Source organism: Microtus pennsylvanicus, chromosome 1 (assembly GCF_037038515.1).
Source record: "Microtus pennsylvanicus isolate mMicPen1 chromosome 1, mMicPen1.hap1, whole genome shotgun sequence".
Classification (NCBI taxonomy): domain Eukaryota; kingdom Metazoa; phylum Chordata; class Mammalia; order Rodentia; family Cricetidae; genus Microtus; species Microtus pennsylvanicus.
Genome location: NC_134579.1, coordinates 140926232 through 141070410, shown reverse-complemented (window position 1 = coordinate 141070410; position 144179 = coordinate 140926232). Strand labels below are relative to the sequence as shown.

At 42.2% G+C, this 144179-nt stretch overlaps 3 protein-coding genes across 6 annotated transcripts; all 3 read left to right on the top strand.

Annotated features, from left to right (window-relative positions):
- Positions 1-2809: 2809 nt before the first annotated feature.
- On the top strand, positions 2810-25443 carry Znf180 (zinc finger protein 180). 2 transcript variants are annotated; one of them, XM_075989573.1, is made up of 5 exons: positions 2810-3126; positions 6447-6527; positions 11909-11983; positions 16606-16726; positions 20810-25443. In XM_075989573.1, the coding sequence occupies exons 2-5, from the start codon at positions 6477-6479 to the stop codon at positions 22504-22506; spliced, it is 1944 nt and encodes a 647-aa protein (XP_075845688.1). In that variant the 5' UTR covers positions 2810-3126; positions 6447-6476; the 3' UTR covers positions 22507-25443. The 2 variants fall into 2 exon arrangements, with proteins under 2 accessions (XP_075845688.1, XP_075845687.1); XM_075989572.1 differs by lacking the exon at positions 2810-3126 and adding an exon at positions 3177-3446 and having other exon boundaries at positions 20810-24026.
- Positions 25444-47524: 22081 nt separating this feature from the next.
- LOC142841669 (disks large homolog 5-like) lies at positions 47525-60756 on the top strand. 2 transcript variants are annotated; one of them, XM_075958574.1, is made up of 3 exons: positions 47525-47663; positions 59194-59353; positions 60573-60756. In XM_075958574.1, exons 2-3 carry the CDS (start codon positions 59202-59204, stop codon positions 60718-60720), a joined length of 300 nt encoding a protein of 99 aa, XP_075814689.1. In that variant the 5' UTR covers positions 47525-47663; positions 59194-59201; the 3' UTR covers positions 60721-60756. The 2 variants fall into 2 exon arrangements, with proteins under 2 accessions (XP_075814689.1, XP_075814683.1); XM_075958568.1 differs by lacking the exon at positions 47525-47663 and adding an exon at positions 57663-58176.
- Positions 60757-66253: 5497 nt separating this feature from the next.
- LOC142859270 (uncharacterized) lies at positions 66254-143900 on the top strand. 2 transcript variants are annotated; one of them, XM_075989571.1, is made up of 13 exons: positions 66254-66455; positions 119581-119698; positions 120412-120585; positions 121915-122021; positions 125263-125324; positions 127843-127879; positions 129542-129603; positions 133379-133412; positions 135301-135362; positions 139649-139710; positions 141860-141893; positions 143228-143285; positions 143868-143900. In XM_075989571.1, the coding sequence occupies exons 1-10, from the start codon at positions 66292-66294 to the stop codon at positions 139672-139674; spliced, it is 846 nt and encodes a 281-aa protein (XP_075845686.1). In that variant the 5' UTR covers positions 66254-66291; the 3' UTR covers positions 139675-139710; positions 141860-141893; positions 143228-143285; positions 143868-143900. The 2 variants fall into 2 exon arrangements, with proteins under 2 accessions (XP_075845686.1, XP_075845685.1); XM_075989570.1 differs by lacking the exon at positions 66254-66455 and adding an exon at positions 116475-116728.
- Positions 143901-144179: the final 279 nt, after the last annotated feature.

Sequence of the window (144179 nt, the reverse complement as noted above, 5' to 3'; positions counted from 1 at the left end):
GGGGCGGAGGAGCAATGAAAGAGGTGTCTTGATAGAGGGAGTTATTATGGGGTTAGGGAGAAACCAGATGCTAGGGAAATCCCAGGAATCCACCAGGATGACCCGAGCTAAGACTCCTAGCAATAGTAGAGAGGGTGCCTGAACTGGCTTTCCCATGTAACCAGTTTGGTGACTGCCCTAATTGTCAGTATAGAATCTACATCCACTAACTGATGGAAGCAGGTGCAGTGATGTGATCCACAGCCAAGCACTGGTCTGAGCTCCTGGGGCTTAGTTGAATGTAGCATGACAGTTGAAGAGAGTGAGGAGGGATCATATGAGCAAGGGGACTCAAGATCATGATGGGAAAAACCACAGGGACAGCTGACCTGAGCTAGACGGAGCTCAAGGTCTCTGGACTGACAGCTGGGGATCCTGCATAGGATGGAACTAAACCCTCTGAATGTGGGTGACAGTTATATGGTTTATTTGTGGAAGGGGCTCCTGGCAGTGGGACCAGGATTTATCCTGGGTTCATGAACTGGCTTTTTGGAGCCCATTCTCTATGGTGGGATACCTTGCTTAGCCTTGATACTGGGGGAGGAGTTTGGTCCTGCTTCAATTTGGTATACCAGACTTTATTGACTCCCCAAGGGAGACCTTATCCTTCTGAAGAGTGGTGGGGGGTGAGAGAAGGAGAAGGAGGGGGAATTGGGGCTAGTATGTAATATTAAAACATTTTTAAATAAAAAATTCAAAATGAAAAAGAGTTGAATCACGCAAATCGTATGTTGTGGCAAATTTAGATTACTCATTTATAGATTTTAACTATAAGTCTTTTGTTAGAAGTGTTAAGCTAAATTTTGTTACAGATTTTATAGGTTTTCTTTTTAAACATACCCAATGAACTTTTAAGTCATGAGATAGTTTATAACATAGTTTTAAGTGTTTATTTATTTATTGGTTTTTGAGACAGGGTTTCTCTGTGTAGCTGTGGCTGTACTAGAACTTACTCTGTAGACCTGGAGGCCCTCGAACTCAGAGATTTGCCTGCCTCTGCCTCCCATGTGCTAACTAGCTCTACTGAAGGGAGTTCCTATAAGGTTCAAGAGGGAGCTGAAAGACAGAGAGAAGTCCAAGAGGTCATAGAGAAGCTGCGGGTCTTTTAGCAGGGAGCTGAGAGGGAACAGGGAGATCGAGAAAGAGAGAACAGGCAGCTCCTTGGGAGAGGCCAAGAGGAAGCTCTAGAAAGAAACTGGGAACAAAAGGCTGAGGGAAATAAGTGTTCAATTCCAGGCATCCCCAAGCAGAAAGAGACTTGTCAGAGAGAATCTCCGAAATCACGGAGGAGGTTGTCCCTTTCCACTTGATGGGGATCCAGTAGGGCGATAGGAACTTCCTGTTAAATCCGTGTGGCTTTGGTAGTAATAGAAGACAAAGCGGGCAGCTCTGGGGTGATACTTACCCAGCAGAGGAGGGGAGGAGAGAGCAGCTGAAGGTGGAGAGGCTTTGGGGAAAAGAGAGAGTTCCAATAGAGGGAGCCAAGTGTCTTTAGTAGAGGAAACGTGCCACATGGAGCCCCAGAGGCCTTAGTAGGCTCCAGAAGCTAGAGAGACAGTTATGGAGTAGACAAGGAAAGGCGAATGGTTGGAACAGGTGGAGGGAAGCAGCAGCTGAAGAATCAGACTCTAGAATCTGGAATCAAATTTTATGAGTGGCAGAAGTCAGCACAACAAATGCCTCTCCTACCTTAGGAGAGGCAAATCTGCAGCTTGGTTAGGAGGGGCAGGGAACTCATTTATGCCAATGCCCGGTTTCGGCGCCAGATGAGTGGAAACAAACAAACAACAACAAAAACAAGGCATGACAGCCCTTAGGTATGTTTTAACTACAGGGAGAGAACAGCTTGAGGCATCTATTGAACCCAGACATGAGTGGAGAGAGGGGAGTGGGAGAGCAAGAGAGAAAGAGAAGCGGGAACAAATAGAGGAGCCAAGAACCAAGAGACCAAAAGAGTGCTTGGGAACCAAGGGAGTTTATATAGGAAAGAGAAGCTGGGGGGGGGGGGGGGGAGGAAGAAGCGAAGGCCAGCCCCTGGTAGGCAGAGGTTTAGGATAGGGATTGGGGTGAGAAGGGCTGGAAGGAGCCACAGGTACAGAGTTACTCTGGGAGAACTGACCAACAACCACTTGGATATGTTAATAGGCACCTCGGTCATTGTCCCAGGTTTCTTTGAGAACTAACACCGACAACTATCAAATATAAAATTACAGATTTTAAAAAAATCCTATTTATAAGATGGGTGTGGTGGCGCATGCATTTAATCTCAGCATCTGAGAAGCAGAAGGACGTGGTTCTCTGTGAGTTCCAGGCCAGTCAGAGTTATATAGAGAGGAAAAAAAAATACATTTATCTATCTGTCTGACTGTGTGTGCGCATGGTGGTCAGAAGACAATTTATGGAACAATTCTTTCCCTGCACCCAGTGGGTTCGGGAATCCAACTCGTGTCATTACTCTTGGCGGCCGGTGCCTTTATCCGGTGAGCCATCCTTTTTGAACCGTGAACTCCCAGCTTTGCCAGCTTTGCCAGTGCCCAACCGAATTTCTAGTCTGGCTTAGAGAATAGGTTCCCCAATTGGCCACGCCCCACGCGTTCCTGCCCCGCCCTGGACTGCCTGGTGGGCCTCTCAAACGCTGGGACGAACTGCGCCGCCGTTCGAGGTCCCGCCTCTCGGTGCTGAGTCCTCCCAGTAGCTGCGCACGCCGCTGAGACTTGTGGGGATTGTAGTTCTACTGAGCTGATGCCACCCTCTTCCGGATTTAGCCGGCAGTGCAGCCATTTGTGTGTGTGTGTGTGTGTGTGTGTGTGTGTGTGTGAGTGAATGTGTGTATGTGTGTGTATGTGTGTGGTGAGTGGGCGCCGGCTGTGGCCCGGCCTCCTGGCTGGGTTCAGTCTGCACGGAGCGACCAGTTTGATGCTGACTCGAGGTGGAGGCCAAACTTGCACCACTTGAGTCATGTCGGATATGCTTCAAGATCGGGACAGGACGCTGTGAGCCCAAATTTGCTCTGACGCCGAGTCGTGCGCTGCTCAGGCCGGGCCGGGCCCACAGCCCGGCCCACACTGCGTGATAGCCGACACCCAGGTTGGTAGGAGCTAAGAGGAGGCTGATAGTGCTCGGTGTGCGCATGCGCAAGGTCTGGGCGGGAAGCTGGACGCGGCTATGTCAGAGAATGGGGGTTCCGGCGTCTGAGTTCGGACTTCTGCGGGTGGCGGAGGTCTGTGGAGACCGAGCTGCCGTGACTGTGCAGTGCGCGCATGCGCGGATGGTGGGGCTAGTAGTGGGACTTGTTTGGGACCGAATATGTCCAGAAGTATGGAAGACAGTGCGCAGACATAGTTATGGGGGAGTTACTTAGTCGAGGTGTTCTCGCCCCGGAAAGACAACATGGCGGGGCCTCTGAGGTAAGGAGAATTCAGGTCTACGTGGCACAGTAGGGGTTACCTTACTGGTTTTGGAGGAAGGAGAGAGCTTCTAAGCCATCTAGTTGAGTTGTCTCTGCTTGTAGTCAGGCTGCCTGCCTCTTGATTCCTGCTTGTCTCGGGGAGCGAGCGGAGCGTCTCGTGTTTCCTGGAGGGAGTGTGTGACCTTGATGTGGGGAGGATGGGCCTATTTAGTCTGCTGAGTCTGTTGTAAGCTGTGACTTCTACCGCTCCTAATAACTGAGTCTGGTGGCCGTCGGTCTGAATGCAGGATCAGCTTTGACAGTAGGGAGAGCCGTGGTGCAGAGGTGGGTGTGACGTGAGCAATTTCCCAGCCGCCTTCTAAAGTACGGAGAAGCCCCCTCCTGCTGTGCCTATTTCGTGGCGAGCCTTCGAGTGCCCGCATTCTTTTTCCTAGAGACCGGGGCTGCGCCACTGTTCCTGTACTCTTGAGCTAGTGTTCGTGTCGGAAGCACCAACCAACATTCTGGGAACGTGGTGCTAGGACCCCTGGCAGAGACTGGTCTTGCAAATCTGGGGGTGTCCTGCTTGTTGGAGATAATATGTAGCTTTTGTTCCCAGATCAGGCATGATGACAACCAACCAAAGAGACGGTGACACCCCGTTTTAGCCTGGTGAGCCAGGGGGGTTGTTGTTCCTTACAGAGGTATGGGTGAGGGCTTGCTTATAGGAGCATGGATGACTCGGCCACGGAAACGCCCATGGGGGATGACTTAGGAGCGCTGCATCTCTGCCTCTTCCCCAGCCATTGCTATGGCCGCTAGAACCTTGAGGAATGGTGCTTGTGTGTGTGTGTGTGCGTGTGTGTGTGTGAAACTCAGAGTTTCCGCTTCTGGGATTTTTAAGTTTAGTTTACTTCCCGAGTCTTAGCCTCCCACCTCCGTCCAGGAGGGAGCATTTCGATTTGGAGAAAGTGGGTACAGGAGAGCAGGCTGGAGTTCCCCGTTTTTGCCCTAAGACAGGCAATGTTGCTTGAATAAATCAATCCTTTAGACACCCAAGTACTGGACTGAGAGGGTCCCAGGGCCTAGCAGAGGGTTCCAGGTAGAATGCGCCCTTGTTAGGTACCAGAGTTAGAGGATATTGACCTGAATCCTGGCTCCCTTGTAGAATAATGCAGGCTTCTAAAGTGCTCAGGTTGGGTAGAGACCCCAGCTTGGAGGAGGGATCTGCATCCCTAAGGACTTTCTCACATCAGCTGCCTTCTGGGGGGAGGTGGATGCTACGCAGAGTTGGTATTGCTGGGACCTTTGCTTTGGACTCTATTCTGCCTTCAAGCAACAGAATGCTTAGGTTTGGAGGAGGGTAGGGTATAGAGGATGGGGAAGGACCAGGTCCCGTGGGAGCAACTGTAGCACAGGCTTGAGAACCCCAGGGAGCCAAGCGCTGGGGTGCGAGGAGTGGCTCTAGAGCTGTGTGCTCAGATTTCGGTAATACTGTATTTTAACTGCAGTTCCACAGGCATGCAGAGCTGGTGCCTGCAGGGCCGTTGTGACAGCTGTGACTCGAGGCATAAGGGGATTCAGGTTCCTATAAGAACCCGACTGGCGTGGAACTCGGGTGGTTAGGGGCTTGCCTAGCATGGACAAAGCCCTGGGTTCCATCTCTAGCAGTTCATAAACCAGGTCTGGTGGCACATATCTGTAAACTCAGCACTCGGGAGTATGGTGAGTTTGAGGCTAGTCTAAAGTACATGAGACCCTGCCTCAAAAAACCAAGGAATCAAAACCGAAACAAAGCAAAAAAAAAGAACCCGAGAGTGGCAAAGAGCCCAGGGCCTGAATACAAATCCTGGGTGGGAATCTTCTGGGGTAAAAGGTGTGTGCCACTGTGCCCTTAGACATAGATTTTATAGACACAGTGCTGGGGTCTTTGTAGAGTTCGATGTGATCACGAGTTGATGCCCAAGTCTGGGGAAAGACAGGGTCTTCCTGGGACTCAGGTGCCCAGGAACGTGTTAGAACGGGAATTTGGGAGGTTGAGAGAAGTGGGTGGGGCTCCACAGTAGTGCTAGGGTAGTGAGAAAGACAAGAGTGGTGGCTGGGCATGTGCCTTAGGCATAGACTGTAGCATGCTTCGAATCCTGGGCTCCATCCTCGGTGCTGCATAAACCAGCATGGGGGTGCTGTGCGGTTGAGTGCCTAGTTGAGATTGGTCAGGTGCTGCCCTGGTTTCAGAAACCATGACATCCAATTGGTACAAAGACAGCCAAGCTTCAGGGATACAGGTGCTGGTGCTGTTTCTGCCAGAGCTCCCCCACCCCCATTCTGCATAGGCTATTGAAGCTTTAGGCCCAGAGCCCTCCAGATCAATGGAAGAATCAGGTTCAGTCTAGAAATGAGGGTCTGAGGGTTTGGCTAAGAATCTGAGCCAGATTCAGGTTAGATGGTGGAGGGAGGGACTGGAGTCCTGTCTGGATAGGAAGGCGGAGACTCTGGAAGGTTGCTGAAAGATCTGACCTGGCCAATGAAAGGGCTGTGGTGAAGTCAGTTCCTGGGAAGGCTGGGCTGCATCCCAAGCTTCGTCCATGTGGTCAGTGGTTATGGTTCCCGACCCTGGAAAGACTGGGATTGTGTCCTGAGCTTTGTCTGTGTCCTCAGTGACTGTGGTTCCTGGCCCTAGGAAGAGCTAGGGGCTTGTGGTTGCACACTCAGGGCAGTCAAGTACATAATATAAAGGAGTTCTTTGTGTGCTGCGTGTTCGTGAGGCTCCCAGGGCCCAGCGAAGGTCCTCACTGGAGCTGTACATTTTGGTAGTGGGCAGAAGACCATGTCTGAGCATGAGGTAGGCTTACAGGGTGGAGGGAATGAAGGAACAAATTGAAGCTATGAGGATTTAGCTTGGAGGAGGAACTGAGGAATTCTTGGTTAATGCCAAGTTGGGGGCTTTAACTTCTAGAAGGGGCAGGCTGGGTTGGAGGTTGGCGGTGCAGGCTGTGCTCAAGAGCATTTGTTTGTGCAGCTCGGCCCCTGGCTACACCTGGAGGAGACCATGGAACAGCAAGATGAAGAGTCCCTGGAGTCTCCGCAGGCCTGTGTGGAGGTGAGTGCAGCCACCCTTCCCTGGTAGCCTCAGCTCAGTCCTGCCTGGCCCTGCAGCCTGAGCCTTGCAATCAATTCTCTTTGCAGTATTTTAAGGAATTTGGTCCCTCATAGGCGACACACTTTTTTAAAAGATTAGCCAGCGTGCATATGTGCACATGTACACTGTGCCTACAGATGCATGTGCAGAGGCCAGAAGAAGACACATGCATTATTATGCAAAACCTTTATTAAATCCTTTAGGTACCTCATTCTGCAATGCCTTGAAGTAGTGTCTAAGACAGTACCATGTGCATATCTTCACGCGTGCCTACAGATGCATGTGCAGAGGCCAGAAGGCACTGGTGTTCTCTGTTACTCTTTACCTGTTCTTTTGAGAGAGGGCCTTTCTCTGAACCTAGGGATGGTGAGAGTTTCTTCCAGATTGAAGTGTTCCTCTGAGAGGGAGGGTTCAGTAAATAAAATGTCACCGGCTAACAAAGTGGAAACTTGTGAGGGCCGGGAGGGCTCCTTCCCCGGCCAGAATGGAAGCAAACTCCACCTGTCACAGAGTCGACTGTGAGAGGCAGGCTGAAGAGGAGAGCCTTTGGGCCTGCCGGGGATGTAGCTGCTTTGCCAGTAACCCCAGAACAAACTCACTGCTTCGCCAAGGTGGACTTTGATACATTTGTTACTTTGGTATGCACGGGTTCCCTTTCTGGCATGAATATGTGTATGTTTCATCTCCCCAGGAAAAGTCTGTCATACGTCAAGAGCTAGCGTTTCTCCAGATAGGCTGGAAGCCAGTAAGTCCTAGTGATTCTCTGCTCTCTGCCCCTCGGAGCTGGGTGACAGGTGTGCAGGGGACACCTGGCTTGTTATGTGAATTCTGGCACCTGAACTTTTAACTGTTGAGCTCTATTAACATGTGTTTTAGGGTTTCTATTGCTGTGAAGAGACACCATGACCACGGTAACTCTTACATAGAAACACATTTAATTGAGGTGGCAGCTTATAGTTCAGAGGTTCAGTCCATTGATACCATGGTAAGGCATGTGGCAGTGTGTAGGTAGACATGGTGGCTGGCCACATCTTGATCAAAAGGCAACAGGAAGTGGACTGTCTCATTGGGCGTGGCTTGAGCATATATGAGACCTCAAAGCCCGCCTCCACAGTGACGCACTTCCTCCAGCAAGGCAACACCTCCTAATAGTGCCATTCTTTTGGACCTATGGGGGCCAATTACATTCAAACTAGCACAACACGTTACCGGATAAGCAGAACTTTTGAACCACACTATATTCTGGCTCATCACTAAGGTCTCTGTAGGCTTCAACCAGTCAGCTCAGGAGAAACTCGTCTCTAATTCCCAAGCCACGTATTTATTGTTAAAACAGTTTAGCGACAACTTTAAGTGCCTTCTAGATATTATGACAATAAAAAATTTCATACATGTACAGGTATAAAAGTCTTAAATATGAAAGGTTCTTAGTGATGCATTATCACCCAGAGTCATAGCTGAAGGACTTCCTCTAACCTGTGGACTAGCTCAGCTTTCCTTCCCTTTTCCATGCCTGTGTCACCTCCAAGTTCTTTGCCTTCTTTTGTGTCTCTCTTTCCTACAAACACGCTGAAATCCAATATGCTATCATTTTTATTATGTTTTTATTGAGAACTTTATACACACACACTACCATTTTGATCATACTCACCTCCCGGTGCTCCTCTTACGTCTCCTAGATTCACCGCGCATCCCCATCCTTCCCACCTCTGTGTCCTGTTTGTTTTTTAAATAATCCACCGAGCCTGGTTTGTGCTGACCATATACTTTGAGTGTGGCGCTATCCACGGGACTATGGTGAACCTATCATAAACTACATCGTTAAAGAAAGCTAACTTTCCCTCCAATAGAAGATGCTATATCAGCAGTTTCTCAGGCAGGAGAAGTGGCTCAGGAGCCAGTCCCCGCCCTCCGTGGCTTGATGTGCGGTCTCATGCACGCAACAACAACTGCTGTGGTACATGCGTGCAGCGATTCTGTCTTGTTCAGAGGACAGTGTTTTGTTCCGGCCCTCACTGACCTGTGGCTCCTACAGCGTTTCCCCCTCCTCAGCAGTTGTTCCTGAGACGCTGCAGTGCTGAGCGTGGCACAGACTTACTCTCTGCACGTGGGTCAGTTCTGAGCTCCTGTGTCAGTCCTTGCACTGTGCAAAACAAAGAAACCCCAAGGTCTTTGTGGAGGTCTGAGAGCTGCAGGGAGCCTCGGATTTAGAGGGCAGTTTGTTGGGATACCCATTCAGCAATTGGAGTAATAGGTTCACCTCTGGGGTGTGCGGGCTCCACAGCCACAGCCTGTGAGCCACGTTTACAGTGCTAGGCATGCATTTCCTCCTTGAGAGTGGGCCTTAACTCTGGCAGAAAAGCAGCTGGCTAGCTCTATTATATCCATGCCATTCTTGTACCTGTAGGCATAAAACCCAGGTCTGCATATGTACAAGTATTTTGTGTTAATTATTCCCTCCCTGCTTCTCTTTCCTCCCCTCCCATTTGTCTCTACTTAAACTTCCCTTCATTTATTCTCATCTAAGGAAGTGGGGTACAGCACACAGGTGATATAAAGGACAAAGGAGAGGAAGCTTCCTTTTGAAAAATTGATTTCAATTTTGAGATTATAATATCATTACATCATTTTCTCCACCCTCAAACCCACCCATATACCTCTCTTTAATCTCTTGCAAATATATGGCCTCTTTTCCATTAATTGTTGTTACATGTTTTTATTATATGTATATGTGTGTGTATATATATATATATATACAATATTTTTCTACATATAACCTGCTCAATTTGTGTAATGTTACTTGCCAGTTAAGTTTGCCCAATTTATATGCCCTAGCACCTCCAAGTTCCCTACCGCTAGGGCAGAATCACGAGCAAATGGCTAGGAGGTGCCCCAAAAACTGTCTATAATCTCAGCCAGTGCTCTGACTGCTGAGTCATCTCTCTAGCTCCCACTGTGTGTGTGGTGGTTTGAAATAAAATGGCCCCCAAAGGGAGTGACACTATTAGGAGGTGTGGCCTTGTTGGAGGAAGTGTGTCACTGTGGAGGTAGGCCTGGGGTTTCAGTCTCATTTATATTCAAGCCATGCCCTGTTCAAGACAGACCACTTCCTGTTGTCTGTGGATCAGATGTAAGAATTTTCAGCCCTTTCTCTAGCACTGTGTCTGCCTGTATGGCTGCCCTGCTTCCCACCATGACGATAATGGACTAAACCTTTGAATTGTAAGTGAGCCACCACAAGTAAATGCTTTCGTTTGGTCTTGGTGTCTCTTCACAGCAATAGAAACCCGAACTGTGATAGTGTTTATTCCTATCAATTGTTTCTTTATTGTCTGTCTTTTTAAAAGGATCATTTGTGTACGTATCGAGTTTGGGTCATGTGTGCATGTGTGCCTCTGCATCAGATGTCCTTTGTCGTTCTCGTTCTCGTTCCTTTGAAGCAGGCATGTTCCCTCAACCCGTGGCTTGCATTTTGTTGGCTAGGCTTGGAGACAGAGGTTCCAGCAATTCTCCTGGCTCTGTCCAGCTCTGAGCAGGATGTAGACATTTATGGTACAGCCTGGGTTTTGACGTGGGTGCTGGGATCCAAACTCTAGTCTTCTTCATCACAGGCCCATCTTCCAGCCCTCAGGGTCTCATAAACCATGCTGGTCTGGAACCAGCTGTGTTGGAGAGTATGCCCTTGAACTTCTTGATCCTTTTGCCTCCTAAGTGCTGGGTGACAGTCACGTACCACTATCCCTGGCTTAATTTTGAAGTTAATTTGTTAGTTACTTTGTCTTGCCTGGGGAGCTAGCCTCTAGCAACACAGGGCTCAAAGGGAAATCCATGGAGTCAACATACTGTGACTGTTTTATCTGAGGGGTAAGGGAAAAGACACTTACACACTCTCTTGATGGTTTCCTTCTTTGTTCTTCTTCTGTATTCTCTTTCTATATTCTGTCTGCTTATTTTTCTTCTACAGCTTATGTACCCCAACAATATCTCTCAGGCAATATAGAAATTACAATGTGGTTACATCAGTTTTTCAGGAGAAGGATTATAATGAATATAGGTGCAAATATATTTTTTTATCTCCCTTACATGATTAAAACAAAGTCATCCCAAGAACCCACATATATTTACATCTAAGTAACTTGTTATAAATTAACAGTGTGAGCAAGCAGAGTATTTTTCTCAGCCATTTCTTTTACTGGCAGGCTGCATATCGTGGTTATTAAGAATCACTTTGTTACTTATACTGAAAGGTAATCTTAAAGGAACCACAAACCTAATATATTGAAAACAATCAGCGCTACTCTAAATATTCAGGGTTCATGTCCATTCATCGGTAGTTTCTTATATCAGGAGATTGAGCGCAGAAATGGGCACAAGGAATTAGTTATCATCTTTGCTCACCTACCAATCCTAGCAAGGAAAGTATGTCAGCTAATAACAGTTGGGCTGCTTTGTGTTTCTGGCCCTAACCTAATGAATCTGTAGCTCAGCTATGTGAACTTTATATTGTTTTCTAGGGTTTTTCACCTCAGAGGCTATTATCGAAACATTTAATCTAACCCAAAGTTACTTTCAGGCTTTGTTTGAGCTGTATTGCACACAGAAACTTGTGAATGCATCTTTCAACATTAAAGGAATTCGAGCTAGCCTGACACCTGGGACTCATTGGTTTTCCTTAGTCATTAACCTGACCTGCAATTTATGGAGATCCTTAGGTGAAACTCATGAGCCTGAGCTGTGTGACATTTCCTTGCCTATATTTTTAATCATCAGGACTCTATTTAAACTAACATTATTTTTATCTGTTAGACAGTACAACTTCAGAGGAGGTCATCTTCACAATAATTCACAGGTAAAAATGCCCAATAGAATGGGATGTTTCCATGAGATAAACACTACATTACAGGCAGTGGGAATCTCCCCACACCCATGTACACCTTGCCAGATACAGAGAAAGATGGCAGTGACAAACACATAAAGGCACAGCAGAAGCAAAAGACATTCTGGAATCTGTGGTCTTGGACCGTGCAGATCCGAGATTCACCCATCAGGGATTCGCCTCCTGGTGGACTGACACCCCAAACTACAGTTGCCACCTTCCGCTCCTTTGACATGGCTCTGAATTGCTTCTGGTTTGGTTCATGCTAGGGTCTGCATTGCCTGCTTACTGCTGAGTGATTCAGGAGTTTCGGCAGGGGACAGGACAGGACAGGACAGAGCTCATGTGGAGGGAACAGAGATTGGCAGTTGGATGCGGGTCAGATCCTGTTGACCCACCATGGGAGTTCCAGGCTCAGCTTTATTCTCTGATGGGTCCCCTTTGTCTCATCTGCTTGGTTTCTCAGAACTTTGTTCTACCCCAAGAGATGATCATCGAAGTGGAGGGAGAAGATGCTGGGTCACTGGACGTCATGCCCCAGGTGAGTTGGGCAAGGCCATTCCTTTACCTGGAGAGTGTGTGTGTGTGGCAGTGAGTGGTAGCGGCAAGGTCAAGGGAGCTGGGGCAAGGTCAGAGCGGGAGAGAATGAAAACAAGGTTGGGCGGGCTGGTGAGAACTGGGTGAGGCCTTTGGTGTGCATTCCCGAGGGCCCACGTGCCATCCCATCTTTCTAGAAAACTGGGCATTGAATGCTTGTAATCCCAGCACTGGGGAGGTGGAGGCAGAAGGACCCCTGGGCTCGCCAGCCAGTAGGTCTAGCCATAGTGGTGAGCGCCAGGTTCAATAGAGACCCCGTCTCAAAAAAATAAGATAGAGAACAATCGAGAAAGAGTTGACCCAGGGTTCACACATACGTGCACCCTCCACACACAAGAGTGAGCAGCTTTTCCAAGAAACTTGGGTAAGTGAAGGGTTCAAAGTGCAGAGCTGCATGGATTCTGCAGGTTGAGGGGCTGAGATGCGAAAGGATTAGACTTGAGGCCGGGCATGGAGCTCAGTGGTGGTGTTTGTTGGCATGCATGAGGCCCAGAGTTCAATCCCCAGTGCCGCAGGACGGGAAGAAGACTGGGCTCTGCTCACTGGTGGCTCTGAGAAGGATTTAGTGGGGAAGAAGAAATGGAGCACCAGGAAGCAGGAGCTGAACCGCAGAGTACAAAGCATTCTCTTCTCAGAGAGGCCTGCTTCAGCTGGTCTGGTCTCGGCATGGAGGAGGATCCAGGCTCTCTCAGGCAGAACACTACAACCGATCCTGCCTCTGAGTGGTCAGATGAGAGGGAGGCTGGGTCTGTAGTGTAAAGATGCTTGACAAGAGTGAGAAGGCAAGGGGCTGGGAAGATGGTTCAGTGGGAAAGGGCACTTGTATGCAAGCCTGGACACCCAAGTTCAAATCAATTGATGCCACTGTAAAGGTTGTAGGGCAGAGATAGGTGGGTCCCAAAAACTTCCTAGCCAGCCAGCCCACCCAAAACAGTGAGCCTCAGGTTCAACAAATGACCCTGTTGAGGAATGAGGCGAGCATGGTCAAGGCAGATATTAAATGTGTCAGTTCTAATCCACTAATCTATTTCAACAAATGGACCAGTGGCATCATTGCAGAAATCGGACCACAAAATGCCCTGGGGGAAAAAAGCTGCAGAAGCAGCTGCAACTTTAAAGCTAACAGTCACTCTCCCTGTGGTCATCCTTACTGCTGCCCCGGGGGTCAGCTGCTGTGTTGTACAAATTCTGACACTAGCGTCTCCACTACTGGGTGTGTGCTGTGCTCAAGGAAGCCAGGGGAGGATGTAAAGTGTCTCCCTCAACCACCCTCTGCCAACAGGATGTCTCAGTTGAACCCAGAACCCATGTGTTGCTGTCTGTGTACTAGGGTTGCAGGTGGCCGCTACACCTGCCACACTTCTACATGGGTCTGGGGATCTGAGCCCTGAGCCACACGGTGGTGCAGTGAGCATTTTATTCACTGAGCGTCTCCAGCCACACGGCTACTGTTTAAGAGATGAATTGCTTTTAGCCTTCTCTGGTCACCACCTTGTGGATTTATTTGATCCTCTCATACATATTTGTTCATTTTTTGACATTTTTTTGAGGTGGTGTGTGTGTACACCACAGTGACTATGTGGAGTCTGAGGATGATTTGTGAGAGTCAGCTTCACCTTCTGCCATGTGGAATTTATAGGACGCGGTCAGGCTGTCAAGCTTAGCAGCAAGCGTCTTTTTTTTTTAGACAAGGTCTTTATGATCCCCGGCCATCCAGGTCCTCAGACCCCCAGTGCTGGGCTTAAAGACATTCATCATCATATCCAGCCGGCACCAAGCCTCTTTACCTGCTAAACCAACCTGCCAGCCTTTACTTGATATTTGCACGTGTTTTAGACAACAGGGTGTGTAGATATTAGAAGGAAGCCTGGATTAGAGACTTAAAGACCCTTCAAGGTGAGAGTTCAACCCAACTGGCAGTTAGCAGCTTGCATTTCTGAAGCCTGTTTTGTGCTAATCCTTCAAAACCTTTGAGACTCTGGTGAAAGCCTAAGAAAAATGCACAGAGACAGCATGTGCATGCAGTTTCTTGTGATCCCGGTCTCATGTCCTATTTGTGGACCTGGTCCCCAAAACTGTCTGGTCAGTTTACAGAGCTGTTGGTGAAGACATTTGATTGTGTGGTGTTCTGTTTTTGTCACTAGGAGGGGTCAGCAGCAGCACTTTCTTTTTGGGTCAAAATTGCTGCCCCGTAGACTTGTTAGAGCTTCCGACTACCTGTTTCAAGTCGTCAATCCATGAGTCGTTCTTTATGTTTTATCTATTATCATTGGTGCTGCCAGGGAGTGAATATAGGATGTGTTAGGAATATTTCCTAATGCGGGCTCTCTGCCCACTCAAAGTCCCAATCAAGCCAAATCAAAACAACCCAAACTAAGAAATATCCAGGTTTAATGGGATTCTGTGCTCTCGGGTGGCCTTGGGAACCGGGAGGCCTTGAATATGACCGCCAGGAGGAAAGGAAAGGGACAACTTGTTCCTCTTTTGGGAGTTCATTTAAATACTCGGTGGAAGTGGTCCTGACCCCTGGCAGGCTGGGATTTGGAGTCCAGATCAATATAGCTCTCCAGCCTGGGGGCTGGGGGCTACGCTCAGATGCTTATGTGCAAAGTGAGTGCTTTGCTATGGAACACACACTAACCCCTCACTGGGGATTCTAGTCAGGGGCTCTACCACTGAGCCACACCCCAGCCCCTCACTGGGGGATTCTAGGCAGGGGCTCTACCACTGAGCCACACCCCAGCCCCTCACTGGGGGATTCTAGGCAGGGGCTCTACTACTGAGCCACACCCCAGCCCCTCACTGGGGGATTCTAGGCAGGGGCTCTACCACTGAGCCACATCCCCAGCTCCTCACTGGTGGATTCTAGGCAGGGGCTCTACCACTGAGCCACACCCCCAGCTCTTCTTTCCTCTCTTCCACCTTAAAGTTTCTTCCGTATTTTGCACTAGTGAATTCCATTTAGAAATTTTCTTCATATTTTCCAAAACCAAACAGCAGTAATTTTTTTGTTTTGTTTTGTTTTTATGTCAATGGCCAGAGACCTTTTGGGTTCATGGGTCATACAGTCTTCTTGTTAGTTAGTCTCTGCTGCTATGTATAAATAAATCAGTCACCTGAAATATAGAAGCCGCAGGGAGTAGCTACATTATAATAAACTCACAGTGATAAAATCAGGCAATGGGCCAGACTTGCCTGACAGCTGATTTTGCTAAGATGAAACACAGACCTCAGTGATCCGCAGTAGTACAGCTTAGCAGAGCACAGGGTTACGAGGCAAAGAGACTTGGGTTTGTGTGTGTGTGTGTGTATGTGTGTGTGTGTGTGTGTGCACGTGCAAGAACAAAACCTCTGGCCACAGCATGTCTGGGGGTTAGAGGACAGTTCCTGGGAGTCTTCTCTCCGCCCCTGTGGGCCCCAAGGTTGTCAGACTTGATGGCGAGTGCCTTTCCCCTCTGACCCATGTCACCAGACCCAGCAATCTACCCGCCAGGATATTTGCCAGGCCGCAGCCAAGTGACCTAGCCTGGAGTATGCAGCATGACAGAAACAAAGCTCTGCCCTAGGGTGGAAGGCTAGAGCGAGCCTGAGACTGTTCCTCTGAGCTCAGCACACCTATGTGGCACACGCAGGCTCCTGCTTCTCTGACATATACAGACACGTGATAGTACCAAATGAAAAAAACCTAGGGACTGGAGACATGGTTATGATTATGAGCACTGACTCTCTTCCAGAAAACCCAGGTTCAATTCCCAGCACCCACATGGCAGCTCACAAGCGTCAGTAAAACCAATCCCAGGGCATCTGATGCACTCTTCCTGACTCTGCAGACAGGGTACACACCCTGCCTCTGCGGATAGGATATACATATGGTGTGCATAAATGCTGTCTGATGCCCCCTCTCTGCCTCTGCAGGCACTGTACATACATGATGCACATGAATACTAGCAGGCATGACATCCAGTGGCATAAAATAATAAACTGAATAAAATAAATAACTTTAAACTTAAAAAATTTTATTTTATTTATGTGAGAGTTTTGTCTGCATATGTGTATACTACATGTGTTCCTCTTAGCTGTGGAGGTCAAAAGAGGATGTTGGATTCTCTGGAACTAGAGTTACAGGTGTTTGTGAGTCACCATCTGGGTACTGGGATTTGAACCCAGGTCCTTTGCAGCAGCAACAAATGCTCTTGACCATTGACCTCTCCAGCAGCCCTAAAATAACTTCCTTAAATGTTGGGGAAATGGCTTAGTGGTGGAGTACTTGCCTATCATGTGTGAGGGTCTGGGTTCAGTCCCTACACTGAGATGGATGGATGAATGGATGGATGGATGGATGGATGGATGGATGGGTGGGTGGATGGGTGGATGGATGGATGGAGAGAATTTGTATGCATCTTGTTCGATGTTCCTCTCTGAGCTTCTTCTGACCTCGGTTGGGATGCTTTGGATGTGGATATTCTAAGGATAATTGTCCTATAGTTAAAGCATCTGTCCACAAACACTGGAAAACAAACAAACTAAACCACGCCCAGCTAAACAGGAGTGTGTGTGCTGTTCCAGGAAAGTACAGACTTCAAGATTGTGACTGTGGACCTCACTGAGGAGGAGCAGAGCACCTGGCACAATCCCCAGAGAACCCCAGAGAGAAGTGTGATCCTTGAGGGCCACAGGGACCTGTGGGGTGAGTATGTAACTGGCTCCAAAAAGGGCTGTCTACTGATGCTTTCCCTTCCCATTAAGAAGGTGAAGGGGCTCATCAACCAGGTTACTGGTTTTTCATTTGTTTCTGTGGTGAGCTCATGAACACACCGTAGCATGCAGGTGAAGGCCAGAGGGCAACCTACAGCACTGGCTCCCTTGCCTAGCACTTCAGGAGTCTTCCCCTGATGTTCTTTGAGATGCTGCTGAGGAAATTGATTCTGGTATTCTCAAGCCAAACCTGGTCCCGGTGCTCCTGCATGTTGATTCTTTCTGCAGTCCTGGGAAACTCTTGGGGTGTTCTCTAGCTGATAGTGCACCCCTGTGCTGCCTTGTGGGAGTATTAGGGAGTGCTAGTGATCTGGAGATGCTGGGGGAGGGAACCCCAGGGCCTGAGGAACATGAGAACACTTGAAATTTGGTTGTATTTGGAAGCCTGGGGACACTTGAAAACCTGGATGTGCTGGGGGCTGGCACTCTGGGTACTTGGAGCTCTGAGGTCATTGGCGGACTGACCATCAGTCATTTGGAAACCTAGTTTAGAAAACATTGATAATTCATATCCTCTTTAGCCTTGTAGAACTTAACTCAGGTGACCCCACTCCACCCTGGGAATGCAAATTTATATAAAGTAAAATTTATTAGCCGGGCAGTGGTGGTCATGCCTTTAATCCCAGCTGTTGGGAAGCAGAGGCAGGCAGATCTCAGTGAATTCATGGCCAGTTTGGTTTACAGAGTGAGTTCCACGATAGCAAAGGCTACAAGAGAAACCCTGTCTTGAATAAGCAAAACAACAACAATACTTATATATACAAATACACACACACACACACACACGTAAAATTTTTGGTTTGAGCTTGTTCAGACTTCACAGATTCTAAAGGCTAAACTCTGCGACCAAAGTTGGCAGTGATTTTCTTTTGTCTCTAGGTTGAATACCCAAAGTCCAGTATCTTTCACCAGTTTTCCAAACCACACAGTTTCCTAATTAAAGCAAGGTAAAGAATATAAAGAATTTACCAATATATCTGTCCACTTTTCATGTGACTTTTCTGGGGAGATGAGCAGAAATGTTTATCCACCCTAGATTGTGCTCCAACAGACGAGCACATCCAAGTCCAGTGTCTTAGTTAGGGTTTCTGTTGCTGTGAAGAAGCTCCATGACCACAACAACTTTTCTTTTCTTTCTTTTTTCTTTTCTTTTTTTTGCTTTTTGAGACAAGATTTCTCTGTAACTTTGGGGCCAGTCCTGGAACTTGCTTTGTAGACTGTCTGACCTCAAACTCCCAGAGATCCATCCCCTGTCTCTGACTCCTGAGTGCTGGGATTGAAGGAATGCACCACCACTACTACAGCAGCTTTTATAAAGGAAAACATTCAATTTTGGCTGGCTTAGAGTTTAGACATTCAGTCTTTTACCTTCATGATGGAAAACATCACAGTGTGTAGGCAGATGTGGTGCTGGAGAAGGAGCTGAGAGTTCTACGTCTTGATCCATAGGCAACAGAAGACTGCCATACTGTGTAACATGAAGATTTTGTAGCATGAATGGGGCCTGCTTGTTGGGGTTTCTGTCCCACCCAGTTCCCCACAGCCGGCAAGCCCCAAAGAAAATCACACAGAGATCTCTATAAGTTATAAAGCTGATTGGCCCATTAGCTCAGGCTACTTATTAGCTCTTGTACTTATATTAACCCATTATTCTGATCTATGTTAGCCATGGCTCAGTACCTTTTTCAGCTGGCAGGTCACATCTTGCTTCTTCGGTGTCTGAACAGGAGTGGGAATAATCAACTTCCTCCTTCCCAGAATTCTCCTGTTCTCATTGTATCATTTCTATTTCCTGCCTGGCCAATCAGAGTTTATTTAAAACATGATTGACAGATTACAGACAATTCTCCCACACCAATACTGGGAGTAACTTGAGCATATAAGACTTCAAAGTTCACCTCTGTGGTGACACACTTCCTCCATCAAGGCCACACCTACTCCAACAAAGCCACGACTTCTAATAGTGCAACTCCCTATGGGCGAAACATTCAAACATGTGAGTCTAATAGTGGTTCCTATTCAAACCACCACATCCCACTCTCTGATCATCATAGGCTTGTAGCCATAACAATGTGGAAATGCATTCAGCCCAACTGCTATATCTTAAATGTAATTCCCTGTAAAATTGAAATAAAAAAGTGGATCACATACTTCCAACATATAATGACACAGGACTGTTGCATGGAGGCCGTTTGTTCCTGGCTGCTCAGCCTCCCGAAATAATCACACGGAAACTATATTAATTAAATCACTGCTTGGTCCATTAGCTCTATATTGGCTAACTTTTACATATAAATTTAACCAATTTCCATTAATCTGTGTATCGCCACGTGGTTGTGTTTTACTGTCTAAAGTTCTGGCATCTGTCTCTGGCAGGGCTACATGACTTCTCTCTGACTCTGCCCTTCTTTTCCCCAGCATTCAGTTTAGTTTTTCCTGCCTACTTGTGTTCCCCAATAGCTCTGCTAGAGGCCCCAAGCAGTTCCTTTATTAATCAATGGTAATTATAGCATACAGAGGGAAATCCCACATCACAGAATCTAAATTATTCTGTTAAAATGTAGTGAAGGGAGCATAGTGAGGAAATACTGGACCAAAACCAGCTGGGCAAACTTCAAACTTTGCATTTCTATGTCTGTTGTCAAAGTGCTTTTCAGATCTCCAACCCCTTTCAATTTGTTGACTGCAGCACACTTCTTTCTCTTGGATTGGTTCCACTTCCTGTTAGAAACTTTTTTCGGCAGGCATCCTACAACTCTGGATCTCTAACATCTTGGGGTCTCTGTACAGTTCAGGCATCCTATAGCTCTGGATCTCTGACATCGTGGGGTCTCCATGCAGTTCAGGTTTCATCTTCACAGCTTCCCATAACGACCTTCCTGGGCCTCCATTCAGGGACACCCCGACACATGCCTGGCCTCAGCAGCTTTCTGTCCTTAGCTCTAAAGCCAGAATCATGTGGCTGAAGCTGCCAAGTTCTGCTGCTTGGTGGGACTGGAACATTGTCATTCCTTTTCACATGACCACGTCCAGCTTGGCAACTGCTGAGTTTTTCTGGATTAATTACAGGAAGAGGGGTTAATAAACGGCAAATAGATCATCAAAACTGCACCCAGCATGGAGAAAATTTACAAAAGCCCAGGCACCACTAAGGGGTTCCCACTTCCCTGTAACTTCTCTTCAGGATACATCTAGCTGGGTAGAAGGAGGTGGTGACTGTATTCCAAGTAGGGGTCTAGTGACCTTCCCACCTCTTTGGTTTGAGATAATGTTGCCAGCTCACTACCAGCACCATAGACCCCCACTATCAGTGTATCTTGTTTCATTACCGTGACTACAGATCAAGGTGTTCTGGAAGTTATCACAGCTCTTGTTCCTGATGGTGGACTGTTGTGCTGTGCCCAGAGGGAGTGGTTCCATTACACCAGTTAAGAACCAGGCACATGGAGAACATTACATGTGCAGAAAGTCTGTTTCCAAAGCCCATTGGTAGTTGCTGCTTTCCTTGTCTTATGGACCATGTGTGACCATGTTTCCCATGTGAGTTCATCATGTCACTCATATTCTATATAAACTTCTAGTCTCTGGTGGCGTCTCAGGAATCCAGGGACTGTACTCTGTTGCAGTACCTGCACCATCTGGAACTGCAGTCGGGCAAGGGTCTGGGGAGTAAAGAACACACAGAGACACGGGTCATTCTTGAAGCAAGACTGCCCATTTTATTATGTCCCCAGGCAGCTTATATAGTGTTATCCTTGATTAGTGGCCACACCCTAGCTCTGGGGATTTTCTACTGCAAGCCCTCTAGAAACCACTTCCTTGCTTTCAGGAACTCTTGAGGGTCCTGTGCTCAGAGCAGCTGCAAGCATAGAAAAACAAGTTGTTTACCTCCAGCAGGCAAAAGGTCATAGAAAGTTCAGGGTCTGAGGGTCTGCAGCTCCTAACACTGTGTCAGGTGTTTGGAGAACTGGGATAAAAGTGACCAATACAGGTGTCTTGTTTTATTCTCTTCCAGACTTGCCAGCTGTGCATGGGATAGAAGAAACCACCTCAAAGCAGACTGTCTTTGATGAAGAAACATCCCATGGAGTGAAGACAGAGGGGTTGGCAAGAGAAGATCCTTGGCTCTCTTCCTGTGAAGAAGTGTGTGCATCCAAGGAGCAGCTGGAAAAGAAACAAGAAAAGCAAGAGGAAGCAGCGTTTACCCAAGGGAGAGCTGGCACTCCTGGAACGGTCTGCAGGAGTGATGAATTTGGCAGGATTTCGTTCCCCTTGATGCCAGTCAGAAACCATTTCCATAAACGGGCAGCACATGTTAAAAAGTTACATGGCAGCACTGTTGCGAACAGTCTTCAGAAGGGTAGCAATGGTGCAGATCTCTCCAAAGAGGAACACTGTGCAAACGTCTCTCCGCGCTTTCCTCTCACTCAGTTTACAAGAACCCCAAAAGGAGATAAAGCCTATGAATTGAATGGTCATGTTCCATCTTTTGGCGGTGGCACACCCCTAAATCTACAGGAAAAGGTTCATGTAGAAGCTAAAACCTTTGACTTTAAAGGGCGCGGACAAGTTTTGTGTCATAACTTATCCTTAAATGAACAACAGAGGATTCTTGAGGGCCAGGAGAAATGTAGTAAAACAGCCCCGAGTCCATCTCTTCCTCAGAACATGAGAAACTGCTCTGACGAGAAACGCTTTGAATGTAAGTATTGTGGCAAGTCCTTCAGCTGGAGTTCACATCTCATTGCCCACCAAAGAACTCATACGGGGGAGAAGCCGTACAAATGCAACCTGTGTGGGAAGTTCTTCACCCGGAGCTCACACGTTGTTTCCCATCAGAGAATCCATACTGGAGAGAAACCATACAGATGCAATCTGTGTGGGAAATCTTTTACCCAGAGGTATGTTCTTGTGGTGCATCAAAGAACTCATACTGGTGAGCGGCCTTATGAGTGCAACCAGTGTGGGAAGTCTTTCAGGCAAAGCTACAAACTTATTGCACATCAAAGAACTCATACCGGAGAGAAGCCCTACGAATGCACTCAGTGTGGGAAATCATTCATCCAGAGTTATAAACTCATCGCACATCAGAAAATCCATTCTGGAGAAAAGCCCTATGAATGCAGTCACTGTGGGAAGTCCTTCAGCCAAAGCTATAAGCTTGTCGCACATCAGAGGACCCACACGGGAGAAAAGCCTTTTGAGTGCAATTACTGTGGGAAGTCGTTCAGCTGGAGCTCTCAGCTGGTGTCCCATCAGAGAACACACACGGGAGAGAAACCTTATGAGTGTAGTGATTGTGGGAAATCTTTCAACCGCAGCTCACATCTTGTCATGCATCAGAGGACTCACACTGGAGAAAAGCCGTATCAGTGCAAGCAGTGTGGGAAATCCTTCAGTCAGAGCTATGTTCTGGTCGTTCATCAGCGGACACACACCGGAGAGAAGCCTTACGAGTGCAGCCAGTGTGGGAAGACCTTCAGGCAGAGCTCCTGCTTCACTCAGCACCAGCGAACCCACACGGGAGAGAAGCCTTACGAGTGTAACCAGTGCGGGAAGACTTTCAGCCTGAGCGCTCGGCTTATTGTCCACCAGCGAACTCACACCGGGGAGAAACCGTACAAGTGCAGCCAGTGTGGCAAAGCGTTTATTAGCAGTTCTAAGCGCAGTAGGCACCAGGCCACTCACAGCGATGAGTCTTCTAAGTCCTGACTAGGTGGGAGCCCGAGTTTGAGTCCACTCCTCTCAGTCCAGCCCTCTCTGTTGTACCTGGGGGAAGAAGGCACACAGGCCCTTTTGGTACCCCTGTGTTGCTGGTAGCGAGGAGTAAGGCCTTTTGTCTGACAGGCGAGGGTAAGAGGCCCCTGGAGAAGAGAAGCTGTGACACCAGCCGAGGTGCTTTCTAGCACAGCTCTGTGCGGCAGCATCCTTAAACTGGTCTCAGAAGGAGGCTACCTACTGCCTGGCAGAAGTGGCTTCCCATAGCACTCGAGAAGACAGAATCTAGACCCAGAGGAGGGGTCTAGTTCATATGCCCTCTTGTTTGAGAGTCCTGGGCTGGGCCCTGAGACACATCTTCTTTCTTGTAAAGCTGACACTCTGTAAGTTTAGCTCAGAAGTTGTTCTAAAACTCCCTGACTTCAGAAGGTAGCCACTGTGAGGAAGCAGTCCCATATTCCTGTATCTTGCCCTTCGTGCTACTGGCTCACTGAGCCATGTCCTCCCACCTCGTATCTCCTCCTAGAATCCCCATGCCTGTTTACTGCAGGCAGATGTGCTTTTCAGTCCCTCGTTTATGCAGGCTTGACCAGTCAGGCTCCAGTCATAGCCCAGCTGTAAATCTCACTCTGTGTACCCTCCGGTTATGTGGCAGGAGCTGCTTTTCTATCGCAAGAAGCTTTGCTCTTCTGCCACCCTGTCTATTCATTCCTTTCGATCTAGAGACAGCATAGGAGCCACTGACTCAGAGTTACAAGTGGCCATTGAGTTTTCAGGGCCCTAGTCCTCTGAGCTAAGCTCATCTGAGCCAAGAAATAGGCTCCCTTGCTCTCAAAGCTCCCCACAGCATTGCCATGTGTGCTGACCATAAGCTATGTAGTTTAGGAAATTTACAAGCAGAGTCAGGCTTGGACCAGCATGGAAGTAGAAAACCAAAACTCATCTCTAGTGAGACTGAGTCAAGATGATTGTGAGTTCAAGAGCAGCCTGCACTATGTAGCAAGACTATCTCAAAGAAGAAAAAACAAACTTGTCCTGTGTGTGCTCCTGCAAACAATAAATTTTGCTACTTTTTCCATAAAGTAAGCAATCAGTTCTGAATTTCAGATAAACTAAATCTAAAATTGATGGCTGTTCCCAAAAAGACTGAAATGCTGACTGGTGGGTGTGCTGTGGCAACTTATAGGTTGTGGTTTTTATAGCTTAATATTGGAAAACAATATTTGACTGTCAACCTGCATAATTTTCCCGATTGTTAGTTTGTAATCTGCTTTGTACACTTCTGTTACAGTGAATATTTTCTATTACTAAGGTAAAATTACTGATATGAAATGAAATACTTGACAAGAGTATAGAGAATCTCTGGAACTGCCTTCAGAAATATTTGTGTATAGGTTGAAGTTGAGAAGGGATCATGGGTCTATTTATTCGATACTATTGCTTATGTTGTCATCTTTTGGAGATGCATGTTGTACTATAACAAATGGTACAAAGAATAAAAAATGATCAGAAGCAAAAAACAAAACAAAACAGATCTCTTGAGCATTTAAAGAATGGCTAACCATATGCCCCGGGGGCTTTGGGTTTCCATTGAGCCATTGAGCTCCCTAGGGCTCAGACTCTGGGATGCTCCAGATGAAAGTCTTGCACTAGTGAGGAGAATTTCCACTAGCAAGCATCCTGTTTGAGGACTGAGGGCCTGGGTAATGCAGGTAGGATTGTCCACTTATGTTTCCATGGAATGTTAAGTGTTGTAATATGAGCAGTGGGGCTGCGTCCCAGCACCCTGGCCGCCTGCATGGCTAGCTTATGCCCTGAAATAATTACACGGAAACTGTATTCTTTTAAACACTGCTTGGCCCATTATATCTAGCCTCTTCTCGGCTAACTCTCGCACCTGGACTAGCCCATTTCTAATAATCTGTGTAGCCCACGAGGTGGCTTACCAGGGAGATTCTAGCCTACGTCCATTCTGGGTCGGAGCTTCATCGCGTGCATCTGCCCAGGAGAGGGGAGGGGAGCATGGCATCTCTGAGCTCACTTCCTCTTCCTCCCAGCATTCTGTTCTGTTTACTCCTCCCACCTATGTTTTAACCTATCAGGGCCAAGCAGTTTCTTTATTGCTTAACCAATAAAATCAACAGATTGATATATGACACTCCCACATCAGTTAAGGAACATTCCCAATGATGTTGCTGGCCCCTCCCATGGTATTGTGCCCCTGGGTATCCTGTAATAGTTTTCAGAGTGAGGGAATGGGGGCTGGGGAGATGGCTCAGTGAGGAGGAGCACTTGCTATTCTTGCTGGATTCAGTTCTCAGCAGCCACATTGTGCCTCACAACCATCCCTAACCACAGTTTTAGGGGCCCAGCACCCTTTTCTGACCTCCCTGGGCACCAGGTACACACATGGTGAACAGACTTGCATGCGAGCAAAACACACACATAAAAAATAAATCCAGGAATGAATTTTTCAGGTAAGCTTTGTAGCTACCACTTGAGGTGTTTTCCTCTTGTTTATTCATTATTTATTTATTATAATTGCACGTGCCTTTGTGCACATGACTTATAGAGCAACTTCATTTTTTATTTTTGTTTTTGGTTTCTCAAGACAAGGTTTCTCTGTGTGGCCTTGGCTGTCCTTGAACTTGCTCTGTAGACAAGGCTGACCTCAAAATCAGAAATCCACCTGCCTCTGCTTTCCTAGTGCTGAATTAAATGTGTGCACTACCACCTCCCAAGAACAACTAACTTAATCTCAAAGGGAGTTGGTTTTCTTTCCATCATACTCATTCTGGGGATCAAACTCAGGCCATTGAACTTTGTGGCAAGTACCTTTACCAAAATGAACTGTCAAAGTGACCCTTGGTTTCTAAAGATTTGCTGTGTCTATCCTGATCTTTGTCTATAAATGATAAATTTTAACCCTATAAATTATTGTGTGTCTGAATCCTTAATCTCAGAAAAGTATTGTTTGTTTGTTTGTTTATTTATTTATTTTCTGAGAAAGGGTTTCTCTGTGTAGTTCTGGCTGTTCTGGAACTCTCTCTGTAGACCAGACTGGCCTCAAATTCAGAGACCAGCCTGCCTCTGCCTCCCAAGTGCTAGGATTAAAGGCATGTACTCACATACCTGGCTTAATTTTTTAAAGCTGTATTCTATGTGTAAGTTTTGCTCACAGGAATGTCTGTGCATTGTGTATTCCTGGTACCCATGGAAGTCAGGAGCACCACATACCCTGAAACTGGCATTACAGATGGTAGTGATCTGCCATCTGCTGGCTGGGAACTGAACCCAGGTCCTCTGCAAGAATGATTATTCCTAATTGCTGAGCCATGTTTTCAGACCCACAGAGAGTTATAAGACAGGGTTTGTCGTGCATGTTGCGGCGTGAGTGTGTGGGTTCTTGCAGATCTGTGAAATGAAGACTCAGACACACATTGGGAATGAACTTAGCCCTGCGATTGCAGGGAGCTCAGTCTAAGTGAACTGAAGCACTTTCCCTTCACCTCCCAGTGATGTGTTCTTTTCAGTCTTCTCTCAGCAAGCTTCTGCTACAGGGTCGTCGCAGGAAAGTCTTGCCATGGCCTCGATAAAGTCACGGGTATCCAGATTGTCGGTCTTACTCTAAGAATATTTAAACTCTCGAAAGTAAAATTTAAGAATATACCAGAAAAGCTGGGTGGTGGTGGCACACGCCTTTAATCCCAGCACTCAGGAGTCAGAGGCAGGCGGATCTCTGGGAGTTCGAGGCCAGCCTGGTCTACAAGAGCTAGTTCCGGGACAGGCACCAAAGCTACAGAGAAACCCTGTCTCAAAATACAAAAAAAAAAAAAAAAAAAAAAAAAAAAATACCAGAAACGGTTGTCTTTGACTTAGTCTAAAAGAGAGATTATATTTATCCTGCTTAATGTTTAATATTCCTTGCCATGCTTTAGGAGGGTGGAAGGCACCTGCCAATTTCCACAAATTAGTCTGAAGTGACGTGCCAAGTTGCAGGAGAGGACTTGCTATTCCAACTCCATGCCATTGGATAGGTTCATTAACAGAAGCGCTAATTTCCACAGGTCCATTCAAATGATACCATTTCCATCTTAGCAGATGCATTTCCTTGAGCAGAGCAAAAAGGGCTCCAGAGCATGACGTCTCCTTGGGAGATGTTAGTAAACACCCGAGGCTTCTCACTCTGACACTGTTGCCAATGCATCCAGTCAGATTCCTTCTTGGCAACCCACATCTCACAGAATGGTAGACATATGGAACTAGCAGCATTAATCTCCCACCTTTAAAACCAGATGCTTGAAGCATATAAAACTTGCTATGGTAATCTCGGGTAGTATTACTATGAATAGCCATACTTGAGAGGTTATATTTAGGCACTGTGCTCCATTTCCCATGCAATAGGAATTCCTTGTACTCCCACAGTGTGTAGTAATATGAGTGGCGGGGCTGCGTCCCCAGCACCCCGGCCGCCTGCTAGCTTATGCCCCAAATAACAACGCACAAACTATTCATTTAAACACTGTTTGGCCCATTATATCTAGCCTCTTCTCGGCTAACTCTCATACTTGGACTAGCCCATTTCCAATCATGTGTGTAGCACCCCAAGGTGCGCTTACCGGGAAGATTCTAGCCTACGTCCATCCTGGGTCGGAGCTGAATCGCGTCTGCCTGGGAGAGGGGAGCATGGTGTCTCTGCTCCAGAGAGCAGAGCTGTCGAGTCTGAGCTCACTTCCTCTTCCCAGCATTCTGTTCTGTTTACTCCTCCCACCTATGTTTTAATCTATCAGGGCCAAGCAGTTTCTTTATTGCTTAACCAATGAAATCAACAGATTGATATATGACACTCCCACATCAGTGTAATTGTCAATCACTCTACCCTCCTCCTTTGGCTGAGAAGGACCTCTGTTGTCATATGGACTAGGTAGCCATGAAGATTGATTAACCATTACAGGAATATCCTTATCTCCCAAACTCACTGCTGTGTTAATTGGAGGTTTGGGCATGAAAGCCCAATATGTATAGTTTGTCCTCGTTACCTGTCTATTTAACATGAATAAGTATAACAAGAAACAGATCTGTAGCATTTGGATTTCGGAGTCATCTGCCTCCCTTGTCACACAAACTCTTTAGCTGTCCCCAGGTTATTAGGTCACTGCTTGCTCCAAAGGCCTGTTGTTTCCCAGAGGCATCTCAGCAGCTGAAGCAAGGGAGAGAGTCCTTTTGGTTGTGCTGGATTCTTATCAGATTTGATGGGATCAACAATCTTCTTCCCGTGGAAATGGAAGCATTACCTTGTGTAGGGTTAGCCCAGCCCATTAGGGGGCGTGTTTGCCTCGGCTAATGTTTACATATAAATCTGGCAGGCGTGAGCCCTGCCGCTCTCTTTTTTTGTATCTCCTGCTCATCGCTGGATCCCTGGTGTTGTAAGCTATCCCTTCATTAAAATTTGCTGTTTCATATTAAGCTAGCCTGGTTATTACGCTGCTTACAGTTTGGCACCCATGAGGCTTTTCGGATACCTGCCCCGAATCAGAGCCTCCTGGGTGGTGACCACTGGGAGCCAGCACCCCCCCTCTCTGGAGGCCTCTCCCTCCATGCAGATTGTACCCTCTCAGCACAGCTCCTTGCCGGTCCGCTCTGCCTGACTACAGCGGCAGCAGAAGCAGCTGACTCGGTTTTTCCTGGCGCTTGCTAGAAAGTCGGCAAACGGGATTCCTGAAGGGCAACTCGGTGGATAGCTGAATCGGCTGGCATGAGTCTGTGCGCCCCGCCCTGCCCGACAGTGGTGCAAGTGCCTCTGTATTCAGCCCTCACCCCGTGCCCCCCAGCACCTAGCAGTAAACAGCGTGATCAGTACGCAATGCCACTCCGCGCACGTGACTGCTCTGCGTCTCCTCCCCGCGGGTGGCTTAGTTCGGCCTTGGCTTTGCCCCGTTTCCTGGTCCTCCCCCCCTGCTGCTTACAGTTAACTTTCAGTTTTGGGTTTTGAGTAGACTTTTCAGACAGGCTCAGACTCCTGCCATGTAAACTCATGTGCCCTTTGCCACCACAACCATCTGCTGGCAGGAAACTGTCATTACAGGTAAAAAAATTTTCCTTTATAAATAAAAATGCAGATTTGATTGAAAATGTCTGAAAACTTTAACAGCCTTTTTGATTGTACTATGTGGGAGATTTTACAAGAGGTGTTTGTCACCCCACATCTATGGATCTTTCTCGGATTCATAGTTTTCCTTGGTACTATATGGTTTGATAATAAAAATATGATGAAGTCTTTATGAGACGAATCCAGGATTCTTAAGGCAGAGGTTGAATGCTTAAAAACAATTGAGAATGACAACAATCTTCTTAAGAATCAGTTTGAAGTTCTCCAGGAAGAGAACAGATCTTTGTTTAATATGACTTGATCACCTGAGCAAAATTTAGAAAAGGTACAGGCTGATATTACGGAGAAATTCATTACTATGGAAGAGGGAACAGCTGATTTGGATCGTAAGCTTCAGTCCCTTTCTGTAGGAACTGAAACATTAACTGAGAGAATCAAAACTGCTGAATGTGACAATCGTATTTTGTCTAAAGCCTGTGACAGATTGTCAGAAAAATTGCCAATTCAAGAAGGCATGGTTTATGCCATAAAAATTATGTCCAAAGATGAAATGTTATCTCTAATGGACAAACTTCATATTTTAGAATCCTCAATGAAGGCTTTGGAACATAATTCTGGATAGGAGATTCAGACATTGCAGAAGGCAATAGTGAATAGAATTGAAAAGATTGAGGAATTTCTAAATTCTGATGAAGAAGAGCAAAGGGTAAAAAGGCAAATTTTAACTCCATCTGTGGGTAAATCTCTCTGGGACAATTCCCACAAAGCTCTACCTACAGTTCTACCTGCCTTTCCAGTAATAACAACAGAGAAAGTGATTGGTTCCAGAAACCCAAGGGTCATCAAGGAAGATACATGGGAGCCTGTCCGTATGAATGATCTCAAAGAAATTAAACAGGCTGTGATGACTTTTGGGATGCACGCCTCCTTTGTTAAAGAGATGCTAAAATCTTGGGCCACAAAAAAATCTTGGGCCACAAAAGGCCACACCCTTTGACTGGCCCCAATTGAGTTCTGTGGTACTTGAGAGTGGATCGCAATTGAACTGGAAATGCTTATTCAGGCAAGAGGCTAGACTCTTAGAACAGCAGGAAAGAGCAAAGGGAATTGAGATTTCCCTAGGTAAAATTCTAGGTGAAGGGCTCTTTTCTGACCCTCAGGAACAAGCTAATTTTGATGAAAACACACTCTCCATATGTACTACAGCAGCCTTAAGGGCTTGGGACAGGGTGCAAGACCCAGGACAGAGAATGGAATCATTTGTCAGAGTTAAACAGGGTCAGAGAGAACCCTTTAGTGACTTTTTACAAAGACTAACTAAAGCTGTACAAATCTGACCCAGAAGCAAGACGTATAATGATTGAATCTCTGGCTAATGAAAATGCAAATGTGGAATGCAAAAGGATCTTGGGGCCTTTAAAGCTCAGATTAGCGCCCTTGGACGAATGGGTCTTGCATACACTGAATGTTGATACATTTGACTATGGCACTGAAGCATGGGTAGAAGAAGCAATTTCCAATGGTAAAAGGAGACACCCGAATACCAAATGTTTTAATTGTGGCAAAATGGGTCATATGAAAAGGAATTGTAGACAACGGATTTTCAGAAATAATAATAATGCATCCTCTAGAAATAACAGAAATAGGAGGACTCAGCCTTCAGGTTTATGTAGAAGATGTGGGAAAGGCAGACATTGGACGAATGAATGCAGGTCTACAAGAGATAGACAAGGCAACCTGATACAGACAGGAAACGTGAGAGGGTGGCCTCACAGGCCCCTATGGCAAACATGGTTCAGTCATTTCCAGTTACTGCAGAGAACATGCCTCATCAGGACAATAAGGAAGCCCCATGCCTACTGTTACAAGCAAGAATGATCAGAAGGATGAGTTGCGTGTGTTTTGGCAAACTTCTATAAGTAATCAAAGACCAAGGCTAAGAGTGTGTGTAAATGGCATTTTTATTACTGGCCTGCTGGACACAGGTGCGGATGTAAGTATCATTACCCCAGAATCCTGGCATCTGTATTGGCCTCTTAAGGATGTAAATGTTCAGTTCCTGGGAATTGGAACCCTATCTCGAGTAAGGCAGAGCACAAGATGGGTTGAATGCATAGGGCTAGAAGAACAAATAGGAAAATGGAGGCCATATGTAGCCAATATTGCAGTGAATTTATAGGGTCGTGACCTATTACAGCAATGGAATACCCAAATTAACATTCCTGCTACTTCTAGAGCCTATATTTCTGAGAATAATATTAAAAGATATTACAAACAGAGAAAACCGGCCATTCGGGCTGTACAAGAACAAGCAATTGATGTCCCTTCAGAGATACCAACAGCCTTGCCTCTAAAATGGTTGACTGAGAAACCAATATGGACAAAGCAATGGCCTTTAGCTGAGGAAAAGTTACAGGCTTTAGAACAGCTGGTACAAGAACAATTAGATGCTGGACATATAGAAGAATCTACCAGCCCTTGGAATTCTCCTGTATTTGTGGTTAAGAAAAAATCAGGTAAATGGAGAATGGTGACAGATCTCAGGGCCATCAACAAGGTTATTCAACCTATGGGCCCTCTGCAATCTGGAATTCCTTTGCCCTCTTTATTACCAAAAGGATGGCCTCTCATAGTTATTGATTTAAAGGATTGTTTTTTCACTATACCTTTGCAAAAAGAAGATAGAGAAAAATTTGCCTTTACAGTGCCTACTTATAACAATTCTCAACCTTCGAGGAGGTACCACTGGACTATTCTCCCCCAGGGAATGTTAAATAGCCCCTCTCTGTGCCAATATTTTGTGAACCAACCATTGTAAATAATACCCAAGAAATTTCCCAAATCTATAGTATACCATTACATGGATGACATTTTGTTATCTGATTCAAATACGGATAACTTGAACAGACTGTTTGAAGAAATAAAGATACTTTTACCTAAATGGGGATTGCAAATTGCTCCTGAAAAGATTCAGATGGAGATTCTGTTAATTATTTAGGTTATAAAATAGGTTTGCAAAAATTAAGACACAAAAGGCACAAATTAGGCGAGAACGCCTACGGACTCTTAATGACTTTCAAAGACTGTTAGGAGACATTTCCAGTCTACGACCAGCTATTGGGATAACACTTGATCTAAAATTCATTTGAACAAAACCTTGGAAGGTGATAAAGATTTAAATAGTCCCAGAGAATTAACAGCTGAAGCAGAAAAGGAACTGACAATGATTGAGGAAAAAATTACAACAGGCACATGTGGACAGGGTGAATCCAGAGCTCGTCATACTACCGTCAAAAATTTCTCCTACAGGAATTTTAATGCAGAGTGATGATATTATCTTGGAATGGATCTTTTTACCACATAAACCAAGTAAGAAACTCAAAACTTATGTGGAAAAAGTTTCTGAGTTAATTATAAAAGGCAAGCTGAGACTTCGTCAACTAGCAGGCATAGACCCAACAGAAATTATAGTGCCTTTCACTGCTGATGAACTAAAGAAATTATGGGAAGATAATGAACCATGGCAAAGAGCTTGTGCTAATTTTTGGGAGACATTAATAACAACTATCCAAAAAGCAAGAGGCTTAACTTCATAAAGAGAACTTCTTGGATTCTTCCTCAAATCGTCTGTGATGCTCCAATAACTGGAGCCTGTACATTCTATACTGATGCCAATAAATCAGGGAAGGCAGGTTACAAATCAGAAGACTTGGGTAAGGTGGAACAAAGTCCTTATGATTCTGTCCAGAAGGCAGAATTATATGCCATTCTTATGGTGCTAAGGGATTTTAAAGAACCTATTAATATAGTTACTGATTCACAATCCGCAGAGTTATTTTACATATTGAAACTGCTGAATTTATACCTGATGATACAGAACTAACCTCATTGTTTCTCCATGTTCAAGATTTGATCAGGAACAGGCTTTGCCCTATGTACATAACACACATCCGATCCCATACGGGTCTGTCAGATCCTCTAGCACAAGGTAATGCAGAAATTGATCAATTATTGATTGGTAGTGTGCTACAAGCCTCTGAATTTCATAAAAAACATCATGTTAATAGCACAGGTTTGAAGAAAGAGTTTTCTATTACATGGCAACAAGCTAAGGAGATTGTAAAGAAATGTCCTACTTGCTCTTTCTATAACCAAACGCCACTGCCTGCAGCCCCTAATCCAAAGGGCACCCAAAGGAATGAAATCTGGCAGATGGATGTATTCCACTTTGCAGAATTTGGCAAATTAAAATATGTTCATCACACCATTGACACTTATTCAGGCTTTCAGTGGGCAACTGCTTTAAGTTCAGAAAAAGCTGATTCAGTAATCACTCATTTATTAGAAGTCATGGCTATCATGGGTATACCTACACAAATAAAGACGGATAATGGTCCTGCTTCTCTAGGAAAATGAAACGTTTTTTTGATTATTACAATATCAAGCATGTTACAGGTATACCATACAATCCTACATGTCAAGCAGTCATAGAAAGATCAAATCGAACTATAAAGGATATGTTGAACAAACAGAAAGGGGTGGAAAACACCCCCAGAAATAGGTTACATAATGCTTTGTTAACCTTGAATTTTCTCAATGCTAATGAGAAGGGAACAATGGATGCAGAAAGACGTTGGATAATGGAAAAGTCTACTGAACTAAATCAACCAGTTTATTTCAAGGATGTGCTGACCTCACAATGGAAGCCAGGAGATGTGCTGCATTGGGGAAGGGGTTTTGCTCTTATCTCCACAGGTGAGGAAAAATTGTGGATACCGTCAAAATTAATAAAGGTTCGGTTTGAAGAAGAGAAGCCACTTGGAAAAGATAAATAACAATTCATTCACAAGGATGGAGAGCATACTGATGGTAAGAAATACAGATAGGTTGGGGGCAGGGTTCTTTTCTTATCTCCACAGGAAAATACTCATCTTCAAAGAAAATTAAGGGACCCTGAATATTTAATTACTGATGATGGACACATTTTGTAAGTATTAATTTTTTTATATATATGTCTTATTAAACATTTCTTTATAAATATGTAGAGCTGGTTTTGAAGTTGGACTCTGGCTCAGTCCCTCTCCAATTCCAAGCCTGTTAGTAAGAGAAAAACCCAGAGTCTTTCATTCCTGGCTGTCCAGACCCGAAAAATCACACAGAAACTGAATTGATTGCAACATTGTTCACCCAATAGCTTAGGCACATTTCTCTTAGCTCTTTTCTATTAATCTGTATATCACCATGAGTTTGTGGCTTACCTAGGTTCTTTCCACTTCAGCAGCTCTATGGTTTCTCCTTGACTCTGCCTGCTCTCTCTCTCTATCTCTGTTTGGATTTCCCACTTGGCTTTATTCTGTCCTGCCATAGGCCAAAGCAGGTTCTTTATTAACCAATGGTAATAAAACATATATACTGCATACAGAGTAGAATCTCACATCCATCTGGGTCAATGTCTCTGCTTCATTCAGAGTCTGCGTTGATGTCTGATGCTCCTGTTGTCATCAAAGACAGGGCAGACATTTGGAATAGGACCACATCCTGGGGACATGGCGCTCCTGGGTCCATACCAATCTGATTGACCTGCACTGTCAACCAGGGCCCTGGTGACATTCTGGCCTAGACTGCTGCTAAAGGCCATGTCTGGATCCAGTGTGCTGCCATAGCCTTGGTCATGTTGATATCAATGTCTCTGGTTACCACTGAAACAGGATACGTTAACAAAGAGTTACTTAACCTGCTCCTCACCGACTGTGGCACTTGGGAGAGTGGGTCCTGCACCTGAACTGAGCATCACAATAGGGTGTTGTAGAATAGAGTGGTGATGCAGGTGAGCTGGTCCCGAGGGTGTGAGAGCAGCAGAACTGAGTCCACCCTACTCTGTCCACCTTGTGTCAGCAAAAGTGAGGGAAAGATGTCTGCCCCACCTGAGCATATGCACCTGTAGCTGGTGGGAGAGTTGGCCTCTGCGCCATGGGAAAAGAGATCTCACCGATGGCAGAAATTGGGATAGTGGACTCAGCACCTCCCCAGGCGGAAAACATTAGAGCTGTCCCCTTGTGGTCTGAGTGAAGGTAAGTGAGATGTGAGGGCATGGGAGGAGGAGAATTGACTTCTGTCCATTATGCCTGCTGCATTGGGAGAACTAGCTGGGGCAGTGCTGGAGAGCTGGCCTGGGTGGTGAGATGAGAAAGGGTGGTGAGCTATCCAAACTGCTACCACCTAAGCACAGAACCTATGGGTTACCACCCTCTTCATCTAGGTACTGCTGGAGTGTGTGAAGGACCCAGATGTACAGATCCAAAGCTGAGGATCTCCATGACACAAGACATCAATAGGATTTCAAGAAGGGGATAAGTGAATGTCCATTATCTATATTGTCGAGAAACCAGAGGCAAGGAGGTCTTATCAGAAGACATGTATGGACTAAATGGTATACTGTGTGATTTTGGGTCACACAACATCTTTCTTGACAAGAATTTTGTTTGTTTGCTTTTAATTTTGTGTAATGGATATTCTACTGGAAACAATCTAAAGATTTAATAATATCAATATTAAAATCCCAGTACTTTATATAATTTACAGGGATATAAAAGCATTAAAAACATATGGAATTAGAAAATACTCAGCATTGTCAAAGCTATTCCTAAGTAGAAATAGTAAGGTAGGAGATATCACAGTTTCTGATATCTATTTATAGGACAGCGTCATGGGAGCAAAACGACATTTTACATTAATGAAAGAGACACACAGACCAATGGAATTATTCTTTTTTTAAAAATTTATTTATTATTTTATGTGTATTGATGTTTTGCCTGCATGTTGATCTGGGAGTTATAGACAGATGTGAGCTGCCATATGGGTGCTGGGAATTGAACCCAGGTCCCCTGGAAGAACAGTCAGTGCTCTTAACTGCTGAGCCATCTCTCCAGCCCCCTGGCATTATTCTTGAGGACGCAAAATAACTACAGCAGTGCAATGGTGAAAGATACCTTCAGTAAATGGCGATGAAAAAAATAAGTAGTAGAATAAGTTATATCTTTGCCACCCTAAAGAATATTAATTAAAAATTGATCAAACAGCTCAATGCAATGCCTTAAGCACTAATACTGTTGGAGTAGAAAAGGGAAATCACTTTATCAGGAATTCTTATTGTGATTGCATCATATCTACATACTGCTTTTGGTAGAATAGCCATTTTTACAACATTAATTCATGTGACCCATGAATAAAATGTCAAGACTTTTTCACATACATAGAAAGAAAAACGACCCACTTAGATGATCTCATTTATAAGTTATCTTGGTCATGGTGTCTCTTCACAGCAATAGAAAAAAAACCGAGGCCAGAAGATAGGTTGAACCACCTGTAACATGGACCAAAGATAGGAAGAATCTAAATATCTTGTGGGACTGAGATTGAAGCAGATGTTTAAAGACTGGAGTCTGTATTTGTTATGTGGACATAAATTTGCAGAGAAATAACAGAACACTGCTAGAGAATATCAATCACTAAGTTTTGTAAGACATCTTGGTAGAGATAAATCCTGTCAGAATTTTCCTGGAGATGTTTTTTATGAGAGGTCCTCCACTTAGGGAGAGAACAGTATTTCTGTGGAACAAAGCCTGAGTTGTCTCTAGCAATGACTTCCATCCTATCCTGTCAGAGTAGCCACGAATTCCAAGTTTTCTAGGACTTTGATATGAAATTTGTTGCCGCATTTTAGGAGACTGAGTAAACCCCACTTAGAGAAGGCACACAGCCCTCCCTCACAGGGCCACTCCCCTCAGCCCTTCTGCCCTCTTGGTTTGTGTGCAGCTTCCCCTGCCGTCCCCCTCCCTGTGTCACTCAGAGCACAGCAGTACAGGGCAGAGTCCCACAGCTGCACTGAGGCCCTCTGCCTGGGGAAGGAGCTGCTGCTCTCATGGAGAGTGGCGTGGAACCCTTGGTGCTCTGTCCTCTCGTCATCTGTGGAGCTCCTCAGCAGTAGCCAAGGGGGGGGGCTTGGACATATTGCACGTACCAGAAAAGGAAAGGGGCTGAATCAGTAGTCTGATAGGTACAGTTCAGCTTCACAGACAACCCCTCTGTGACAGTAACCAGGCCTTCTGTCTGGGTCACTGAGTCTCCATTGCTCCTCCCTGAAAATAAATAAATAAATAAATATTAAATAAATAAGGATTAATCATTTTTCTATGAGGAAGAAGGTAAGGACATCCACAGTTGTAAGAGAATGACGTCAGCACTACTTAGGGTAAATGTAACTTACTGAGCATTAACAGGAGCACCAGGACAGAGCAGGTGTCAGGAAGCATGTTCGCAGAAGACAATAACACTTGCTTCTCGAATTCACCAAACTCACAGGGCAAGTCTCTCCAGGACCTTATTAAAGCTTTTCACTCTCAAAGAAGAAACTCCGTCTGCGCCGTGACAGTCTGTCAGGTGAAGCTACCACCTGGATGAGATGTTATCCACATCTGAAGAGGCAGTGCCCTCTGCTGATTTCCCTTCAAAGTGCACACAGATGTCGGCACAGCACATTGTGAATAAACATGAAGCCTCACCCAAAGGTGGCAGGTCTCATGTCCACAGTGAATGATTGCAATCGCCAGTGTTACTGAACCATATGTATTCTGTGATATTTATTGTGATGAAATACATAAAATTTATCTATTGATATACATACACACATTCACATAGCTCCTAAAATTTTTCTTTTTCTCATTAATTAGTTCTTAGGAAATGTTACGAAAAGATTTTGATTATATCCACCTGCCCCCTACACTCCTACCAGATCCATCTACTCTTCCCTACCAACCCAGCTCCCCCCCCACTTTTAAAAGAAAAATAACTCAATTTTTGCTTTACAAGCTGTCCAGACATAGTCTCTTGGATGTGTGACCTTCAGTGGAGCGTAGTCAATGCAATCAAGGCCTCACCAATAAAGAAACCTGAATCCTTCTCCCAGCAGCTACCAACTGTCCATAGCTCCTTAACTAAGGGTGAGAATGCCCACTCTTCTTCTGCTTGCTGGAACTCTGTCTGCCCTGATCCTTGCAAGTCTTACCTGTGCTCTCAACCTCCGTGAGTTCATGTGTGCAGCTGCCCTGCTGTGTCCAGATAACACTGTCTCTTTGTGGCCATCCCCGTCTATGTCTCTGACATTCTTTCCACCCCTCCTTCCTCCTCTGTCCTTGGGAGGAAAGTGTGTAATGTAGATGTCCCCTCTGTGGGTGAGTGTGCTACAATCTGTTCTTCTCTGCAGTGCAGTGTGTTCTGGTTCTCTGTGACAATCACCATGTGCTGAAACCACAGAAAGGGAATGATGAAATTGTATTTCAATTTTTAAAAACAGAATAAACTATCCTGAATTGTATTGAATGACTTGAAGCTAACTTTATTATTTTGTGTTTTTAATGTCTACACTATAGTTGGCACTGACCAACTAACAACTGGCATATGCTGTACTGGAAGGCCTGTGATACAGGATGTTGATGGGGCTCCAGGCCCTGTGGCAGGTTTGAGGAGTGGCTGCAGGTGTCTGGGGAGCAGTGTGCCCTTGAAACATAGAAGTACATGGCAGAGACTCCAGGCTGGGTGTCTGTGATGTGCATGGAGAAGTGGTTGGCTTTCTTAGCCAATAAAATTATCAGTATTTCATTCTGCTTTCTTTCCATATTTGAACCATTGTCTATAATGAGCTTAGGATGCTTTCCATGTCCGTGTTTATACCAAGGAAAGTAGGATGAGGCAGTATCTACGTATGTGCAGTTGATGACAGTGCTGGCTCCCTCCTGGACTCTCAGGGTAGAAGGATGCTGTTCCACCTGCTGGCCATGGCTCACCCCTATGTAGAAAGATGGAAAAAAAAAAGGATTGTCAGGTCATCACTATTCTGGATTCTTTTTCTACGATATAAATGACAAAAATAGAAGTCCTCCTGGTTGTCTCAGAAATACTCACTGGGTATTCTGTGGCCCTAAAATCTTAACTCATCATCCAGCTGCAGCCACAGAAACATGAATAAAGTAGGAACATGTGTTTTCATTGTGCTTTCCAATTAAACTAAGACCCTGGGTACAGTTGTGACTAGCAGGTTAACTACAGCTAAGGGTGTTGCTCTTTCTCAATAACAATTCTACCTCTTGTCATCAACTCAGTCTCTGGGGAAAAGGCTGTGCTTCTGCCCTAAGCCTGCACAACCAGCATACAAGGAAGTGAGTCCTCTGCCTACCCTCCAGTAGCTGAGGTCTACTACCACCTGCTGGTTGCATCTTTAACCAGTGAGGTCTCTGCTTAAGGGTTCTCTGACCTGTGAGGGACACAGACACATAAAACAGCAATATGTCATATCAAGTAGGTCCTAGTGCTGAGATAACAAGAATGGTAATTGTACACACTAGTGAGTCTTCTGTTTCTTCTATATAAATCTACCATAGATTATATACAATCTTTTATTTATAAATTTATATACATGAAGTTTTCATATATAAATATGTATATATGATGTGGTCATGTGTGTATTTGTGTGTGTGGCATCCCTTATATCTGGAACTGTGTTTACTGATGTAGTCCCTTATCATAGAATTTCCAGGTCATTCAACTTACCACTCCTCCTTTTCCTGGTGACAGATACTTAAGCCACTATTTGTCCTTGAGAGCTATGGCACCCAAGAATAGGCATTTTTGGGTCTCTTTGAACTTTAAGTTGCAAAATGACAATATTCTTTCCAATGCAGTGAGATCTTGTTGACAATACCGATATGATGTTTCTATGCATTCATCATATCTTCCAGAACGTCGGCCTGGAGTCACAAGCACACACAGCTACTCTTAGGAAAATTCTCAGAAGTCATTTGATCTTCAGGGTGGCATCATCCATTTTGCCCACTCCCACAGCATCTAGACTGAATTACTGAGAGAAGAGCAGTGGTGGATTCCCTGGAGAATATGACAAACCTTGCAACAAGCCCATTTTTCCTCTTTCCTGAGGACTCTCCCACCCTCTTCCCCCTACTTCTAGACAATTGCCTTTCCTTCATCTCAAATGTGAACACATACAAACACTGTCTCTCTGGGAACCCAGTGTACTCAGAGATCTGGAAAGGAGATAGGTCAGATTAACTGTCCTTCCTTTCCTCCATTTCAGTTCTTCTGGTACCATCCCCTGTCCTGTAGCAAACTACCTACCTGTCCTATCACTCTTCCTCCATTCACTGAGGACTCAGCAGAACCTTGCATCATTTCCTTTCCTCCCTCACCCCTATTCTTTTGTGTTGAAAGCCAGTAGAAACTCTCCAGATGGGAATGTGGTTGTCGCACATTCCTGGGAGGCAGGTAGTCCGTCCTTACTCTCCAGATGGGAATGTGGTTGTCGCACATTCCTGGGAGGCAGGTAGTCCGTCCTTACTCTCCAGATGGGAATGTGGTTGTCGCACATTCCTGGGAGGCAGGTAGTCCGTCCTTACTCTCCAGATGGGAATGTGGTTGTCGCACATTCCTGGGAGGCAGGTAGTCCGTCCTTACTCTCCAGAAGGGAATGTGGTTGTCACACATTCCTGGGAGGCAGGTAGTCCGTCCTTACTCTCCAGATGGGAATGTGGTTGTCGCACATTCCTGGGAGGCAGGTAGTCCGTCCTTACTCTCCAGATGGGAATGTGGTTGTCGCACATTCCTGGGAGGCAGGTAGTCCGTCCTTACTCTCCAGAAGGGAATGTGGTTGTCACACATTCCTGGGAGGCAGGTAGTCCGTCCTTACTCTCCAGATGGGAATGTGGTTGTCGCACATTCCTGGGAGGCAGGTAGTCCGTCCTTACTCTCCAGATGGGAATGTGGTTGTCGCACATTCCTGGGAGGCAGGTAGTCCGTCCTTACTCTCCAGATGGGAATGTGGTTGTCGCACATTCCTGGGAGGCAGGTAGTCCGTCCTTACTCTCCAGATGGGAATGTGGTTGTCGCACATTCCTGGGAGGCAGGTAGTCCGTCCTTACTCTCCAGAAGGGAATGTGGTTGTCACACATTCCTGGGAGGCAGGTAGTCCGTCCTTACTCTCCAGATGGGAATGTGGTTGTCGCACATTCCTGGGAGGCAGGTAGTCCGTCCTTACTCTCCAGATGGGAATGTGGTTGTCGCACATTCCTGGGAGGCAGGTAGTCCGTCCTTACTCTCCAGATGGGAATGTGGTTGTCGCACATTCCTGGGAGGCAGGTAGTCCGTCCTTACTCTCCAGATGGGAATGTGGTTGTCGCACATTCCTGGGAGGCAGGTAGTCCGTCCTTACTCTCCAGATGGGAATGTGGTTGTCGCACATTCCTGGGAGGCAGGTAGTCCGTCCTTACTCTCCAGATGGGAATGTGGTTGTCGCACATTCCTGGGAGGCAGGTAGTCCGTCCTTACTCTCCAGATGGGAATGTGGTTGTCGCACATTCCTGGGAGGCAGGTAGTCCGTCCTTACTCTCCAGATGGGAATGTGGTTGTCGCACATTCCTGGGAGGCAGGTAGTCCGTCCTTACTCTCCAGAAGGGAATGTGGTTGTCACACATTCCTGGGAGGCAGGTAGTCCGTCCTTACTCTCCAGATGGGAATGTGGTTGTCGCACATTCCTGGGAGGCAGGTAGTCCGTCCTTACTCTCCAGATGGGAATGTGGTTGTCGCACATTCCTGGGAGGCAGATAGTCCGTCCTTACTCTCCAGAAGGGAATGTGGTTGTCACACATTCCTGGGAGGCAGGTAGTCCGTCCTTACTCTCCAGATGGGAATGTGGTTGTCGCACATTCCTGGGAGGCAGGTAGTCCGTCCTTACTCTCCAGATGGGAATGTGGTTGTCACACATTCCTGGGAGGCAGGTAGTCCGTCCTTACTCTCCATCCTGTCCTACATTTCAGTCTCCCCAGTTTCTCCCCAACCCTGTAGCAAAGGCATGTCCTTCCTCTTGGCCTCCATTACCTAGGGACTCTGACAAACCTTGCAGAGGACCCAGCTTCCCTCCTTCCTGTGGATCTTCTCAGCATCCCCTGCAGTTAATTCCCTTCCCTTAGTGTCACCCTCCAATAAATAAAAGCACTTTCTACCCCAGTGGCCACACTAGCAGGGACTCAAGCAGGTTATTCACACTATCCTTCCTGTCCTCCACTACAATCTCTCTGTTCTCACGCTCAGCCTGGTAACAACCTGCTTGCATGTCCCCTTTCTCAATTTTATTCACTGGACACTACAACTCTTGGTTCAGACCCAGGGTCCCTAGCCTTTCCATCCCCATCTCTTCATATAAGTCTTACAAGTTGCATGTAGAATCCCCTCTTCCCACCACACTCCAACACTCTGTGGATCCCACTTCTAGGAGTGAACAGGATCCCCTTAGCTTGTTACTGAAGCCTCTCTCAGCCTTTTCTCCTAGCCCACATCTGTTTCTTTCTGCCACACATTGGCCATAGAAGCACTCCCAACCATACCATAAAAATAATACTTTGCTAAGATCCAGAGAGTCCATATCCAGGGAAGAAGACAATGACAGAACAAAGACAATACACATAGAAACACAGTTATTCCAACTAGAGACACCAGCACAAAAATATAATCATGAATAGCCAAGACAATATGTCTCCAACAGAACCCAGTAACCATGCTACAACAGATCCTGAAAATGCAATACAACTGAACCACGAACAATAGTATCAGAAATAGATAATATGAACTTGATGAAGGATCCTCAAGAGGATATGAAAAACTCATTTCATGAAGTATTTGAAAAGATAACAAGCAGTGGAATAACATGAAGAAAAACTTCAAGACATGCAAGTAGAAAAAGACTTACTAAGGAAAACACAAACCAAAATAAAACTGGAAACGTATAACTTAGGAAGTCAAACCAAAATCTCAAAGATAAGCTTCAAGAAAGCACAAAACATAGAAGAGGGAATATTGGGTATTACATCAAAGTAAATGAAAAGGACACTGTGGGGGGAGGTGTCCTTTATGACAGCACGGGTAAATTATGGATGCTGATTCCATCATACAGTGTGTATCCATGAGCAAGCCGTGCTATGCATACCCAGGACACCAATAACCTCTGTAGTTCGGACTGACTGAGAACTCACTATGTAGCTCATGCTACTCACAAACAGAGATGGATCTCTGCTAGTTCCAGACAGCATGGACAAAAACTAAACTGGGGAATGCTGGAGTTAATTAATGCCACAAATCAAATGGAACTAGCAGATGTCTACAGATTATTTCATCCAAACACTAAAGAACATATTTTCTGCTCAGAATCTCATGGAACATTCACCAAAATTAATAGCATACTAGGACATAGGAAAAGTCTCAACAAATATTAAAAAATTGAAATAAAATTCTGTATTATATTTGACCACCATGGCTTTAACTGGCTATCAACAACCGCATAAACTATACTAAGCCATGAAAACTGAAAAACTCAGTACGGAATGAAAAATGGGTCAAAACCAAAATCAACACTAAAATACTTTTTGAATTGAATGAAAATGAAAACACACTCTAACCGAACCTATGGAACACAATGAAGGGAGTTTGAAGGGGCAAGTTCACAGCACTGAGTGCCTGCCTGAAAAAAAGAGAGTTCTCATATTTGTAACTTAGCAGCACATCTGAAATCTCTAAAAAAAAAAGGTTAATTAATACCTTAAAAGAATAGATGGAAAGAAGTAAACTGAAGGCTTAAATCACTGAACTAGAAACAAAAAAAAATTACAAAAAAATCAACAATAAACAGTTGGTTCTTGAAGCCTGAAGAAAATCAATAAGATTGAAGAATTACAAAGCCTTTTCAAAATCATCTAAGACAAAGACAGAAAATTTGGGATAACTCTAAGCAAGAAAGTGAAAGACTTGTATAATAAAAACTGGCAATTAAGGGCAAAATTAAAGAGGAAATCAGAAGATGCAATAATCTCCCATGCTCATTGATCAGTAGGATTAATGTTATAAAATGGCTATTCTACCAATAGCAATTATTAATAAAAAGAATAAGTCAACAATGTTGTATATATTCTGAATTTTTGTGTTTTCATACAAAGTTGGAGATTTTTATTTCAATTTCTATGAAGAATGGTATTAGAATTTTGATGGCAATTGTGTTGAATATGTAGTATATACTGGAGAAAAGACAGCATCTTCAACAAATGGTGCCAGTATAACTGGATGCCTGCATGGATCAAGGACATAAATACAAGATCTGATATCCTAAATCTGACAGAAGAGAAAGTGGAGAAATAGTCTTGAAGTCATTGGCACAGAGGAAGACTTTCTGAACAGAACACTGATAGCAGAGGCATTAAGACCAATGATTAATAAATGGGACCTCATGAAGCTGAGAAACTTCTATATGGTAAAGGACATCATCATTTGGGCAAAGCAGCAGCCTATGGAGTGGGGAAATCTCTCTATCAATTAGTCATCTGATGGATAATTAATATCTAAAATATATAAATTAAAATCTGAACATCAAGAAAACAAATAATTCAATTCAAACTTGGGATAGAGAACTAAGCACAGAACCCTCAAGAAAATGAAACAGAAATGGCTGAGAAACCTTTAAAGATATGTTCAACATCTTTAGCCACCAGGGAAATGCAAATTAAAAGTACTTTGAGATTTCATCTTATACCAGCCAGAATGGCCAATATCAATAAAATAAATCATGTGTTGTCAATGATGTAGAGAAAAGGTGACACTTATTTATTGCTGGTGGGAGTAAACCTTCTCTAGCCACTGTGGTTCCCAAGGAAGCTAGAAACCAATCTACTTCAAGATCTAGCTAAGCCATTCTTGTGTATATATCCCAAATATGAAAATACTTGCTGATTTATGTTTACTGCTGCTCTTTTCATCATAGCTAGAAATTGGCAATGGCCTAGATGTCCACCAATTGATGAATGGATAATGAAAATGTGATACATTTAGACAATGGAATATTACTCAACTATTAAAAAATCATAAAATTCTCAGGTAAATGAATAGAGCTAGAAAATATCATCTCCACTGAGGTAACATAGATCCTAAAAGATATTGTATGTTTTTCTCATAAGTAGATGCTAGCTTTTAATCTTTCAATATATGTGGTTATTGTCCAAATAACCACAGAGGTTGGACCAAGCAAGGGAGTTGGGGAAGGAGAGACTCCCCTAAGGAATAAAAGATAGAATATGTTGTTGTGGAGAGACAGGGATCTAGGAGAATTCAAATGGGAGGAGATGGGAGAAAAGGGTAAAGGAGGGACTATGGTGAGGACAACTAACACTAAAGGACGTTTGAGAAACCAACGTGGAAGCCTACTACGGTAGAAGATTCCTAAAACACATATATATTTAAAAGGGATCTAAATGGAGTTACCAAATAACAGTGGAGACAACTGGACATCTTATGCCACCAAGTAAAACCTCCAGTGCCAGAAATGGGTGATACCTTACTGAGCTTTTGGTCAAAGAGACCCCATGGAAACCCTCAAATATATTAGGTAATTTCCAATGCCAGTGATTACTTTCCATAAACTGATAGGAATGCTCTATTGCTGAACATAACATTCACCTCTATCATTAAATATGGAATAGCTGAGTTAGTGCCTAATTAGAAATTTTGTCTTTATTGATTAGCCCTCATGGTAGTAGAAGCTATTCTGCTTGATACCAAAAGATAAAGGTAATCAGCAATATTACCAAACTACAAACCTGTGACTTAGAACAGCAAGACATTCTAGTTTAATAGAGGCACAAATGTTATGGGAGCAACCAGCCACTCTGTGATTCCGTGAGATAAAGCTCAGACCTACACTGACAAAGTGACTTAGAACCCCAAACTGGTATGTCACGGTCTTAGGGGAAGCCTGCTATTATTATTCTGATAAAGAAACATAGCAATAAAATGTCTCTTAATGGCACCTTGCCCAATCCACATCAGAGAAGCTTCTTCTTCTAGTAGATGGGAAACCCCCGAGTGCACAATGTGTAGAAAGTGACAGACATTGGAGCATTGAGTCCTAAATGGGATGTTTTGATTGAACCCCTCCTCACAAGGCTCAGGGAGGTATGAGGAGAAAAGGCAGAAAACTTGTAAGAGCCCGAGGTGATGGATGAATCCAAGGAAACAGTGACTTCCAGGCACAGAAGGACTGATGTACATATGAGCTCATGTAGACTGTGGCAGCAAACACAAGGTTTGCACAGGTTCAATCCAGTAGTCCCAGCACTGAGAGGAGGGGCAAGTGTTTATATAATTCTTTGAAACTTTCATTTATGCATATACCATATTTTGGACATATTCGCCCATGCCATCCCTCTCAACTTTTTTTTTTTAAAATATGTAATTCACTGGGTTCAATTTGTGCTGCCAGTATTGGCACTGGAGTTGGGCATTCACTGAGACATGGTTGACCAAAGGGGTTCCAGTTCTTTTTTTTTTTTATTATGGACTATGGAGCTCATGCTCCTTTCACTGTAGCTTTATTGGAATCCTTTGCAGAACTCAACCTTACACCCAGTGACTGTATGCAGCTTTGCAGGGCTTGTCTTTCAGGGGGAGATTATTTGTTTTTTTATTTATTTAATTAATTTATTTATTAAAGATTTCTGCCTCCTCCCCATCACCGCCTCCCATTCCCCTCCCCCTCCCCCAATCAAGTCCCCCTCCCTCATCAGCCCAAAGAGCAGTGAGGGTTCCCTGCCCTGTGGGAAGTCCAAGGACCTCCCACCTCCTTCCAGGTCTAGTAAGGTGAACATCCAAACTGCCTAGGCTCCCAGTGGAAAAAAGAGAGCATCTTCAACAAATTGTGCTGGCATAACTGGATGTCAATCTGTAGAAGAATGAAAATAGATCCATATCTATCACCATGCACAAAACTCAAGTCCAAATGAATTAAAGACCTCAATATCAGTCTGAACACACTGAACTTGATAGAAGAGAAAGTGGGAAATGCTCTACCACAGATGGGCACAGGAGATCACTTCTTATATATAACCCCAGCAGCACAGACATTAAGGGCAACATTGAATAAATGGGACCTACTAAAACTGAGAAGCTTCTGTAAAGCAAATGACACTGTCATTAAGACAAAAAGGCAACTCACTGACTGGGAGAAGATCTTCATCAACCCTGCAACTGACAAAGGTCTGATCTCCAAAATATATAAATAACTCAAGAAACTGGACTGTAAAAGGCTAATCAACCCAATTATAAAATGGGGCACTGAGCTGAACAGAGAATTCTCAACAGAAGAAGTTCAAATGGCCAAAAGACACTTAAGGTCATGCTCAACTTCCTTAGCGATTAGGGAAATGCAAATCAAGACAACTTTAAGATAGCATCTTACACCTGTCAGAATGGCTAAAATAAAAAACACCAATGATAGCCTTTGCTGGAGGGGTTCCAGTTCTTAAAGCAAACTGACTCTCATTCCCCAGAAGAGATCAACTGTCAACAGCTCCTCAGAAGCCCCGCCCCCAGGAGGGGCGTTTGCGGGGGGTGGGGTGGGGTGGGGTGTGTGGAGCAGCTGTTTACTCAAGGTCCAAGGGCAGCGCATGCGCGGGTGGGCGGGGCTGTATGCAGGGGGAGTCAAGGAGACCCCAGTTAAGCTTCTGGGCTCCCTCAACACCGCTGAGCCTCGACCTCTTCCCAGCCGCCACCAAGGAGAGGCCACCTATCGTTGGTCACCGACAAGGCGCGGAGCTGCTCGGACTTGGCTGCCGGTGAGCCTGGGGAGCCGACCGGTGAGGGGTCAGCTTAGTTGAGGGAAGTCTGGGCATCTGAGGAGCGGTCGCGCGCATTGGCCTCTCTGCCTCGGTTGCCCGCGGCCACGCTCGAGATGCAGGACCCGGGTCAGGCGAGAGCAACGCGAATGGTGGACCCTTCTCCCAGGCATCCGTGGCCCGGGGTGAGTGGCGCGGCCCCCGATCCCAGCCTCCACCGATCCCAGCCTCCATGGGTCCGCGTTCTCCTGCTCGTACTTTCCTCTGAGGGACAGGTTCTCGGCGTGGACATCGCAGGAAAGAGCTCCGTGGTACAGTGGGTCAGTCAGGTAAGCACTGCGTGCCCTGGCAGTCTTAGGGCATTTTCCCACGCTTTCTCTGGGGGAGGGGGTGTGACCGGTGCTCATAAAACTGCATTCAGATCCTCAGCTGGGGCCCTAGTGCATACCCAGCTAGTCGCTGCTTTTGGTAAATAGAACTCGCGGGGTGCATGAAACGATGTAGAAAACCCTGTTTCTTCTAGTTGAGAAACTGCCTCTGAAAGATTGGGTCACATTAAGTTTCTAGACCCTACTGTGAATTCAGGAATTTACATGAAAATTGGATTTTAGTGTTTGGTCTTTGCTTTTCTACTCCATAATGAAGCTCTTTTGAGAGTTCATTGCCAAAGTGATGTATCATTTATTTATTTATTTATTTATTTATTTATTTATTTATTTATTTATTTATTTATTTATTTATTTATTTATTTTTGCTTACTACCGACACTCCCTTATCATCCCCATTTATTTCCAGAAGTCTCTCATTCATGTTTTTAAACCATTCCATTTTCCGGGTCTGGAGAAGTGAAAGGTCATTGTCTGTAGAGGCGTTCCCATGAGCTGAGATGACTCTGAGATAAACTGGTGTTGTTTTGTACACCTTCATTTCTTGGGGATTTACAGACTGCATTAAACACGTGTCTTATTAAGTTTTGGGTGCATTCATTCCCCTGCATTTCGTTGACTGGAGTTATGCTGTGATGACGATTCTGTTTTAATTCCCGAAGTGGATCTAGCTTAAATATCCTATCATTCATATTGAAACACAATGGTCATGTCATTTCATGTTAATTTCAGTTGCATCTCTTTGGCATCTGTTAAAGTTTTCTTTGAAAAATACTGCAAATGATATTTTGATTTCTTTTCTTTTCTTTTTTTTATTTTTCCATTCAAAAATTTCCACCTCCTCCCCTCCTCCTATTCCCCTCCCGCTCTCCCACTCACTTTCCTCCCTCCCCCTCCAGTCTTAAGAGAGGGCAGGGTACCCTGCCCTGTGGGAAGTGCAAGACCCTCCTCCCTCCATCCAGGCCTAGGAAGGTGTGCATCCAAATAGACTAGGGTCCCAAAAAGCCAGTACATGCAGTAGAAACAAATTTCCATTATCAATGGCTTCTCACTTCGCCCCCATTGTGAGCCACATTCAGAGAGTCTGGTTTGATCACATGCTCTTTCAGTCCCAGTCCAGCTGGATTTGGTGAGCTCCCATTAGATCAGACACACTGTCTCAGTGGGTGGACCAACCCCTTCCAGTCCTGACTTCCTTGCTCATCTTCTCCCACCTTCTGCTCATCAACTGGACCTTGGGAGCTGATGTGGGTCTCTGTCTCTATCTCCATCCATCGCCAGATAAAGGTTCTATGGTGATATTCGAGATATTCATCAGTGTGACTATGGGACAAGGCCAGTTCAGGCACCCTCTCCTCTGATGCCCAAGGACCTAGCTGGGGACATCCCTGTGGATACCTGGAATCCCCTCTAGAGCCAAGTCTCTTGCCAACCCTAAAATGGCTCCCTTAATGAAGATATCTTCTTCCCTGCTCCTATATCTGCCCTTCCTCCATCTCAACCCTCCCACTCCCCCAAGCTCTTCCTAATCCTTCCCTTCTCCCTTCTTTCTCTCCCTTTCCCCTTCCCCCCACCCTACCCCCATGCTCACAACTTTTTGTCTGCTTCCAATATCCAGGAGAATAAATATATGTTTTTCTTTGGGTTCACCTTCTTATTTAGCTTCTCTAGGATCACAAAATATAGGCTAAATGTCCTTTGTTTATGGCTAGAATCCACTTATGAGTGACTACATACCATATTCATCTTTTTGGGTCTGGGTTATCTCACTCAGTAAAATGTTTTCTATTTCCATCCATTAAAATTCAAGATGTTATTGTTTTTTACTGCTGAGTAGAGCTCTAAAGTATATATGTGCCACACCTTCTTTATCCATTCTGCTATTGAGGGGCAACTAGGTTGTTTCCAGGTTCTGGCTATTACAAATAATGCTGCTATGAACATAGTTGAACAAATGCTTTTGTAGTAAGAGGGCATCTCTTGGGTATATTCCCAAGAGTGGGATTGCTGGATCCTGAGGTTGACTCCCAGTTTCCTGAGAAACAGCCACACTGATTTCTAAAGGGTTTGCACAAGTTTGCATTCCCACCAGCAATGGATGAGTGTTCCCCTTACTCCACATCCTCTCCAGCATAGGCTATCATTGGTGTTTTTGATTTTAGCCATTCTGACAGGTGTAAGATGGTATCTCAAAGTTGTTTTGATTTGCATTTCCCTGACCACTAAGGAGGTTGAGCATGACCTTAGGTGTCTTTTGGCCATGTGAACTTCTGTTGAGAATTATCTGTTCAGTTCAGTGCCCCATTTTAAATTGGGTTGATTAGCATTTTATGGTCTAGTTTCTTGAGTTCTTTATATATTTTGGAGATCAGACCTTTGTCTGATGCGGGATTGCTGAAGATCTTGTCCAATTCAGTAGGTTGCCTTTTTGTCTTAATGACAGTGTCCTTTGCATTACAGAAGCTTCTCAGTTTCATGAGGTCCCATTTATTCATTGTTGCTCTTATTGTCTGTGCTGCTGGGGTTATATGTAGGAATTGGTCTCCTGTGCCCATGTGTTGCAGATTACTTCCCACTTTCTCTTCTAGCAGGTTCAGCATGGTCAGATTTATATTGATGTCTTTAATCCATTTGGACTTTAGTTTTGTACATGGTGATAGATATGGATCTATTTTCATTCTTCTACAGGTTGACATCCAGTTATGCCAGCACCATTTGTTAAAGATGCTTTCTTTCTTCCACTGTATAATTTTAGCTTCATTGTGGAAAATCAGGTGTTCATAGGTTTGTGGGTTAATATCCGGGTCTTCGATTTGATTCCATTGGTCAAGATCTTTGTTTTTGTGCCAATACCAAGCTGTTTTCATTACTGTAGCTCTGTAATAGAGTTTGAAGTCAGGGATGGTAATGCCTCCAGAAGTACTTTTATTGTATAGGATTGTTTTGGCTATCCTGGGTTTTTTGTTTTTCCATATAAAGTTGTTTATTATTCTCTCAAGGTCTGTGAAGAATTTTGTTGGGATTTTGATGGGGATTGCATTGAATTTATAGATTGCTTTTGGTAGAATTGCCATTTTTACTATGTTGATCCTACCAATCTAAAAGCATGGGAGATCCTTCCATTTTCTGGTATCCTCTTCCATTTCTTTCTTCAAAGATTTAAAGTTCTTGTCAAATAGATCTTTCACTTCCTTGGTTAGAGTTACTCCAAGATATTTTATGCTATTTGTGGCTATTGTGAAAGGTGATGTTTCTCTGATTTCCCTCTCTGCTTCTTTGTTCTTTGTGTATAGGAGGGCAACTGATTTTTTGGAGCTGATCTTGTATCCTGCCACATTATTAAAGGTGTTTATCAGCTGTAAGAGTTCTTTGGTGGAGTTTTTTGGGTCGCTTATGTATACTATCATATCATCTGCAAATAACGAAAGTTTAACTTCTTCCTTTCCATTACGAATCCTCTTGATCCCCTTATGTTGTCTTATTGCTATTGCTAGAACTTCAAGCACTATATTGAAGAGGTATGGAGAGAGTGGACAGCCTCTCCGTGTTCCTGATTTTAGTAGGATGGCTTTGAGTTTCTCTCCGTTTAATTTAATGTTAGCTGTCGGCTTGCTGTAAATAGCTTTTATTATATTTAGGTATGATCCTTGTATCCCTAATCTCTCCAAGATCTTTATTATAAAGGGGTGTTGAATTTTGTTGAATGCTTTTTCAGCATTAATGAAATGGTCATATGGTTTTTTCTTTCAGTTTATTTATATGATGGATTACATTGATAGATTTTCATATGTTGAACCAGCCCTGCATCTCTGGGATGAAGCCTACTTTATCATAATGGATAATTTTTTTTGATGTGGTCTGGATTTGGTTTGCCAGTATTTTATTGAGAATTTTTGCATTGATGTTCATGAGTGAGATTGACCTGTAATTCTCTTTCTTGGTTGAGTCTTTGTGAGGTTTTGGTATCAGAGTAACTGTAGCTTCATAAAAGGAATTTGGCAATGACTCTTCTGTTTCTATATTGTGAAATACATTAAGGAGTATAGGTATTAGCTCTTAATTGGAAGTTCTGGTAGAATTCTGCATTGAAACCATCTGGTCCTAGGGTTTTTTTGGAAGGGAGGTTTTTGATAACAGCTTCCAATTCTTTGCGACTGACAGGTCTATTTAGATTGTTCACCTGGTCTTGGTTTAACTTTGGTATATGGTACTTATCTAAAAAAATGTCCATTCTTTTGCGTTTTCCAGTTTTGTGGCATACAGTCTTTTGTAGTAAGATCTAATGATTCTCTGAATTTCCTCTGTGTCTGTGGTTATGTCCCCCTTTTCATTTCTGATCTTATTTATTTGCGTGTTCTCTCTCTGTCGTTTGATTAGTTTGGATAGGGGTTTGTTGATCTTGTTGATTTTCTCCAAGAACCAACTTTTTGTTTAATTGATTCTTTGGGTTGTTTTCTGTGTTTCTATTTTGTTGATTTCAGCCCTCAGTTTGATTATTTCCAGTCTTCTACTCCTCCTAGGTGAGTCTGCTTCTTTTTTTTTCTAGAGCTTTCAGGTGGGCTGTTAAGTCTCCAATGTGTGCTTTCTCCGTTTTCTTTAAGTGGGCACTTAGTGCTGTGAACTTTTCTTTTAGGACTGCTTTCATAGTGTCCCATAAGTTTGAGTATGTTGTCTCTTTATTTTCATTAAATTCAAGGAAGACTTTAATTTCTTTCTTGACCCAGGTGTGGTTCAGTGGTTGACTGTTCAGTTTCCATGAGTTTGTCGGCTTTCTGGGGGTAGCATTGTTGTTGCATTCTAACTTTAATCTGTGGTGATCTGATACGACACAGGTGGTCACTGATTTTTTTTGAATCTGTGGAGGTTTCCTTTGTTACCGAGTATGTGGTCAATTTTCGAGAAGGTTCCATGAGCTGCAGAGAAGAAGGTATATTCTTTCCTATTTGGGTGGAATGTTCTATAGATGTCTGTTAAGTCCATTTGCTTCATTACCTATATTAATTCTCTTAATTATTTGTTAGGTTTCTGTCTGATTGACCTGTCCATTGCTGAGAGAGGTGTGTTGAAGTCTCCTACTATTAGTGTGTGTGGTTTGATGTCTGCCGTGAGTTCTAGTAATATTTCTTTTACATAAGTGGGTGCTTTTATATTAGGAGCATAGAAATTCAGGATTGAGACTTCACACTGATGAATTGTTCCTGTTATGAGTATAAAGTGTCCTTCTCCATCTCTTCTGATTGATATGTTTGAAGTCAGTTTTGTTAGACATTAGTATGGCCACACCTGCTTGTTTTTTTAGGTCCATTTGTTTGAAAAACCTTGTCCCAACCCTTTACTCTGAGTAGATGCCTGTCTTTGTGGTTGAGATGTGTTTCTTGTAAACAGTAGAATGTTGGATCCTGTTTTCGTATCCAGTCTCTTAGCCTGTGCCTTTTTATAGGTGAATATCAAGTGATATTAATGACCAGTGGTTGTTGACTCGGTTATTGTTATTGTTTTTGGTAGTAGAGTTTGTGTGTTTCCCTTCTTCGAGTTGTGCTGGTGAAGGGTCTCTAGATGTCTGAGTTATTGCGGGCAGTTCTGGCAATGTTGGATTCCTTGGGTTGTGATTTTCCTTCTATTACTTTCTGTAAGGCTGGATTTGTGGCTACGTATTGTTTCAATTTGTTCTTATCCTGGAATACTTTGTTTTCTCCATTGATAGTGAATGATAGCTTGGCTGGGTATAGTAGTTTGGGCTTGCATCCATGGTCTCTTAGTTTCTGCAGTACCTCTATCCAGGACCTTCTGGCTTTCATGGTTTCCATAGAGAAGTCTGGTGTAAGTCTGATAGGTTTACAAGTTACTTGACCTTTTTCCTTTGCAGCTCTTAATATTCTTCCTTTAATCTGTATATTTTGTGTTTTGATTATTATATGGCGTGGGCATATTTTTTTAATCCAGTCTATTTGGTGTTCTGTATGCTTCTTGAATATACATAGGAATATCTTTCTTTATGTTGGGAAAGTTTTCTTCCATAATTTTGTTAAATATATTTTCTGGGCCTTTGAGCTGTAATTCTTCTCCTTCTATCCCTATTATTCTTAAGTTTGGTCTTTTTATTGTGTCCCATATTTCCTGAATGTTTTGTGATGAGAACTTGTTGGCTTTGCTGTTTTCTTTGATCAGTGCGTTTATTTTCTCCATGGTGTCTTCAGAATCTGAGATTCTTTCTTCTAACTCTTGTATTTTATTGGTTATGCTTGTTTCTGTAGTGTCTGCTCGTTGACCTAGATTTTCCATATCCAGCCGGCCCTCGGTTTGTGTTTTCTTCCTTGCTTCCATTTCAGTTTTCAATTCTTGAACTGTTTCCATTACCTGTTTGATCGTTTTTTTCTTGGTTTCCCAGGGTATCATTTACGTATTTACTCATTTCTTTAAACTTTTTGTTATAATTCTCATCCATTTCTATAAGGGCATTTTTTACATGCTGTTTAAGGGACTCTATTGATGTCATAAAGTCAATTTTTTCCACTTTTCTGGATTATGGTGTTCAAGTCCTTCTGTTGTAAAATCATTGGGTTTTGGTGTTTTCACGTTGTTTCAGATTGATGGAGGAATTCTTGCCTTGGCGCCTGCCCATCTCCTCCTACAAATGCTATCCAATGGATCTTCTGAAACAGGATCAGGTTCCCTTGCTGGCCATGGACCTTGCTGACAAAAGGCCTACCTTTCTGCAGGCAGGCTACCAAAGCAAAGGAACTCCTACCGCCCTTTGCCCCCAGCACCTGTCCCAGTGCCCAAACAGGCTGAGCTGGCTGATCCCGCAGCCCCGCGGAAGGGAGGAAGAAGTGCATCTCCAAGACCTTTATCATAAAGGGGTGTTGAATTTTGTTAAATGCTTTTTCAGCATCTAATGAAATGATCATATGTTTTTATCCTTCAGTTTATTTATATGATGGATTACATTGATAGATTTTCATATGTTGAACCAGCCCTGCATCTCTGGGATGAAGCCTACTTGATCATAATGGATAATTTTTTTTGATGTGGTTTGGATTTGGTTTGCCAGTATTTTATTGAGAATTTTTTCATCGATGTTCATGAGTGAGATTGGTCTCTAATTCTCTTTCTTGGTTGAGTCTTTGTGGGGTTTTGATATCAGGGTAACTGTAGCTTCATAAAAGGAGTTTGGCAATGACCCTTCTGTTTCTATTTTGTGAAACACATTAAGGAGTATAGGTATTAGCTTTTCTTGGAAGTTCTGGTAGAATTCTACATTGAAACCACCTGGTCCTGGGCTTTTTTTGTTAGGGAGGTTTCTGATGACAGTTTCTAATTCCTCATGACTTACAGGTCTATTTAAACTGTTCACCTGGTCTTGATTTAATTTTGGTGTATGGTACTTATCACATTTTCCAATTTGTGGCTTACAGACTTTTGTGGTAAGATCTAATGATTGTCTGAATTTCCTCTGTGTTTGTGGTTATGTCTCCCTTTTCATTTCTGATCTTGTTAATTTGCATGTTTTCTCTCTGCCTTTTGATTAGTTTGGATAGGGGTTTGTTGATCTTGTTGATTTTCTCCAAGAACCAGCTTTTTTTTTCATTGATTCTTTGGATTGTATTCTGTGTTTCTATTTTTTTGATTTCAGCCCTCAGTTTGATTATTTCCAGTCTTCTACTCCTCCTGTGTGAATCTGCCTCTTTTTTCTAGAGCTTTCAGGTGTGCTGTTAAGTTTCTAATGTGTGCTTTCTCCATTTTCTTTATGTGGGCACTTAGTGCTATGAATTTTCCTCTTAGCGCTGCTTTCATAGTGTCCCATAGGTTTGGATATGATGTGTCTTTATTTTCATTGAATTCAAGGAAGACCTTAATTTCTTTCTTTATGCTTTCCTTGACCCAGAAGTGGTTCAGTAGTTGACTGTTCAGTTTCTATTAGTTTGTAGGATTTCTGGGGGTAGAATTGTTGTTTAATTCTAACTTTATCCCATGGTGATCCGATAGTACACAGGTTGTTACTACAATTTCTTTGTATCTATGGATGTTTGCTTTGTTACCAATTATGTGATCAATTTTTGAGAAGGTTCCATGATATGCTGAGTAGAAGGTATGTTCTTTTCCGTTTGGATGTAATGTTTTATAGATGCCTGTTAAGTCCATTTGGTTCATTACATCTGTTAGTTCTTTTATTTCTCTGTTAAGTTTCTGTCTGGTTGACCTGTCCATTGGTGAGAGAGGAGTGTCAAAATCTCCTATAAGTAGAGTGTGGGGTTTGATGTATGCTTTGAATTCTAGTAATGTTTCTTTTACATATGTGGGTGCTTTTATAGTAGGGGCATAGATATTCAGGATTGAGACTTCCTTCTGATGAATTGTTCCTGTTATGAGTATAAAGTGTCCTTCTCCATCTCTTCCGATTGATTTTAGTTTGAAATCAATTTTGTTAGATATTAGTATAGCCACACCCGCTTGTTTCTTTGGTCCATTTGATTGGAAAACCTTTTCCCAACCCTTTACTCTGAGGTAGTGTCTGTCTTTGAGGTTGAGGTGTGTTTCTTGTAAACAGCAGAATGTTGGATCCTGTTTTCGTGTCCATTTTCTTAACCTCTGCCTTTTTATAGGTGAATTGAGTCCATTGATATTAAGTGATATTAATGTCCAGTGGATGCTAACTCTGGTTTTTTTCTTGGTGGTAGTGTTTGTGTGTTTCCCTTCTTTAAGTTGTGCTGGTGGAGGGTTGTTAGATGCTTCTGTTATTATGGGTGTTGTTGGCTTCCTTGGTTTGTGGTTTTCCTTCTAGTATTTTCTGTAAGGCTGGGTTTGTGGCTAAGTATTGTTTAAATCTGTTTTTGTCTTGGAACTGTTCCTGGGCCAAGAACCTCACAGACAATAGGGCAGGCTTGGGGGAGGCAGGGTCTTGTGGATCAAAGAAGCCCCTGCAGCAGGAGCTGGAGGGGCCCTGTGCTCCCTGCCCTGACCATCTGCCCCAGGATGACACACACTCACCAGTCTGGATTGATTTCCTCAGCACAGGAACAGGGACACCTGGTAGTCCGAGGACCCCACAGATAAAAAGGTGAACTTCCTTGTTTTGATTTTTTATAGCCAATAGTTACATGAGTTTGTCATAGGCATTGTACTATGCTAGCAGAAGTGAGTATTGCTCAGTAGATATGATGGACAAACCCACTTTCATTCGACCTCTATGTGGATCTAAGGAAAGGCAAGAGCACTGTCCTTAAATTACAAAGATGACTCTTCCTACCAATACATCTCCATAAGATGAAAGCCTGTTAGGGAGAATGGTAAGTTCTTTTTATTAGAAAGGATTGGGAAGTGAGGCCTTAAAGGTAGGGTTGGTTTCTGGTTTATTTTTTGAGGAAGGGTCTAATGTCTCCCAAGGTGTCCTCACACTGGCTTTGTAGGTTCACCTTGAGCTTAGGTCATCCTGCTTACACTTCACAATGCTGAGATTATAAGTGCAGCCACCAGGACCAGTGAGGGCAGCACTAGTCATTGAACACAGGACTTGCTACATGCTGGGCAGGCACTCTGCCAACTGAGATATATTTACAGTTGTTGTCTTTATTTTCCCACTATCCTTCTTTTTCCTCCATTAGTCAGACCCTCGCTGTAACTTACAGAGCCCTGTAACTAATCCTGCTTTGGTGTCTTTCGTGCATTGTGGAGAGCATCACACTCAGCCTGAGGCCTTTCATCATGGTGGATCCACTATTTCAGCTTTCCTGTGCCAATGGATCATCACACTTTTGCCAGTAGCCTGATGAGTGCATTCTCTAAGTGCACCTGGGACAGTTTTCTAAATCTAAGCCTGTGGCTTCTATGACTGTACTCTTATACCAAATCCTACACTGTAGCCAGCCCTACAGGTTCTTCTCTATGTTGTCAAACACTTGTACGTCAGGAACATGATGTTTTCTCATCTACATTTATCCTAATATGACTTGTCAGGAATATTTAATTACTCATATTGATGAATAGAGTGATTTTACGGAAGGAAAAGAAGTTTCTGGGCACTATTTGAAAAGCATAGCTTATTTCTCAAAATGGAAAGTACTATGGGCCTAAGGGAACTCTAGCTTTAGAATGAAGAGGTGCTGAAGATCTTCTCCTGTGTTCTAAGAGAGGCTCCTGGAAAGGGAACCTGGGCTTCTGGTCATTTCAGGAAAGCTAATTTGCATGGTGGCAAAGGCTGTTCCCCATGACATCAGCAGTCTCTTCTCTGCACAATTTATTGTATCCTGGAAAGCTCCTGGAATCCCATGATGCCACCAGTGATGTTGCAATACCAGTTGCCTTTAGGCCATTCCTTCAGTGCCTGTAGGGTACACCATTAGAGATGTTGTCAAGACTGAGGAGTCTACTTTGGAGAGAGAATGGTGATCATCATCCAGGAAGCAGAGAGATGTAGAAGAGTAAAACAAGATCAAATAAATGGCTCTGGATAGAAACAGTGAGTCCTGGGCAGGAAATGTTGAGCTTCCTGGAGGAGGTGGGCCCTCCAGTAATGGGGCAGAGGAGCTAGAGACTCTGAGATGCAAATGGGATCTCTTGTTTATCATAATTCCTAAAATTCAAGGATTCCAGAACATTAGTTTATCAGTTCCCTAATCTAGGAGCTGGCCATGCCAAAACTGTTATGTGGGAGTATCTAGCTTCTACATTTACTGGGGTTTGGGGACAGAAGGAGAACAAACAGCAGAAGGCAGGGAGGCACTAATGTGTCCCCACCTTATGACATGCCTTACTGCACCTCACACTCAGCAGTTTCTTTTAGGTTCAGTGGCTCTCTGACACTAGTTACAGGGAGAGAAAAGTGCTTCTGGCTAAGACATTGTGTCCTCAGACTGTACAGCAGAATTCCTCTGACCACCTCTCCCTGACAGTGGCCCACTTAGGGTTCTGATCAGCAGCTGAGGGGGGCAGCCAGTTCTCTAGGGTAGCCAAACAACTCTCAGAGGCATGGTACTAGGGCAGAGATCAACTCTTTGATGCCAGCTCCCATTTCTGGACTGTCATGGAGTGACTTAGTGAGTCTGCTGATCATGTTCTGCCCCTGCGTGACTTTTTAATTCACAACCCTTCCAGGCAGGAGATCTGGGGTCCTCACAGCACCTGAGTGCTTGTGCACGCTGTCATTTTTCTCCTGGCTTCTGAAACCACAGGCTGGATTCAGGGCCCTGGGCCATGTTGCATCCTGTGCTTCTGTGAATAAACCTGAAGATGTGGCCTCTGTTTTCAGCTGAAACATGTGTAGGGAGGCAGAGAAAACCCCTGGCTTCTTATGTAGCCACATCTCTACATAGTGATGGGAAAGATTACGTCCACAGAGGGTGCAACTCAACCAGGCCAAAAAATTTGGTTTGTTACTTGGTTCCAAACTCGGTCTTTCTGTTTGGGGCTCAGGGTGGTCTGTCTGTCCTCTGTGCCTTGTCCTGTGCAGTTTCACTTGTGTTCTGTCTACCCACAGATGCTGCTATGGAGCCAAAATCCCACCCAATGCTCCTCACCAAGAAGCAGATGAAGCAGGAAGTGGAGAGGCTGACCACGGAACTGCAGCTGATCACGAGCCAAAGAAATGAGCGGCAAGATCACCTGACCTTCATCAGTGAAGATACCATGGAGAATAGGTATTCATTGTTTCAGTCTTCATGGGACCTCAGCAATGTCACCCTCACCGTTTTCCTTTAAGGTTTTGGGTTCTCAGGTACCGGACCTCCAGTGTGACCCGTGTCTTAAATTCTTCTCAGGAGAGGCAGACCCGAAGCTTGGGGGGAGGGAGATGGTGACTCTAGCTGTTCTTCTTTCTCCAAATGAAAACCAGACCCTGTGGTCTGAGTCACACGACTAAGGGATTGAGATAGTCATGTGCACTTTCCCAATCCCTGAGTGCATTTGGGAATGACCTGACAGGTGGTGGCTTGGGTGGATACTAGCTGCTGTGAGTTTGTGTGAGTCTTTGAACTTGTCTGAAAGCTGATTGTGTACTGGAAGCTCCTGGTAGAGGCTGGAGAGACCTGTTCCCACTTTGTCCATCTGTGTGCATGACTAGAAGTCCTGGGACTCATCACAGTTTCTCTCTAGCTTTGTGCCTCATACTCTTAGACAATAATGCTCTATGAATCTCTTTAGCATGCAAACATGGTTCCCTCCCCCGTTTCTCTCTCTCTCTCTCTCTCTCTCTCTCTCTCTCTCTCTCTCTCTCTCTCTCTCTCTCTCTCTCTCTTCCTCTCTCCCCCTATCTGCTTCCTCTCCCTAATGTGTTTGGGTTTTCATTTTTGTTTGTGTGTGTGTGTGTGTGTGTGCGTGCACACACAGACATGCATTTCAGGTTTGTGTGTCCATAGAGACTCTGAGATCCAGGGGTCTATAAGGGACATGAGGATTTGCCTGTACCAATTTCCAGGTGGTGCTAGGGGTCAGAAAACCCCACTTTAAGCAGCACAATTCTTGTTCTACACACTCACCTTTATGACCCCTAGAAATCCCTTGTGGGAGTTTATATCACTCTCCTGTGTAATAGTCACAGGGGACCCTGAATCGCTGTTCTGAAGTGGGAGAAATGTCATTGTAATATTGGTGTGGCAAGACGTGTAGCATAAGCCCTGGTAACATGGAGAGCTACACTGAGTCTCTAAGCATACTCAGTGAACACAAGCAACCATGGCATCCTCCATCTGTGAAGCCAGCTGATCTAGTGCCAAGATAACAAGTTTAAAAGCACCAGGAGGTCCCTGGACATAGGATGCAGAATGTGGCATTCACTGGACTGTGGTAGACCAGGATACAACGTGAGTTCCCATGATCCTTGAGGCCTCCGTTCACAAGGTTTTTTCCTCCTGTTTCTAGGCCCTACCACAAGCCAAATCCTTTCTATGAAAAGCTGAAGTTGGAGCATGCACAGGTCATGTCAGAACTAAGGACCTTGGAAGCTGATTACACTGAGACCTCAGAGAAGTTCAGTGAGCTGACCAAGGAGACAGTTTTCTTTCAGTAAGTGCCCATCTTGACATGGACTCCAAAAGTTGTGAAATGGCCATCTCTGCCTTCATTTCTCTCTGGATGGAGCATCCCCAACTCTGGTTCTAGCCTTTCTGCTTCTTAGCAAGCAGCCTTAGCATGCATCTCTTGGACTTTTGTTCCTTGGACCTAGTATTCCTACATGTGAAAGAGATTGTTAGCTGGAGGCAGGGGTTCCTGGAGGCAGGGGTGGCAGGAGGATGCTGGCAGGATCTTACTATGCAGAGCATCTCCAGCAGTCTGCACAGCTGGCTCCTAGTGGAGCGGACTCAACTGGAGAAGTTGTGCATGCTGAGGGAGGAGAAAAAGAAACTGCTGGATGTCTGGGTGACTGGCTCCTACTGAAGCACCACTTGGAGGACTTGAATGTGATCTGTAAGGACCGAGAGGAAGAGACTAGTGGCCTCAAGACCCAGCAACAAGAGGTAAGGGCAGACAAATAAGTCAGGGTAAAGTTGGGCACCTTTTTCCCATTTGAGTGCCTCTCTGCCCATCTACCCACCTGTGCTTTCACCCATCACCTTACTTATCCATGTTCCCGTCCAGCCCCCCACCTCATGCTACCTGAGGTGTTTATTTCAGTGTTCATGCACAAATACTTCTGGGACGTTAGCCTCTCGTGAGAAACTGAATTATTGGCAAGCCTGAGTCTCTGTTTGAAGTTGCAGTCTAGAGAAGGAGAAGGGTCAATAACATATCATACACCTACATGTCATTATGATAGGTAGCATTCTGTGCACAGAGCTTTGAGTAAGTGAGTTCCTGGTCCTGGGGCTCATTCACTCAGCGGGGCTCTTGTGAGATCACTCGTGTGAAGCAGTTTGCAAGGAGGAGACCCCCATGCACGTGCCAAATGAGTGCTTCTCACAGTCGTGGATGTGGTTGACATGTGGCCCTCTCCTTTTTTCCCCGCATCCCAATATTTTCTCTTCCCATTGCCCAGGTCTTGGTTTACAGTAATAGAAGTCGAGTAGCAGTTTGTCAGCCTCTTTTCTGTGAGTGGTGCTGGACAGTTCCCCCATCCAGCTGTATATAGTCTGGGGTTGTTGGATTATCTGCTGTGGGCTTTTGACAAGCTGGTGGTGGATGGGGTGAGACTTGGGCCTTCAGGAGGAGAATTTTCTAACTAGCTCAACACAGTCTGGTCAACAGTATTTCTCCCCAGGGAATTATGTGTGAGTTGTGAGACTCTTCTGAAAGGTCTGGTGTGGTTAGTCTGAAAACTGATGTGTGTTGATAGAGGCTGCTTGTTCATTTCCAAACTGCCCTGACTCAAAATAACCACACAGAAACTATATTATCTGCAATACTGTTTGGCCAGTAGCTTATGTATATTTCTGGATAACTTTTTTATCTTAAATTATCCCATTTCTATTAATCTGTGTATCACCACATGGCTGTGGCTTACTGGCAAGGTGCCAGTGCATCTGTCTTCTGTGGGTTATCTATCTATCTATCTATCTATCTATCTATCTATCTATCTATCTATCTATCTAATCTATCATCTTTCTCTCTGTCTGTCATCTGGGCTTTACTCTGTTAAGCCATTGAGCGAAAACAGCTTCTTTATTAACCAATGGCAATAAAACAGATTAACAGAATACAGAGGGGAATCCCACATTACCTTCCCATTTCTTTCTAATTAAAAAGTAAGGTTTTAACTTTAACATAGCAAGATTGCATATAACAAAACAGTTATCAAGCAAGAACTATAGTTACAATATTTGTATCTACTTTATCTTTTATAGTAACTAAGTAACATTATAATTGTAGGTACCTGTTCTTCAACTCCTTCAAAGACATCAACTACTCAGAAGGATATATTACATAAGTAAACAGGAAGTGCATTGTAAGCAGCTTCTAAAATTCCAGAATTGACAGACATCTCACTGCCTGGACAGTCAAATTTCTTCTATAACTTTGAGGCTTCCCATTTTCAGCCCATAGGCACATAGTATCCGGCAGACTTTTCCATGAAGCAAAAAATTTCAAAGACAGTTCCATGTATATTGGTAGTTTGTCAGTCACATTCTTCTGTATCCTGCAGAATGTCTGGCAGACTTGTTCATGACACAGGAACCCTGAAAGACTGTCTCACCTTCTTCAGACATCTTCAGTAGTCATTTTTTCTATGAGTTCTGCAAGTCCAGTCAGGCAGTTCAGGCAAGAACAGTTTCTTATCCTCATGATTAACAAACTCCATGAGGAGACTCCTTGATGTCCATCATCCTCTTAAAGTAGACTGGTGCTGCCAGGAGTAGATGTGTCATGAAAAGTTTTAAGTTTTTAAAACATTGTAAATGCCATATTCTGTTAATCTTTGAAAGGTTTGAAGATTATCTAACTGAAATATATCTCTATATATCTAGAAAACTTAACTAACATGATGACAATCTTGATCATTGTAGATGACTATTATTAGCCTATATTTCTTAATTATATACTACATTTTTAAATGAGCTTCACAAATACAACACTTTAATCAAGAGAATTAATGTACAAATAACAAAACTGACCTAAAATTTGTATCATTGAACAAAGATCTATACCAATGCAAAGTACCCATCTCTATAGCAAATGCCCCTTTAAATATAAATACATTTATAAACAATATTTAGGGAATTAGGATGTAGTTCTTTCCACAACTTCCTGCTTTTTGTTGGGTGAAGTAATTTTGGGGGGTGTTCACAGTAACTTTTGGGGGGATCTTGGACCATCAAACAACATTAGTCTGGAAGGAACCCACAAGTTCTCATCCTTTGTGGAAACAAAAGAATCTCTTTTCCAAGACAACAAATCTTTAGACCCAAATTTTGAAGTCAAGATAACTTTAAAATATATATGTTGGTTTAACTTAGCAGTCTATACAATGAAATATCTCTGTGTAGTTAGCTCATTCACAATAAAAAATTCAGAGAAAATACAATAAGATACATAATCAAGAATCTCTTTGTATATTTTATCTTTATGTGGCTTATTTTTCTTTACTCCTATTATCCATAACTCTGAATTTTATGATGTGGGAGTGTCATATATCAATCTGTTGATTTCATTGGTTAAGCAATAAAGAAACTGCTTGGCCCTGATAGGTTAAAACATAGGTGGGAGGAGTAAACAGAACAGAATGCTGGGAGGAAGAGGAAGTGAGCCCAGAGACGCTATGCTTCCCCTCTCTGGGCCAGACGCCATGAAGCAAGCTGCCAGGTCAGACATGCTGAATCTTTCCCGGTAAGACTGATGTTACACAGATTATTAGAGATGGGTTGATCGGGATATGAGAATTAGCCTGTAAGGGCTAGAATTAATGGGTCAAGCAGTGTTTAAATGAATACAGTTTGTGTGTTGTTATTTCGGGGCATAAGCAAGCCAGGTGGCCGGGGTGCTGGGGACGCAGCCCCGCCGCTCTTATTACAACAATTTTATCTCCTCAAAGACAGTTTGTAACAATTCATTTCCTTTTATAACTGAATATATTCTTTTTCTTCTCCCTCCCAAGGCTATATATATATTTATCCAACACTGTGATCCATTTAGAGTTCATTTTCATCTGAATTTGTCTTTATTGTATATCTGTACTCCTTTTCTGACCAGGACTGCTTCTTAAAATGCAAAGTGGTGTGGCTAGGCCTAAGGCTGCTTTGCCTTTTGGCTCCACCTAATCCAAATGGCAGAGGTCTGTTCACTGAATCTGGGACTATTGGGAGGGAGCCACACTCAGTGCCTCAACTCTGGTAACCAGTTGCCCCGTGTTGCCACCAAATAACTTGCAGCACACTACACAAAAACCCTATTCAAGTGCTTGGCCTCCTGAAAGGGCCAGAGTTCATGCTGACAGCACACACCAGGAAGCCTCCATTTTGAAACCACACTTTTTTTGCTACCGCCAAATCAAAAAAACTTCTTTTATTCTTTTTCTTTTTTTTGTTTTTAATATTTTTTTTTATTGAGAAAAGGAAAAAAAAAGTTTCCGCCTCCTCCCAGCCTCCCATTTCCCTCCCCCTCCTCCCACCCTTCTCCCCCTCCTCCGACCCTTCTCCCCCTCCCCCTACTCCTCTTCCCCTCCCTCTCCAGTCCAAAGAGCAGTCAGGGTTCCCTGCCCTGTGGTAAGTCCAAGGTCCTCCCCCCTCTGTCCATATCTAGGAAGGTGAACATCCAAACTGGCTAGGCTCCCACAAAGCCAAAACATGAAGTAGAATCAAAACCCCGTGCCATTGTCCTTGGCTTCTCATCAGCCCTCATTGTTCGCCATGTTCAGAGAGTCCGGTTTTATCCCATGCTTTTTCAGTCCCAGTCCAGCTGGCCTTGGTGAGCTCCCAATAGATCAGCTCCATTGTCTCAGTGGGTGGGTGCACCCCTCATGGTCCCGACTTCTTTGCTCATGTTCTCCCTCCTTCTGCTTCTCATTGGGACCTTGGGAGCTCAGTCCAGTGCTCCAGTGTGGGTCTCTGTCTCTATCTCCATCCATTACCAGATGAAGGTTCTAAAGGAAGGTTGGATAGGGGAGCACAGAAGCACAATTCTTAGTTAAGGGAGCCACCTTAGGGTTGGCAAGAGACTTGAACCTAGAGTGGCTCCCAGGAGCCCAAGGCGATGTCCCCAGTTAGTTCCTTGGGCAGCTGAGGATAGGGAACCTGAAATGACCCTAGCCTATAGCAATACTGACGAATATCTTGCATATCACCAAAGAAAACTTCTTTTAAAGAAACCATGGTGCTCCTGCTCACCACCAACAAACAGAGCCCATCAAAAAAAATGCCAGCTACCAAGAAGCCATTCTTATCTCTTTTCCTTTGTGTCTAGAATTCATTTTCAAGCTTCTTGGGTTTTACAAGGATGTAATCAGCCCCACATTGGCACACCGGTCTGTTGTTGGAGGCTGCTTGTTCATTTTCAGACTGCCCAGACTTGAAATAATCACACAGAAACTACATTATTTGCAATGCTGTTTGGCCAATAGCTTAAGTGTATTTTTTGTTAAATCTTAAATTAACCCATTTCTATTAATCTCAGAATCACCATGGTGACGTGACTTACTAGCAAGATTCTGGTGTGTCTGTTTCCTGGGGACATCTCAATGTCTTTTTTTTTTTTTTGCTCCAACTACTCTTTGTATATAGCTCTTCAAGCCTGGCTTTACACTGTTAAGCTATTGACAGAAAACATCTTCTTTATTAATCAATGACAATAAAACATATTAACAGCATACAGAGGGGAATCCCATATTAGATGTCCTCTTCTGCCATGATATTTCTTTCTACTGGCTTCCTTTTTTCCTCATTTCCTTTCTTCATCTCTCTCTCTCTCTCTCTCTCTCTCTCTCTCTCTCTCTCTCTCTCTCTCTGTTTGTGTGTGTGGGTGGTGGTGATTGTAGTAGTAGTAGTATAAGTATTTAGGTGATCTTGTGTGTGATTGGCTAAAGGAGACTACTCTGTTTCTGATCAGTCTCTAAATTGAATCTGGGTTTCTAACTCTCCTGGGTGCTTTTACTGTTTTGTCTACCTAGCCGACCAGCAAGCTATTTGGATCCTTTGTATGTGCCTAGAGATGTATGATGGTCTGTGACCCTCCACTAACAACACAGTCTTCTAATGCACTGGAGCTCAAGAGATTGGAGGAAAGTCTTCAGTTCCTATGGAGGCAGAGGGAAATGCCCATTCAGGAAAAGGACTTGGCAGAAAAGCTACAGCATCACTTTGAATTCTCCCAGCTGAGGTAGGAACCCAGGGTTGGGGAGGAAATAGAGCCCAGTGGGTCCCTTTTACCTGGTATCTCTGTCTTTCATTGTCTTCTGCTCACATGTATGGTTTCCAACTAGAACCAGGGAAAAATACCTAAGAGAATTGTCCTGGTCCAATCAACAAGAAATTCTGTCCAGAAAACAGTACATTTGATACTCAGTGTGTCTCCGGAATTGAGTCTCCCTTCCTCCCTTCTGAACTCTCTATGTTCTGAGCAGAAGTTTCTTCAACTGGCAGTGATCTGCCTGCTTCAGCTCCCAGGTAATGGGATTGAAATGTGTGTACCACCACACCTGGTTGAAATAACACTTTTATATAGGAACATCCCTTGTGGAGAAGAGAATTCCACCTTTGAACTTTGTTTTCTGCAATATTACCCATTTCCTGTGCAAACTATTCTCTGAATAGAATAGGTTAAGAACTCTCCAGGATGACACAGGCAGATGCCTCAGCTGCAGATAAGATCAGAACCTTCTCAGAGTATGCTGTTACCAATTCCCAAAGAGAACCAGGACTCAGGTTCCCAGCTATAGCCCCAAGGAAATCACAAGTTTCTGCTTGGTCCCAGATCCTTGGCAGGGCCAGGGTACTCAGGCACACATCTCAGGAAATTCTGCTCTAGCATGAGAGGCTCTATCCTGCATGTTGTTCATGTTCAGTTGTTTCCTGGACATGAGAACTCAGCTAGCCTCATGACCTTGTTCAGCTTCCTACATGCAAGGCTTTATTATGACTATCAATAAAATGATGTAGTTGATCAGTAACTCATCATCAATAACAGTTGTATTGCTCATATACTCTTGGACATGGTATTAATATCCTGTTGCTATTTACAAAATGATTTTTCTGAACTTTAGGAGAATGTCCTATTCATTCAAGTAGAAAGACCATTAAACAGTGCTGTTTAAAATACGACATGTTTAGGACTGAAAAAATTCTAGGCCTAGCTACTATGTGATCCTTTTCCTTTGAGGATAAAAAAGAATGTTATCAGTCCAAAGATCAATGTTGATTTTCCAGGCCACGTAATGTAGTGGAAGATGGTAGCTAGACAGTTGAAATGCCATGTCTCCTCACCTGTGTTCTAATTGCTTTCATGTCCTGTAGTAAGTAGAGCACAGGCTGTGTCCCATCGCCTGGCTAGCTTAACCCCCAAAATAACCACACAGAAATTGTATTAATTAAATTACTGCCTGACCCATTATATCTAGCCTCTTATTTGCTAACTGTCACATCTTTATCTAACCCATTTCTATTAATCTGTGTTCACCACGAGGTCGTGGCTTACCTGGAAAGATTCAGCATGTCTGACTTTGATGCTCCATGGCAGCTCTCCCTCCCTGCCGTCTTTCTCCCAGCATTCAGTTCTGTTTTGCCTGCCTATCTAAGTGCTGCCCTATCAACAGGCCGAGGCAGTTTCTTTATTCAACCAGTGAAAGCAACACATAGACAGAAGAACCTCCTACACCATTTCCCCTTTCTCTGTTTAAACAAAAAAGAAAGGCTTTCTTTTTAACATAGTAAAATTACATATAACAGAACAGTTATCAAGCAAGAATCACAATAACAATATTTAGATCTACTTTATCTTTTATCACAACAAAGGAAAATGATAACTATAGCTATCTATCTATTCCTCAACTCCATCAAAGACTCCAGAAGGATATAATATTACCTAAGTAAACAATAAGTAAGCAACTTCCAAAACTCTGGAAATAACAGAGACATCTCGCTGCTTGGACTGTCACCCAAAGATTTTCTGTACCAAGGAACATCCATCTTCAGCCTTTAGGCCCATAGTATCCAGCAGACTTTTCCATGAAGCAGGAAATTTCAAAGACATTTCAGTCACTTTCTTTTGTATCCTGCAGGATGTCTTGTCGACTCTTTCATGAAGCAGGAACCTCGAAGGACCATCTCAACTTTAGGCAAGTTCAACAATCCTCTGTCTTTATTGGTTCTTCATGTCCAGTTTACACAGTGGTTTAGGCAAGAGCAGTTTCTTGCCCAAATCGCTAGCAAACTCCATAAGGAGCCTCTTTGATGCCCATCTTCCTCAGGAAGTAGCTTGGTGCTGCCAGGAGCAGATGTGTCTTATTGTCATGAAAAGCCATAAGTTATTAAAACATTTTAAATGCCATATTCTGTAGTCTTTGAAAGATATGAAGAATGCCTATCTAACTGAAATATATCTCTATATATCTAGAAAATCTAACTGACTACAAACTTGACTATTATTGATGAATATCAATTAACAACCTATATTTCCTAATTATACATTACATTTTTTAAGTGTATGGGTAATATTTATTTTTTTATTTTTCTTTTATTTTTTATTGAAAAAAAATTCCACCTCCTCCCAGCCTCCCATTTCCCTCCTCCTCCCACTTCTTCCCCCTCCCATTACTCCTCTCCCCCTCCCCCTCCAGTCCGAAGACCAGTCAGGGTTCACAGCCCTGTGGTAAGTCCAAGGTCCCCCCACTCCATCTAGGACTAGGAAAGTGAGCATCCAAACTGGCTAGGCTTCCACAAAGCCAGAACATTAAGTAGGATCAAAACCCAGTGCCATTGTCCTTGGCTTCTCATCAGCTCTCATTGTCCGCCATGTTCAGAGAGTCCAGTTTTATCCCATGCTTTTTCAGTCCCAGTCCAGCTGGCCTTGGTGAGCTCCCAATAGATCAGCTCCACTGTCTCAGTGGGTGAGTGTACCCCTCACAGTCCTAACTTCCTTGCTCATGTTCTCCCTCTTTCTGCTCCTCATTGGGACCTTGGGAGCTCAGTCCTGTGCTCCAATGTGGGTCTCTGTCTCTATCTCCATCCATCGCCAGATGAAGGTTCTATGGTGATATGCAAGATATTCATCTGTATGGCTATAGGATAGGGCCATTTCAGGTTCCCTATCCTCAGTTGCCCAAGGAACTAACTGGGGACATCGCCCTGGGCACCTGGGAGCCCCTCTAGGTTCAAGTCTCTTGCCAACCCTAAGATGGCTCCCTTAATTAAGATATGTGCTTCCCTGCTCCCCTATCCACCCTTCCTTTATACAAACCAGCCCATCCCAAGTTCCTCCCATCCTCCCCTTCTCACTTTTCTCTCCCCATCTCCCCTTACTCCCATCCCACCCCACCCCCAAGATCCCAATTTTTTGCCAGGCAACGTTGTCTACTTCCCATACCAGGAGAATAAGTATATTTTTTCTTTGGGTTCAACTTCTTATCTAGCTTCTTTAGGATCACAAAATTATAGACTCAATGTCCTTCATTTATGGTTAGAAACCAATTATGAGTGAGTACATCCCATGTTCATCTTTTTGGGTCTGGTTCACCTCACTCAGGATAGTGTTTTTTATTTCCATCCATTTGCATGCAAAATTCAAGATGTCATTGTTTTTTACCGCAGCGTAGTACTCTAATGTGTAGATATTCCACACTTTCTTCATCCATTCTTCCATTGAAGGGCATCTAGGTTGTTTCCAGGTTCTGGCTATTACAAATAATGCTGCTATTAACATAGTTGAACAAATGCTTTTGTAATATGATAGGGCATCTCTTGGGTATATTCCCAAGAGTGGTATTGCTAGGTCCTGGGGTAGGTTGATCCTGAATTTACTGAGAAAACACTACACTGATTTCCAAAGTGGTTGCTCAAATTTGCATTCCCACCAGCAATGGATGAGGGTACCCCTTCCTCCACAACCTCTCCAGCAAAGGCTATCATTGGTGTTTTTGATTTTAGCCATTCTGACAGGTGTAAGATGATATCTCAAAGTTGTTTTGATTTGCATTTCCCTGACCACTAAGGAGGATGAGCATGATCTTAAGTCTCTTTTGTCCATTTGAACTTCATCTGTTGAGAATTCTCTGTTCAGTTCAGTGCCCCATTTTTTAATTGGGTTAATTAGCATTTTAAAGTCTAGTTTCTTGAGTTCTTTATATATTTTGGAGATCAGACCTTTGTCTGTTGCGGGGTTGGTGTAGATCTTCTCCCAGTCAGTGTGTTGCCTTTTTGTCTTAGTGAGAGTGTCCTCTGCTTTACAGAAGCTTCTCAGTTTCAGTAGGTCCCATTTATTCAATGTTGCCCTTAATGTCTGTGCTGCTGGGGTTCTACATAGGAAGTGGTCTCCTGTGTCCATTTGTTGTAGGGTACTTCCCACTTTCTCTTCTATCAGGTTCAGTGTGGTCAAATTGATATTGGGGTCTTTGATCCATTTGGACTTGAGTTTTGTGCATGGTGATAGATATGGGTCTATTTTCATTCTTCTACAGGTTGACATGCAGTTGTGCCAGCACCATTTGTTGAAGATGCTTTCTTTCTTCCATTGTATACTTTTAGCTCCTTTATCGAAAATGAGATGTTCATAGGTTTGTGGGTTAAACTCCGGGTCTTGTATGCTATTCCATTGGTCGACTTTTCTGTTTTTATGCCAATACCATGCTGTTTTCATTACTGTAGCTCTGTAATAGAGTTTGAAGTCAGGAATGGTAATACCTCCAGAAGTTCCTTTATTGTATAAGATTGTTTTGGCTATCCCGGGTTTTTTGTTTATTCATATAAAGTTGATTATTGTCCTCTCAAGATCTGTGAAGAATTTTAATGGGACCTTGATTGGGATTGCATTGAATCTATAAATTGCCTTTGGTAGAATTGCCATTTTTACTATGTTCATCCTACCAATCCAAGAGCAAGGGAGAGCCTTCCATTTTCTGGTATCCTCTTCAATTTCTTTCTTCAATGCCTTGAAGTTCTTGTCAAATAGATCTTTTATTTCCTTGGTTAGAGTTACCCCAAGATATTTTATGCTGTTTGTGGCTATCGTGAAAGGTGATGTTTCTCTGATTTCCCTCTCTGCTTCTTTGTTCTTTGTGTATAGGAAGGCAACTGATTTTTTTGAGCTGATCTTGTATCCTGCCATATTACTAAAGGTTTTTATCAGCTGTAGGAGTTCTTTGGTAGAGTTTTTGGGGTCGCTTATGTATACTCTCTTATCGTCTACAAATAACGAAAGTTTAACTTCTTCCTTTCCAATTCGAATCCCCTTTATCCCCGTATGTTGTCTTATTGCTATTGCTAGAACTTCAATCACTATATTGAAGAGGTATGGAGAGAGTGGACAGCCTTGTTGTGTTCCTGATTTTAGTGGGATGGCTTTGAGTTTCTCTCCATTTAGTTTGATGTTAGCTGTCGGTTTGCTGTAAATAGCTTTTATTATATTTAGGTACGACCCTTGTATCCCTAATCTCTCCAAGACTTTTATCATAAAGGGATGTTGAATTTTGTCAAAAGCTTTTTCAGCATCTAATGAAATGATCATATAGTGTTTTTCTTCCAGTTTATTTATATGATGGATTACATTGATAGATTTTCATATGTTGAACCAGCCCTGTATCTCTGGGATGAAGCCTACTTGATCATAATGGATAATTTTTCTAATGTGTTCTTCGATTCGGTTTGCCAGTATTTTATTCAGGATTTTTGCCTCGATGTTCATGAGTGAGATTGGCCTGTAATTCTCTTTTTTGGTTGAATCTTTGTGTGATTTTGGCATCAGAGTAACTGTAGCTTCATAAAAGGAATTTGGCAATGACTCTTCTGTTTCTTTATTATGAAATACATTAAGCAGTATAGGTATTTGGTCTTCTTGAAAGTTCTGGTAGAATTTCGCATTGAAACCATCTGGTTCTGGGCTTTTTTTGGAAGGGAGGTTTTTGATAACAGCTTCTAATTCTTCGCGACTAACAAGTCTATTTAGATTGTTCACCTGGTCCTGGTTTAACTTTGGTACATGGTATTTATCTAAAAAAGTGTCCATTTCTTTTACATTTTCCAGTTTTGTGGCATACAGGCTTTTGTAGTAAGATCTAATGATTCTCTGAATTTCCTCTGTGTCTGTGGTTATGTCCTCCTTTTCATTTCTGATCTTATTAATTTGCATATTCTCTCTGCCATTTGATTAGTTTGGACATTCGTTTATCAATCTTGTTGATTTTCTCCAGGAACCAGCTTTTTGTTTAATTGCTTCTTTGGATTGTTTTCTGTGTTTCTATTTTGTTGATTTCAGCCCTCAGTTTGATTATTTCCAGTCTTTTATTCCTCCTAGGTGAGTTTGCTTCTTTTTTTTCTAAAGCTTTCACGTGGGCTGTTAAGTCTCCGATGTATGCTTTCTCCATTTTCTTTATGTGGGCACTTAGTGCTATGAACTTTCCTTTTAGGACTGCTTTCATAGTGTCCCATTAGTTGGGTATGTTGTTTCTTTATTTTCATTGAATTCAAGGAAGACTTTAATTTTTTTCTTTATTTCTTCCTTGATCCAGGTGTGGTTCAGTAGTTGACTGTTCAGTTTCCATGAGTTTATAGGTTTTCTGTGGGTAACATTTTTGTTGAATTCTCACTTGAATCCATGGTGATCTGATAAGACACAGGTGGTTACTAGTTTTTTTTTGTAACTGTGGAAGTTTCCTTTGTTACCAAGTATGTGGTCAATTTTCGAGAAGGTTCCATGAGCTGCAGAGAAGAAGGTATATTCTTTCCTATTGGGTGGAATGTGCTATAGATGTCTGTTAATTCCATTTGATTCATTACCTCCATTAATTCTCTTATTTCTCTGTTAGGTTTCTCTCTGATTGACCTGTCCATTGGTGAGATTATATCACGAGGGCATTTTTTTTGATCCAGTCTATTCAGTGTTCTGTATGCTTCTTGAACATTCACTGGTATATCTTTCTGTAGGTTGGGAAAGTTTTCTTCTGTAATCTCATTAAGTATATTTTCTGGACCATTGAGCTGTGCTTTTTCTCCTTCTTCTACTCCTATTATTCTTTGGTTTGGTCTTTTTATTGTGTCCCAGATTTCCTGAATGTTTTGTGATGAGAGTTTGTTGGATTTGCTGTTATCTTTGATCAGTGTGTTTATTTTCTCTATGGTATCTTCAAAATCTGAGATTTTTCGTCTATCTCTTGTATTCGGTTGGTTATGCTTGTTTCTGTAGTCTCTATTCATTTACCTAGATTTTCCATGTCCAGCCGGCCCTATGTGTTTTCTTCCTTGCCTCCATTTCAGTTTTCAATTCTTGAACTGTTTCCATTATCTGTTTTATTGCTTTTCCTTGGTTTCCTCAGGTATTATTCACTGATTTACTCAATTCTTCAAACTTTCTGTTATCCTTCTTATCCATTTCTATAAAGGCGTTTTTTTACATGCTGTTTAAGGGCCTCTATCACTTTCATAAATCAATTTTTTATACTTCTTCTTGATTAAGGTGTTTATGTCCTCTTGTTGTGAGGTCGCAGGGTTCTGGTGTTTTCATGTTGTTTTTCAGATTGTTGGGTGAATTCTTGCATTGGCGCCTGCCCATCTCTTTCTCCGAATGCTCCCCTATGGATCTTCTTTTACAGGATCAGGTCTCCTTGTTCAGTGATGTACCTTCCCAGTGATGGCACTCCCCAGTGATGGCTCTCCTGCTGCTTAGATCAGATCTCTGTGCTGGTTGGGTAGCTTGTAAACAAAGGGCCTACCTTGCTTGCTGCAGGCAGTCTATTGAGACAAAGGAACTACCGCCCGCCCGGTTGCCCTCACGATTCGGTCCCAGCACCCAAACAGGCTGAGCTGGGTAATGTTATGTGCCCAAAGAGGGGAGGGAGGCAGAAGGGGGGGTTCTGGATGCAAGCTGGGTGGGATAGGAAGAGAGAGACTGTATTCGGGGAGTACAGCCCCTGCAGGAAGACCAGGAAGTATAGGGGGGATGAAGAATGTCTGAGTTCCATGTCCCGGGTTGCTGCTGCGGGTCATAAACTTACCCCAGTGATGGCTCTTCTGGTGCTATACATTCCATTTTTAAATAAACTACACAATCACAATACCTTAATCAAGATCAGAAATACATATACATATAAAGAAATTGACCTTAAATTTCTATCAATAAACCAAGATCTATACCAAAGCAAATTATTCATATCTATATCATATCTTTCTTTAAATGTAAACAAACAGTTCTAAACAATATTTGGGAATATGGGCACAGTTATTTCTCTTCAAACTGCTTTGTGCTATATGGGGGCACTGTTAATCAGGTCTTTTATGGTATATTCTGTGTGCTAGGTTTATCTCAGTTTGAAGTTGACTGAGTAATTTTTTGAGGGTGTTCACAGCTACCTTTCACGAGGATGTGGTCTATCATGCCATATTGGTCTAGAAGCCATCCGCAGGGTCTCATCCTCTGTGAAAACAAAAGAAGAACCTCTTTTCCAAAGCATTATATCCTTAGACCCAAATCTGGAAGTCATGATATTTTTAAAACATATATGCTGGTTTAACTTAGCTGAGTACACAATGAAGTGTCTCTCTGTATTTAGCTCCTTCACAGTCAAAAAATTTAAAGAAAACACAATAATATAGATAATCCAGACTCTCTGTGAATTTTTTATTTTTACATGGCTTATTCTTCTTTATGACTTTACTCTGTTTCTTCAAAGACTTTACCCTTTTTATAAAAGCATTATTTTGTGACTATATACTCTTTATTTCTTTTCTCTTAAGCCTAATTGTACCTTTATTAAACAGTGTGACCCATTTAGAGTTCTTTTATGTTTTAATCTGTCCTATTTTGAATCTGTAATTCTTAACTATCCAGGACTACTCTTTAAAATGCTAAGCACAACTTAAAAACTTCAGTTGTGACATGTAGGGGTAATAAGGTACTTCCTGTTTCCTGCCCAGTCTAAACCTTAACTGTTCTGTTATTATGATATTTATGATAGTTCCTGCCTGAGATCAGCACAGTTCAGTATAGTGCAGCCGCTCCTGCCTCAGAACCATTTGGTGCCCCTGAGCCATACACAGTTCCAGGCACACAGCAGTCCACATTGCTATCAAGCAAGCCGTAGCACTTTACTCACAAAATCCCATCCAAGTTCTCTGTCTCCCACAAGAGGCAGAGGTTGCGCTAGGAGCATAGCCCAGAAAGCTGGCTTTTTAAAACTGTGCAGCTTTTTTCCCCTACATTTGAATAAGGAAATCTCTCTTCAGCATGTCACCAGCAAACAGCAAGAAGCTATGTTAAAGTCTGTTATTTTCTGTGTGTCTAGAATTTTTTTAAAGACCTCTCAGGTTTTATGTGACAATAGTTGGCCACATTGGGCAGCCACTCTGTTGAAGGAGGAGCAGGTTGCATCCCGCTGCCCAGCTAGCTTAACCCCTGAAATAACCATGCAGAAATTGTATTAATTAAATTACTGCCTAGCCCATTAATTCTAGCCTCTTATTGGCTACCTCTCACATCTTGATTCAACCCATTTCTAATAATCTGTGTTCACGACAAGGTTGTGGCTTACTGGGAAAGATTCAGCATGTCTGACCTGGAGGCTCCATGGCAGCTCTCCCTGCCTTCCTTCTTTCTCCCAGCATACAGTTCTCTTGTGCCTTCCTATCTAAGTGCTGCCCTATCAAAAGGCCAACGTAGTTTCTTTATTCAACCAATGAAAGCAACATATAGACAAAAGAACCTCCTACACCAATCTCCCAGGTCCAAAAATTTTCAGGTTGGGCTTGAACAGGCTACAGCCCAGACTGAGGGCCGCTTTCAGAAGGAGCTGCTACAGTAAGAGCCACCAGTTTATCCCCATTGCCAGAAGCTACTCAATTTTGGGCATGCATTTTGTTCTTCAAATTTGGTTTCCTTTGTGTAATAGGTCTTGATTATGTCTAGCCAGTGATCCAGCATGGCTGCTTCTGGGTCTTGACTCCTTTCCCCCCTTGACAACACTGTTGTAGGAACTGAGGAAGCCAAAGGAACCCATAGACATCTTGAAAACATCTCATTTTTACCCTAGGATCTAGGCATCTTCATAAACAGACACCACTTTGTGACTGGGAACTCACAAGGAGGAAAATGCCTTCTCACCCTTGGGGAGAACATGACATATAAAGCCCCAAAGATGAGTGGCTGTTTTCATTTTGAAAATTCTGTTACAATTGGTGACTGTCTTCCTCTTACGTCTCCAAAGCAAAGCATATGTTGTTGCTCTGTGTTGTTCAATCTGCAGAGAGAGAATGCTACTTATCTTCATTTTCTTTGGGTTTTGGTTTAGGGTTTTGTTTTGGGTTGTTTAGGTTTTTGTTTTGTTATATTGATATTATTTGTTCTTTTTCTTGCTTTTCCCAATTTGCTAAGGTTTTTCACTGTTTATATTGACTGCCTATTTAAAGCCCCTTTTGAGAAAAAAAATCTATGTTTCTGAATAAAAAACAAAACTTTTCACACTTAAGTCCAGCTTCTTTAGTCAGGTGTGGTGTCATACTCCTTTAATCCCCGAACTCAAAGGCATAGATGCATCTACACAAGATCCAGCCAGTTCAGAGCTGAGGAAGTTACACTGGATACAAACATGCATGGCTATGTGCAGGATGCCTAAGGAAAATGAAAGAGCTGTGGGGTTCAGGACAAAGCACCAGGGAGACTCAGACTGCTAGAATCTGCATGGTACAACAGTATCAGTGCGCATTAGGAAGATGAAGTTTCAGAATGTTTATATCCTTAGGAATGGAATGATTGCAGATAAGGAAAAGCCTCGGCCCAGGTATACTTAAGATGTGTCTGCAAATGGAGGTGTTTGGGACTCTACTCTAGCTAAGGATGCACAGGGGAGGGCTTCAGAAAAGAACTGAAGCAAATCCAAAGCTTGTGGACCTCCAGAATGTGTCCACGAGTGTAACCGGTGCTTGTCCTGATGGACCATCTAGGCCACTTTAGTGGACATGACTCAAGTGAATTCAACAGTCTTTGAGACAAAGTCTGTAATATGTTAATCCTTGATCTTGGCAAGAACATGACATATAGTATAAAACCCCAGAGAGGCATGGCTCTTCTCATCTTGAAAAGGTTGTAACAATCAGTGACTGTGTTGCTTCCACCTGTTCAAGGTCAGCCTTAGGCTCTAGGTCTGTGCTGCTGAATCTGTAGTGAGAGAATCCTGCCAGCTTAATTTTTGCTTGTCATTTTGTTTAGGTTTTTATTTTGGTTGTTTAGGTTTTACTTTTGTTATTTTGATTTTATTTGTTCTTGCTTTTCATAATTTGTTAAGGGTATCATTCACTGATTGCCCATTAAAAGCCTCATTTGAGAAAGATGTAGTGTTTATTAATAAAATATAAAGTGATTTCAATTTTTTCAAACTTAAGTGCAGTTTGTTTTTTCTGGTGTTGTGCTGCACTGCTATAAACCCAGCACTCACAAACAGACATGGATCTCTACTTGTTCCAGGCAGCATGGGCTGCATAGTGAGTTTCCATTCAGTCAGAGCTACACAGGTTATTGGTGTCTTGGTTGTGAATAGCCTGGCTTGCTCCCTGGATCCACACTTTATGAGGAAATCAGTATCCATACTGTATCCATCATCAATGATAAGCACACAACATAGATAATGACCTTCCAAGTCACTTAGGGAAGCAGTGTTTGTCTGGATGCTGTTGTCCTTGCCCATGCATTTGATGTACTTTTTTCTTTTTAAATTTATTTGTTTTTATTTTATGTGAATGGCTGTTTTTCTTATTGTACCTTTGTGTACATGAGATGAACAGTTGATTCTGCCCCTTGCCATTGGAGATGTCAGAGTATATCGAGGAAAAGTTTCTTTTAGGTGACTGTTTCATAATTGTAGAACTCCTGGGGGCAGATCCAATTTCTGAGACTGGAAGTAAGCCAGAGAATTCAAATGTGGAGGAAGCAAGCCTGTGGGTCCCCAGACAGGAATTGATAAACCCAGGCATTTACAAGCTCAGCAGGCAAAGAATTATAGTAGACGCTTTGGCTACTCTCTGCCACAGGTTACCTCCTATTTCTGAGATGACCCTGACACAGAAAGAGCCATCTATAGATACACTGGTAACTATGCAAGACTTGGGTTAGGCCACACTGCTAAGTTATTACTATATTGATTGGGTCTCTTTGTCTGTTTTAATATCTTGTTGGATCTTGGGATAGCTATGCCTTACTCACCTGTGTGTCCTCAGCTTTGGTAAATGCTGCCAGATGGGTATTATCCTGGCTTTTTCTACTGGCATTTGTGCAGGTAGATGGCAATTTCTTGTCAGCCTTCCTCAGTCTAAACTATCCTTATTTCACAGTGTAGACTGTGGACTTCTTTTTTATCCCCCAGATAACTAAATACTTCCTGTCTTGAAAGCATTCTCTCAACCATTCTCAAGGACCAGTGTTGGGGTGAACAAATTGACAGCTGGCTACCTTTATCCAGCCTGCCCTGTAATTGTTGTAGAACATGAGTTTAGACCTGGGATGTAACCCACTGGTAAAATAGTCACAGTGTGGCTCCAGGCAAGTGACTTCACCTGTCTGAGCTTCCAGTTATCCACCTAGCAAATGGTAATTCTGTTAGTGCCTCCTTCTGAAAGCTGTTATGATCAGTACATGGACAAGGCAGTGCTCAGCACGGAGGCTGGTACCATGATGTCCCTCCTTGCCAGTGCTAGTGAGAGATGACTAAGTGCCGAGTGCTGAAGGACTTTCTTCAGCTTTCTTAGTAACTGGAACAAGAAGAAACAGGAATTCCCTCCAGAAAGGTGACCAGGATGGGCAGACAACAGGACAGAAGGGTATTCACAGAAACCCCAAGACAGCTAATGCAAAGGCTTTGTGGCCACAGACTCTGAATCCACATGCAGGACCTTTAGAAATTAAAGCAAGGGAAAAATGGGGTTTCAGTAAAGGCAATACTAAAACTCATGGCAATTCTTTTGCCTCTGCCTCCCTAGTAATGAGATTAGAGACAGATACTAATGCACCCAGCTAAGACAAGTGTTTGTGTTATTATCATAATGACTCCCAATGGCTTCAACCTCTAATTCGGATGCTAGTGAAAGTGGGACCAGCTGGATCTAGAGACAGGATTCATGATGATAGTAAATGAGATCTAGAGGAGATGGGGACAAAGCCAAGTCTTAAGGAATCTGAGCCACCAAGAGATGAAGCCACAGACTGGTAGATTTCAGTAGCAAGTGGGTTTGGGAGACTCAGGAACCAGTGTAAACTGTCATCTTGCAGCCCCAGTCTCTGACCAAAGGCCTCATTCCACACATCCATTTTGGTCTCAGATAGTCAGCCGCATGCACATGTATCCCAGCTTCTGTGTCAGGGGTACTCCCATTATCCCATCTGAGCATCTTCTGTTCTTCCAGGTCTAACACAACTTTCTAAACCATGCTCTGAGTCCAAAAGCCAATGCAAGGAGTGAATCGGCACAAAATATACCCATTAGTCAGAGGTGCCAACCATAGGGTAGAGGGCCATGGCTAGACAAGACATAAACCTAGACCCCCAGTACTGGGGGATCGAGACAGAAGTCTGAGGAACCCTAGGAAATTATAAACACATCCACCACCAGGAGGAAAACAAAGTCTTTCCCATTGTGTCACCCTTCAAAACCACAGAAGGGGATCCAAGGCAGATGGACCTGTGTACAGTCCAAATCACGTCAGAGGTCTCTGTTCTTGCTTCCAGAGGTGACATCCCAGTTCTCTGGCTCTTGAGTTTGATTCTTAGAGAGGATATGGGCCTGTCTGAGTCTCAGCTTCTATATCAGTGACATTCCTGAACCATCACCAAAACAGCAGCATTATATGTCTTGGAACCACCCTGTTACTTTCTGCCTGGAAGAAGCCACCTCCATGGCATAGCCCTTTGAGAGCTACAGAGGGACCCAGGAGAAATCCCATGCAAACTCTAATGGAAGCTCCGAGAGTGCTAATACGGACAGTAGCAAAGGCTTCCTTCTGTCCTGTGTGCCAATAGTGGGTTCTGGTACCCTTGGCACCTCTCAGCAGAGCTTCTGGGGACCTATGACTAAGCTTTCATTCTCAGGATGGTAAGAGTCCCTGCATCCACAGCAGGACTTCCCTGCTCTGAACAGAGTCGTCCTGCTCTGCACAGGGAATTGACCACAAGGCTCTTGGCTGAAGCAATCATGGTTCCCTGCTGACTCTGACTGTGAATTTGCCTCTCCACGTCGACACTCAGAAGCAGGGGAAATTGTGGCCCATGATGGGGTCTTCAATTCGATTCCATTGGTCAACATCTCTGTTTTTATGCCAATACCAAGCTGTTTTTATTACTGTAGCTCTGTAATAGACTTTGATGTCACGAATGGTATTTCTTCTGGAAGTATTTTTATTGTATAGGATTGGTTTTGCTATCCCGGGTTTTTTGTTTTTCCATATAAAGTTTATTATTGTTCTCTCTAGGTCTGTGAAGAATTTTGTTGGGATTTTGATGGGGATTGCATTGAATCTATAGATTGCTTTTGGTATTTTTCCATTTTTACTGTGTTGATCCTACCAATCCAATAGCATGGGAGATTCTTCCATTTTCTGGTATCCTCGTCCATTTCTTTCTTCAATCTCTTAAAGTTCTTGTCAAATAGATCTTTCACTTCCTTGGTTAGAGATACACCAAGGTACTTTATGCTATTTGTGGCTATTGTGAAAGGTGATGTTTCTCTGATTTCCCTCTCTGCTTCTTTGTTCTTTGTGTATAGGAGGGCTACTGATTTTTCTGAGTTGATCTTGTATCCAGCTACATTTCTAAAGGTATTTATCAGCTGTAGGAGTTCTTTGGTAGAGTTTTTGGGGTCGCTTATGTACATTATCATATCATCTGCAAATAACGAAAGTTTAAATTCTTCCTTTCCGATTCAAATTCCCTTGATCTCCTTATGTTGTCTTATTGCTATTGCTAGAACTTCAAGCACTATATTGAAGAGGTATGGAGAGAGTGGACAGCCTTGTATTGTTTCTGATTTTAGTGGAATAGCTTTAAGTTTCTCTCCATTTAATTTGATGTTAGCTGTAGGTTTGCTGTATTGCTTTTATTATATTTAGGTAATATCCTTGTATCCCTAATCTCTCCAAAACCTTTATCATAAAGAGGTGTTGAATTTTGTCAAATGCTTTTTCAGCATCTAATGAAATGATTATATGTTTTTTTTAACATTTTTTTATTGATAAAAGAAGAATAAAGAAAAAAAAAACAAATTTCCACCTCCTCCCAGCCTCCCCTTTCCCTCCCCCTCCTCCCACTCTTCTCCCTCTCCTCCCACTCTTCTCCCCCTCCTCCCACCCCTCTCCCTTTCCCCCCACTCCTCTCCCCCTCTCTCTCCAGTCCAAAGAGCAGTCAGGGTTCCCTGTCCTGTGGTAAGTCCTAGGTCCTCCCCCCTCCGTCCATATCTAGGAAGGTGAACATCCAGACTGGCTAGGCTCCCACCAAGCCAGCAGATTGCGTAGGATCAAAACTGCGTGCCATTGTCCTTGGCGTCTCATCAGCCCTCATTGTTCGTCATGATCAGAGAGTTCAGTTTTATCCCATGCTTTTTCAGTCACAGTCCAGCTGGCCTTGGTGAGCTCCCAGTAGATCAGCTCCACTGTCTCAGTGGGTGGGTGCACCCCTCGCGGTCCCGACTTCTTTGCTCATGTTCTCCCTCCTTCTGCTCCTCATTGGGACCTTGGGAGCTCTGTCCAGTGCTCCAGTGTGGGTCTCTGTCTCTATCTCCATCCCTCGCCAGATGAAAGTTCTAAGATGATATGCAAGATATTCGTCAGTATTGCGCTAGGATGGGGTCATTTCAGGTTCCCTATCCTCAGCTGCCCAAGGAACTAACTGGGGACCTTAGCTTGGGCTCCTGGGAGCCCCTCTAGGGTCAATTCTCCTGCCCACCCTAAAGTGGGTCCCTTAACTAAGGATTGTGGTTCCGTGCTCCCCTATCCAACCTTCCTTTATCCCGATCCTCCTATTTCCCCAAGTCCCCCCTCCTTCCCTTCTACCTTTTCTCTCCCCATCTCCCCTTACCCCCTTCCCACCCCACCCCCAAGATCCCACTTTTCTCCCCGGCAATTTTGTCTACTTCCCTTATCCAAGAGGATAACGATATGTTTTTCCTTGTGTTCACCTTCTTACTTAGCTTCTTTAGGTTCGCCAATTGTAGATTCTGTGACCCCTATTTATGGCTAGAAACCAATTATGAGTGAGTACATCCCATGTTCTTCTTTTTGGGTCTGGGATACCTCACTCAGGATAGTGTTTTCTATTTCCATCCATTTGCATGCAAAATTCGAGAAGTCATTGTTTTTTACCGCAGCGTAGTACTCTAGTGTGTATATATTCCATACTTTCTTCATCCATTCTTCCATTGAAGGGCATCTAGGTTGTTTCCAGGTTCTGGCTATTACAAATAATACTGCTATGAACATAGTTGAACAAATGCTTTTGACATGTGATAGAGCATCTCTTGGGTAAATTCCCAAGAGCGGTATTGCTGGGTCCAGGGGTAGGTTGATCCCGAATTTCCTGAGAAACCGAAACACTGACTTCCACAGTGGTTGCACAAGATTGCATTCCCACCAGCAATGGATGAGGGTACCCCTTCCTCCACAGCCTCTCCAGCAAAGGCTATCCTTGTTGTTTTTGACTTTAGCCATTCTGACAGGTGTAAGATGGTATCTCAAAGTTGTTTTGATTTGCATTTCCCTGATTGCTAAGGAAATTGAGCACGACCTTAAGTATCTTTTGGCCATTTGAAGTTCTTCTGTTGAGAATTCTCTGTTCAGTTCAGTGCCCCATTTTTTAATTGGGTTAATTAGCATTTTAAAGTCTAGTTTCTTGAGTTCTCTATATATTTTGGAAATCAGACCTTTGTCTGTTGCGGGGTTGGTGAAGATCTTCTCCCAGTCAGTAGGTTCCCTTTGTGTCTTAGTGACAGTGTCCTTTGCTTTACAGAAGCTTCTCAGTTTTAGTAGGTCCCATTTATTCAATGTTGCCCTTAATGCCTGTGCTTCTGGGGTTATACCTAAGAAGCGATCACCTGTGCCCATCTGTTGTAGGGTATTTCCCACTTTCTCTTCTATCAGGTTCAGTGTTTTCGGGCTGATAATGAGGTCTTTAATCCATTTGGACTTGAGTTTTGTGCACGGTGATAGATATGGGTCTATTTTCATTCTTCTACAGGTTGACATCCAGTTGTGCCAGCACCATTTGTTGAAGATGCTTTCTTTCTTCCATTGTATACTTTTAGCTCCTTTATCGAAAATGAGGTGTTCATAGGTTTGTGGGGTAAAATCCGGGTCTTCTATACGATTCCATTGGTCGACTTCTCTGTTTTTATGCCAGTACCACCCTGTTTTCATTACTGTAGCTCTGTAATAGAGTTTGAAGTCAGGGATGGTAATGCCTCCAGAAGATCCTTTATTGTATAGGATTGTTTTGGCTATCCTGGGTTTTTTGTTTTTCCATATAAAGTTGATTATTGTCCTCTCCAGATCTGTAAAGAATTTTGATGGGATCTTGATGGGGATTGCATTGAATCTATAAATTGCCTTAGGTAGAATTGCCATTTTTACTATGTTGATCCTCCCAATCCAAGAGCAAGGGATGTCCATCCATTTTTTTGTATCCTCGTCAATTTCTTTCTTCAATGCCTTAAAGTTCTTGTCAAATAGATCTTTCACTTCCTTGGTTAGGTTTACCCCAAGATATTTTATGCTGTTTGTGGCTATCGTGAATGGAGAAGCTTCTCTGATTTCCCTCTCTGCTTCCATATCCTTTGTGTATAAGAGGGCGACTGATTTTTTGGAGTTGATCTTGTATCCTGCCACATTACTAAAGGTGTTTATCAGCTGTAAAAGTTCTTTGGTGGAGTTTTGGGGGTCGCTTATGTACACTATCATATCATCTGCGAATAACGAAAGTTTAACTTCTTCCTTTCCAATTCGAATCCCCTTGATCCCATTATGTTGTCTTATTGCTATTGCTAGAACTTCCAGCACTATATTGAAGAGGTATGGCGAAAGTGGACAGCCTTGTCGTGTTCCTGAGTTAAGCGGGATGGCTTTGAGTTTCTCTCCGTTTAATTTGATGTTAGCTGTCGGCTTGCTGTATATAGCTTTTATTATATTTAGGTATGACCCTTGTATCCCTAATCTCTCCAAGACTTTTAACATAAATGGATGTTGAATTTTGTCGAATGCTTTTTCAGCATCTAATGAAATGATCATATGGTTTTTTTCTTTCAGTTTATTTATATGCTGGATTACATTGATAGATTTTCGTATGTTGAACCAGCCCTGCATCTCAGGAATGAAGCCTACTTGATCATAATGGATAATTTTTCGGATGTGTTCTTGGATTCGGTTTGCCAGTATTTTGTTGAGGATTTTTGCATCGATATTCATGAGTGAGATCGGCCTGTAATTCTCTTTCCTGGTTGAGTCTTTGTGTGGTTTTGGTATCAGAGTAACTGTAGCTTCATAAAAGGAATTTGGTAATGACCCTTCTGTTTCTATATTGTGAAATACATTAAGGAGTATAGGTATTAGGTCTTCTTGGAAGTTCTGGTAGAATTCCGCGTTGAAACCATCTGGTCCTGGGCTTTTTTTGGTAGGGAGGTTTTTGATAACCTCTTCTAATTCTTCGCGACTAACAGGTCTATTTAGGTTGTTCACCTGGTCCTGATTTAACTTTGGTAAATGATATTTATCTAAGAAAGTATCCATTTCCTTTACATTTTCCAGTTTTGTGGCATATAGGCTTTTGTAGTAAGATCTAATGATTCTCTGAATTTCCTCTATGTCTGTGGTTATGTCCCCCTTTTCATTTCTGATCTTATTAATTTGCAAATTCTCTCTCTGCCGTTTGATTAGTTTGGATAGGTGTTTGTCAATCTTATTGATTTTCTCCAGGAACCAGCTTTTTGTTTCATTGATTCTTTGGATTGTTCTCTGTGTTTCTATTTTATTGATTTCAGCCCTCAGTTTGATTATTTCCAGTCTCCTATCCTCCTAGGTGAGTCTGCTTCTTTTTTTTCTAGAGCTTTCAGGTGGGCTGTTAAGTCTCCAATGTGAGCTTTCTCTGTTTTCTTTAAGTGGGCACTAAGTGCTATGAACTTTCCTCTTAGGACTGCTTTCATAGTGTCCCATAAATTTGAGTATGTTGTTTCTTTATTTTCATTGAATTCCAGGAAGACTTTAATTTCTTTCTTTATTTCTTCCTTAATCCAGGTATGGTTCAGTAGTTGGCTGTTCAGTTTCCATGACTTTGTGGGCTTTCCGGGGGTAGCCTTGTTGTTGAATTCTAACTTTAACCCATGGTGATCTGATAAGACACAGGTGGTTAGTAATACTTTTTTGTAACTGTGGATGTTTGCTTTGTTACCGACTATGTGGTCGATTTTCGAGAAGGTTCCATGAGCTGCAGAGAAGAAGGTGTATTCTTTCCTATTTGGGTGGAATGTTCTATAGATGTCTGTTAAGTCCATTTGTTTCATTACCTCCATTAATTGTCTTATTTCTCCGCTAGGTTTCTGTCTGATTGACCTGTCCATTGGTGAGAGAGGAGTGTTGAAGTCTCCTACTATTAGTGTGTGCGGTTTGATGGCTGCCTTGAATTTTAGCAATGTTTCTTTTATGTACGTGGGTGCTTTTATATTAGGGGCATAGATGTTCAGGATTGAGACTTCATCCTGATGAACTGTTCCTGTTATGAATATAAAATGCCCCTCTCCATCTCTTCTGATTGATTTAAGTTTGAAGTCAACTTTGTTAGAGATTAGTATGGCCACACCTGCTTGTTTCTTAGGTCCATTTGCTTGATATGCCTTTTCCCAACCCTTTACTCTGAGTAGGTGCCTGTCTTTGTGGTTGAGGTGTGTTTCTTGTAAACAGAGAATGTTGGATCCTGTTTTCTTATCCAATCTCTTAGCCTGTGCCTTTTTATAGGTGAGTTGAGACCATTGACATTAAGTGATATTAATGACCAGTGGTTGTTAACTCCGGTCATTTTTTTTTTAGTCGTAGAGTTTGTGTGTATCCCTTCTTTGGTTTGTGTTGATGAAGGGTCTCTAGATGCCTGAGTTATTGTGGTCATTATTGGACTCCTTTGTTAGTGATTTTCCTTCTATTACTTTCTGTAAGGCTGGATTTGTGGCTGCATATTGTTTGAATTTGTTTTTATCCTGGAAAATTTTATTTTCTCCATTTATAGTGAACGAAAGCTTGGCTGGGTATAGTAATCTGGGCTTGCATCCATGGTCTCTCAGTTTCTGCAGTACATCTATCCAGGACCTTCTGGCTTTCATGGTTTCCATGGAAAAGTCAGGTGTAAGTCTGATAGGTTTACCTTTGTAAGTAATTTGGCCTTTTTCCTTTGCCGCTCTTAATGTTTTTTCCTTATTCTGAATGCTTTGTGTTTTGATAATTATATGGCGAGGGGATGTTTTTTTTTTGATCCAGCCTATTTGGTGTTCTGTATGCTTCTTGCACCTTCATAGGTATATCTTTCTTTAGGTTGGGAAAGTTTTCTTCTATAATTTTATTAAATATATTTTCTGGACCATTGAGCTGCACTTCTTCTCCTTCTTCTACTCCTATTATTCTTAGGTTTGGTCTTTTTATTGTGTCCCATATTTCCTGAATGTTTTGTGATGAGAGTTTGTTGGACTTGCTGTTTTCTTTGATCAGTGTGTTTATTTTCTCTATGGTATCTTCAGAATCTGAGAGTCTTTCTTCTATCTCTTGTATTCTGCTAGTTATGCTTGTTTCTGTAGTCTCTATTCGTTTACCTAGATTTTCCATGTCCAGCCGGCCCTCTGTTTGTGTTTTCTTCTTTGCCTCTATTTCAGTTTTCAAGTCTTGAACTGTTTCCATTATCTGTTTGATTGTTTTTCCTTGGTTTTCTAGGGTATCATTCACTGATTTATTCAATTCTTCAAACTTTCTGTTATATTTCTCATCCATTTCTATAAGGGCGTTTTTTACATGCTGTTTAAGGGCGTCAATCACTTTCATGAAGTCAATCTTTTCTCCTTCTTGATTAAGGTGTTCATGTCCTTCCATTGTGAGGTCGCTGGTTTCTGGTGGCTTCATGTTGCTTTTCAGTTTGTTCGGCGAATTCTTGCCTTGGCGTCTGCCCATCTCTTCTTCCAAATACTCCCTTATGGATCTTCTTTTACCAGATCAGGTCTCCTTGCCTACCCAATGCGGCCTCCCCAATGTTGGCTCTCCTGGCACCAAGGGATCAGGTCTCCGTGCCCAACCCTGGCTCGTCCCAATGCTGATTCTCCCCACTGCTGGTTCTCCTGGGGCCGAGAGATCAGGCCTCCGTGCTGGTTGGGCAGCTCGCAAACAAAGCGCCTACCCTGCTGGGTGCAGGCAGGCCACAGAAGTAAAGGAACTGCAGCCCGCCTGGACGCAAAAGAGGGCGGGGGGGGGGGGTCGAAGGGGGGGGCTCTGGACGGAAGCTGGGTGGGCCAGGAAGAAAGAGGCAGTAACCAGGGAATAGAGGTCCTGCAGAGAGCCCAAGAAAGACAGGAGGCCAAGGGACCCCCGAGATCCCTGTCCCTGGCTGGCGCCGCGGGCCAGAAACTCACCCCAAGGCTGGTTCTCCTGGGGCCGAGAGATCAGGCCTCCGTGCTGGTTGGGCAGCTCGCAAACAAAGCGCCTACCCTCCTTGGTGCAGGCAGGCCACCGAAACAAAGGAAGTGCAGCCCGCCCGGCCGCCCCGAGAACTGGGACCCAGCTCCCAATGCCACGCGCCAAAAGAGGGCGGGGGGGGGGCAAGTGGGGAGGGCTCTGGACGGAAGCAGGGTGGGCCAGGAAGAAAGGCAGTACCCAGGGAATAGAGGTCCTGCAGAGAGCCCAAGAAAGACAGGAGGCCAAGGGACCCCCGAGATCCCTGTCCCTGGCTGGCGCCGCGGGCCAGAAACTCACCCCAACGCTGGTTCTCCTGGGGCCGAGAGATCAGGCCTCCGTGCTGGTTGGGCAGCTCGCATACAAAGCGCCTACCCTCCTTGGTGCAGGCAGGCCACAGAAACAAAGGAAGTGCAGCCCGCCTGGCCGCCCTGAGAACTGGGACCCAGCTCCCAATGCCACGCACCAAAAGAGGGCGGGGGGGGGCAAGTCGATTATATGTTTTTTTCTTTCAGTTTATTTATATGATGGATTACATTCATAGAGTTTCGTATGTTGAACCAGCCCCGCATCTCTGGAATGAAGCCTACTTGATCATAATGGATAATTTTTTGGATGTGTTATTGGATTTGGTTTGCCAGTATTTTATTGAGAATTTTTGCATCCATGTTCATGAGTGAGATTGGTCTGTAATTCTCTTTCTTGGTTGAGTCTTTGTGTGGTTTTGGTATCATGGTAACTGTAGCTTCCATAAAAGGAGTTTGCCAATGACTCTTCTGTTTCTATTTTGTGAAACACATTAAGGAGTATGGGTATTATTTCTTCTTGGAAGCTCTGGTAGAATTCTGCATTGAAACCATCTGGTGCAGGGCTTTTTTTGTTAGGGAGGTTTCTGATGAGAGCTTCTAATTCCTCATGACTTATAGGTCTATTTAAATTGTTCACCTAGTCATGATTTAATTTTGGTATATGGTACTTATCTAAAAAATGTCCATTTTTTTTTTACATTTTCCAATTTTGTGGTATACAAGCTTTTGGAGTAAGATCTGATGATTCTCTGAATTTTCTCTATGCCTGTGGTTATGTCTTCCTTTTGATTTCTGATCTTGTTAATTTGCATGTTTTCCCTCTGCCATTTGATTATTTTGCATAGGGTTTGTCAATCTTGTTGATTTTCTCCAAGAACCAGCTTTTGTTTCATTGATTCTTTGGATAGTTTTCTGTGTTTCTATTTTGTTGATTTTAGCCTTTAGTTTGATTATTTCCAGTCTTCTACTCCTCCTAGGTGAGTCTGCTTCTTTTTTTTTCTAGAGATTTCAGGTATGCTGTTAAGTCTAACGTGAGCTTTTTCCCTTTTTTTATGTGGGCACTTAGTGCTATGAACTTTCCTCTTAGCATTGCTTTCATAGTGTCCCATAGGTTTGGATATGTTGTTCTTTATTTTGTTGAATTCAAGGAAGACATTAATTTCTTTCTTTATTTCTTACTTGACCAGGGGGTGGTTCAGTAGTTGACTGTTCAGTTTCCATGAGTTTGTAGGCTTTCTGGTGTTAGAATTGTTGTTGAATTCTAACTTTATTCCATGGTGATCTGATAGTACACAGGTGGTTACTACAATTTCTTTGTATCTATGGATGTTTGCTTTGTTACCAGTTATGTGATCAATTTTTGAGAAGGTTCCATGAGATGCTGAGAAGAAGGTATATTTTTTTCTGTTTGGATGGAATATTCTATAGATGTCTATTAAGTCCATTTGGTTCATTACATCTGTTAGTTCTCTTATTTCTCTGTTAAGTTTCTGTCTGGTTGACCTGTCTATTGGTGAGAGAGGAGTGTTGAAATCTCCTACTATTAGAGTGTGGGGTTTGACGTATCTTTTGAATTCTAGTAATGTTTCTTTTACATATGTGAGTGCTTTTATATTAGGGGTGTAGATATTCAGGACTGAGACTTCCTCCTGATAAATTGTTCTTGTTATGAGTCTAAAGTGTCCTTTTCCATCTCTTCTGATTGATTTTAGTTGGAAATCAATTTTGTTAGCTATTAGTATAGCCTCACCCACTTGCTTCTTTGGTCCATTTGATTGGAAAACCTTTTCCCAACCCTTTACTCTGAGGTTGTGTCTGTCTTTGAGGTTGAGGTGTGTTTCTTGTAAACAGCAGGATGTTGGTTCCTGTTTTCGTATCCATTTTCTTAACCTGTGCCTTTTATAGGTGAATTGAGTCCATTGTTATTAAGTGATATTAATGACCAGTGGTTGTTAACTCCAGTTATTTTTTTGGTGATAGTGTTTGTGTGTTTCCCTTCTTTGAGTTGTGCTCGTGGAGGGTTGTCAGATGCTTGGGTTATTATGGGTGTTGTTAGCTTCCTTGGTTTGTGGTCTTCCTTCTAATATTTTCTGCAAGGCTGGGTTTGTGGATACATAGTGTTTAAATCCTTTTTTGTCCTGGAATATCTTGTTTTCTCCATCGATGGTAAATGCAAGCTTTGCTGGGTATAATAGTCTGGTCTCTTAGTGTCTACAGCACATCTATCCAAGACCTTCTGGCTTTCATGGTTTCCATTGATAAGTCAGGTGTAATTCTGATAGGTTTCCACTTACATGTTACTTGACTCTTTTCCTTTGCAGCTTTTAATAGTCTTTCTTTATTCTCTATGTTTTGTGTTTTCATTATTACCTGGCGATTTAGTCTATTTGGTATTCTGTATGCTTCTTGTACCTTCATAGGAATATCCTTCTTCAGGTTGGAAAAGTTTTCTTCTATAATTTTGTTGAACATATTTTCTGGGACTATGTGCTATAATTCTTCTCCTTCTTCTAAATTTATTATTCTTAGGTTTGGTCTTTTCACGGTGTCCTAGATTTCCTGGATGTTTTTTTTTTGTTAAGAATTTGTTGGATTTGTTCTTTTCTTTAATCACTGAGTTTATTTCCTTTATAGTATGTTCAGCACCTGAGATTTTTTCTTCTATCTCTTGTATTCTGTTGGTTATACTTGTCTCTGTAGTTCCTGTTTATTTACCCGGATTTTCCATATCAAGCCTTCTCTCGGTTTGTGTTTTCTTCATTACTACCATTTCATTTTTCAAGTCTTGAGCTGTTTCCATTACCTGTTTGATTGCTTTTCCTTGGTTTTGTTGGGTAGCTTTGAGAGATTTATTCATTTCTTCTACATTATTGTTTGTCTTCTCAATTCCTTTTTTAAAATTTTATTTATTTATTAAAAATTTCCACCTCCTCCCATTCTCCCATTTCCCTCCTACTATCCCCACTCTCCATCCCCTTCACTCTTCAGTCCTAAGGAAAGTCAGGGTGCTCTGCCCTGTGGGAAGTCCAAGCACCCCCCCTCCATTCCGGTCTAGGAATGTGTGCATGCAAACAGACTAGGCCCCAACCAGCCAGTACATGCAGTAGAATCAAAATACAGTGCACTTATCCTTGGCTTCTTAGTCAGCCATCATTTTCAGCCACATTCCTAGAGTTTAGTCTGATCACATGTTCATTCAGTCCCAGTCCAGCTGGCCATGATGAGCTCCCATTAGATCAGTCCCACCTTCTCAGTGGGTGAACACACCCCTCGTGGTCCTGAGTTCCTTGCTCATGTTCTCCCTTCTTCTGCTCTTCATCTGGTCCTTGGGAGTTCAGTCCAGTGCTCCAATATGGGTCTCTTTCTCTATCTCTATCTGTTGCCAGATGAAGGATCTATATGGTGATATGCAAGATATTCATCAGTGTGGCTATGGGAGAGGGCCAGTTCAGGCACCCTCTCCTCTGCTGTTCACAGACCTAGCTGGGGAAATCCCCTTGGACACCTGGGAACACCTCCAGATCCAAGTCTCTTGCCAACCCCAAAATGGTTCCCTTATTTAAGATATCTTCTTCCCTGCTCCCATATCCAATCTTCCTCCATCTCCACCATCCCATTCCCCCAAACTCTCCCCAATCCTCCTCTTCTCCCTTCTCCCCATCTCTCTTTCCCCCAATCCACCCCACCCCCATGCTCCCAACTTTTGCCCTGTGATCTTGTCTTCCAATATCCAAGTCTTGAACTGTTTTCATTACCTGTTTGATTGCTTTCCTTTGTTTTCTTGGGTATCTTTGAGAGATTTATTCATTTCTTCTACCTTTTTGTTTGTCTTCTCTATTTCTTTAAAGCAGCTTTTCACATCCCGTTTAAGGTCCTCTATTATTTTCATAATGTTACCTTTAAAGTCGATTTCTTCTACTTCTTCTGGAATAGGATATTCAAATCTTGTGTCATCCATGGACTCTGGTGATGTCATGTTGCCTTTCAGGTTGTTGGAGGAATTCTTGCATTGGTGCCTGCCCATCTCTTCTTTCAAATGCAGCCAGGAGAGTCTTGGTGTTTTGGTCCAATCTTTGCTGTGACTGACACCATGGGTGGATCTCCTCAATGCCAAAGACCTCACAGACAATAGGTCATGCTTCGGGGAGGCAGGGTCATGTGGATCAAAGAAATCCCTGCAGCAGGAGCTGAAGGGGCCCTGTGCAGCTTTCCTGGACTGTCCACCCCACCCTGGGATGGCACACACTCACTGGTCCAGATGGCTCTCTTCAGCGTGGGGACAGGGCATCCTGGAAGCCCAAGGACCCCGCAGACTAAAGGGTGAATTTAGCTGGAGGGGAGGGTTATGTGGAACAAAGTAGCCCCTGAAGCAGGAGCTGAAGGTGCTCTGCACTCCCTTCCAGTTGGTGAGCACACACTCACGCCTCTGGGTAGATAGCCTCAGTGCAAGAGCAGGAACTGTTCCTGGTCCAAGGACATCACAGACAATAGGGCAGGCTTGGGGGAGGCAAGTTCATGTGGAACAAAGAAGCCCCTGCAGCAGGAGTTGGAGGGCCCCTGTGCTCCTTTCCTGGAATACCTGTCCAAACTCTCAATGGCACCCACTCACCAGTCTGGATTGTTCTCAGCATAGGGACAGGGACTCCCAAACTTGACTATTATAGAGGATTATCTATTAACCTATATTTCTTAATTATACATTACAGTTTTAAATGAACTACACAATCACGGCACCTTAATCAAGAGCAGAAATTTACTTATAACAAGATTGACCTTAAATTTGTATCAATAAAACAAAGATCCATATCAAATGCAAATTATTCATATCTATATCATATCCCCATTTAAATGTAAAAGAACTTTTATAAACAATATTTGGGACTATGGGCGTAGTTTTTTCTCTCCAAACTGTTTCGTGCTCTATGGGGACACTGTTAGTCAGGTCTTTTATGGTGTATCTTATGTGCTAGATTTATCTCAGTCAGCAGTTGAGTGAAGTAAGTTTTTGAGGGTGTTCACAGCAACCTTTCAGGAGGCCTTGGTCCGTGAAACCATATTTGCCTGGAGGTAATCTACAGGTTCTCATCCTCTGTGAAAATAAAAGAAGAACCTCTTTTCCAAAGCAACTTAGACTCAAATTTGGAAGTCGTGATACATTTATAATATACATGCTAGTTTAGCTTAGCAGCGAATGAAATGTCTCTCTGTATTTAGCTCCTTCACAGTAAAAAAAAAAAGCAAAGAAAACACAATAGAATACATAATCCAGACACTCTGGGAATTTTCCATTTTTACGTGGCTTATTTTTCTTTACTTCTTTTTATCTATGACCATATATACTCTGTCTCTAAAGACTTTACCCCTTTTTAAAGCATTAACTTTATGACTTTCTATACTCTTTTCTTTTTTCTCTCAAGCCTACATATATTTATCTCACACTGTGACCCAATTTTAGGTCTTTTATGTCTGAATCTGTCTTACTGCGTTGTCTGTAATTGTTTTACTGTCTAGAAGAGCTTTTAAAATGCTAAGCAGCTTGGTAGCTTGGTTTCAGATGCTCTGGATGTTGGCTCTGCCTTTCTCCAATTTTAAAATGGTGGAAGCACCACTACTGTTAGCTCTGGGGCTGCCAGGCAGGAGTTATGCTCAGCAGTCCAACCCCGAGAATGAGTGTGTAGCACATTAACCCTTTTTTTCTGAGTTACAGCCATATCTGCCATGCAGAGCACTGCAAAACCTAGAAACATCTCTCTGTATGGCAGCAGAAATTGGCCATGCTCTCCCTCCTGCCCATGCCTAGTAGACCTGATCCTGCTGCCTGTCCAGGCAGGAAGAGCCAAGCCATTGGCATGGTTGGTCTCAGCTACTTTCCTTCTGACCCCAAGTGGGCACACAAACACCTGAGCCCACAAATGCCCCATATCCAGAGTTGTATCAGCGGCAGAGCCCACGAAGCTTTGTTTTAAAATGGCGTGGCTGAGTCAAGAAAATCTCTCTGAGGCACTCCACCAGCAAACAGCAAAAAGCTGTGCTAAACTCTGTTGTTGTTTTTTGTCTAGAAGGAAATCCTTTTTAAGCCCTCTTAGGTTTTACGTGGAATTAGTTGACCATGTAGGAGTGCCAAGTGTTGTAGGGGATGAGGGAGAGTCTGCTTTTCGCCCCAGCCACCCAGCTAGCTTACACACAAAATAACCACAAGGAAACTGTATTAATTAAATTACTGCTTGGACCATTAGCTCTAGTTTCTTATTGACTAATTTTTACATCTTGATTTAACCCATTTCTGTTAATCTCTGTATTTCCATGTGGCTGTGGCTTACTGGGAAAGATTCAGCATGTCTGACCTGGCATCTCCATGGCGGCTCTCCCTGTGCCCTTCTTCCCAGCATTCAGTTCTGTCTTCTCTGCCTACCTAAGTTCTGCCCTATCAGGCCCACAGAAGTTTCTTTATTCCTTAACCAGTGAAAGCAACACATGAACAGCAGGAAGCTGGGCAACCATGTGTATAACTTGAATCCTGGCCTTGGTGTTCCTGTATGACCAACACAGATCACCAGCATCCTGTCCCACTGTCCAGACCCATTCACTGAGTAAGAACAGTAGCAGGCAAGAGGTTACCATCCCTCCTCCTCTTTGCATGGACCTAAGTACCAGAAACTGGAAGGAAACAGGTCTCCCACCTAGAATACCTAATACCTGGCATCTGGCAAACTTCCAAGGGGGCATGAATGGTGACAGTTGTACCAACTGAAGACTGTCTATCAGTTTGATGGGGGCCAGGTATCTTCTCTGTGGAGACCTTTATGTTTCCCTATGTTCTATACATAGGGTCAGTTGACTTCAATGACACCGTTTTTAATGTTCCATTTGGATGAGGACATGACTCCCATCCACAGCTGTGTGATCCTGAGCTTGTCTCACATCTCCGTGTCCTCAAAGAACATAAGGTACCTTCTTGACTGTGTGGGCACTGTGAACCTGCCTGCTTGGGGCCATATGAGCAAAGATGGCTGGTAGTGGGCATGAAGATGACACCTTGTCTGATGTCCTCCATGGCTTTGGCTGTAGAAGATCAATTGACCTCTGGCTCCTCCTGGATTTCCAAACAGATCTGAGTTCAAGAGGGAAAACTGTGAAGTTCCCCAGCCCATTAGGCATAAGACTTAACCACTAGAGGCCACAACCATCAGAACTTGCATAACACAGGGTTGCTGCTTCTAGGAGTCTCATGCTGAAGCCTCCTTTCAGACAAGAACTTCTGTCACACTCCAAGTCCTGAACAATACAAATTCTGTGTCCAGGCCACCAGCAATGGGCCCCAGTGCTGACTTCCTGAAAAGCAGGGCTGTAAGAATACATGGGATCAAAACTCTAGAGAAGAGAGGTTAGGCCAGACAAGCCAGGGACCTGTGCTGCAGGTATACTGGAAAGAACAGGTCTCCAAGTCCAGGCCTGTGGATATAGCCTTGGCGTACTGTAACTAGCAAAGGAGGCTAGAGGTCTAGCAAGAACCAGGGGTGGGAATTCTGGACAGGGCCAGCACAGCCTAGGGCCAATCCACAGGATGTGAGTACATGGGGTGTGGATTGGGCAGACATGAGCAAGGTTGTGGTGGGGACCCGGAGGGCCCTGGTTTGCCTGAAGGTCTACATGGCATGGGCAGGGCTAAGGAGAAGGGCAGGCCTGCTGAGGCCCACCTAGGAAAAGGAAGTATGGGACATGGGCAGAGCCAGGACCTGGAAGGACAGGCTGCGTGCGGGGCTCACGGGGTGGTGGGGCATTCAGGGGCAGAGCCATAGGAAGGACGAGCAAAGGGACAGGGTCAGATTGAGGACAGCAGAGGCTGTGTTCTTGTAAGCAGGACCAGCTGAAGATTGGGGTCAAGGAGAGTGGAGTAACTGAGAGGCAGGCTCCATGTAAAGAGATCAGAACGAGGGACAGCGTCAATGTGAGAAAGCCGGCCTAAGGAGTGAAGTCAATGTGAACCAAAGAGCTGAGGGGCAAGAGAATTATGAAGCTGGCATTGGGGCCAGGGTCAATGTGAAGAGGCCACTGATGGGCAGGATCAATGTCATGAGGTGGCTAAGGGACAGAGGAAATGTGAGGATGGACGGGGAAAAGGGTCAGTGTGAGGATGACAGATGAGCAGTGGAGCCAGCTAGAGGAAAGCCAGCCAGGCCGAGGCTGGGTGAGCTGTGGAAAACAGGGCATGCAGAAAAAGTATGAGCATAAGTTTGGGGCGGCACCAGTGGGAAGAATGATCTGGAGGCAGGGCCAACAGGGACAGGAAGGTGCAACTGCGGGCTACAGTCTAGCAAGTGGTCAGAGGAGGGGCAGGTGGCTGCTATGTAAAGGCTCCACTTTCCTAGTGAACCGGCTGGGAGTTCCTTCGAGGTTCCCACGGGATCAATGCTCGCCCCTTGCTGATTGCAGGTTCCATGGAGAAAAGCCAATGAGTGGTGGCATCTGCCCAAGAACAAAGAAGCCCTCACTACCACACTGCCCATCCGGCAGTCCATGTACCCAAGTGCAGAGCCGTCGTATGGGGCTTCTGCAGTGGCACTGGTAGGCCAGGAACTGCTAGGCAGGCTGGGGGCCATTAACCACCTCGCAGTGCCTCTGCTTCCAACCCGTCAGGGTCTAGAGGGAGCTGCCAGGAGAGCACTGGCCCAGACACATGTCGATTAGGAAGCAGAGCCATCCTCAACACAACAAGTATGAGAACAGTTTTGCCCCTAAACCCCTGCTCGCACCAATCCTCAGTGTACTGCCCCTGTGCAGTTGCCCAGGCCCACAACTTTCACACAGTGCTGTCCCCCATTGTGTGGATGTGCCAAGAGCATCTTAATCCAATCTCTTCCAGTGGGCAAGGCCACTGCATCTCATCAAGGGCAGCCCACAGCTCACTCCATAGACTACATTTGTTGAATGTATTTTCACTAAATCAATCATTCATTCCTGGGGTAAAAATAATCTACTCTATATGAATAAAGCACTGATATATACATCCTGGGAATATAGATACAGATACATAGCTTATGAAATTTCATGTTTAAGGAGATCAGCTGGTGAGATGGCTCAGTGGGTAAAGGTACTTTATGTCAAGCCTTATTTCTTCCCTGGGACCCACAATGGTAGAAAGACTGAACAAACTTTTCCCAAACTGTCCTCTGATCTTGATACATATGCACCCCCACAACTAGTTTTTAAATGTCTCAAAAGTCCAAGGTGAAAACATCTGTAGACAGACCTGTCTGTGACATCTTGTGCCTTGGTAGTAAACACTGAATGGGTGGGTTACTTTATCTGTACCCTGCCACGTGACAATGTGACTGTTCTCTGGCAAGCTGTGGTGTGCATCACCACCATGGAGAACAGCAAGAGCTCCACATAATATATGCTGCCGTTCCCAATCTGTGGAAAAGCCTCTTCTTGTAGAGGGACAGCACAGAATAGAGCTTGGGGTAGGAGACCCCAAGTATTGAGTTCAAGGCCTGGACTACTTCCTGGTCATTATTGCTAAATGATTGGCCTGATTTTATCCCAGCCCTCACATCAAAGGTCAGTCCATTATATTTTCTTCTCTTCTGTTGTACAAGGCTGCTTGTCTGTTTTCAGCTGCTCAGCCCCAAATTAATCACACAGAAACCGTATTATTTACAATACTGTTTAACCAATAGCTTAAGCATATTTCTGGCTAACTCATACATCTTAATTTAATCCATATCTATTAATCTTGGGCTGATAGGGTAGAACTTAGGTAAGCAGAGAAGACAGAACAGAATTCTGGAAGGAAGAAAGCAGAGTCAGAGAGTCGCCATGGAGCCGCCAGTGGCAGACATGATGAATCTTTCCTGGTCATCCACTGCCAAGTGGCGATACACAGATCAATAGAAATGGGTTAAATCAAGATGTGAGAGTTAGCCAAAAAGAGGCTAGAGCTAATGGGCCAATCAGTAATTTAATTAATACAGTTTCTGTGTGGTTATTTTGGGGCTAAGCTAGCCAGGTGGCCAGGATGAACAAGTGGGACCTCTCCCTTGTAACATACCCTGCTGTACTATAGGATCAAAGTGCTTTCCTTATTCATTAACCAATAAAGGTAACACATAGACAGAAGGATCTCCCACACCTCTCTTCTTACACCAAATTGATTGTACATGGGCTACAGTTCCCAGAACTGCCTTCCTTCCTGACCCAGACAGCATACAAGCACACCTGCGTTAAGTGTATTCATGATGGTCACTGCTGGAAACAGAATCAAGGGCATAGTGTCCCCAGTACTTACAGACACCCGAACACACCCAGGAGCCTCCTGATGTGTCTTTTCTTGACGTAAAGTTCAGTGTGCCATTCCTGGTCTTTGTTCCATGTCCTATCAGTAACTCAATCAAATCACTTTGTGCCCCTGAGACAGAAGCTCAGATAGCCTCAATGTGCCCTCACCCCTGACATTCCTAGGAACAGTTCCTCAGTTAGGCAGCAGCTCCTGGCTACCCATGCCTGCACCATACTGTGTTGGACCTTACAGGGCACTTGTTATTTGACAAATAGTGTCAGCGCTATCCTGGATTGGAATAAGCCCTACACTGGTGTTCTTGCTTCATCTATGTATCAGCTGCCATGGAATCTCCATACCTCTCTACCTGCAACATTCATGTAAATATGTTAGTATTTGTTCCATTAGAGGGATATGAACTTTTGTTTTTTTCAAAACCAAGATAGCTGGCCTCAAAGCATCACCTGAAAAGTGGGTTAAGTGAATGTGGCCATCGGGAATTTTTAACTGAACTGAGACCAATGTAAGGCCTAATTACCTCTAAAAGGTCTTCTATGTTGCCTGGATAAGTACTTCTCTTGTTTAGTTCTGAGTGTCTCCAAGGGACAGTTTTGTACCAAAGGCAGGCCGTTCTCTGTGACCTGTTGAAGCATCACTAGATCTTAGAACACACTTTAGATGGCCTGGATGATGCACAGCTTGTCCAGGTGAGCTTTATTCTGTCATCCACACTCCTCTGAGATGTTAACAGTCAATCCCACCACCCAGAGCCAAAGAACACACAGCACTAGCTCTCCTATGTTCAGGCAGACACGAGGTGCCAACTAGAAGGGACCTGGCATTGTGGGCATTTGCCCAGGCTGACAGGAAGGGTAAATACCCTGATAATAAGAAAATGACTATGAGGAGGCAGGCAGAGATTCTGGATGAATTCTTCAATAACTCCTCAGGCCTCCACCAGTTTTTTTCCATTGCCAGGATCTTTGGCATCTGGGGTCCAGACAGCACAGGAGAGCAATGAAAGTCATTGTCCTGGAATACAATGCACCTTTTGTGCTGAATGTGCTCATTTGAGTCTGCCTGGTGCCAAGAATAAATGGTTATGGACACAGCTCCCTTTCCCAAAGGTGGACCTGCTCTTCTTCCTTTTCCTGCCTACATGGGTTGAATTTAGTCCTCCTTGCTCCCTGAATGGTGAGGTGAGATGAAGTAGGGATTTGACCACGTTCATTTCTGTAATGGCCCAAGTGATCTAGCTCTCTCAACATCTACAAGATGCAATGGTCTTTCCTACTATGGAGGCACATGCATTTAACACTCGGAGGGGTAGAAGCAGGAGATCTCTATGTGCTTGAAGCCAGCTTGTTGTACTTAGGGAGTTCCAGTACAGTTAAGTAGAATGGATGTGTAATTCAAGAGCTAGTTATGCAAAAGGAAAAAAAGCAAAAGCAAGATATCAAAATGTTGAAACAATATTTTCTAGAATGATGGACAAAGGTCATTGGTTAAATAAAGAAACTGCCTTGGACCTGATAGGACAGAAAATAGGTGATAGGTGGAGTAAACATAACATAATGCTGGGAGGAAGAGGAAGTGAGCTCAGACTCAAAAGCTCTCCTCTCTGGGGCAGACACGATGAAGCTCCGACCCAGGATGGACGTAGGCTAGAATCTTCCCTGTAAGCGCACCTCGTTGCTACACACATTAATAGAAATGGGCCAGCCAGTGTTTAAAAGAATACAGTTTGTGTGTTGTTATTTCGGAGCATAAGCTAGCCAGGCATCCGGGAGCTGCGTGGGAGGAACGCAACTCATAGCTCCTTCAACACTAGAACACTCACATTCTTTAGACTTCTCCTAGTTGATTTTCTAACCTCTGAGTTTACATTGCTAAGAAGTTCAGTGGCTATGGATGCTTAGAGTAACCACTGAGGCATGTTTTTCTTTCATGCTGATGTGGTATTATTCTCTAGCCTAGGCTAGTTCTTCAAATCTAAGTCCCTCTTCCTCAGCTATCCCAGTGTTAGGATTGTAGGCTTTCAATAACTACACCAGCAATTTTTGACCTGATTTTTTTTATACACCTAAGGCACAGGTTTCCTAAAGGCAGAAGACTTGCCTAAGATGAAGGTGAAACTATTCCATATAACAAGGCATAATCTGAGATTTGTGGTTTAGGGCTGCATCTATCGGACTGACCTCTCAGAACACCAGCGATGTGAAAATGACATTTTCTTAATTTTTTCCTACTTAATAAGCTAGTCTGAGTCATAGCAAAGATTCCAGGCCATTAACTAAGGTTAATTCAGTCTTTCCTCTCTTATGGACATATCTTCCATGAGATCCAAAGAGCTAGACAGGTACCCATGTGTGCATACACATTTGTTTCCCTGCAAAACTCTCTGGGAAGAAGACAAAGGCCTGGTCAGACTCGCGAGCAAAAATATACAGCATAGCAATGAGCAGAGGAGGGGAGCAGTGGCCAACACCAGGCCGTTCTGCTTGTGACCTACTTGAAATTAGGGCTGTGTACTCTCAGGACAATGACAAATGTCCTTCTGAATGGAAGATTGCACAACTATGTTCCTATGGGTTCTGGAGGCAGGTCAGTGTGTAACATTCTGGGAATTAACTGGTAGAGCTCAGTGTGATGAATGTAAGGACCATATAGTTGGAAGTAACCTCCTAAGTCCCTTCCTGGTACCCCTACCCAAGCCCTGCTGTGATCTCCCATGCCCAGCTTCACCCAACCAAACATGGTGCCATTCTGTCTGCACTGTGATTTTCAGATCATGCTGTTGCATCCAGGAGACAGGCTGTACACAGCAGGAGGCTTCATCAAAGTGAAGAAAGAGGTCCTGCTGACACTCAGGGGAAGCTCTTCTAGCTTCTAATCCCTCCCTTTTGGGTCTTCTTCTCTTAGGCCTAGAGGCCAGAGGATGTGCCCACAGCAGAGGACCCAGGAAGGTCATCCTTGCAAAGTATATAACTGCCATCTTACTTGCTAAGTCTCTGATCTGTACTCTAGTGAAGTGCCCCCATGATGAAATTTGTGAAATGATTGGACTTAGGAGACTTGTATTCCACAATCATTGAGGACTCAAGTCCCAGATGCTCTTTTCTCAGGTGAACAAGGAGTGTCAAACCTTTCCTTAACTTATCTGCCTCATGTGTTAGAGAAAGAAGCCAATTCTATTCCGTTGTGGAGCCATGGTGGTCATTAAGACCAGTGTACTTTAGATGAATTGAATAAGAGCTGTTATTTTTTTTCTCATAGACCATCAGTGAAATCAAAAACAAATTTATTACAAAAAAACAGCATCCCATTAGAGGGGTTTAGTGAATCACACATCTGAACATCTTTGCATGCTTGGTACATGCAAAATGCTTGCAGCTGTGGTGACCCTTACACTCATCTTACTGAAAACACAGTCTGAATTCAAAGTACGTACCTACACTCTAGGTTTATTTATTTATTTTGGTAGGACAGTTGATTGAACATGGACACTTGTTTGTCCTTCTGAGTCTTGTTGTAATTCACTCAAGGAGCTGTGGTTTGTTAATTTGTAAAGATGGTGTTCTTACAGCACATCCCCCAGCTGTCTGCCCAATCTGCAAATCTAGGAATTGTTTTATACTAGGAAGGAGAAAACTAAGGAAATGGATGACTGGCAGTTGACTGAAGGCTTGAAGAGTTTAATAGAAACCATAAGATCCATGTGATACCAATGCAGCATTAATATCAGACTGCTTCAGATGACTAGATAAGACTTATTGACTTGATAGACATGGACAGGGATGCTATTAGTCATTCTTTTATATAATGCAGTGCACCAGGAGCTGCATAATTTTTCCTCCCTGAGGTTACTATTTGAAAGTCATCAGCAAGGGATATGTTAAACAGCTGGGAGTGATGGCCACCTCTGAGGAAAATCCATGCAATGCAGTAATGAGGGAGGAAGAATTTATTTTCAACCTGCTTTGTTGTACCTTTGTATGTTGGTGCTCTTTTAAGATCTTCCCTACTGAATTTTTAAATCAATGTCAGATGGTAAAGAAATCAAGTCATCTTGGAGCTGACCTGGCGCTAAAAGTTCTTGATAGGTCTAGTGAGATGGCTCATATGATAAACATGTGTGCTGCCAACCCTCATGACCAGACCGAAAGGAGAGAACCAACTCCACAAGTGGTTCTCTGACTTCCCGCTGGAGCTCTTGTATGTGTGTGTCTACATGTGTGTACATGTGCACATACAGACACACATAAATAATACATAAGGATAAACTAGAAAGGACTTGAGTTCTGCTCTGGAAATAGTTGAGTTGTCCCTTCTAGGGACAGCAGTTGAAAGCAGGTAATCACCATTCTTCAGGTCACAAGATGACCAAATGTCTAGCTGACACAGTCCCAAATGCCTAAGATTTTCTTCTCTACAAAAGGTTTTTAGTGGGAGATGTCAGGGAGCAATTGGCAGGCATGCAAAAGGTCTTCAGTTCCCTCTTCAGCACAAAAAAACTAAAATAAAAAATTCAAATGGCCATTTTGGCCATTTAGGTGCTCATATATTGGCTGATCAGTCTTGCCCACCATCGTGGAGGTAGGGGTCTCCTCATTCATTGTGCCTTAAGGAGTTTGCCAGAGAGGGCTCTTCACAGAGCTAGATCCAGGACAGCAGAATGTTACCTCTCCTTACATCCTCCCCACATTTCTGCATGAAAGCCTAGGCCCCAATCCTGTCCCCCAACACAGGAACAAGATCCACATACTTCTACCATAGACTGCTATGAGTGAGTTATTTACGGGTCTCCAAATAATCACTTAAATGACACCATGGCAAGAGTTGCCATGGAGATTAGAGTAGAAAATGTCACCATGGAGACACTGAGATCCTCCATAGGAAATCACTACCAGGTGGAGCAGTTTGGAAAATAGGATGGGTGAACACATGGAAAGCCCTGTGGTCTGTCCTCTTACACGAGGAGTGGGGGGGGGGGCAGAGTGAGAGAGACTACCTTAGAGAGGCAGGAGAGTTCATGATGTCCACTATTGCCACAACCACCTGATGAAAAGCTGCTACAAGAAGCTTGAGGGATTCAGAAAGGAAAGACAAAACATGGGTGGCAGTGGTGATGCCATGGGAAGTGGTGACTGTTTATTCTATGTGGATTGTCTTGTACTTGCATTTATTTTACCACACTATGCAACTATTAACTGATCTTACAATTGTGATTGTTGATCATTTCTGATCAGGTTTATGTTGTCTCCTCAAACCAATCTCACATGGCAGCAATCAACTCTATAGATTGATCCAGCAACCTGGATGAGGAACCATCATTCACAGTTATCTCAAAGACTGGAGGAACCAAATTCAGGTTTCTCAAACTAACTTAGGAGGTATGCATTTTGGGCAACTTCATTCCAAACATAGCACTGTCACATATGACCTAACTTTGAACTTAGCCTTCTGTGATCAGCCCTTTTCTCTCAGGGACTAAAGAGGGGAGCATCCTGGAGAGAGAAGGTACCTGTGCCTACAGCTTCTGGAAGCCACAGCAGCCCTCACCCACACTTGTAGTAAGGAGGCTGCTTAATTGTTCCTCGCTGGTCTGACCTAAAATAACCTCTCAGAAACTATTAATTAAGTCACTGCTAGGCCCATTAGCTCTAAATTCCTATTGGTTAACTCTGACATCATAATTTAATCCATTTCTAGTAATCTGTGTATTACCACATGGCTGTGGCTTACCAGATCAAGTTACATCTGGTTCCAGTGGGGCTACATGGCTTCTCTCTAACTCTGCCTCCTTTCTCCCAGCATTAAGTTTAGTATTTCCTGCCTAGCTCTATTCTACTCTATCATGGGCTCAAGAGAGTTTCTTTAATAACCAATGGTATTTACCGTATACACAGAGGAATCCCACATCACCTCCCCTTTTCTGTTTAAATAAAAAGAAAGGTTTTAACTTTAACATAGTAAAATTATATATAACAGTTATCAAGCAAAAATTACAGTTAAAATATTTATATCTATTTTATCTTTTATCATAACTAAGGAAAACTGTATTATTACTATCTATTTTTCAACTCCATTAAAGACTTCAGAAGGATATAATATTACCTAATTAAACAGGAAGTTCATTGCAAGCAATCTCCAAAACTCCAGAATTGACATAGATATTTTTGGGGCTTGGAGAGTCACCCAAAATTCTTCTGTATCATTGGGGCATCCATCTTTAACCTACAGGCCCGTAGTATCCAGCAGACTTTTCCACAAAGCAGGAAATTTTAAAGACAGTTCTGCCTATATTGGCAGTTTGTCAGTCACTTTCTTCTGTGTCCTGAAGAATGTCTGGCATATTCATTCATAAAGCAGGAACCCCGAAGTACTGTCTCACCTTCTTTAGGCAACTTTAGCAGTAATTTTTCATGGGTACTGCATGTCCAGTTCACACAGCATATCATCAAGCAGTCCAGGCAAGAGCAGTTACTTGCCCAAATGGCTAGTAAACTCCATAAAGAGCCTCTTTGATGCCCATTTTCCTCTTGAAGTAATTGGTGCTTCCAGCAGCAGATGTGTCTCATTGTCATGAAAAGTCCTAAGTTCTTAAAACTTTTTAATGCCATGTTCTGAAGTAAAGCATAAAACAATCCTTCACCAATTTGGACTTATTATTATAAGGGTTATTTTTGAGGGGAAAAAACTTACAGAACACCATTCTACATGACAGCCAGGAAAGGAGTCTAGTCGCCAGAACCAGAGTCCGGAGCAAAAGAGAGAGAGGGAGAGAGAGAGAGAGAGAGAGAGAGAGAGAGAGAGAGAGAGAGAGAGAGAGAGAGGAGGGCTGCCACCGCTTTTTAACGGAAAAGAGACCATGCCCCAGTGGGCTTGTATCTCAAAGGCTATTTGCTGAAGTAACAGAAGGAGCTCTTGCAGCACCTCCCCCTTTTGTTTAAGTAAGAGAGTTCAAAAACTACTACAAAATTATACACAAGAAGAACAAATATCCTATTCTAACTAGCTTAAGTCTTGTATAATAAATAACTTTGGCCAAGTCATGAGAGAAAAGTAACTACATTTATCCAGTCTTCAACCCCACTGAAGATCTGAGAAGGGAAATAATGTTACCTGAGTAATTAGGAAGTGCAATCAAACAACTTCCAAAACGTGCAGCAAATCACAGAGACAACTGGCTACCTGGGCAATCACCCAAAGTCATGTTTGCAACATTGAAGCAACCAACTTTGGCTAAGGCTGAGAATAATTGACAGATTATTTTTAGAGGCAAGAAAACTGTCAAAACGGTCTTACCCTGTCTTTGCATGATTTGACATTTCTGCTAATCCATTTCTGGATACTATATATTTTGTCAGTAGTTGAAGTATGGGCAGTTCCTTGCCCAGAGGCCAGTTTTGACAAGAAGAAGACAAGCTCCAAGTGGAGTGTCCTTGGTGCTCAACAATCTCTCGGTAATAGATCTGTTTTTGCCAGGAACGATTGTGTCGCACTACCACAGAACTTTTAAGTTATATTAAGTGCCATTTTATACAGTTCTTAGAAGAGGTTTAAGATTATGTATTTATACAGAACATAATCTCGATGTATCTAAAGAACCTGATTAGTCTTAATATAAATATGACAAACATAGATGACTATTGATCTACAATTCTTAATACCTATCCAACTTAAAGACTAAGACAATGAACACTGTGTAATAATTGAGGACAGTGACCTCCAAATGTAAACAATGGATAAGTATCTTGATCAGAGGTAGGAATGTACACTGCAATTTGGCAAATATATATATATGTATATACATACATAAAAATGTTTTAGACAGAGGTAGAAGCATGCATGCATACAATACTCAATATAATTTAACTTTGTATCCAATGTAATTGTCTATAAACAATAACTCACAAACACCAATCTATTATCCCATCATCTAATTTTCCATTTTTTCCCCCAAAAAGAGCCTTGAGCTTATAAAATTCCTCCCCCAACCCTCAACCGTATAGCAACTATAATCAACCCCTAAATGATGTCCCTAATTATGAGAACAAACTGTGCTGGGAGAGGGGACATCGTCCTCTAGAATTACTTCCAGCTGTCATGAGGGTGACATTTTTTTCTAGGGGATCCTGTGAAAGTAAAGTGATGATTAAATTTCAAGATCAATGTCTTTTAAAATTGCAGATGGTCTCTGAGTATTTTGTGGAGGTCTGTCCAGAATGTTGTAAAAGATGTGCACCATATCAGCTAACCAAGTTGGAACAGTCTTGTGCAGCTTGTACCCGAAACAGGTCTTGTTGTAGGACTATCAGTATCATGACGTCATATCAACCAGGTGGAGTTGTTATGGGGCCCCATCTTCTTCCTGGAAACTTCAAATATCACTACAAGAAAAACTCATTGTTCATTGTGGAAAACTTAAACATTATTTATATAAACATGTACCTATATATTCAATGAAATGTATGATAGATATGAAAAAAAACAAAGATGTTTTCTAAATTCATTTTTCTTTCTGTCCAATCTCATGACTCTTGACATGAGACAGAAACTCCAGAAACTCTGGGTTTTTCTCTTAACAACAGGCTTGGAATTAGAGAGGGACTGAGCCAGAGTCAAACTCCAAAACCAGCTCTATAAATTTAGAAATATAAACATATATCTCTGATTTTTATACTTACAGAACCTATTCAGTTTTCTTGATGATCCCTATTGAGTAGTTATTTTTCCATCTGTCAGTATTCAAATATCCATGGTCCCTTGAATTTTTTGAAGATGACTTTTTTTCCTGCGGAGATAAGAACAGAACCCTGCCCCCATCCTATCTGTTTTTCTTACTACCTGTATGATTATCATCATTGTGGATGAGGTGTCATTTCTCTTTTCCAAGAGGTTTCTCCTCTTCAAACCAAACCTTTATTAATTTTGATGGCATTCACAATTTTTCTTCTCCCGTTGAAACAAGAGAAAACCCCCTTTTCTGATGTAGCACATCTCCTGGCTTCCATTGAGAGGTCAGCACATCCTTGAAATAAATGGGTTGATTTAGTTCACCAGATTTTGCCATTATCCAATGTCTTTCTGCTGCTGTTGTCCCTTTCGATTTGATCTTTCTATAACTGCTTGGCCTGTAGGAATGTGAGGTATACCTGTAACATGCCTAATATTATAATAAGCAAAATCCATTTCATTTTCCTAGAGACATAAGCTGGACCATTATCTGTTTTTATTTGTGCAGATATACCCATGATGGCCATGACTTGTAATAAATGAGTGATTACTGAACCAGCTTTTTCTGAGCTTAAAGGAGTATCCCACTGAAAACTTGAATAAGTGTCAATGGTGTGGTGTACATATTTTAATTTGCCAAATTCCACAAAGTGGAACACATCTATTGCCAGATTTCATTCCTTTGAGTACCCTTTGGATTAGTCCCTGCAGGTAGTGGTGTTTGGTTATAGAAAGAGCAAGTAGGTCATTTCTTTATATTCTCCTTAGCTTGTTGCCTTGTAATGGAAAACTCTTTCCTTAAACCTTTGCTATTGAAGTGATTTTTTTAATGAAATTCCGAGGCCTATAACATGCTTCCAATCAATAATTAATCAATTTCTGCATTCCCTTGTGCTAGAGGACCAGGCAGACCCATATGGGATCAGATGTGTGTTATGAACATAGGACAAAGCCTATTCCTAATTATGTCTTGTACCTGGATAAACAATGTAGTCAATTCTGTATCATCTGGTATAAATTCAGTGGTATCAATATGCAAGATAACTCTTTCTGTATATTGTGAATCAGTAACTATATTAAGAGGCTCTTTAAAATCCATTAACACCATAAGAATGGCATATAATTCTGCCTTCTGGACAGAATTAGAAGGGCTTTGTTTCACCTTACTCAATTTGTCTGATTTGTAACCTGCCTTCCCTGATTTATTTGCATCAGTATAAAATGTACAGGCTCCAGTTATTGGAGCATCACGTACAATTCGAGGAAGAATCCAAGAAGTTCTCTTTATAAGGTTAAGTCTATCTTTTTTTGGATAGTTGCTATTAATTTCTCCCAGAAAATTAGCACAAGCCCTTTTCCATGGTTCATTGTCTTCCCATAAACTTTCTATTTCATCAGTAGTAAAAGGCACTGTAATTTCTGCTGGGTCTATACCTGCTAGTTGATAAAGTCTCAGTTTACCTTTTGTAATTAATTCAGAGTCCTTTTCTACATAAGTTTTACTTGGTTTGTGTGGTAAATATATCCATTCTAAAATAATATCGTCCCTCTTCATTAAAATTTCCATAGGAGAAATTATGGGAGGCAATATGACGAGAATACAACTAAGATTTGGATTCACCATATGCACATGTGCCTTTTGTAATTTTTCCTCAACCATTGTCAGTTCCTTTACTGCTTCAGCTGTTAATTCTCTGGGACTATTCAAATCTTTGTCACCATCTAAGGTTTTGTTTAAATGAATTATTAGATCAGGTGTTATCCCAACAGCCAGTCATAGACTGGAAATATCTCCTAACAATCTTTGAAAGTCATCAAGAGTCTGTAACTAGTCTCTCCTAATTTGTTCCTTTTGTGTTCTAATTTTCTGTAAACCTATTCTGTAACCTGTGTAATTAACAGAATATCCTCTTTGAATCTTTTCAGGAGAAATTTCTAATTCCCATTTAGGCAAAACTATCTTTACTTCCTCACACATTCTTTCTAAAGTATCTATGTTTGAATCAGATAACAAAATGTCGTCCATGTAATGGTAAATTATAGACTTAGGGAATTGCTTACGTATTATTTCTAATGGCTGACTTACAAAGTATTGACACAGGCTGGGGCTATTGAGCATTTCCTGTGGTAGGATAGTCCACTTGTATCTCCTAGTAGGCTGAGAATTATTATAAGTAGGCACTGTGAAGGCAAATTTTTCTCTATTCTTTTCTTGTAAAGGTATAGTGAAGAAGCAATCCTTCAAATCAATAACTGTAAGAGGCCATCCTTTGGCTACCAGAGAAGGCATAGGAATTCCAGACTGTAGAGGACCCATAGGTTGAATTACCTTGTTGACAGCCCTTAGATCTGTCACCATTGTCCATTTACCATATTTTTTTTTTTACAGCAAACACAGGAGAATTCGAAGGGCTAATTGACTCCACAATATGTTGAGCATCTAATTGCTCCTGTACCACCAATTGTTCTAAAGCCTGCAATTTATCTTAAGCTAGAATCCATTGCTTAGCTCATATTGACTTTTCGGTGAGCCATTTTAAAGGTAGGGCTGTTGGTACCTCTAAAGGTTTGTTTGTTAGTTGCTTTATGTTTTTATACAGCCTGAATGACTGGTGACCTTTGTGCACAGGACCTTATTACATCCTTCCCAGAATTATGAGTTCCTGGGACTGCAGGAATGTTAATCTGGTATTCCATTGCTGTAGCAGGTCACAGCCCCATAAATTTATTACAATATCAGCTACATATGGCCTTAGCTTTCCTCTTTGACCTTCTGGCCCAATACAGTTAACCCATCTCTTGCTTTGTTTAACTCATGATATGGTTTCAGTTCCTAGTAATAGAACATCTGCCTCTTGAAGAGGCCAATTTGTATGCCAAATTCTGGAGTGAAGATACTCACCTCCGCTCCTGTGTCTATTAAGCGAACAATCACAATTCCATTTATACGGACTCACAGCTTTGGTCTCTGATCATTTATAGAAGTTTGCCAAAATATACGCTCCTTATTTCCTATTTGAATTTCTGACTTATCCTCCAAATTTGAGCCATCATTTAGAACCTTATGATCTTGCACAGAAGGTTCTAGAGTTTTTAATTTTCATGCGACATGTCTTCCACATTTACTGGGACCAACTGGGCCACTTTTGGCTTGGTTCCAGCTAGAAGCCCCCTCAAGGAGTTTCCCAATGTTATCGGGTTTCCTTGTCTGTCTGTTGTTGATTTGCATTCATTGGTCCATTGTCATCCTTTACCACACCTCCTACATATACCTGAAGGCCAAGGTTTCCTATTTCTGTCATTCCCAGATGAAGTGTTATTCTTAGAAATTACTTGCCTGCAATCCCTTTTCAGGTGTCCTAATTTATCACAATTAAAACATTTGGCATGTTGATGTCCTCTCATTGTTTTGGAAATCACTTTGCCTATCCAAGATTCATCTTTGTAGTTAAAGGTCTGAAAATTCATGGTATGCTGGATCCATTCATCCATAGGTGCTGATCTAGACCCTAAAGGCCCAATTATCTTTTTGCAGTCTAAGTTTGAATTTTCAAAAATCAGCGATTCAAGAAATAGTCATCTAGCTTCTGGGTCTGTTACTCCTATGTTCAGAGCCTTAATTAATCTTTGCAAAAAGTCAGTATAGGGTTCTCTCTGTCCCTGCCTAACCCTGGTATATGACTCTAGAATTTTTTTCTAGTTCAGGTATTCTTTCTCTGGCATTCAAGGCTGCTTAGAGGCATAGGGACAATCATTTCAAATCTCTTAATCATTGTCTCATGTATGTCCTGAATGTCCCGACCTGCAAAGGTTTTTAGTAATTTCCCTATGGTATTAATTTTCTGGTCCCCATTCTGCACCTGTGATTCCAAGGTCTTAATGTTTCCTTTCAAAGATAATATCTCCTCCTTGAACAGTCCCTGGATATCATGTAAGTTGCCATCCTGGAGGTATATTCTGTCTGTTACCTTATCAAAACTCTGTGATAACTTCTGAAAGTCAAATTCAACATGATGTCTGTGGTTCTCTATCCAGTCCTAAAACAGACACTGTGGCCTATGAATAAAGTGACCAATCCTTATCAATTAAGTTGTCCAGTTGTTGAAGGAGCTGCGGGTTGCATTCCTGCCACCAGCTGCTGGCTGCCTGGCTAGCTTATGCCTCGAAATAACAACACAACCCTGTATTCATTTAAACACTGCCCGGCCCATTAGCTCTAGCTTCTTACTGGCTAATTCTTACATCTTGATTACCCATTTCTATTAATGTGTGTAGCACCCCAAGGTGCACTTACCAGGAAGATTCTAGCCTACGTCCATCCTGGGTCGGAGCTGAATCGCGTCTGTCCCAGAGAGCAGAGCTATTGAGTCTGAGCTCACTTCTTCTTCCTCCCAGCATTCTGTTCTGTTTACTCCACCCACCTATGTTCTAACCTATCAGGGCCAAGCAGTTTCTTTATTAATTAACCAATGACCTTCCTCCATCATCCAGTTATTCATCCTCACCTCTCACCAACTGCCCCATCCACTCCTTTCTCTGTAGCTTCCCACCAGATGTGTGCTTTTTCACCTCTGGCTGTTTGCAGGTACTGCCTCTGTCTTTCTGGCTTACTTCGTCTTCACTGTTCTCCACCTTAGAGCCTATAGTGCTGGCCCAAATCTGACATATAAGCTTTCTGTGTGCTTCAGCAGTTCCCTGTACGACAAGTACATAGAATATGACCAGTGTGGACATGCTATCCATCTGATTTGGGAGGGTTATATCATATGGTTGCTGAATAGTAGATCTTTTCGTGAGTCTACTGCTTGTCCTAGTACATGGTTGTTGACTAGATAACAATGGAAAACTATCCAGCATTTAGGTAGATGATGACAAAGTCTGGGTGCAAACATAAGCATATTGCATTCTTCTCATTTTGTAATGTAGGGGTACTTACATAATTTTATTCTCAACTATGAGTGGTGCTCTCAATCTGCCCTACTGGCTTATGCTAACCTATTTCTAAAGCCTTTGAGATTGAGCATATTACTCTTGCTTTTCTGTCTAGGTTCTGCTCAAGTACATCCTTGTTCCTTGTAAGCTCCTCCTTTCAGATCAGTATGCTGACATTCACAATCTATGTCAGGAAGAATGAAAAACCTATAGAAATTTTAAAGAAAAGCATTTTCTGAATGCTGACAAAAATTTACTAAAGTGTTTGCATATTTAAGAGTTTTCTATTAAAATACATTAATTAGAAATCATTCATTTAAAACTCTTTATGGCATCAGTAGCTTTTTGGTGGATTTTTAAGGTGGCAACCAGTCCTTCTGCCCAAGTGCTACCCCCTTAAATATTATTCATATCACTAAATATTTTGGTATAGATAAAAAACAGTTGATTAATGGTTTACCTGCATTTTTCTCCTCTGTAAAAATTTTATGCTGATCCCTCACCTACCCTCCATTAACTTCTCATAGTTCCTCATAGAGGGATGGGACCTTATGAGCCTTTCTCAATGAATGATGGAGTGGTGAAGCCCCAGTCTTATATAGCTCTGCTTCAGGAAAACATGGCTGCATGGAATTCCTGAGTGCAGTCATTGTGTCCTCTCCTGAAGACCCAGTTTCCAGCAATTCTCCCCCAACTCTGACTTTTACACCTTTTCTTGCTCCCTCTTCTACCGTAACACCTGAGCCTTGGGTGCTGCTGTGGTGGTTAATTTTTTGCCAGTTTGACACCAACCTAGACATAATGTGGGAAGAAGGAGGGAAATTTTCTGTCACATTTTCCTGTAGGCAAATCATTGAAGACATTTTCTTGATTAATGATTGATGTGGAAGGTCCAGCTTACTGTGGGTAGCAGCAATCTGTACAAATGGTCCTCATTCCCATAAAAAAGCAGGCTGAGAAAGCCATAAGGAACAGGCCAATAAGCAGTGATCATCGTTGGCCTCTCTCTGTCTCTGTCTCTGTCTCTGTCTCTGTCTCTCTCTCTGTGTGTGTGTGTGTGTGTGTGTGAGTGTGAAAGACAAGGTAGATATGTGGAGGTCAGAGGATACCATCTGGGAGTTGGTTTAATTCTTCTATCATGAATTCCAGGAATGGAATTCAGGTTATCAGGCTTGTATGGAATATGGTCTTAGGTGCTAAGCCATTTCAATGGCCCCTTTCCCATGTTTTCTTTCCATTAAAAAATAAAAACAGAAGTGTTTCTTATATTTCTCTCCCTCCCTAAATAAGTAAATGCTTGTAAAATGCTATCTAGTAAGGAAAACATAGGGCTGTGCATGCAGCTTGGGGTAGTGTGAGCTTGCCTCATACATAGGTCCAGAAGAAATCATTATATATCCCCTGCTCTTTGATTTATTCTCATGTGTTGTATATAATCATATATAGGCCTATAGGGAATTTTCTTCAGAATTTAAGATTTCTTATAACTCAACACTAGAATGACAGCCCAGTGACACAGAGGGCAATAAATGTATCTGAAGAGAAATTTTGTTAGTATTCAGGCACACCCTCACACAGCACCTCACACCATCTGCCTGGCTGTATAGCAAATGGTATCCTGTCCCTTTAAGAGACCCTCTGTTCACTCTCAGTCTCTCTAGTGCTCTCTCTCCCTTCCTCCCTCCCCTCTTCCCCCCTCTCTTTTTCTCTATCCCCCCCTGAGGCAAGCAGGTCTCAGCCTCTTTTCCTTCTCCCTCCTCCCTCTCTTTCTCTTTCTCTCTGTCCCTTCCTCCCATCCCTTCTTCCCCACTACACCTCCCCTTTTAATAAAACTTTGCACTCAATCTTCATCTACATGGCATATTTGTCTGTCCCTTACCAGCCGTGGGTTGAACCTCACCCACATGCCATGAGACCTGGAAAGATTTCCAAATGTCCCACTGGCACACTGGAAGATGTTCAACACCATCAGCTGTCAAGTATTGCAAATCAAATTTCAGTGAGATGATAACTTGATATCATTAAGATGGTGAAAATACAAAAGATAAGTCAGTCCTGGTTTCACAGCTCTGCAATCCCAGCACTTGGTAGAGGAATGTGTGTGTGTGGGTGGGTGTGTGGTGTGTCTATCATATATGAGTTTGAAGCTGGACAGCAAAATATGGTCTAAGAATTGAAAAGTACATGTTGCATGCTGAGGATATAAGTCACAGGGAAAGCACTTGTCTAGCATGCACAGGTTCTGGGACATATGTGAGAGTGTAAACATACCAGAGAACAGGAACCTGCTACATTACTGCTGGTGCAACTACTAGCAACTGAGCATATATATATATATGCTATATATATATATATATCCCAATTACCTACTGCTTGATGAGTAAGTAAACAAAGGGTGGTGTGTTAATACAGTGGTCTAGTTTCTAGTCATGGAAAGGGGTAGAGAAAGGATACATCCTATTACATGAATAAATATCACAAACATTGAGTTGAAAGTTGTTGCAGGAGGTCCTCCCACTCCTCCAGCCTATAGCCGCTGAGATACCAGCCCATTGGGGCGTGGTCTCCCTTTTAAAAAGCGGCCACTTCCCTCTCCTCGCTCTCTTCACTTCCTGCTCCACCAGCAACTAGACTCCCTTCCTGGTTGCATAGAGGGCTGTTGTCTGGGACGGTGATCTGTAAGTTTTTTCCCCTATAAATAAATACCATCCTATTAATCATAATTCCAAACTGGTGTGGCATTGTTTGTGACTTAAGCCTTCAGAAAGTAGCCAAAGGACTGAAGAATGGGACACTTCCTTATTAGATGATTTGATTTCTCTTTAATACCCAGAATGAGACACTTGAAACAGAAAGTTAGATTGGTAACTAATAGGTGGTGGGGGTCTGGAGAAATGAAGAGTAACTACTAATGAATAAAGGGTTTTTTCTCGAATGACAAAATTATTTTAAAAGTAAATAGAATAATGGTTGCGTTATTGTAAGAACAGAGTAAAAAAAGTACCTACTGGGTTATATACTTTAAAAGAGTAAACTTACTACATAAATGTATTACTTCTCAATATCTACAGATCACATTTCATGTCTGTGTATGTTTTGTCTGCATATATGTATGTTCACTGTGTGCATGTCTGGTGCCTGCAAAGAGACAAGAGGGTGTTGGATCCCCTAGATATAAATATCTGTGAGCTTCCTTCCATATGGGTGTGGTTGTAGGTTGAAGGGTTTGTGCTGAGAGGTATTGAGGACTACTTTTCTCCTCCAGGGGCATGTAGAGTACCTTCCAGTACAGTGAACTGTGGTTAGTAGGTGAATAATGTAGTTAGACACCAGCTCAACTTCTCCATATTCAGTGACAGAAGTGTTCCCTCCAGAAACAAGACCTTAACATCAGGTTGTGTGAGCAACCAAGAGCCATGGCAATAGCCTGTGCTATTTGGTGGTTTCCATGGGTCCCTTTGGTGAATGACTCAAGAGGCTGTAACCTGTTCCTGGCACTGGAGGTTTAATTTGGTGGCACAAGATATCTAGTTGAAGTCTTCACTCCCCTGTTGTTTTTTTGTCTCCCTGTGGGTTCCTTTCACATATGTAAAGGAAGATTCTAGGATAGTCAGTGTCCATATAGTTTTTCAAAGGACCTTTAGTATTGGTTGTCCCTCTCCATTTTCCTTCCTTTACCTTTCTGTCCCATCCCCCTTTCATTAAACCATCCAATTCTAGTTTTCCTTAATAGCTAAATAACACTATAGACTTTTTTCTTTCCTTTCCTCTCCTCCCTCCTGGTCCCTTACTAGGTTCCATACCTCTGTGGGTATTCAGATTGAAGTTCCCATATCAGAACCATAACATCCTTAAAAGAGAAAACATAAAATATTTGTCTACATGTACTGAGCACTGTATGCTTTTGACGCTGGAGTCTGACATGGGCACGCACAGAACACAACCTCGGTGCACAGCTGCTGAGTACCATTGTGAGCTCATAGCGCATCACTATGCCCCTAGAACTGTGTTGCTAAGAGTGAAGCAGAATTCAGCTCACACTGAACCAAGGATCTGCCCAAGCAGGACGCTTATTTGGTTCAGTGGGGAGTTTTAGTCAGATTTTGAACGTTTACTATTGGGTTTTTGAGGGTGGGGGTGGTTAAAGGGGAAGGAAGGGAGGGGCAGTAGGCCCTGGAGGGCCGGGAGGGCCAGGAGGGCCGGGAGGGCTAGGAGGGCTGGGAGGGGGTGCGGGGTTGTCGGGAGGGCCAGGAGGGCTTGTAGAGCCTCGAGCCTTAACATGCAGGAGGATATGGAGTATGATGCCCTAACCATTCGGGCCCCTCAGCGGTCTCGCTGGTATACCCGCCTGTGGCCCGCATGCCTGGGTCATGGATGCTTGAGTGGAAGACAGCAGCGATTTCCTTTGTACCTAATTGGGTACGATCCCGTGGGCCGATTCCAAAGGGCGGCCAGTGTGGGTGATGTCAAATTAGTCGAGAGATTGATCAATGCCAGAGAACACCATGTTAATGAGTGCGACCGGAGGGGCAGGTAATGGGGCCTGAGGAGGGGCGAGGGGCAGGAGGGGGAGAAACTGTTGGGGGCAGTCAGGGTCTACCAGGGAGAAACATACCATCCAGATCTGCAGCCTGTGGGAGGGCAGATGTCATGCTTAAGGCTCTTCTTTCATGGAGACCTCTGGGTTTGTACCTGCTTTAAGCTCCTAGGCACCTGAAACCTGCACACCTTGGAAGGACAACTCCGAGGCTTTCTTTAAGAGAAGCAAAACAAAGAACTTCAGTTAGTTTACAAATCCCTTTACATTGTCTCTTTTAGAGCACTTTATTGAGGGCTTTAACGGAATTTAGCTAAGGAAACCACATACATCTTTTTATGTGTACACTTATAATTTTTTAGGTTTGAGTGTTTTGGCTGCATGTATTTTCAGTGTACCACACAAGCATAGGAAAAGGGTGTTGGATCTCCTGGAACTGGGGTTATGGACAGTTGTGATCTGCTGTGTGGGTGCTAGGAATCAAACCCAGGTCCTCTGCAGGAAAAACTAGAGCTTGTAAATGCTAAGCCCTTTAATGTATATGTTTTAATGCTATGTTATATGCAACACAGAAAATTGTATCATAAGATAAATTTTCACATAAAAAGCCAACTCAAAGCCAAAAAAACCCCCAAAGAATTAACAAGAAATCTTGTTTCATGCTTGCTGAGGGATTTCATAAGGAAATTTTCAACTCGAACTATAACTCTGTCCCCCGGCCCCTTATATACATGTTGTGTGTGTTTTGGTACATACATGAAGGCTAACGGTTGACATTCTCTTTGAAAATTTCTTTTCATCTCATTAAAAAAATCATATGTGTGTGTGCACCTGTGCCTCACACATGCCAACTAAGTGTGTGAAGGTCAGAAGAGAACTATCGACAGCTGTGTTCTGCCATGTTGTGGATTCTGGGGATTGAACGTAGGCCATTGGCTCTGCCAGTAGGTGCCCCCACCTGATGAACCACCCTGTGGTTCCTCCACCTCAGCTTTTTAGACAGATTCTCTCACCCAAATCCCCGCTGTGTTTGACTGATTGTCTTGGAGTATACTGACTGACCTAGACTTGCTGGCAAGATAGATTTGGGGATCCTCCTGTGTCCACATCTCCAGCACCAGTTTCTCAAGGTTCTGGGGGTTCTGAAGTTGGGGTCTCAGGCTTGCAGGGTGAGTGATTTTCCAACTGAGTTGTAAAAATCACTGCAGCCCTCTTTCCTAGTCCTTGTTTCCTGTTTCTCACTAGATTATAGGCAGGAAACAATGACCCTCAACAGTAGATTCTCCATAGCTCACATGCTTCTTGATCATGTCTGGAGTTGTGAGGTTATTTAGTCTATAGTTATTCAGTCTTCCAAATTAGAGCTTCATACAAATAATAGAACAGTAAATAATTGTTTTAAAGTATTTTTGCTTAATAAGTGTATTCTTTAAAAACACTGAATTTTCCAGCTGTATCTATCCATTCTGCCAATCCACTTATTCCCTGCACGTAACTTAGATATCTACTGTACAGCATACAAATCTACTGGCTCTCAAGACCCTCTCATTCTTAAGATACTACATTTCTCTGTCCAGTCAGCTTTCCTGACGTTCTATAAATTTAAATATTGAAAACAATTAATGATGCTCAATTGAATCCCTAGTAATTTTTGTCTTTAAACTTTTTGAAAATCAAAGCAAGGGAGCTATGATACCATGGGTTATCTCCTTCTGGATAGATTTAATAAGTTTTGGTGCTAATTCATGGAGGTATAAGGCAAAGCCATTTGCTACCACCTGGAGTCTATATTAACATGGACATTTTGTCTATTGACTGAGGACTATGCTGTGTCCCTGTTGGCAGCAAATATAGAAACATTAATTCTGGGCAAAGAGAAATGAAAAAAAATTAAAGTATTGATGACTGAAATTTTAGATTTTTGTTTGTTGTTATTGCTATTCTAAATAGTTTACATTTCATAGTCTTAAGAGCAGAAATTTACACAGATACATGTGACCTTTAGAAGTGTCGTGGGCCTGTGGATTGTGTCATATTTCATTGGATGTTAGGCACAATGGACTGCATGGTGACCTTTTATTTTGTATGGTAGCAAAGTAAAAAACATTGCCAATTATAGTCATAAAATATCATGAATTATAAGTGGCAGACATCAGCGATGCTAAAGTGTGAAATAAAGAGTAAGGAGGGTGCAGTGGAACTGCCTGCATTTCTACCTACTGGGAGGATTACCAAGTTCAAGGCCAGCTTAGGGAATATAGTTTTAAAATATTGTAAAGATACTTGAGTAAAAACTTTCACATCTGCAGTAGGTATAATTCTGCTATTTCTCTTCATTGAAATATTGTGTTTGTTACCATTAGGAACAAATTATAATTGTATCCAGCAACACTGAGCTGTCAGGTGCTGGAAGCATTTGTACATGCTCTTGAAGATGTGAGTTGAAGCGTCACAGCAGCACTATGTAAGAGAGCTGCAGTGTTGAATCCCCATTCTACAGATGGAGAGACTGATTTGTGGAGCTCATAGGAGGTCTATGTTCTAACTAGTAACACTCGGTGATTAGAGTAGGATTCAAATCCAATCTGAGTTCAATCTACTGGGCATTCTCCTGTTATCCAGAGAGGCTGCTCTGAGGAAGGGTGAAGCTTGTGATAGAGCACTCGCTTTGAATGGGACAGCCATGCGCTATATGCCTAGCACAGAAAATGAACACCTGAGTAGAGAAATAAGTAAATAAGAAAATTTTAGTTTCTTCTTTTTCAGAAGGAAATGCACATTGGTGTCTACTTGAGTGTGCCTTCACATAATAATCTGTAATTTCCTAAAATGTCCTCTCAATTTGTAGGAGTCCACTTCACTACGCCTCTGCCCATAATCATCCTAATGTAGTAACATTGCTATCATCCAACGACCGTACCGATATTAATATGAAGGATGATGAAGGCTGCACGCCCCTAATTAAGGTAGCTATCGTAAAACACTTTCGGTATAAAATGGATTAGAAATTATCCTTGTTTGGTTTTTGTTGCTGTGATGAAACACTGGCCAAAACCATCTCAGGAAAGGAAAGTTTTATTGGCTTACAATTCCACATCACAGTCAGTCATGAAGGGAAACCAGGTCAGGAGTTCAATCAGGACCTGGGCAGGAAATGAAGCAGAGGTCATGGGGGAATGATGCTTTCCCGTGGCTTTTTCCAAGGCTTGCTCAGATATCTTATACGACTCAGGATAACCTTCCCAGTCATGCCACCACCCCTAGGAAGCTGTGCCCTCCCAGATCAACCTCAATCAAGAAAATACTATACATGCTTCCCAGAGTCCAGTCTGGTGGAGCCAATTCTTCAAGTGAGATTCTTTTTTTCCAGGTGTCTTCAACCTGTGTCAAGTTATCAAAATAAGCAAATGAACAAGCAACCTTCCCCACTACAAAAATGGCCAAACAGTGCTAGTGAAATCCTTTAATATCTAGGTGTGGTGGCACACCTCTGAAACTCTACCACTTGGAAAACTTTGGTGGGGAGGTTATGAATTTAGGAAAGTCTGGTTACTTGAGAGGGATAATATGCATGACCTAAATAATTGGTCTGATCCAAGGGTAACTAGTCAATGGAATTGTCGGAATGCTTATTAAAGTTCTTGATTTCAGTGTCTCTTTCTTTATCCAATACCCACAGGCCGCCCAGCGGGACAATTTAGAATGCATCTCTATTCTACTCAGGCACGGGGCTGATCCCCACATTGTAGATGCCAATGGCGATGCTGCCCTCCACCACGCCATTTGCAGAGGGAATATACCAGTTGTGAGCAAACTGCTGGAGTATAATGTAGACATTAAAGCCAAAACAGAGGTAAGAATCATTCAACTTCATTCACAATGTACTTCTAGCAATGACACTCAGATCACTTTCCACATTCTGAAGCTCAAGCAGTCTCACTGAATCTGTTCAGAGTAAAGCATTTTTTCCAAATCTGTTTTTCATAGTTTTATAGGTAACTTAAAGGAACTCAGCACAGCACATTTTGTTTCAGATTTGGGCTTTACTTTAAAATTCAACAAGTAAAGGACTTGGGCCCACACATACTTCACATACACACAAACAATAGAAAAAAATAATTTTAAAATAAATGTCTGTAGAAAAAACAGAAATCTGTTGCAATTAAGAAGTTACTGATGTGACTTGTCCCTCAGAGATGAGGCTAGAGTGGGAAGGTCACAGGCACACAGGTAAATGTGGAGATTTGATCATTGAAGAAAACATGCTGAGAAGACATTTTCACTTAACTTTTTCAGATGTTATATGTACATAACAAAGGGGCCAAAATGGGACTCTATCTTAGATAAGGAGCAACTCCATTGTAATTAATGACCTGAGCCTGAGTCCAGGAAGTTCCCCAGTCAAGTTTAGCCAATTGGCTAAACAGTTCCAAACCGGGCCTTTTAAGGCCGGGAAACCAGAGTTGCAGGATCTGGCTGCTACTGACTATATGTGACAGAAAAATCCCACAATGGATGAAACTGTTACTAATTCTGTCCAATCAACATGCCCCCCATGTAACTGCTCCCTGACTGCCCAATTATTGAAAAAAATATTTAAAAGATTAAAAAGATAGAATTCCCCACGTCCACTTTAAAAGGGCCTGTATGTCTTTGTCCGTGGTCCTCATTATCACTTTATATGGGTGATGGACTGTTGCATGCTGGCTATTTCTGAAGAATAAGCACTCTTTGTGTTTACATACCATTTGAGTCTGAGGTCTTCCTCCAGCATCTTTTGGAAACGATGTTTGGTTTGGGAGAAAAATTTTAGGTTAGGGAAAATAGTTTTGAAAAACAGGTTGAGAAACTGCTCCAGAGATGCCACTTGGGTTCACTCATTCAACAGAGGCATACCAAATCTATCTCCATGTTTTAGGATTGGGGCAATTGAGCTCTCTATGGAGCTAAGAAACTTGGAACCAGCAAGCGTTTGTGGGAAGTTCTGGAAATAGTGGTGTTCACGGGCATTGTTGGACAGGGAAAGATGTTTCAAAGGAAAGGGAAGCCCTGTGTGTGTGAATCTGCAGCAAGGGCTGAAGGAAAATCTATCCTTTTGTGACTCATTTTGTTTTCAAAATCTGTGATACATTTTTCATTTGAAAAGCATGTCAATTTATAAAATGAAATTTTTCCTTTACAGTATGGTTTGACACCCTATAAACTCGCTTTGTTTGAAAATCAACTTAAAATGGCGGAGTTTTTAATTGAAAACGGTGCAGATGCACCTTCGGAGCTTACACCAAATAGGTACCGTTTCTTTTTTACAATCTTAGTGCTGTTCTTGAGGGTGTCATTGCTTAAGTAATGAACATTAAAATGGTAGAGGGAAAATGGCTTCAACTCATAAGCATATATTGAGAAAGACTAGCTCACAGGGAGTGTGAGCTGGAAAAGAGACTGTTCCAACATAAACAAAGGAACAGTGTGTACCAGGGCTCAGCTTCCCATTCAAAAACAAGTGATCATTTCTAATCTGATTTGATTGGCAATTTTCTACTTGTTAAGGCAACTTCACATTAATGTTGTTTACTTTGAAAAGTGTCAACTTTATTATCAACACTGAAATGTATAATTTTATTATTTTTAGCCTGTTCCTTATATATTTTCTTCTTATATATGTTCAACTTAAATATTGTTTTTCAAATCATGTTGTCTCTTTGATCACTCACTTTGCTTTAAGTGAATTTGAGTAAGCAAATAGTTTAGGGTATCCATCAATTAGATGATATTACCAGATGCTATTATTTTCCCCTGTCCTGTCTGAACTATCTTGACACTGTGTTAGTCAGATGTGAATCTGTACACCCAAACTCCTGAAACAGCTAATCTGGATAAGGACACTTGTCCAAAATGAGTACAAAGAACTAAGACTCCATTGAGAAAATGCCTCCATAAGATCTGGTTGTAAGGCATTTTCTTAATTAGTCATTGATGGATAAGGGCCCAACACATCATGGGAGGTGCTGTTCCAGGGCTTATGGCCCTGAGTTCCACAAGAAAGCAGAATGAGAAAGCCAGTAAGCAGCTCTCTTCCATGGCCTCTGTAAGCTCCTGCCTCCAGCTTCCTTACCTGTTTGAGTTCCTGCCCTATCTTCCTTTAATGGTGAACTATGATGCAGACATATAAGCCAAATGAATCCTTTGGTCCCCAAGTTCATATTGGTCATGGTGTTTTATCACAGAAATAGCAGCTCTAAAATGGACACTTGGTATTTAAGATGATTTCAGCATTAAAAATTAAATGATTACCTTTTTTGTTCATACATGCAAGTTTAAAGTCAGATGAATTAAAAAGTAAAGCCTGTGTGTTGTGTATTTTTTATTGAAAATACACTTTGGACATACCATATGTTCTAAACATGGTTTAGCATCCCTCATCTTCATGTACTTGTTTTTGTGTCAGAGGACGTGCATGCACTGATATTCCCAACCAAGACACAGTACAACAATGTGTGATGGCTTTGTCTTCCATCTTATTTGAGGCATTTTTTCTATTTTTATTTGGCACTTGGCCACTTACTCCAAGTAAGCAGGCTGGGAAGCCTCTTTGGTATCTTACTACCTCCACTTCCCTTGTACTATAAAAGTGCTGGGATTATAGATACATTACACAGTGTCTGACTTTTTGTTGAATTCTTGGCTACTGTGACAATTATGTATACCACTGAGCCATCTATCTGGCTCTAAAACACTCAATTTTTAAAAGAAGACTTTGGGTCTAAATTAAAGAGGTGGCTATAAGTGTATTGCTATTAATTATGGAACTAAGGCTTCTGAGTGCAGAGCACTTTCAATTAAACCTCTAATCCAGTTAGAGGGCCTGTGTTTCCCTCTAAGAAGAACGATTTGAGGTCATTTATTCTTCCTTTAGTACAAGATAGACAGAAATTTGTAAAGCTGGTACTTTTGAAGCAAATAAAGTATGCTTGTGACTTTGACATGGAATAGCACAGTTTTAGGAATTCACGACTAGGAACATGTCTCAGGAATAAAGTACTTATCACACAAACCTAAGATTTCAGAGTTCAACTCCTCAGAACAAAGAAAGGGCCTCATGTGCTGTGTGCATCTTAATCTCAGGGAACCTTGAGGGACATGGGAGATGGAGACAGGAGACTGTCTGGAAAGTTATACTTTAGATAGTCTTGCTTTTTACAGCTGTTAACAACAAGAAACTCTGCCTCAAAACTAAGTTAGGAGGCAAGGACTGCCAGTTAAGGATGTCCTCTGACCTAAAAAACATGCACTGGGATCAACAGACACAAATGCATACACAGATGTGAACAAGAATGCATATCAAATATGAAGATGAAAAAGTAAGTTTAGGTTGTTGATCTAGTAAGACTGGGGATCATTATCTGCTAAAAAGACATTGGAAATAGTGGTCAAGGTTGAAGGTTTTCTTAGTTTTCTGGAGATCACTTCAGCAGCGGTGCTATTTTGGACTAGGTTCACACCACAGGTGAAAAGTCCCCATGACAAGTTCCAAGACTGCGATGACAGCCAAAGCAGAAACTAGGAAAATAAAGCTGCTGGTCCAGAATATACGGCAATAGGCCCTGAAGTACAGCAGTCTTAGCTCTGACCTGGGAAGAATATAGCTGACAAAAGAGTGTTGCTTTTCTTGAGTTTGGAAGCTGGTCATGAGTTACAAAGACTCAGGATTACACAAAAAGGCTTATGAACAAAGAAGCAGCCAGGCGGTGGTTTCAGCATTCACACATGAAAGAACTGTTAAAACAAGTTGAAGGTGCCACAACTGTCATGGCTTCTAAGAATGCAGGCAGAAGGATGCTTAGAAGCAAAAAAAAAAAATACTTTTTCATATACTGACCATTGAGAGCATAGTACTCAACAAAATACCTCCAAAGAGTTCTGACAGATAGGACTGTGGGGCCATAGGGACAAGCAGGCAGATGAGTGGAACAGGAACACTGACCCACGAGCATAGAAATAGAAGGTTACTGGAGCATTCAAAGCAAATCTATGGAAAAAGCACTGCTATCATTCGTGTGTGTGTGTGTGTGTGTGTGTGTGTGTGTGTGTGTGTGTGCGAGAGAGAGAGAGAGAGAGAGAGAGAGAGAGAGAGAGAGAGAGAGAGAGAGAGAGGAGAGTGCGTTTTAATCAAGAGCTAAATTTTCTCTGTTTCTTCTCTATGAGGGAAGGTGGAAAGGACAGCAGTCATTAATCATTACCAACTCTTGAAGAATTAGTATAGAGTTTTTAGGCTGGGCCTTGTTGCCCATGCCTTTAATCCCAGAACTTGGAAAACAGGAGGCACAGAGATCTCTTTGATTTCAAGACCAACATGATGCATATAGTGGGTTTAAAATAATCTGGACTGCATAATGAGACCTGTTTCAAAAAATTATTTGTAAATATCTAATGAGAGATATATTAGGGACTCAAAAATAAAGAATTTAGAAAACATGCTAAGTATTTTTATATGAATAGTTAAATAATGATCACTTTTAAACATATGTCACAGTGGAGGAGCAGCTGCAGTAGAATCAGAACAATCAATGAAAACGTGTGCCAACTCCAACGAAGGTAAGAATGACTCCAACTGCTCCTACCTTCCCTAAAGAAAATAAGGAAGAGTAAAGATTTTAGATCCCCAAAAAGGAGTTAAGGAAATCCAGTATAAATGCAGTTCTGTGGTTTTCAAATATTCTGAAAAGTCAGAATTAATTAAGAATTTATTTCAAAGAACTTTCAACTGTGAAAATATATTGTCAAAACATTGCTTATTTTATATTAATGCTGATATCTGTACTGCCTTTGAATAAAGGAGAAATCAACTTTACACACGTGTCCTCCATAGTCACATTGCAGCAAATAGGATTATTAGAAATACATAATCTCCTTGAGTTTTATGACAAAAGTCTTGTATTTTGTACTGCACAACAGTACACAGGTGTCACTAGAATGTAATTATGTCACAAACCAACCTCAGTAATCAATAACTTTCATTAAATAATTTCCTACCTTATTATATAATTAAAATCTTCTGACCTCTTTAATGTCTGTGCAATTTCTCAATTTGGACAGTTTTATCCTACTGTATAATTGTTTTCTTTAGAAATCTCCCATTTAGGGGTGAAAGCTTTGTTCTGTAATGAATGTATTGAGTTTATGAAGACTTATCAATCCTGACATGTTTTCCTTTTCTTTTACTTTCTTTCTTCCTTCCTTTCTTCTCTTCTTTCCTTCTTTTTTGTTTTGATTTGGTTTTCTGAAGAGCTAGACATTGAGCACAAGGCTTTGGGAGCATTCTAGGCAAGCACCCTACCCATTATCCCTACCTTCAGTACTTTTCTCTTTAGTTTTTCTTATAGAACATGGTAAGGGTGAATATCATTTCCATGCTGCAAAGCATGATTCAGGAATAAATATTGGAAAAAAGCAGAGTGTAGAAAATGACATCATTCTGTATTTCAAAGAATTGTCTGCTTCCCCACTGAGTCTGCAGAGACTTTGTGGCAGTGGCAGGAACACCACGTAGTATTTACTTTGACCAACTGTCATCACAGTGTCTTTTATACCTAAGTTGCCAGTGGCAACCACACTAGGTAGAGAATCCAAAACCTTCTTCTCTCAAGAGGTAAGATGAAGAGAGTCAGTATTATTGCAATGGAGACAGCTTTGTGTCACTGTATTATGAAGTTTGTTGTTCATGGCATTTGTGGTGGTGAGAACTGACTGAGGCCTCCTGCATAATAAGCATAGGCTTTCCTACTGAGCCGCAATCCCAGTCCACTAGTTGGTGGTTCAAATGACCTTCCTGAGTCATGAGGAATGCTTAAAAGCACATTAAGTTTCTCTGACTTTAATCAAGACAAAAAAATAAATGAAGGTTTCATTTCAGTTTTGTTTTCTTATGTTTATTTTGGTTTTGTGAGACAGGGTTTTCCTGTGTGTTGACTTTGAGCCTAACCTGAAATTCATTCTGTAAACAAGGCTAGGCTTGAAATTACAGAGATCTGTATGTCTCTGGTACCAAGTGCTGGGATTAAAGGAGTGTACCATCACTGCCCAACTCAAATGTTTATTTCTAAAAGCAAGCTGCAAGTGTCTAGGGAAGGATTGAGTGAGTTTATTGTTTACATATGTAAATATGTACAATGATCCTATGTCAGAAGGAAGCCCATGGAATTTGCTGCTCCAGTCTCACAGCTGCTTCTCTGGTGATCTCTCACCTGAGGAAGAGCTCGGGTTTATTACTACCAAGGTAGGGATCTTTCTAATAGTTCTTTTCAGGGGAGATGATGCCTGCTTTCATGAGCATCCTTTAAGCTGCCTATAAGGCTGGGAACACAGATAAAACTAAGGAACTTCTTCCCTCAACAGGGATGAGGAGAGGAATCCTGTTGCACTCCCTTGAGCTGTTAGGTAAAAGTCTTTGCCCCTCTTCTCTTTCTTTCTGCTAGGTTATACCCTGATACAAAAGACAAAAGCCATACATGTAGTCCCAGGGGTAGCATTTTGTACCATAAAATGAACAATTTTAACTAAAAAGCTGAACAAGATTCTTTGTTTCCCTGAAGAACAAAAATGTGTATAGGCTCATGGATTTTTTTTTCCATTTTGAATCTGTTGTTTTGTTTGTGAGACACCGTCTCATTGTTAGGTAGTTCTGGTTGTCTTGGGAATCACAGGGATCCACCTGCCTTTGCCATCCATGTGCTGGGATTAAAGTTGTGTGCCACCATCCAGACTCTAGAATTTTTCTCAAGTGTCATTATCCCAAAGTCAAACAAGAACCACAGAAGCTATTTTGTGACACAGTCAATTGATGCTTATACTGGTAAGGATGCTACTCTCCATCTGTCTGAGAGAGATCATTTAGGATCATCTCAATTGTTTAGGTATTACGCTTGTTAAATTTAAGTCTTCTTTTATTTGAAATATTAAGAAAATGAATGAATTACCCATGAGGAAATTTCTTACAAAGGAGTATTTACTCTAGAATAATCTAGATTCATCTAAAAAAATTATACTATTTGTCTAATAATTTTATATGTTATATTTCTCTAGCATTGTAATGATTTAATTTTGATTTTTTTAGAAGAAAATTTCAGCACTGACATAAGGCCTTCTTGCAGGTAAGGTCTAACAATATATAAAGACTAAGGAAATTCAAAGATAACAAGCTAATTATTGGTTGTATTCTCAGATAGATACCGATTTATACACTCAATTTTTATGTTGTCTTACAACCCCACAGTTTTTTCAATGTATTCTTAGACTGAAAATTTATTGTTTTTAGATCATGGGCATGAGGTTTTTACTCAACCATCACTTCCCCTGTACCAATTCGGTGTTTTGGAAAATGAGCTTCCTAATGTTTACCACACACACTATGTCCATCTGATCCTCCTTACCTTTTCAAAACTTCCTGAAATCAGCTAGTGAACTAGATCTTCATTGCATTTGTCTTTCTGAAAGCTGACAGAACTTGGGATCATTCTGCATTATCACATAGTGTTACAAGAAATCAACAAATTGTTTACCTCCTTTGACACCATCTCCACATGCAGAGGCCCTTTTGTTCTGTGTAGCACCCTTTCATAGTTGGTAGAAGATCCCATGCCTTCCTCCTACCACAAGTGTTCCATCCATCACTTGTCCATTCTTGTGAGCTGTTTTCTACAGTAATAAAGTCTCTGGATCTCAGTAGATTATCTGGATGTAGAGAGCCAAACTGTGGCATGTTTACTCTTTATGTGTCTATAAAAGGGGCTTTGTCTTCCCCATCAGTAGGACATGAACGTAGAGTAAAAGGCCCCTTCTGTCAGTGATCTGCTATCTCAGACACTGATTTGGCAGAAAATTAAAGGTGGCATGTCAAGCTAGTTCTGTGCTCATCTTAATTGATTACTTCCATAATAGAGGACAATTGTGTTATCATTTGTGGGAACATGTATCATAAAGCATTCGATACACATTAGTAAACTGCTTATTATTAATTATTTATTAATAAATTACTTCAAGTTAAAAGGTCCAAAATGCATCACAGTTAATATCCAAAGTGCAGTTTCATAAATTACAGTAGCTACAATTGTTCAAAGACACACCTTGTAAAAACCATGTTCTCTTCTACTAAGAGTTCTAAACTGTCTCAAGCTGAAATTATCCACTGAGTTTTATTGTTGTTTGTTCATATTTTTATCTCGTTAAGTTAATAGCAATGCTCATTTGGCATAGAAACAGGCCGATTGTAGTTTCAAATCCACTCATGAATGGACTACTAAGGGATAGCCTGAGCATATCCTAGGCCATGGTATCTTGTCAGAGTGCTAGCAGAAGCAGGAATGTATTCTATGGTCCACAAACAAACCTTGTGAGAGATAGCATCACATGCATTGAGAGCCCACAAAGTAAACTGAGAGAGAGGGGTTCTGTGATGCTCTAGGAACAGATGATGACATGACAAGTGGAATCGGGGTACTAATTACATTGAGCACAAGAGTGACCATTAGTTTCTACAGCATTAAAAAAGTTCTGTGGAGAAACTAGTGTCTTTCTTTGTGTGTGTGTGTGTGTGTGTGTGTGTGTGTGTGTGTGTGTGTGTGTTTCTATGTTTTTAGTGGACTAAATTCTTTTTTCACATGAGAAAAAGTGTTAAGGAAATTGTCACCAAACCTAATCAACTGATTGAAGGACAATTTAATGGCTGATGGTAAATCTCTAATGTATTTTAGGCAAACATTTGGTAAATGTTTTTATATGAATATTAAAATATTACTTTTTAAAATATACCACAGTGCAGTAAGACCAACAAGACAGCTAAAATCCCTATTGAAGAAGCCTTTCCTGATTAAGAGAGGTAAGTGTGAAGGTGAATACTTGACTACCAACTCCCTAATTTCAAAAACAGCTTGGTTTTTTCAAAATATGAACAGAGGAAATAATATAGAAATGTAATTCTATCTTCTTTTGATCTGCCTTCAAATGGGTTTGGATTCAGAATTATTTAAGAAGTAGTTTCTGAGAAATTATCAGCCTCAAACTTTATCATCTGAAACATGTTTGTTTATTTAATGTGAGCCTCTGATGTACATGATATCTTTGTATAAATAAAAAGATCTCTAACTATTCCACAGTATGTGTCCTCTATGGTTATGCAACCACAAGTTGGCTTGTTATAAATGGATTTTTTATTAAAACCACATTGTGTTTATGCTACATATTATTATATACATCAAGGTCAATGTCAATAAGATGATCATGTTAAAAAACCAAAAATAAAGTATTCAATTATTTTAAGTTTTTTGAGAACTAAATGCTAATAAGTTTTTCTGGGTTTTGCTCCTTCTATAATTTCTCAATTTAGACATATTAGACAATTCACATATGGTATTATGTTTATCTTTAATTATCTGTTATTTAATCTGAATATATCTTGACAAAAGTCTTGACCTAAGAAAAAATAGGCTTGCCCAAAATTTAAAGAAATAAGTGGACTTTGAGTCCTGTAGGCAGTTTGGGGGATTGAACACTGCTCTTATAAACATTCTCTGGTAGCGCACGCCCTATTGACTATATTGCCAGCACCTTTTCCCTTTGGTTTTATTAGTTAGTGTAAGATATGATGATACTTGGTTTATATGATAATAGACATAATTTCCAGAGCAATTGCCACAATAGAAGGAAGGCTGAGAAAGTGCATCATTCTACAGTCGACAGCACTGATTGGTGCATTGAGTATATGGTTTCTATCTAAAAAATTGTTCATTTCTTTTACATTTTCCAATTTTGTGTAGTACAGGTTTTGTAGAATGACCTAATGATTCTCTGAATTTTCTCAATGTCTGTTGTTATGTCCTTCTTTTCATTTCTGATTTTGTTAATTTGAATGATCTCTCTCCATCTTTTGATTAGTTTGGATAATGGTTTGTCAATCTTGTTGATTTTTTTTCAAAGAACCAGCTCTTTGTGTCATTGATTCTTTGTACTGTTTTCTGTGTTTCTATTTTGCTGATTTCAGCCCTCTGTTTGATTATTTCCTGTCTTCTACTCCTTCTGAGTGAGTTTTTTTGGGGGGGGGTGTATGGAGTGTTATATAGATATCTGTTAAGTCCATGTGATTCTTTATATCTGTCAGTTCTCTTATTTCTCTCTTAAGTTTCTGTCTGGTTGAACTGTCCATTGGATAGAGAGGAGTGTTGAAATCTCCTACTATTAGTGTGTGTGGTTTGATGTATGATTTAAGTTTTAGTAATGTTTCTTTTACTAAGAAACATTCTTTTAGTAAGATTTCTGTGGTGTTGTGGGTGTAGTTAGCATCCTTGGGTGGAAGTTTTCCTACTAGTACTTTCTGTAAGGCTGAGTTTTTGGATATGTACTGTTTAAATCTGCTTTTGTCATGGAGTATCTTGCTTTATCTATAGATGGTGAGTGAAAGCTTTGCTGAGTATAGTAGCCTGGGCTTGTATCCATAGTTTCTTAGTGTCTGCAACACATCTATCCAGGACCTCTGGCTTTCATGGTTTCCATTGAGAAGTCAGGCATAATTCTGATAGGTTTGCCTTATATATTACTTGACCATTTTCCTTTGCACCTTTTCATATTCTTTCATTATTCTGTATGTTCTTTGTTTTGATTATTATATGGCTAGGGGATGCTATTCTTTTGATCCAGTCTATTTGGTGTTCTATAAGCTTCTTGTGTCTTTATAGGGATATCCTTCTTTAGGTTGGGAAAGTTTTCTTCTATAATTTTGTTGAATATGTTTTGTGTGCCTTTGAGCTGGAGTTCTTATTCTTCTACTCCTATTATTCTTAGTGTTGGCCTTTACATGGTGGCTCAGATTTCCTGAATGTTTTGTGTTAAGAATTTGTTGGATTTAATGTTTTTTGACCAATGAGTATTTTCTTTATAGTATGTTCAGCACCTGAGATTCTTTCTTCTATCTCTTATATTCTGTTGGTTATACTTGTCTCTGTAGCTCCTGTTCATTTACCCAGATTTTCCATATCCACAATTCCCTTGGTTTGTATTTTCTTTATTACATGTATTTCAGTCTTCAAGTCTTCAACTGTTTCTTTCACTTGTTTGATTGTTTTATCATGGGTATTTTTGGGTTTCTTTGAGGAATTTATTCATTTCTTCCAACTTTGTTTGTCTTTTCTTCAATTTCTTTAAGGGAGTTTTTCACTTCCTCTTTAAAGGTATTCATCATTTTAATAAAGTTACGTTCAAAGTTGTTTTCTTCTACTTCTGGGTTAGAATGGTCAAGTCTTCCTTTTGTGTGTCTACTGGATTCTCGTGTTACCATGCTGTGTTTTAGGATATTGGAGGAATTTTTGCATAGGCACCTACCATCTCTTCCTTCAAATGAGGCCAGCAATGTCTTGGCATCTTGGTCCAATTTTTGCTGTGGCTGTCTCTTAGGTCTCCTGAGTATTGGAGCAAGCTGTGTTTCAGAATTCCACGGAGCTCGCAGGCTCTTGGGGCCCGTCAGTGTTGGAACAAACTGTGTTTTAGGGTTCCACAGAGCTTGCAGGTGAACAGGCACCACCTTGGATTTTCATTGTGGTAAAGAGGGTTGATGGTGGTCTCCCACATGCTAAGCCTTATTGGCAGTCCATTTGTTGGTGGGACCAACACTCTGTTTCAGCCATAGGCAATGCCAAGGAAGTTATATTACAGTTTGTATACTGTGAATAAAATAAACAAGAATTTGCTTTATTCCTTTTCAGAGGGCGGGCTTTTAGCATGCGGTGGGAGCTTGATACTTTGTTTGTGGGAACTCTGATGTTTCCTGTAAGGTACTACTCCCATGGAATTGCTGCTTTTTCCCCATGTTTCTTCCATGCTTCTCACCCTAGAGATATAGTTCAGGGTGCATAACTACTGCAGGGGGCTTTCCCATAGCTCTTACCATGGAGGTGATAGTTACTAATGCTGAACTTCTTTGCACTGCCCATTAGCGAAGGACCAGAAGCTAGAACTGAGGGGCTTCTGCAGCTTCCTCAGAAGCACTTGAGGAGAGTACACACCTTGACCCCTCTCTGGAGCTTTGCCAACCTATCAGTTTGAAATTCTTTGCAGGGGCCATTGTCCTTGGTCTGCTTGTGGTTTTGTTTTGTTTTGTTTTAATTTTGCTATGCTGCAAAGGGCAGTCACCATAGATTTAGCTTCCTTGTGTCTGGAATTTTCATCTTCAATGGAATAAGGTCAACTCAAACCTTAGAGAAACTCTTTTCACTTCCATACAAGATGAGTATACTCACTTACAATTCTCCTACCACCACTAGTCCAGAGACAAAAGCAACAGCAGCAACACTGTGCTACTGCTTTAATACTTCAGCTTGTGATATTGATTCTGGTTAAGATGTCTTATAGTGCTCAAGATCATAGGTGTTTTGTACACCAATTTATTTTAAGTAGTAACTTTTGATAAGTTTGTCTCTATTTGAAACATACAAAGAAGTCTCAATTAAGAGTTATCTATATTTGTTGTCTATAAATCAATATTCACTTTAAATTTTAGCCTCATTTGGGGACAAAGTATATGTAGTGAAAAATATTGGCCTTGGCATTTAATGCTCTTATATTTTACAATTGATTATAACATATTTTGTTTTTCTACTTTATAGGTAGCCGAAGACTAAAAGACGAGGTCTCACTCAGGTAAGAAGGTCTGGATTTTAAAATACACTGAGCATGTAGCGAATATAAAGTTTAGAAGCTGCCACCATGTTTTTCTCTGTGTGAGGCAGTTTCAGCTTCTTGATTATATGCTAATCAAAGCTGAATATTTATCTATGGAGAAGCATATAGTTTGAAATAACTGATTATTCCTCTGATACAGCATGAAATGCTATTAGGACTCCCTGTCTGTGGAGGTGATTCAGTGGGTAAAGTGCTGGCTATGTATATGAGAAAATGGGAGACGGATTCCCAGGGTCTATATGAGGCCTGTTGGTCTTGTGTGCTTCTAAAATTCTGGTGAGGTTATGATGAGATTGCACGTGGACAGAGAGCATCCCCTGACATTTTCTGGATTGCTTGCCTGAGGTTTGCATTCATGAGTGAGAGACCCAGCTAGTAAACTAATGCTTAAGGTTAGGGTCAACTCCCAAGTCTATATTCCAATCACCACACCTACACCTACACACTGGCATGTATTTATCTTAAATCACACATACATAGAAATACACAGCATATAACATATTTTGCACATATATGTAAAAGAATCCATTTTCAAGTCATTAATCTTTTTCACTAATTTGTTTGTTTGAGTTGTCTGTGGGAAGAGTGTGAATAATATGGCAAGGTTCAAAACTCTCCAACGCTTTGCTAAAGATTACCTCAGAATGGCCTTATAGACATGCTTCTTTCCAGCAGGTTAATAGCTCCCTTAATGAGTTACCCAACTGTGGTGACTCACAAGGTAGGTGAAGTTAGAAAAACAAACTGGTTGGTCCAGAGCTTACCAACCAGAAGCCCTGAAATTTGGAGCTCTTAGCTGTAGTTCGGATGGAGTAGAGCTGAGGGCTCTGCAGTGCCCTGTAAATACTCAAGACTTGTGCAGGAAGTATTGGCCATTGCGTATAAAGAGGATCCTCATAGATCAAGGTGGTTTTGGTGCATGCTTTTAATCCTAGCACTCAGGAAAGCAGAGACAGGTGGATCTGTGAGTTCAAGGCAAGCCTGGTTTACAAGAACCAGTTCCAGGACAGGTTTCAAAACTACAGAGAAACTCTGTCTCAAAAAACCAAAAAAAAAAAAGAAGGAAAAAGAAAAGAATTTCATCATGTACTTGCACACAGACTACCAATAAAGCAGCTTCAAATCACCAAAATATGGTGAATTCTGATATTGTTGGCAGCTTGAGGTTTAGATTTTTTGATTTTTCGATGTTTGATGTTTAGATCAAGATGTTGCTCCCAAAGCAATTTCTTGGAGAGAGTGAGTGACTAAATGTAATGCCTAAAAAGTTTCTTGACAGAAAACAGGACAAGGTGCTGTAGGTTTAGGGGAAGAAATGAAATAGGAGCATTAAGTAATTAGAGCACAAAACAGTCAGTTACTGCAACCATCAGAACAAAGTGTGTGGAAAAACCACCATTCCCCTGTCTTGTGTGCTTGGATGTGTGTGTGTGTGTGTGTGTGTGTGTGTGTGTGTGTGTGTGTGTGTGCGTGTGTGTGTTTTAATCAAGAGATAAATTGTCTGTGTTCTTCTCCATGAGGAAAGGTGGAAAGGAGAGCAGTCATTAATCATCACCAACTGTTGAAGAATGAATTCAGAATTATTTGGCTTGGCCTCTTTGCCCATGCCTTTAATCCCAGAATGTGGGAGGCAGGAGGCATGGATCTCTTTGATTTCAAGACAAACACGAAACATATAGTGTATTAAAAGTTAGCTGGAATACATAATGAGATTCTGTTTCAAAAAATGTTTTTGTAAATATGTAATATAAGATGTATTAGGGACTCAAAAATAAAGAATTTATAAACATGCTAAGTGTTTTTATATGGATAATTAAATGATGATCACTTTCAACATATGTCACAGTGAAGGAACAATGACAAGAGAGCCAGAGCAGAGAAAGAAAAAGTATGTCACCTTTAACAAAGGTAAGAATTACTCCATCTGTCCTACCTTCCCCGAAGAAGAAGGAATAAGGAAGAGTAAAGATTTTTAGATCCCAAAAAGGAGTTAAGGAAAACAAGTATAAATCAAGCACTTTCAAGTGTGAAGTATTTTTGTCAAAACATTGCTTATTTCACTTTAATGCTGATATCTGTACAGCCTTTGAATAAATGAGAAAACATCTTTACACAGCACATGTCTTCCATAGTCACATTGCAGCAAATAGGATTGTCAGAAATACAGATTCTTCTTGAGTTTTATGACAAATGCCTTGTATTTTGTACTGCATATCGCTAACACATCTCACTGCCACTAAAATGAAATTAAGTCACAAAAAACCTTAATCAATTATTTTCATTAACTAATTTCCTACCTTATGATGTTATTAAATCATCTGAGTTCTTAAATGTCTGTGAAAGTTCTCAGTTTGGAAAGTTTTGGCATACTGTATAATTGTTTTCTTTAGAAATCTCCTACTTTAGGGTGGAAGTGTTTCTTTTACAGTGAATGCATTGATTTTAGGAAGACTTAACAATCCTTATATGTTTTCCTTTTCTTTCTTTTTCTTCTTCCTTTTTCTTGGTCCCTGTCTCCCCTCGTTCCTTCCACCCCTAAATCAATCCTTTCTTTCTTTCTTTCTTTCTTTCTTTCTTTCTTTCTTTCTTTCTTTCTTTCTTTCTTTCTTTCTCTTCTCTGAAGTGCTAGAGGTTGAGCATAAGGCTTTGGGAGCATTGTAGGCAAGCACCCTACCCATTATCTCTGCCTTCTGTTTTTGTTAAATAGAACATGGTAAGGGTGTATATCATTTCCATGCTCCAAAGCATGATTCAAGAATAAAAACTGAAACAAGGAGCTGGAGAGATGGCTCAGAGGTGAAGAGCACTGGCAGCTCTTCCAGAGGTCCTGAGTTCAATTCCCAGCAACCACATGGTGGCTCACAACCATCTGTAATGAGATCTGGTGCCCTCTTCTGGCCTTCAGGAATATATGTAGACAAAACACTGTAGATGTAATAAATCTTAAAAAAATTGAAACAAAAAGCAAAGTGAAGAAAATGACATCATTCTGTATTTCAAAGAATTATCTGCTTCTCCATTGAGTCTGGAGAGACTTTGTGGCAGTGTCAGGAACACCACGTAGTATTTACTTTGACTAACTGTCATCACAGTGTCTTTTATACCTAAGTTGCCAGTGACAACCACACTAGGTAGTGAATCCAAAACCCTCTTTCCTCAAGAGGTAAGATGAAGAGAGTCAATATTATTGTAATGGAGACTGCTTTGTGTCACTTTATTATGAAGTTTGCTGTTCATGGCATCTGTGGTGGTGAGACTGACTGAGGCCTCCTGCATAATAAGCATAGGCTTTCCTACTGAGCCGCAATCCCAGTCCACTAGTTGGTGGCTCAAGTGGCTGTCCTGAGACATGGGGGAATGCTAAAAAGGCACACTAAGTTTCCTTGACTTTAAACAAGACAAAAATGAATGATTTCATTTCTTTTTTGGTTTGTTTATGTTTATTTTAGGGTTTTTTTGGAGACAGGGTTTTTCTGTATGTATATTTGGAGCCTGCCCTTTAATGTATTCTCTACACAAGCTTGCCTTGAACTCCCATAGAGCCTCCTGCCTCTGTTTCCAAGCACTGGGATTAAAGGTGTGAGCCACCACTGCCAGCCTCCAATGTTTCATTTCTAAAAGCAAACTGCAAGTGAACAGTGAAGGATTGAGTGAGTTTATTGTTTACATATGTAAACATGTACAATGATCCTATGTCAGAAGGAAGCCCATGGAATTTGCTGCTCCAGTCTCACAGCTGCTTCTCTGATGCTCTTGCACTTGAGGTCGAGCTTGGGGTTATTACTCCCAAGGGAGAGATCTTTCCAGTAATTCATTTCAGGGGAGATGATGCCTGCTATCATGAGCATCCTTTAAGCTGCATATAAATCTGGGAACAGAGATGGAACTAACGATATTCTTTCCCCAAAGGGGGTGAGGAGAGGAAGCTTGATGCCTGCCCTCCCTTGAGCTGTTATGTAAAGGTCTCTGTCCCTCTTCTCTTTCTTTCTGCCAGGTTTCATCCTTATACAAAAGACAGAAACAATACATATAGTTCCAGTGGTAGGAATTTGCCTGATAAAATGAACAATTTTAACTAAAAGGCTCAACAAGGTTCTTCGTTTCCTTGAAGAACAAAAATATGTATAGGCCCATGGATCTTGTTTTCCATTTTGAATCTGTTTTGTTTGTGAGACACAGTTTTATTGTTATGTAGTTCTGGCTGTCTTGGGAATCACAAGGTGATTGTTTATTTTTAGGTATTGTGCTTGATAAGTTTAAGTCTTGTTTGATTTGAAATAAACAAAATGGATTAATTCTCCATGAACAAAAATACTAAAAAAGAGTATTTACTCTAGAATAGTCTAGATTAGTCTCAAAAATGGATACTATGTATCTAATCATTTTATATGTTATATTTCTCTAGCATTGTAACAAATTCATTTTGATTTTTTTAGAAGTACATTACAGTACCAATAAGAAGCCTTTTTGCAGGTAAGGTCTAAGAATACAATAATACTAAGGAAATTCCAAGATAACAAGCCAATTATTGGTTGTATTCTCAGATAGATACTGATTTATACACTCAATTTTTGCTTTGTCTTACAATCCCCATAGTATTATCAATGTATTTTAGCCAGAAATATTGTTGTTTTTAGATCGTGGACATGAGTTGTATACTCAACCATCATGTCCCAAGTACCAATTCTGCGTTTTGGAAAATGAGCCTACTGATGATAACCACACTCACTATGTCCATCTGACACTTAGTGCCTTTTCAAATTTTTTCTGAAATCAGCTAGTGAACTAGATCTTCATCGCATTTGTCATTCTGAGAGCTGACAGGATTTGGGATCATTCTGCATTATCACACAGTATTACAAGAAGCCAACAAATTACTTTCTTCCTTTGACACCATCTCCACATGCAGAGGCCCTTTTGTTCTGCATAGGACCCTTTTAGAGATGGTGGAAGATCCCATGCCTTCCTCCTACCACAGTGCTCCATCCATCACTTTTCCATCCCTGTGAGCTGTTTTCTACAGTAATAAAGTCTCTGGATCTCAGTAGATTATCTGGATGTAGAGAGCCAAACTGTGGCATGTTTACTCTTTATGTGTCTATAAAAGGGGCTTTGTCTTCCCCATCAGTAGGACATGAACGTAGAGTAAAAGGCCCCTTCTGTCAGTGATCTGCTATCTCAGACACTGATTTGGCAGAAAATTAAAGGTGGCATGTCAAGCTAGTTCTGTGCTCATCTTAATTGATTACTTCCATAATAGAGGACAATTGTGTTATCATTTGTGGGAACATGTATCATAAAGCATTCGATACACATTAGTAAACTGCTTATTACTAATTATTTATTAATAAATTACTTCAAGTTAAAAGGTCCAAAGTGCAGATTCATAAATTACAGTAGCTACAATTGTTCAAAGACACACCTTGTAAAAACCATGTTCTCTTCTACTAGGAATTCTAAACTGTCTCAAGCTAATAACCTGAAATTATCCACTGAGTTTTATTGTTGTTTGTTCATATTTTTATCTCATTAAGTTAATAGCAATGCTCATTTGGCATAGGAACAGGCCGATTGTGGTTTCAAGATTCACTCATGAATGGACTACTAAGGGATAGCCTGAGCATATCCTAGGCCATGGTATCTTGTCAGAGTGCTAGCAGAAACAGGAATGTATTCTATGGTCCACAAACAAACCTTGTGAGAGATAGCATCACAAGCATTGAGAGCCCACAAAGTAACCTGAGAGAGAGGGGTTCTGTGATGCTCTAGGAACAGACGATGACATGACAAGTGGAATCGGGGTACTAATTACATTGAGCACAAGAGTGACCATCAGTTACTACACTTTAAAAAAATGTGCTGGAAAGAAACTACTGTCTTTTGTGTTCTCTCTCTCTCTCTGTCTCTCTTTCTCTATCTATCTATCTCTGTCTGTCTGTCTTTCTCTCTTTCTCTCCCTCGTGTGTTTCTATGCTTTTGGTGGACTAATTTCTGTGGACTAAATCTTTCCTTTCTTTCACATGGGAAAAGTTTTAAAAAAGTGTCACCAAACCTAATCAACTGATTGAAGGACAAGTTAATGCTTGACTGTAAATCTCTAATGTATGTTAGGAAATCAAACAGCAAATAATCAAAGCATTTGGTAAATGTTCTTGTATGAATATTAAAATATTACATTTTAAAATATGCAACAGCGGCATACGACAACCTGGAGAGCTGAAACCAATACTTAAGAAGTCTCTTCAGATCAGTGGAGGTAAGAGTAATCATGAATACTTTGCTGCTACTTCCCTAGTTTCAATAGCAACTTCATTCATTCAAAAAAGGAACAAAGTAAATAAGATATAAACGTAATTTCATTTTTTAAAATTTGCTTCCTAATGTTCTTCACATTCAAAATTATTTCATAAATGATTTTCTGAGAAATTTCAGTATCAAACTATATTATCTGGACCATGTTTATTTATTTAACATGAGCCTATGATGCACACAGTATCTTGGTATAAATAAAAGGACCTCTAACTAGTCCACAGTATGTGTCCTATAGAATTATGTGACAGCAATTTTGCTTGTTATAAAATGAATTTTTCTTTCATTTTTCTAATAAATATATTACATTTATGCTACATATATATTAGTGTCAATGAAAGGTGATCATGTAAAAAACAGAAATACAGTATTCAATTACTTTCATTAAGGATTTTGAGAACTAAATTAACTACATTTTTATGGGTTTTGTTCCTTTCTATAATTTCTCTACTTAGACATATTAGAAAATTCACATATGGTTTTATGTTTATCTTTAATTATCTGCTATTTAATCTGACTGTTTCTTGGCATAAGAAATAATAGGCTTGGTCAACTTTTTTAAAAAATGGACTTTGAATCCTGTAGGCAGTGCTGCAGATTGAACATTGCCATTCTAAGCATTCTAGACTAGCGCTTGCCCTAATGGCTATACTGCCAGCACCGTTTTTCCTTTGGTTTTATTAGTGTAGGATATGGTGATACTTGGTTTATATGCTGATAGACATAATTTCCAGAACAATTTACCACAGTAGGAGGAAGGCTGAGAGAAGGGCATCATTCTGCAGGGGACAGCACTGACTGGCCCACTGAGTCTGGATAAGATTCTAAGAGTGGGAGGAACACTGCAGAGTTTGGGCTCTCCGCTGTCACCACAGTGTCTTCACACCTACCTTGCCTATAGAGAGCACAGCATCAAGTGAATAGGAGTACATGGAGTGTAGAGGGTCTGAGAGACTTTATTGAAAAGAGTCAGTATTATTGTAATGTGGGTGACTGTCCTTTACATTATTTCCACACTAAATTTCCTTTGTGGTGACGATGGTTGATGGAGGTCTCCCACATGCTAAGCCTCACTGGCAGTCCATTTGTTGGTGGGACAAATGCTCTGCCTCAGCCATAGGCAATGCCAAGGAGGTTATACTGCAGTTTCCATACTGTGAATGAAATAAGCAAAAATTTGCTTTATTCCTTTGGAGAGGGTGGGCTGTTAGTGTGCAGTGAAAGCTGCTCACTTGAAGCCGTGTATGTGTGGACACAAACGTTTCCTGTGAGGTACTACTCCCATGGAATTGCTGCTTTTTCCCCATGTTTCTTCCATGCTTCTCACCCTAGAGATACAGTTCAGGGTGCATAACTACTGCAGGGGGCTTTCCCATAGCTCTTACCATGGGAAGTGATAGCAGTTAGTGCTGAGCTTCTTTGCACTGCCCATTAGCGAGGGACCAGAAGCTAGAACTGAGGGGCTTCTGCAGCTTCCTCAGAAGCACTTGAGGAGAGTACACACAATGCCCTCTCTCTCTTTCTCTGTAGCTTTGCCACCCTGGCATCTGGAAATTCTTTGCCCTTGGTCTACCTGTGTTTCTTAACTTTTGCTATGCTTCAAAGAGCGGTCCTCATAGACTTAGCTTTCCTGTGTCTGGAATTTTCATCTTCAACGAAATAAGTTCAACTTAATCTTTAGAGAGGCTCTTTTCACTTCCATGCAAGATGAGTATGCTCACTTGCAATTCTCCTAACACCACTAGTCCAGAGACAAATCCAGCAGCAGCAACACTGTGCTACCAATGAACACTTCAGTTTGTGATATTGATTCTGGTTAAGATGTCGGTTTCTCTGTTTGATAATGCTCATGATCATAGGTATTTTGTATACCAATTTATTATTAGTATCGACTTTTGATAAAATTGTCTCTGTATTTTAAACATACAAAGAAGTGTAAATTAAGAGTTATCCTTGTTTTTATTGTCTATAAATCAGTATTCACCTTGAAGGCTACACAGATTCAAAGTATATGTAGTAACGAAGCATTGGCCTTGGCATTCAATGCTCCTTTTTCTACAGTTGCTTATAACATATTTTGCCTTTCTACTCTGTAGATAATGGAAGAAATCAAGACCAAATTCCACTCGGGTAAGAATGTCTGGATTTTAAATACAGTATGTAGAGAATATAAAGTTCAGAAGCTGGCACCAAGTTTTCCTCTGTGTAAGACAATTTTAGCTTCTTGATTATTCGCTAATGAAAGCTGAATTCATGAATGCAAGCCCCAGGCCAGCAATCCAGGCAAGACATCCAGAAAATGTGAGAGTATGCTCTGTCTCCACCTGCAATCTCACCAAAGCTCAGCAGGATTTTAGAAGCACACAAGACCAACAGGCCTCACGTGGACCCTGGGCATCCATCTCCCATTCTCCCATATGCACAGCCAGCATTTTATCTGCTGAATCACCACCACAGTCAGGGAGTCCTAACAGCATTGCACGCTGTATCTGAGGCATAATTCAGCTTTCATTAGCTGTAGATCAGATGAATCAAAACTGAGGGGACAATGTTGCTCCCTAGTGTCCTATAAAATGACTCAGAAATACCCTTGAGTATAAAGAGTTTCAACATATGCATGTGGACACACTATCAAATCTTCAAAGCCCCAAAATATGATGACTTCTGAGATTGATGGCAACTTAATGCTTAGACATAGAGTACATTTCATGTTTTCCCAAAGCAACTCTTTGAAGAGAGTGCTATGAAATGAAATGCCTAATTTTTTTTTTTTTTTACAAAAAACAGGCCATGGTACTTTAGGTTTAGGGGAACAAATGAAATAGGAGCATTAAGTGCTCAAAACAATCAGTTACTGCAAGCATCATAACAAGTGTGTGCAAAACTTGCCATTTCCCCCTCTTATGTGATTGGATGTGTGTGTGTGTGGTGCATGTGTGCATGTGTCTGTGCCTGTTGCATGCTTTGCATATTTTTTTGTGCAGACATGAGGGAAAGAGGAGGATATTGGTGTCTTGCATCATTCTCTAACTTATCCATTTGACATAAGATCTCTGACTGACCCTGGAGCTGGTCTGGCAGCCAACAAGCCCAATTGGTAGCCTGTTCCACCCACAGTACTGGGGTACATGTGCATGTGTCCATGCCCAGTTTTTTATGTGGATGCTGAGGATTCAAACTCAGGTTGATCTGTGTTTGCAGCAAACATTCTTATTGACTGAGCCATCTCCCAAACCACTGGCTTTTTAAATTTTCATTTTTAAATAGAACTATGAGTGAGTCTTCACTGAATGTTACATAGATTGAGACAAGTTGAAACTGCCAAAGTAAAAACTTTTTAAAACGGGGCTCAACGTTGAATTACATAAATGCAAAAATGTCACTTAGTGCACAGATAACAAATCTTTCAAGAGAGATGCTCTAAGGACCAAACTCACCCCTCACTGCATGTTTTTATTCTAAAGGCTCTCTGAAAACCCTCATGTTACAACAGAGGACACGGCCACCGCCTCTGCTATTAAGGTAAAATTCTCCTTTGTGAAATTTGTTCCCTTATGAATTTTGTTAAAATGCAGCAGTACTCTACCTATCACAGTTTTATATGGAAATTTGGTCAGAGAAAAGTGTTTGGTATCAGTGAACCATCCTTTCTATAAATTCCAGTGAGCAGTAAGTCCTTGCAGATAGCGGTGGCCCAATAAGAGAATAAACTGGAAACACAGGGAGTGGAAGATTGAGTGTAGTTCTCATATATTAGAAGATGCCTTGTGCTTGATCAAGGATGGTTTGCAGAAATAGATACACATTAGACTTATTTTAAAAACAACTGTGGTGATACATCTGAATACATTTTAGAGGGTCCGGTTATTGTAGTGGTCCAGGCATCACCCAGGTGCCTTTTCTCTCAGCATAATTGCAGGTAGGTTTTCTCTTCCCTTGGATATTCCTATTTCAGGATCACAGATAAAAGCATCTCCTCTGTTTGTCTCTTTTCTTCTGTGTTTACATTAGCAAGAAATTTTGGAAATTTAGCTATTTGTAATCTGTTCAACCAAGTTTTCATTATGAAGAGATTACAGTCTGTTTTCTATTTGATTCCACTAGGAGGATATTGACAACTCTTCCTCCAGGTACACGGTAAGTATTTTTCCCCAATTAGCCAGCAATTGTAGATGTGAAGATTCAATACCATATAGTAACACTTTGGTTTCTGGATATTTGCTCTGTATTTGACAATAATATACACTCTGATTCTTTGTATCATGTTCACCTATTTAAAATATCTTAGGGTTATACTTAGCATTTATGTGTTCATAGTAATGTGACCTCATCACTGTGAGCTGCTGGAGGTTAGGAATCCTGTTTGTAACCTGGAGCCTTCGAGTAAGTGTTGTGTGAATCAGAAGTTGAATATTA

Coding starts and splice junctions, on each gene's coding strand:
- Znf180 (XM_075989572.1), top strand. CDS start 3,384: ATGGGGGAGTTACTTAGTCGAGGTGTTCTCGCCCCGGAAAGACAACAT. Junction 6,528..11,908: donor CTCCGCAGGCCTGTGTGGAG/GTGAGTGCAGCC, acceptor TTGGTTTCTCAG/AACTTTGTTCTACCCCAAGA. Junction 11,984..16,605: donor CACTGGACGTCATGCCCCAG/GTGAGTTGGGCA, acceptor GTGCTGTTCCAG/GAAAGTACAGACTTCAAGAT.
- LOC142841669 (XM_075958568.1), top strand. Junction 59,354..60,572: donor GAAGATACCATGGAGAATAG/GTATTCATTGTT, acceptor TCCTGTTTCTAG/GCCCTACCACAAGCCAAATC.
- LOC142859270 (XM_075989570.1), top strand. CDS start 116,475: ATGCAGGAGGATATGGAGTATGATGCCCTAACCATTCGGGCCCCTCAG. Junction 127,880..129,541: donor GACATAAGGCCTTCTTGCAG/GTAAGGTCTAAC, acceptor AATATACCACAG/TGCAGTAAGACCAACAAGAC. Junction 133,413..135,300: donor AAAGACGAGGTCTCACTCAG/GTAAGAAGGTCT, acceptor CATATGTCACAG/TGAAGGAACAATGACAAGAG.